The following is a 144179-nucleotide window of genomic DNA, read 5'->3' on the forward strand; positions in this document are numbered from 1 at the left end:
GCGTCCCCTGCATTAGCAGGCAGATTCTCAACCACTGCGCCACCAGGGAAGCCCTACATTGAATTTTTAATTATGACTTTGCTAAAAATAATTATTTATTCTAGGACTGCATAGATGGCCACTCACTTGCCTGTGTGCAGAGCCCATTCTGGCCACAACATGTAAGAACAACAGTAAAGTGGAAGTGGAAACCTGCTTCAGTAGCTTCTATCAGTTGCTCCAGGTCACTATTCACCTTTGTGAATTTTGGAAAGTTTGATCTGCTTCCCATCTTGATTAGATGTGGAGGCCTTGGGATTGTCTTGGCATATCTACACAGGTCCGCTATCTAGGTCTTTCACTGCCAAGCCCCAGTGGACTTCGTGTGTGACTAGAACTGTGCTCTTTTTAACACAAGGCAAAGAGAAATGAACCACAAAGAGTGGAAGGCTCTAAAACAGTAAAATAAACATTTGTGAATACACAAAATAAATATACTATACATCTTTATAAGTTAGATACACAACCTGGGATGTAACACTGTTGTTTGGAAGGGGGTGTGAGGACGTCTTTAAACATACAGATAACAAGCTGTAAAATTTTCTGCCCATCACCATTACAAAAAAAATGTGTTTCTATATACATATGTATATGTATGCATATCCTTCAGTAAAATCTAAATAATGGACATTTTGGATATCAAGTATCTAGAAGTGGCACAAAAGCTGTTGAATGTGGGAAAGAGTGAAGAGTATTTTAAGTGTGTATGTTTCATATTTTGATCCCCAAAGATTTAAAGTTTGTTTTTCCCCACTGTGAAATCAAGGGGTAAGAGCCACACATCTGGGTTTTCCTTGTAGCCGAACAATACATCGGTTGGGTCTGGGTTCGTTTGGGCATCCCGGAGGCCCGAACAGCATCCCACATTCTCAAGCCCCCTGGAATTCAGAGTCTCTGTGGACACCGGCTGTGTAAACAGGAGGCTCAGCCCGAGTGGCACTTGTGGCCTTCTACCCACAGAGGGTCAGTGTTTAGCAAAACTCTATAATTTTAGCTTTCAAATCCCCAAGCCCCCAATTTTGTAACCTTTCTTAGCTTTTTACTGAAATTTCTTCCCTAAGGGAGGGAAGGAGAGAGAAGAGAGTTCCCTACTTCATTCTCAGGTTTTCAAGCATGTTATTAACGTGACCAGCAACTCTCTGAAGGCCGCACAGAAGCCACGCGCTGCTGTTTCAGAGAACTATGGGGGAATTCTTCTGGGGGATTTATTGTTTCTGAGAAGGAACTTTTTTTGGATCTTATTTCCCCGACCAGGGATGGAACCTATACCCCCATAGTGGTAGCCTGGAGTCTTAACCACCAGACCATCAGGGAAGTCCCAGAAGGAATTTTAATTTGTAAACACTTTGCCTTTGGGGGCCCATTTTCCAGGATACCCTTTACAATCATATTTTCTAAGTGATCTGAGGGTTTCTGAACTGAATTCTGTCTTGTCTCCTTCATTTCCTCTGGGATAAGCTTGCTGTGTGATTGCAACATCCTGCAGTCTCAGGAGCTTTGTACTTATCACTGGAACTGGATAAGCCTGTCTCATATTAAGTGCTTAATAAATGTTGGATGAACTTAATTACATTAAGAAATAGAATTGAATATTACCAGAGAAGGTTTTAACCTGATATGACCTTGGTTAAGATGCTTTATTGCTTTGGACCACCTTCTCTCATAAATGATATGAGGAGTTTGAAACAAACAGTCTCTAAAATTCCTTCCATTTTTAAAACTATTTTATTATGCATTGGTAAATTGCAAAAGGTAATTTAAAAACACATAGACGTTACCTATATAGAAACATATTGCACTGCATCCTAAACTTTGACTGACTGTTAGCTTTTATTTATGCTATATAAATATAGCCTAGGGTTTCTGGTTTTTTTTCTTACACGATGCAAAAATTAGTAGTTAAAACTGAAGATTCTATTACAACCATTTGTTTAGTCTACTTTTCCCAACTAGCTTGTTATGCATTTTGCTATATTTAGAAATTGACTAGTTGCGCTGAGGTCACATATATGAAGCAATATCCAAAGATTTAAAAAAGGAAGAATTCAAATAAAATATGATTACATAAAATGCCATGTTTTATTGAAAAATAGCTAATAAAATGAAAAGAGAAAGCTAAAACATGTACCCCTCTTAAGAAGGCACAACTTGCTGGGTATCTTTATCTTAATGTGTCTGAACAATTACACTATTTTAAAAATCTTTGAGACTACTCCTTCTATTTTGTTCGTGAAGTTGTTTTCTTAGTGAAAAGCCATTTCCCCACAAAGTTATATTTTCAAATTTGTCTACCCAGTGTTTTCCAGAGCATGTTCCTTGTGGGATAATAGATGTTTTAAAATTTTTTAATGGAGTCTCTTGTGAAATAAGTTTGAGAAACATTGAATTAAATAAAATTGAACAGATCATGGCAGGTCTGTCTAAAGACTATGTAGTAATGTACATTATAAATATCCAACAGGGGGTAAATAGCAAGTGGTGATTTACAGACTTCACCATGAGCCTCTTAATGGAAAGAAATATACACAATGGAAAATGCTACTGAGAAAATGTTTAAAAAAATTTTAATTTACAGAATTGTAAATGGTTAAGAAATCTCACTACTTAAAAATACATTATTTTCCCTTCCGTAGCATGTGTATATTTGTGTAATATACACAGTGAACAGAATAATGGGTTTCTTTGTATCAGTGAAAATTAAGATGTTTCTCCCTTTTGATAGAAATTAATTTTTCAGGGAAACCTAAAATCTTCAGTATTTTGAAAAAAGCTAGCTATATATTGTATAAAACTTTTCCTTCTTTATGATCTCCTACAATCATGTCATGAAGTTTGTTCCAGCTGTTAGATTTATGATTTTGGCACTTAAATAATTTCTGCCCAATAAATGTTGACTTAAAACCAGTTCTGAGTCTCCTTTTAAAGTTTGCTTTGACTGTAGTCTTGACATGTTTCTGTATGTGTGACTTCACACATCTGGACACCAACATATTTCAATTTACGTTATTCAGTTTCTGGTCCAAGCCTAAGCTAAATGAAAACATTTATATTGCCTCCTTCATTAACAATCCTTCCAGGAAACTGTTTGGATTAAAATTTTTGTTTTACTCTTCTTTAAGGCCCCTTCCAAACTTTGATGTATGCATGTCAGACACCCCAGGTTAGTCTAGGTCTAGTACATGATTTTTGGTTTGCAAACCTAAGAGTCATATGAATTACCTAAAGAGGTGGTTAAAAATTTAAATTTCTGGGACCCTTCTTCTAGACATTTTGACTTATTTCATCTTGAATGTTATACACTCCCAGCTTGATTCTGATGCACTGCCAGACTTGAAAACCACTGTACTATATATTATATGATAAATATTTTAAATGATGCTAAGCTAGTGATCCAGTGGAATGTGTAAGAAGAAATGAAGATTAGATGTGGAATTTAAAATTGTTATAAACTCATCTGTATTATCTCATCAGAAGTTATAATATCTAGAATTAATTGCTGGCATATCTGCATCTTTTAATCAGACTCTCTCATATATATAACTTATAGCAATTACATGAATATAGAAGGATAGAAATTCTGTCTGATCCAGAATGCCAAGCCACCATTGCAATTGATTCATCTTAACCAGGTGTCAACATATAAAAGTACAAATAATTTTAAGCATTTTCCCTAACCATTATAGGAAAGTAGAGGCTAAACTTCTTTGGAAAGAAACTTCCTTTGATGCATAGACTAGATTAGGACATCCTCTTTTTCATTTTTCTATAACCATTCTGTGTCTTAGTATCTTCTATAAACTGAGGCTAATAATAATATTTAACTCATAGGGTTGTTACTTAAATGAGTCGTATGTAACATTTAGAACAGTGTCTGGCACTTAGTAAGAATTCATAAAAATCACTATTATTTTATTGTCATTCCAGCAATCTCCTTTTCTCTAGTCAGAAGTAAGCCTAAATAAATTGCCATTCTGTTAGGGGTAATTCTTTCTGGCTTTTCCTACTCTGGGAACCAGACTCCTGAGTACAACTGTCAGAGATGATATTCTCCTTCTTGTATCTACCTAGAACAACATACTGTGATCATTTAACCTGGAAATCTATAAGAATTATAATTAATAGAAATGATTGGATATTTTTGAGGAAAAAATGTTTATAGTTTACTATGAAATGATATTAAAATTGAGCATCCAGTGCTTCCCTGGTGGCGCAATGGTTGGGAGTCCGCCTGCCGATGCAGGGGACGCGGGTTCGTGCCCCGGTCCGGGAGGATCCCACACGCCATGGAGCAGCTGGGCCCGTGAGCCATGGCCGCTGAGCCTGCGCGTCCGGAGCCTGTGCTCCGCAACGGGACAGGCAACAACAGTGAGAGGCCAGCGTACCGCAAAAAAAAAAAAAAAAAAAATTGAGCATCCATACTTATTTTCAAGTTTTTCACACAAGAAATTCATGCAAATCTCTTAATTTGTCAAGCCATTGTTTCTTCTTGAGCGCTATATGGATTTGTCTTCTTGTGTTATTCTTATCCTATCGATCTTCTTTATGTGGACCACTCATCATGGCTTCAAACAACATGTGTTCATGGCACATTTTGTTTGCTGTAGCTCAACTTTATTTTTCACACTGTTGGTTATGTGAAATATATTTACATGCTCTTATGTGGTCAGCAGTGAAAGACAATGTTTATTTTATGTAGCTACTTAGAAACTTGCTCCAGGTTCATTGTCAATAGAGTCTTAGTAATTGGGTCCTCCTGATCAGGAATTTACTTGTCGCACCAGGAATTACTTTACTTTCTATCTGAGGCATTCTGAAGACATCAGTGGAAGCCATGTCAACATATTGGGATCTTAAAAGTGTGTGTGTGTTGGGGGGGTGTTTGTGTATGTGTGAGCATTTATGTGTGTGGAGCGGTGTTGGTTTGTTCCTTATTTCACTCAGACTCCAATTAGTAGGAACACAGATATCACAAAATTTCTTTATGCTTAACAACATCCAAATTTTGTCTTGGGTACATGTAGGCTATATTTGCATACATTGCTGATTCATCTTTTTTATCACATTTGTAAGTAGGTAAGATTTTAGTTCGCAGATCTGCATTTGTTTTATCTTGCACAACTCATGCTCTTATATTTATTTATTCAAAATATTTGCGTCACTATTGAATAAGACACACAAGGCACTGTTCTCACTGATCTCTTACTTTATTTTTATTTCTTTCTTTTTTTTTTTTAACATCTTTATTGGAGTATAATTGCTTTACAATAATGTGTTAGTTTCTGCTTTATAACAAAGTGAATTAGTTATACACACACATATGTTCCCATATCTCTTCCCTCTTGCATCTCCCTCCCTCCCATCCTCCCTATCCCACCCCTCTAGATGGTCACAAAGCACCGAGCTGATCTCCCTGTGCTATGCGGCTGCTTCCCACTAGCTATCTGTTTTACTTTTGGTAGTGTATATATGTCCATGCCACTGTCTCACTTTGTCCCAGCTTACCCTTCCCCCTCCCCGTGTCCTCAAGTCCATTCTCTAGTAGCTCTGCATCTTTATTCCCATCTTGCCCCTAGGTTCTTCTGACCATTTTTTTTTTTTAGATTCCATATATATGTGTTAGCATACGGTATTTGTTTTTCTCTTTCTGACTTACTTCACTCTGTATGACAGTCTCTAGGTCCATCCACCTCATTACAAATAACTCAGTTTCGTTCCTTTTTATGGCTGAGTAATATTCCATTGTATATATGTGCCACATCTTCTTTATCCATTCATCCGATTATGGACACTTAGGTTGCTTCCATGTCCTGGCTATTGTAAATAGAGCTGCAATGAACATTGTGGTACATGACTCTCAGTTTAGACATGAAGTTTCTAGTATGGTATTGTAATATGGGTTTGATTTGATTCTTGACATTACTTGGGCTTAATATGAGTGTGGTTCTAGGATAATTTGAAAATGCTTAATTAGTTACACAGGGATATGCTCTATTCTGTTCCACAGATTTATTTGTAAATTTTCATTCAAAAATTGAAGTATTATACTATTATCATCCAGATTTCTAGCTACCTAGTACCTTGTCTTCAGTAAGGTGCAGACTCTAGAATATAGGATTTTATTTATTGAAATCTGCCTCTTTAGGGGAGAGTCTTAAACATTCTGAAACTTATGTATTCTTTTCTCCTTTAAAGAGCACTTACAGAATTAATTAAATATTAGTATTAGGTGATAACCTACTCAAAATCCAAACTATGTGTTCAGAGAGGATTATGCCTTTTCACTCTTCTAAGAAAGACATTGCTTTATGTAAGTTAATGGGCCAACTTCATTCATTTGGAATGTTGAGGTTGAATACATTTTTAGCCTTTTTACCTAATAAGGTAAACCATTCATATTGGGTTTATTTAAACTAAACTTGGAGAATGATCGCAGATGAGGTTCATGGTACCCGAGAAACTCTCAAACCACAAGAAAAGGCTTGTAATCATCAATAATATGTTACAAAATCCAAGATGAAATGTAATCAGGATATGTTTATCACTCCATAAGAAAAAATATGTAATACAGACTTCTAAATTGCAGTGTTTCATCAGATCTATCAACTGCCAAAGACTGCATAAACTGTTTCTGTGACAGGACTGTGACTTAATTGCTCTTATGGTCAACTAGTTATGTAGTCAATTACTTTGGGGGGATGAAGCCGAAATTTGAACACAATTTTAAGACTAAGCTCTGAACTAACTTTTCCTCAGTAGAAAGGCCCACTGTCAGTGATGTCTGTCTTTTGACACTTTCTGGGACACACCACATTTCAACAACTATTACTCCAAAATTTATTTTAAACAGGTGTGTCTAAGGTACATATTTCAGTGAATTACATCTTCTGACTAGGTAATCTTATATTGATGAAGAGTTCCCGTGACAAGATGTATGAACGAGCTCAGATGGTCTTCTTTATATATATTGATCAAATAATACTTATAATTTAATATTTAAAAAGATCTGAGGCCTATTTTCAAATGAAGAGAGGAATGTTATTTCTGCAAATAGGAGACTTTGGGAAGAAAAGCTTAGGAAATGATATCTAGGAATAAAATATGGAAATAATTATTTTCAATAGATTCATCAATTATGAGATTTCATTCATAGGCAGACACACAAGCACACCTCAACACTGAGGATTTATAGATACAGTTAATTATGCACAGTGGATATCTCTAGTCTTGGTGAAGTAGGAGGCAGATTTCCTTTGAACAGAAGTAGAGATAATATGCCATTACTCCCCCTTCAAGGTCCATTCTTAAGGTCTTTCATACAAGTTCACACCTCTCTCCTTGTCCATGCCTCCCTGGTCAATGGATCTATGGAGATTATGATATCTAGTAAGGCTGGAACATGTTGATATTGGAATGGGAGTTCTTTAATCAATAAATATCCCCCAAAGTCCATTTTTGTTTTGACAAGTAGAAAAGTTTTTTTTTTGGTTCAAATAAGACTTTTAAATTCTTCAGTCAATTTTTGTGCCAAAGATTCTGAAGATGAGATTGTCCTATTAAACTCGTGAAGTGACTTTGTATTTATGAAGTGAAATATTCATAAGATATGTTCTTTAGATCCACTTTGATATTGGTGAGATGTTGCTACCCATATATTAATTCTTAAGCAAGTTATCCTCAGACAACCATTCAAATAGGCAGAGACCTTAATCTCTTTTTCTGAAGTCACCTTTTTCTCCATTTAAGGAAAAATTTAATTCTATTTTCTGACTGACCAGAAGCATGCGTTACCAATAGTCCATTGACAACGTGAGACTTTACTTACTGAAAAGCTGTTGCTTGACCAGCTTCTGCAACTGCTCTTTCAATTTGTCCACATATATTGTTTAAATGCTTGATTTAAATAGCCCCCATTATATATTTTTAATAACAGCTTTACTTAGATATAATTCACATAGCGTAAAATTCATCTATTTAATGTGTACAGAGTGTGGCCAAAATGATAGAGTAGGAAGTCTCTGAGCTCACCTCCACTCACAGACACACCAAATTTACTGACTAGCTTCTTCAAAGGTTCACCAGTGTTTTAGCATGTAATAGTAGTTCGTTTCTTTTCACTCCTAAATAATATTACAGTATATGAATATACCACATTCTATTTATCCATTTATGAGTTGATAGACATTTGGGTTGTTTCTATTTTTTGGCTATTATGAATAACATTGCTATCAACATTTGTGTGCAAGTTTTTGTGTGGACATGTTTTCATTTCTCTTAAATACATACGCAGAAGTGAAATTGCTGGGTCATATGACAGCTCTACCCTTAACATTTTGAGAAATAACCAGTCTAATTTTCCAAATAAGCTGCATCATTGTGCATTTTTACCAGTACTAGATAAGGATTTAATTTCTGTACATCCTCATCAACACTTGTTTTTATCTTTTTTTATTTTTTTTAATTTTAATTTTAATTTTTTTTGCTGTACGCAGGCCTCTCACTGCTGTGGCCTCTCCCATTGTGGAGCACAGGCTCCGGACGTGCAGGCTCAGTGGCCATGGCTCACGGGCCCAGCTGCTCCGCGGCATGTGGGATCTTCCCAGACCGGGGCACGAACCCGTGTCCCCTGCATCGGCAGGCGGACTCTCAACAACTGCGCCACCAGGGAAGCTCTCATTATGTTTCTGATTTGCATTTCCCTGATGTATGAGGATGTTGATCATCCTTTCTTTTGTTTGTTTGTCCTTTGTCATCTTCTTTGGAGAAATATCTATTCAGAGTCTTTTAATAGGGTTATTTCTATTATTAGTATGGAGTTATAGGAGTTTTTATATACTCTAAATATGAGTGTTTATCAGATATATTCTGTGTGCTGTCTTTAGTCTGAGTCTTGGAATAGAAAGACATGTGGGCCAGAGGGATAACAGTTGACACACAGGCATTGATAGCTAAAAACCATTAAAATTACCACTATAACCATTTCAGTGGGTAAAATGATCAGCATGTTTTACGACTGTTTTTGAGATGAGGGAACTCTAACTGAAGGGTAGAAGCTAAAAACAGAAGATTGAAATCTTCTGTAAGTCAAAGCATAGCTATAAAGTTCATGTGAGAGCAAAGCATAAGATATGACTTCTAGGAATCACGTTTATATTTGCCATGAAATCACAAATATGATCAGCTTTATATTGTGAATTTGGCAGTTTTTCTCACAAGAGAACTCAGTATCTCTTTATGGCTCCCCGTTTTCATATATATAATGCCCCTCTACTTTTCAGCTGTTGCTAAAAACCCTAGATCTTATTGCCTTTAAGTCTATCTCTCCCAGGTCATTTCCTGTTCATTATCACCATTTCTCCATCAAAACTATTTGGACATACGTCTCATTAACTTAGGAAGTAAGTCACTTCTTTCTTTCTAAGAGTGTTAAAAGTCCAACAGGTATAGATATAGATATCTAATTTATGCTACTGGAGTAATGGGATAGTGTTACTGAGCCCAAGCTCATTCTGCTCGCCACACAACAGGCCAATAAATCGGGAGACAAGCTGTTGGAACAAGGAATAACGATTTTAATCGGAAAGCTAGCAGACTGAGAAGATGGCAGACTAGCATTTCCAAAAACCACCTTACCTCCGACCGACTTCGGGCTCCTTTTATGTACAAGAGGGGAAAGGGTCGGGGCCCACTGTGGCACTGACCAATGGCTGAGCGGGACCACTAAAGTCGCTGGTAGACAGTTACGCGCTTCTGGGGAGGGGCCCACTGTGGCGCCAGCCAATGGCTGAGCGGGGCTGCTGCAGCCCTCGCCTGCCTCGTAGCTACCACACCAGGAGCAGAAAGATGTGATACCAGAAAGAGGCCTGGTCTGAAGAAGTACCTAGCCATTTCAGCAACGCTGTCCTCCGGCTCGTGGTGGAGCGAGACCCGCAAGTGACGGAGACCGTGGTGGCCACGTGGAGGCGGTTGACGTGCCCGCCCCTGGGATCGCTCTCAGGACTGGGGTGGGTGTGGAGAGGTGCGCCGTGGGCTCAGCCCGCCGCTGGCTTCACCGGTCAGCCAGTGAGTGAATGAATGAATGAATGAGGCGGCCCGGGGGGGCTGGTGTCCCCGGAGCAGAGCTTCCCCTTGTCCGCTTGCGCAGTGAGCGGGAGGGTGGGCGCGGGGACAGTCTGGTGGGCTAGGCGCAGCCCCCGCGAGCAAAGGAGAAGCGGAGCGGCCCCTGTTGCAACCGCGCGCGGACCACGCGCCAAAGAGGGAGGAGGGAAGGGCCCGCCAGGCTTCGGGTTCTGGCTGCTGCAAGAGGACTAGAGTCCTAAACCTTTATTCTCTGTCAAATAATATTTGCACACTAAAATTATGCTGCATAGTTGGCCATCATTTGCCTATGTGCAAAATTAATCCTGGCTAAGAAAGTAAAAGCAGTACTAAATAAATATAATGTAAAAGACAGAATCCACATTCTGCAACTGCAACAATTCCCCAATCATTTATTAATCAACAAATTCTACTTTTAATAATGTAAGGCATTGCATTAGATGAATACAACGTTAATTTAGAATTAAATTCCCTTTAATCTCATTCAATTTCATCCTATTGCAAGAATATAGACAGCACCCATTTTGGCTATGCCTACTTTGCAAATACACCAGTCAGAACATGAATGACTGTATGCCTATGTGTAGACACACCACACTACCGTGTGGAGTTGTTTAAAATCACTTTACTTTTCAGTTTTGTATACCACGAAATAGCTCTCTGGGGTAATTATGTGTGACCCTCTAGAGTCCAACTATGAATAGGGCAAGAAATAGAAGTAACAGAAGAAATCTCACCTAAGCAGTGGGGAAAAATGTTCCCAAAGGACAGAAAAGATAACATAGGAATGATGAGGTGATGACTCAACTGTGTTCGACAGTTTGAAGAATAAATTTTATGAGGAAGCACAAAATAATGGGCATATTTAGCTATGCAGAGAAGTTTGACATATATTAATCAGGTGTCTTGGCATTGGAAATTTGTGTACTAAAGGTTGCTTATCAAGTTCTGTTCCAGAGTTGTCCATATCCTATGGCTGGGTCCAGTTTTAGGGTAGCAGCACGATCCAGAAATCTTCATGTCAGTTTTTGAGACTCTTTTCAGTAGCTTTCATTTGAAAGCTCCATTGGCAGAGACCTACTTCGGATAAATTACTCTTATCAGCATAGTTTAAAGAAGTCCTTAAGTATTATTTTCATCATTAAGATATAAAAATACCTTTCCTTCAACATCATATAAGTACATTCCATTGCAACTTATCATTCTGCTGCTTTTAATAATTGTTTTCATGAAAAAAGTGTCTTTGGGAGAGCCCTTTAAAAACAGCCAGTATCACTAGAAGTTATAACTAAATCCCTTTTATTTTTTATAAACATCAGAACTAGTTGGATGTTTGAAACATTATGAACATCATGAACATCAAACAAGTTTGAATTTTGGCAGAGAGGTACTTTCTGGGTACCTTCTGGGTACTTTCTGGGTAGACAGAATGTTTACTGCATGTCTGTGAACACAGGCTTGCTAAAAAGCCTTCCCACAAAACCCATATCCTGCCCAAAAGGTTTACAGTTCCTTCTCTTTTGAAATTCTGGTGGAGTCAGCAGCTAATCGGGTTTAAATAATACTTTTTAATAAAGTTACTCGTCAGTGGCTGAGAATTCAGACGCACAGGTATGTTCTTGAGTAAGAATTTGACTTTAATTAAAGTCAAATTATATTTGTAACCAAAATATAATTTGGTTACACATCAGTTTTATAAGTAATAATATATTTTTGAAAATGTTCAGAACAACTTTATAATCGTTTGTTAAATTCCTGAGGTAAATCTCCCACAGCTTATCTCCATATGGAGAAGAGATATGCCTTTCATTCAATAACTGATTTAGCCCCTTTATGTTCACAGGCTAAATCCCATCTTTTAATATGGATAAGAATATTCCCAGCCCCAGATCCTATCAGGATATGCAACTTTGAACCGCTACTATCCAGATATAACCTAGCAAAGAAATGTTTCCCCGATCTAACAATCTAAGGAAATTGTTAGTTGTGCTTGCTTGTGATTATTTGTGAGATGCTGTAGAAATAGAAAAGTACAAGCTTTAACTACGTTGAATCAATCTTAGTTAAAATGAAAAGAAGCCACAAATGACAATGGTATTATTTTAAAGTACTTTACCAGTCATTACTGTTTTATGTAAAGGGGAGGGAGAAAATGGGGGAATATTTTCACACTAGTGTCCATAAGAACATTAACCAGCTGGTGCAAAAGTATTCTTTTTTTAAATAAACTTTTTGTGTTATAACAGTTTTTTTATTTACAGAAAAGTTGGAAAGACAGTGCAGAGAGTTCCTCTATATCCTTCACACACCCAGTTTCCCTGTTATTAATGTGTTGCATTACTATGGTACATTTGTCACACTAAGAAGCCATCACTGGTACATTACTTTTAACTGAACTCATTTTATTCCCATTTGATCTTAGCCAAAAGTCTGCGGAGCTCTCCACATTTTATTCAGAGTTCACTAGTTTTTTCCTATGTCTTTTATGTTCCAGGATACAATCCAGGACGTTATATTTAGTTGTCATGTCTCCTTAGCCTTCTCTGTTTTGTGACAGGGTCTCCGTCTTTGCTTATTTTTGATGACTTTCTTTTGACAAAAGCTCTTCAGGTATTTTGTCTCTTGCTGGATGCTTTTCTCATGATTAAACGGGGGTTGTGCATTTTGGGGAGGGTAACCACAGAGATGAACTTCCATTCTCATGACATCACATTGGTGCATGTTGGGGATACATGACTTATCACTGGGGTGAGGTTGACCTTCATCACCTGGCTAAGGCGGTGTTTGCCAGGATTCTTTACTGCCAAATAGAAAAATAACATCTTATTCATAATGTTAATCTACACATGTGCTGTGTAGCAGATATTTGTCACTCTGTTTGGCTGCTTCATTCTTTGAACCTCTTTCCTATAATAAGAAATTTCTCACCTTGTAAGTTCTTGCTTTGATGGGGCACAAGGCTGAAATGCGCAGCCTTCTTGCAGTAAAAGTGAGGAACTCTTGCTGTAGCAATCACAGGCATTACATCTCTAGAGAGGCAGATGCCATGTGGAACCCACTCTAGTGAGGAGATGGCAGAGACACCTAGTTTTAGAGGCAGCATGACACCTTGCTTATTTGTCAAAAAGGGGTAGAATACTGGTCTTGGCTTTGTCTGAAAGACCAAGAAACTCATTCTAATGGATTCTTTCTAACCACAGCAAAGAGTTCTTCCACAGTGTATTACTACTTATTTTTTAACAATAGGAAAGTCCTGAAGTTTACAAATAATTTATAGTATAATAAAAAGTAAGTCAGAGCAAAGTCAAAGCTGGACTCATGATTGTGTTGTTCTTATGCCCTTGATTCCATTATCTTCCTTGAGTGATAGAGGGAAGTTGTATCTGATACACATGGGTGTATGTTGTGCAAGCATTATCTGGTATGAATCAAAGTGAGAAATATTTGAACATTTCTGGGCTGTTACACCCTGCTTTATGTGTTTAAAATCCAGTTTTTCAAATAGGCATTTATACCTTTGGACCATATCATATTCGATCATTATCATATCATCTTTACCAAATAATGCTTCAACTTCTATGGCCTTCCAGTTTTTATGAAAAGTTACTCTAAGAATTAGACATATAATTTCCACTTTGACATTTTCTATGTTCTACAACCTTTTTAATGATATAAATACCTCGTTTGTACCTATATAATAAACAATTAAGAATAATCAAATTTGGTTTTCCCTAAATATTTGATACAGTTTTTTGCCTCTAATCAAGGGAAATTTTTAAATTATTTTGACATAATTATAGATATACAGGAAGGTGCAAGTAAATGTACAGGGCGGTCTATGCACTTTTCCCCTTAGATTCCCCCAAAGTTAACATATTGTATAACTATAGTATGGTAAGAATACCAAGAAATTGACATTGGTACAACCCACAGGGCTTGTTCAGATTTCTCCAATTATGCATGCTATCATTTGTGTTTATATGTATGTATATGTGTATTGAAGTAAAATTATTAACATTTTAAAGTTTCTCTTTGCTTTACTGAATTGATTATGCTAAGTGATAAACTCCAAAATCTCAGCAGCTTAATGTGATAAGAATTATTTCTCATTCACACAAATGATGCTGTAGGTCACCTGTGTGGTTGTAGGTCACCTATGTGGTCATTTGAAAACTCAGGCTCCTTCTAGCTTGCTGGTCCATCCTCTCTTAAGTCCTACAGTAGGGTCCATTCATCTTGCAGATGGGGAAAGGCCAGGCATGGAAGTGTTGCACATCTCTGTGGCCCAAATTTCACTGGTCGGGACTCAGTCATCTGACTACTCTCAGGGCAAGGGTGGGTGGGAAACATACTGTAGCCGTATGTCCAGCAGGAAAAGGAAAAAGGTGTTGGTTTCTACTACATTTGGTTCCTTGAGGTTAAGGACCAGGTTTTATGTGTTATCATGTCTTGTTGAAAGTATTGGTTACTGTTTTCAGTATCATTTTCTCTTAATCTGTTTTCAAATTTTCTTTATAAATTTAGTTATCTTAAATTCTCTGTATCTACTTTATCATTTTTTTTTGCAAAGGAATGGGAAATGAATAAACTCAGTAAGCTCTAAAGGAGTTAAATAAGTTTTGCAGCATTTCAATTGCAAAAGTCGATTTTTTTTTTATTTTTCAAATTCTTTTCTTCCTCGTTCTCCGATATGCTAAAAATTAATAATGAAAATTTATACTGTGACTACATGATAAAAAATATTTGGATTAAAAATAAAAACTTTGGGGCTTCCCTGGTGGCGCAGTGGTTGAGAGTCCGCCTGCCGATGCAGGGGATGCGGGTTCGTGCCCCGGTCCGGGAAGATCCCACATGCCGCGGAGCGGCTGGGCCCGTGAGCCATGGCCGCTGAGCCTGCGCGTCTGGAGCCTGCGCTCCGCAACGGGAGAGGTCACAACAGTGAGAGGCCCACGTATCGCAAAAAAATAAAATAAAAATAATAAATTACATCAAATATTCATTAAAAAAAAATAAAAAAAAAATAAAAACTTTGATCAATGATCCATATATTAGACTACGTAAGAGCCAAATAAAACATTAGAAATATAAAAATAATTTTACTTCTTTTCATAGAAGATTTTATCACAGTAGTTTACATGCGGAATATGGATCATAATAAGAAAAAAGTCATTTTCTATTAATTTTTATGAGGGTTATTTTATTTACATAGATTATCTGAAAGTTTCTTTCTAGCTTTGCTGTTCACAGTAATATTGAAAATAGAAGTCTTACAGTATTTCATTGTTAGCAGTAGTAGTTCTATAACCTAATTCCACTGAACTCTGCAACTCTATGAGTTCAATGAGTCTATCTTTTATCTTTAGGTACATAAACTCTGATGGAGATAATGTAATTGAGCCTCCTTGCAAATCTGCAAAAGGGATTTTACAAGCCCTAATGATTGCAGCATGCTGCGGTGAACGACTGAGCTTAATCGTAAGAAAGTGGCCACTTTCCCAACTGTAATTCTTCCAGGAAACTCTCATAATAAAGGAGATAAGAACTTAATTTAAAAAATCATTGTTCCAGGGCTTCCCTGGTGGCGCAGTGGTTGAGAGTCCACCTGCCGATGCAGGGAACACGGGTTCGTGCCCCGATCCGGGAAGATCCCACATGCCGCGGAGCGGCTGGGTCCGTGAGCCATGGCCGCTGAGCCTGGGCGTCCGGAGCCTGTGGTCCGCAACGGGAGAGGCCACAACAGTGAGAGGCCCGCGTACCGCAAAAAAAAAAAAAAAAAAAAAAAAAAATCATTGTTCCATGGAAAGTCCTTAAATAAACATGAAAGTCAGTTCTGCTCTTTAGCAACTTTTGATTCTCAAATCATTATTTCCCCTGTGTGGTATTATGGTCTTTGTTGTTTGAGTTATTAAGAGATTAAGGCACAAGTCTAAGTATCTAGAAATCAGAGAATAGATGGAAAACGTGGCATGTTTATAGAAGCATTTCCATCTGAAATTTTATATCAGTTGTGGATTTGTCAAATATATTGAAGGAATACTGAAAAGAAACCCTAAGTTTAATTGTGAAAATCTTTCCGCAGTAGTGTATCTATGTAAATAAGAGGAAGACTCGATGATCTATCTCTGGTAAGAGTAACGTCTTGACTATGTATGGTGTAAACCCTGAATCCCTGAAGCACATCAGGCTTTCCTGTTCCTTCCCAGACACTTAACATTCCTTTTCTTTTTCCCTTTCATCCTTTTCTGGCATGACAAATACAGATGTGAATATGGAAATCATCTATGGAGTTTTAAGGGACAAGCAATTCTAGCTGTTTTTCAGAGCAAAAAAATTTCCCACCCAATTTTTCTATACTTTAGTACTTTACAAGTTTTATTAACATTTATTAATATTCTTCAACCTATTTTCCATTTTCATGCCAGAAGCTTGTTCTCAAGGATGCTTTAAAGAAAACTTAAGCAGTTTTCTTCCAGATATATGACATCAATTTGCCATGAGTTAATTTTTAACTAGTAGCTGACAATGGGTATTATGCTATGAAACTGTCATCTGGTCATTTGTCTGTCTTGAGCTATGGGATATCTAAATCTTGAAGTATGAGAAGTTGCATCCTGCTATTTGAGTGAAAGACTAAAGTTGCAGAACGAGAAGATGGTATTTTATCTTTCGTGTGGACATTTTTGATTTTGTGACCTAACTGGGGTGAATTTTACCTTCCTGTTTTGATTCCTCTCCTGGGCCAGATGTCTGCTTCCCATGTTGGCTGATGTGTGTTCAGTGGTTCCAGACTGCTGTTCATTTGAGCCAAGAACAAAATAATTAAGATGAGAAATCTTGTTTAAAAACAGCATATATAATAAAACCAAATACTAAAAATGTTTGGAATGTTTTCAATATCTAAGACCATGACAACCCTGCTTTGGGCAGGTAATAATTCATTAGTTATGGTTCCCAGTACAATAGGTGAAAATACTATTGGTTTGTTTAGCATTTCTTTGGCTGTTAATACAGTTGGCTGTTTGTATTTTTTCCTTTGTGTACTGACTGTTCTTGTCCTGTTCCTTTTTTATGCTACATGTTGAAACCTTGTTAATTTATGAGTAGAAGAAAAGAGATTTAAATTATTTTTCTTTCATTCACATGGCCATACCCGATTATTTTTCACTGTGGAAACTAGTCTCCTTTAGGACACAGTGTTCTGAACGGAAAACTCAAGAAGGGAAGAACGTATTTGTGACATTTTGACCAGGAACAAATTACTACATTTAAAAGAGCATGCATTACAATAGAAAGGGGTGGATATTGGCTGATGTGTTGGTGTCATAGTTGCATTTAGTTCTGTAGGCCTGTCTTCTCTGCCTCACGCATTGCTTCACTTGTCCCCTAGCCTCTGCCAATGTGGGACCACCCAAGCTCCTGAATGCAGCTCTTTCTGTAGGACCTTAAGTAAAGCCCAAATTGCAGGGTAGGAGGCCTTTAGCTTGCTGTTTGAGGCATGAATAATTTCTCTGCCATCTCTTTCACGTCACTCAAGTTACCACGTGGAATGCCATTTTGGGTAGGTTGGAAATGGTTCTGGGCTCGTATCATAAAAAGACCCAGACATTTTTTGTGTACTTTGTGATGGCAGAGAGAAAATAAGGAAAGGATTCAGGGTTTGACCTAGAAATCCCATCCAAATTGGTTGGGGCTTCGGGTTTCCTGAGTTGTCATGTCTGGGGGAACCTTGCAAATGGGTTGGTAATGAGGCATTTTGAGGGCTGTTGATTTAGGAGACGGATAAAGTTGTCTTGGGTACGTGGCATCCCATCTGCTTTTGCATTCTATCTTGCATTTAAAACATGAACCTAGTATTGTGTGGTTATTGACATTTAGCTATATTATTAATTCTCATAGAAGAGGGTCTAGGAGAAATTTTAGAACCATGTCTTAATCATGAAAAATATGATTATTATATTTTCCTGAGGAATATCCACTTTTTTGACTGAACTGTGTCCACAAGGTTTTCAATATTTGTCTGATTCCTTGTTTGCCAGTGACTGGTAGAGGGCTTTAAAGCTGTATTCATAACAATAAAGGGCTTTAAAGAGGGCTTTAAAACTGTATTCATAACAATAAAAGGCAGCTATTATGTTGCAGTAGAAAGTTGTCAAAGAGGCATTAGAAACTTGCTTGCTTCTTGTGCAGCCTCAGGGCAGTTACTTGTCGCCTCCAAATCAGTGTCTTCCTATATAAAGAGGAGATGCATTATCTGTAATATCTAACTCACAAGGCTATGATCAGAATCAAATAAAAGACTGAATGTTAAAATGCTAGGTAAAATATCATATGAATGCAAGTTCCTATTATCAACTGATAAATAACATGCTATGAGTTAGAAACTTCTATAAATATCTCCTAATGGAATGACCATTTGGACAAAAGTTACGGGAGACACCAAAAGATCATGTAGTGTGTGTTTGTTTTTAATGTGTGTTTGCATGGGTGAAGTACATATTTTCCCTCTTGGATTATTTTATCTATCATTTACTCTTATAATAAAAAAAAATCATTTCAAATTTGTTTCCTGAAAACGTTTTTACTTTTTTGAGATAACAAACCCACTGATTTAAATTCTTTTAAAGCTTGAAATGATCAACGCTATTTTCCTAAAATAAAAAAATGTTGGAAATAAAATATATCTATGCATATATATACCTACCTATCTATATGTATATACGCACATGTACAGAAGCTGAATTACCAAATATGGCAGGTAATCTAAATGGCTAGAATAAGAAGTACATTCTTCAGTCTTGGTTCATGCACTGTGGCCACAAAACATTCAGTCTTAATGTCAGTATCTTATTCAGCATTCCATTTGAAGGAAATTACTTTATGTTTTGGTCTGGCACAACTGGGCCCGATTCTAAATGACTGAAGGATTAAACTAAAATTAGGAGGAAATATCTAAGTTTCAATTTCTCTTTAAAGGTGTCAGGTGGCTTAATATTAGTGTTACAATTCTGTTTCAGTTTGTTTTACCTATGTCTTCTTTGTAGAAAATGTTTCACAATATACTAATACTGAAACATAGAATATGACATTTCTCCTTCAAGAATCTCAAAGTTGGCTGTTGTACCAACTAATTTACCACATGTAGCCGAGAAACACAGTGTTTCATATTTTACGGATTGAGAAACCAGTGCACAGGCAAGCATTAAAATAAGTGAGTAGGAGGTTAATGTTACTGATTTTACAAACTCAGAGATGAGATCATCAGTGAACTAAAAAAGAAAAGAAAAGGTTAATGTACCCAGCTGATGCTAAAACAGTCAGATGATCAGGTCACTTGGGCCAAAAAACCTGATCAGTTCAGTAAATAAAAAAGTTTAACCATTTTGACTGCATTTCCATCAAGAGGGTCCCAAATCTTCATAGACTTAATTTCCTACTGTTTGTAACAGCTCTGAATTCCTAAATGTGAGAATTTGCCTTTGAATAAAGTAGGTAATTGATTATCCTTTTAAAACATCACATATTAACTAAGCTGCTTCTTCCAGTTGAAATACCCTTCCTTTCTCACAACTTCCAGTTGAAAACTAGCTCACTCTTCAAGTGCCACCACACATGCCCCAGAACCCCCAACACAATATTATCTTGCTGTCTTTGAAATCTACCCCTTCATAGCCCATAACATGTACCTTCATCATAATAATTTAAATATTGCTTTCACAATTACTCTTCCCTCTATACTAAGTTCTTGTTGGCAAAGACTCTATATTCATCATTCCTGTATCCTTCAATACAATATATGCTCCAGGCTGATACTGCATATATTGTTTGGCAGATATATTTTAACTTGTACTGAAATATGAAGAATTTATATCTCAGATATACCCCCAAAGCTCCAGGTTTATATTCACATGTATACCATTTAATTTATGATGTAAATGGATAAGACAGAGGAAGGGGCAAAATCCCAAAGTACACTTGCCAGCTAGGTCCAGAGTTATAAAGAACTTTTCTGAATTCCAGAAGCTTCTTCTCACATCTCATTGGTCACCTCAAACTGCAATTGGTGTTGGGAAATTTATATCTCTAACCAGGTACGTTGGTCACCTTGACAATATAGGGGAGAGTAAAGCAACTAGCAGACTCTAACAGAAACACAAAAGTAAAAGAACCTACAGGAGAGCCTATGTGTAAAGTCCAAGATCAATTCAAGCTCAACATGTCCCAAATCCAGCTTCCTCTCCTCCTATACCCACTCCTTTTGCTGTGGATCCATCTCTATGAATAATATAGTCAATAATCCTGTCAATCACCCAAACCAGAAATGCTAGAAACATCCCAGATCCCAATCTCTCGTGCAAACCCTGAGTTAATTCATTTACTGCAGCTTCAGTTTCTCTATCTCTCATATCTGTCCCTACTCACAGTATCCTAGAGAGATTTCTTGATGTTCAGGTAGTAGTCATTTTTATCACCTTCTCCGCTTTTATATCTGCCCTATCTCCCCTTACCCCACTACAACCACCATCACCACCACTCACCCTCTCCCACCCAGTCTTTGCTCGTTCCGGCCCAGTAACTCTCCATTTTCATCTGGATTTCAGAGAATCTGGCGCCACCTTTTATTTTAAAGATAAAGCACATGACCAGTCAGCACCTACTATCCTGAATGCAGAGACTGGTTCCCAGACGGCCACATAACCTTAGCCAGTATAAACACTGAAAATCTATGGACTTTCTCTGTGAATTCTGAGACAGTGACGCTCTTTTCTGTGTGATACTAATACAGAAGCGTGTGGAACTGAGACATGACGGAAGCCGTTTGGGGATCATAAATATTTGCCTGTGATGAAGCCTACACCAGGAAGTGTAGAAGGAAGAGGCAGAACAAAATCAGGTCCTGATGTCACTGTTGGGCCACTGGATTCACCTCTACCTGGGCCAGCTCAGTCTTTGAATCTTTTAGGAATGGAAGATATTAAATTCTATGTATTGAATAAGCAAGTTTGAACTGGATTTTCTGTTTCTGGCAACCAAAAGCTTCTTCTTGATTTAGTCCAGCAATTTCTTGTTTAATTGGAAGAGGAAAGTATGTAGTATATTGAGAAGTCTGTAAACTATGGTTATCTATTTGGTGCCTTTGAAAATGAAGGCCAGATTTTGATATAATTGTTGCTCTGGAACATTTAAAATAGGAAGGGTGGTATACTCTAGTGTTCTGCTTATCAGGGGACGGCCACATAAGAAGGGTGGCCGTTAGTCCTAGTTGACCTAAGATAGTCCCCAGTTTATGCCTCTTGAAAAAGCATAATTATTAATAGCTCCACACTTCATAATCAAGTGTCCCAGTTTGGACAATAAATTAAGTGATCACCGTACTAATAAGGTATCCAAGGCTCAAATAATCGTTTAGTTTGGGTACCAATTACCAAACACATAACAATAATCATCTCTGATTAAAGAGAGTGAGAAGATGTTTACCTGGAAGAAGTGTATATGAACCTCTAAATAGTGTTTCTGGCCACCCCAGCTGTCTCAGCATTCAGCAGTCTTCACACCATTGACCCAGTAGATCACCCCAGCAAAATGAAGGAGGAACGCATGACTTGAAAGCATCACCACCCCCCTAGTAAAGTAGTTCAGAGGGTTGAAAGTAAATTATCTTCCTGCCAATCGATGTTACTAGAGTGGTTTTCAAGCGTTTTTAAGTCTTTTTGTTTGTTTTTAATGCCTTAGAACCTTAACTTCTTTTTATTTTTTTCCTCTTTTTAAAAATTTTACAGTTATTTACTGTTGCTATTTGCAATAAGTTGGATGGACCTAGAGGATATTATGCTTAGTGAAATAAGTCAGACAGAGAAAGACAAATAGAATCTTAGTTTCTGATGTAATATTGGGCTGTACCTAGATATTTAGAGTAGAGTAAAATGCTCGTCATCATTATGCTTTTCTTTTCTTTTTTTTTAAATCAATTTTCTTTGCCCATGTGATCTAGTTGATAAAGCCGTAGAATAAGAGTTAAGGAACATAGGTTCACTGCCATGTCCCCATTGTTTAGAAGAGTGACAGGAAGCTAATGGCAACACACAATGACTGTTGAATGGATGAATAGTGCCTGTGGGCATAATTTATAACACCTTAATCCAAGGCCATATAGCTTCTCTGACTTTAGTTTCCTCATCTACAAAATGGAATTAAAAATACCTACTCTATCTACCTCACAAATTTGTTAAGAGGATCAAATGAGTTGTGTGAAAAGCTAGCAAAGATATAAAATTATATACAAATGCGAAATTTAATTAAATACCAAAAAATGTAAATGTTACAAAACATTTAAAATTCTATCCAAGGAATAGATACACCTAAATTTGAATTACCTTACAGCGCTGTGCTGCTTCCATTGATCTTATCATAACTATTCTTTATTTCTTCCAATTTTAAAGCACGTTGAAACAGATCAAATCATTCATCAGAAAAACATTCCATGGAACAATAAATTGAAAAACTCATGATCATTACTGTAACTGAAGTTAACATCTTATGAATTCTCAAACTTGGCAATGATTAGCAGAGTTCTATTTTCCTTAGGTGTCATAAACAGAAATCTTGATTTGTCACTAACTCAAGCATTTCATAAGATGTTAGAAAAAGAACTTATGAAGCCTTTTAGAAAAAATACTTCAGCATATAGGAAGCACAAACACATTAACAAACCACAGTCATTCTGCTTATACTTTTGGATTAAAACCAAATACAAGGTTTCTAGTGGTCAGATACTTCACTTCAAATTCCCTTTCCGAGGTCCTAAATTTTATAAAAAATTTCAAACAAAAATAACATAGTATATTTATAGAACCAGAACACATGTTAACATTAAATTAAAAAATTATTAGTAGTAGTCCAGCTTTGCTAAATTTCACCAGCCTCATAGGCAAATGCAAACCTCTCACATGGTGACTTACTTGTGGTTACCTCTTACTCTACGCCTAACCAAGCTCTTAGAGCCATGTTTGAACCTCTTGCTAACCAAACACCCTTGAGGAATTGGTTTAACAACAGGCAAAGAATTTCTGTAGACCACCCAGGTCCCAGTCAAAGCAATATAGGCAGTTGGCCAATACAGGCACTTTCCTCAGGCTGGGAAAAGAAACAGCCCATAGGATTAAGCTGGGCAGGGGGCACGAGCAGCTGGGACTCATGGAATTTGGATGAATCAAAAAGCACGAGCAGGGCTTCCCTGGTGGCGCGGTGGTTGAGAGTCCGCCTGCCGATGAAGGGGACGCGGGTTCGTGCCCCGGTCCGGGAAGATCCCACATGCCGCGGAGCAGCTGGGCCCGTGAGCCATGGCCGCTGAGCCTGCGCGTCCGGAGCCTGTGCTCCGCGATGGGAGAGGCCACAACAGTGACAGGCCCACGTACCACCAAAAAAAAAAAAAAAAAAGCACGAGCAAAGACTCCCTGAGAGAGTGAAGCACCTGGGAAGGGCTAAGGACAAGATGTCTCTGTTCGTCCACTGTCCCCAGCCCTTGGTCATTTTACATTAGTGAGAATGGGAAAATGAAAGAAGGTGTGAAAAGTAAGAGTGGTTCAGTGACTGTCAGGGCTTGAATAGAAGCAGAAATAAACGGCTCTGGTTGCAGAAAGATTAGTCATGATGGAAATGTAAAGACATTTTTATCAAGTGCTTAAACTGAGTACCTGACTGGAAACCAACGACTAAATTCTTAGTAATTAGAAGATTTATTCGTTTGATCCAATAATCAATGTGCATAATTTTGATAAAAATAATTTCACCTCTGCTTAAAATGGGAACGACTAATCTCATGTGCCATTACAATGGTAGACTGTATTAAAGCCCTGTACAAATCTTCCACATCCAAGAGTGGCTCTGCTCATTTACTGGATAGGTGTTAACTTAAGAGGGCCAGAGGCTAGACTGAGGTTGGACCCTGCATATTGGGGCTGGAGCCCGGGTTGTGGTTTAAATTTCCAGGGGAGCCATCAACACCTCTTTCTGTGGCCAGAAATGTAATTTAACCATTAAAAACACATTTGACCCATCTACAATATTAAAGCAAATAATTTGCATTTCTCTACCTTACGAGAGAACGATTCTGTTTACGTTCCATTGCATGCAGGAGCATAATTTGCTGGTTTGAAAGAGTATGATGCAGACAATTTTCTAGCAATTTTCTTTGTTTCTTTTTACAACATTGTAAAAAGGTCCAACTCCAGAAATACCACCCAAAGAACCCATGAGTTCTCACAGAGTGGCTGTGTAGCAAGAAGTGAAGAGTAACAAACAACCTACTCATCAGAAACAGGAAGGGAGATGGGCTGTGGTACCCAAATGAAAGTACAGCTGGGCAGGCCTCTGAGGGCCAGTGGGTGATCTGGAGGAAGATGGAGCAGGCAGGCAGTTAGCAGGACCCAGTGGGGTGGGGTTCACTATTTAATATTGGTTTTGTGGACATTATATGTGCAGACTGGTGGAACAGGTGTGCTCTGTGGGAATCTGGTTATTTTATTGGTCAGGAAAATGTGTTCCATGAACAAATAGTTCTTGTATTATTTGAATTTAAAATGTAATTGTTCGGTGCCAAGATAGGAATTCTGTGGATCTTTACTATTTTATGTATCAAGTTTGATTATGTTTTATAGGATCAGAGTATGTAATTTTATTGACATAAGTTAAGAAAAGGAGCTAAACAGGTTTGCCCATTTTGTCCCCCCAAAAGCAAAAGATGTGGAGAACCTAGAGGAATCTGTTATTTCCCTCAATCTCCTAAAAGTAGTGTTTTAAAAGTCCCTTAGACATTGATCAGAACCATGTGGTAAGCGATTGGAGTCTTAGCTCGCTGCCCCAGTTCGCTGTCACATACACAGTGGAGGATGTGAGTGCTGAAGCCTCTTAAGGGGTTCATTGTCAGTTTCTCTAAAGGAAGTTACACATGTGCATCAGTGGGAGAACAATTAGGCCTTTAATTCCATAAAGGATCCATTCCACACAGAATCAATAATGTAGGCATTGTTCAAGATCTCTCTTCTATTGAGCAGGATTTTTATTTTCCCATTCTGTGAAGTATATCATTATACAGCATTTGATATTTTAATTAGTTCTTCAGACTATGATTCAGGGAGTTTCTGATGTTTCATTTAGAAATACCAGATATTTACTATAAGCGACTATGGAAGACTGTGGATGACTATTGAAGTGGAAACAGAATTCTTTTTTCAGGGAAAAGAATAAGCATTTTCTCAATAAAATGTAATAATCAAAAGCAGAATTTAAAGCCTTAGTAGAATGGAAATAATTTCATACAAGACAAATCGTTTATTTGGATTATACAAAATTCCAAGTAAAATAGGTTAACTATAATCTTTTCATATCCATTTTAGACCTTTTTTGGTGAGTGCAAATGGTCACTAGATGATTTTTGACCAAATAAAAATAGATTTGTTTCACTTTTTTTAGCAAAATATAACTGAAGCAAGGTAAATATATATTATTTTAAGCAACTTTTAATATTGAATTCTGTAGGGTCATAGCTCTTTTTTCCTAAGTGTATACTTTATTATATTCTTTGAACTTCCTCTGACATGCACATATAATTCAGTCACTCCTGCTATGTAAGTCTATGTCACATTTTGCATGAGCAGAGTAATGGAAATGTCTTGTTGCCAGTGTACAAGGACTTTCTAATCATATACTGCCAGGTTACAGGGAGTGCTATATACAGGTCTCAAAATCCACAGGGAAATTGATTTAAGAGTGACTGACATACTGAATACCTGTCAGGTAGCATCACTCTGGCTAGCACATTCAGTTTGACACATGGGATCTGAAGGAGGCAGAGCAGTACAGGTACTAGAACCTGGGCTTGAAGTCAAAGACTTCAGAGAAGATTACTCAGGAATACACACTTAGTTGCTCACCAGCTGTCTTAATTGGATTAGTTGTTTAACCTCTTGGTCTTATTTTCTTAATTTGCAATGGGGATAATAATGTTTCCTGAATGATTGTTGTAAGCCTTAAATAAAATAAGCTGTTTAAGACATATAGGCTAAACAATAAATCTTATTTCCTTACACATTTTCTATACCATTTAGCTACAAAAATAGCATAAAACAATGCTCTTTTTTTGGATGTATAGTTGATGTACAATATTATATAACTTACAGGTGTGCAGTATAGGGATTCACTATTTTAAAAGTTATATTCCATTTATAGTTATTATAAAATATTAGCTGTATTTCTCTTACTGTACAATATATCCTTGTAGCTTATTTTATACCTAATAGTTTTTGCTTCCTTATTCCCTAACCCCTCTATTACCCCTTCCCCCTTCCCTGTCCCCACTGGTAACCTCTAGTTTGTTCTCTATATCTGGGAGTCTGCTTCTTTTCTGTTATATTCACTAGTTTGCTGTATTTTTTAGAGTCCACATATAAGTGATATCATTCAGTATTTGTCTGTCTTTGTCTGGATTTCATTTAGCATAATACCCTCCCAGTCTGTCCATGTTGCTGCAAATGGCAAAATTTCATTCTTTTTTATGGTTGAGTAGTATTTCTTTGTGTATGTATATATATATCTCACAGCTTCTTTATCAGTTCATCTACTGATGGACACTTAGGTTGCTTCCATATCTTGACAATTGTAAATAATGCTGCTATGAACATTGGGGTGCATGTATCTTTTCAAGTTATTTATTTATTAAAAAATAAATGATGTTCTTTTGTTTCAATCCAGTTGCGAGAAACAGAAGAACATGAAATCATAAAACCATTTGGTGAGGCTACTGGAAGTACCATAAGCAATGTTAATATTAGTTTATCATCATCTTTCAGATGAGTGGATTTAGTTCAAATTACAATAGAAATGCATGCAAAATAATAAATTCTCATTAAAAGGTACAAAAAACACAGATATACCATCTTCTTAGAATTACTATGTGAATTTAATTCAGTTGTTTAAAATGAGGTATTAAAGAAGCCAAGGCTGATTATAAGAACTCAGATGACCTCTCCCCTGATACCTCTTGAGTCTAAAAATTTAGACCATGGCAGAGAGAGACTCAGAGGAGAACCCTTTAATTATTTGAGACCTCCCTAGGTTTTTTTCCTACATTTTATAACCACCTTTGGCACAGGAATTCTGTGGAAATATTGCCTAGGATATAGATTTTGTGTCAAAGCTCTAAAGAACAAAGTTATATTAGTCAGAATATATAGAAATATTTCTGTATATCAATGTAGATAGTAATCATTATTTGGGGGCTAAGAGAATGTCAGAGGGGCTGAGGGTACCAAGAAAATGGGTGAAGTCCAATATTCCAAATTCTATCACTTTATACATCCAACTGCACCAAATGAGGAGACACAAGCCACCTCAAGGCAGAGCAGTCTTATGCATCGTGTCCATGCTTCTCTTGTCCATGGAACATGCCCACTGATCTGTTCATCATTCTCAAAGTCTAGGAAAATAATTTGCATTCACACTATCAAACATGGAAGTCTTCATTCATCCACCCTGAAAAACAATACGAGCACCATATTAAAATTAGAAAACACATTCTGGTCTGCTCCGCATCCCCTTTTCTGTGTTCTCCAGTTCAATAATGTTAGGCGAGAAATAAAGAGCCTTTCAAATAAGTCAGGCACCTGTGCCTTTTATTCCCCTGGTAACTGTGACCTTGCCCCTTTCTTACAGACATCCTTATAAGAGCTTTAAGTGCTGTCTCATTTTATCATCCCAACAACTCTATAAAAGATAGACCTTTTACCATGCCCATTTTACAGAGGAAGAAATTGAAACATAGGGCTAAGTGATTTACCAAAAGCCATACAGCCAGTAAATGGTGGTGCTAACGTGTGAACCCATGTTCTATTATTTCAGGGCCATGCTTTTAACCACTAAGTAAATGATAATGTATGCAAATTAGTGCTTTTGTATTTAAAAAAAAATAGTACACATACTAGCTCTCCAGCAAATTTATGGCCTTGTTCTTTAGGCCTTACATCTTCAGATGTAAGGATGACTCAGGGCTGATCAACTCTTCTATAGGAAAATTCAATTCAGTTGACTTAATTTTGTGTATAATTTGATCCTTACGTTTGGCAGAATACTGGTCTCCCAAAGATGGCCAACTCCTAATTCCTGGAACTTGTGATTATGTTAGGCTATATGACAAAGGGGAATAAAGTTCACAGATGGAATTAAGGTTGCTAATCAGCTAACGTTAAGATAGGGAGATTATTTTGGATTATCCAGGTGAGCTTAAAGTAATCACAAGGGTCCCTACAAGTGAAAGAAGGAGGCAGAAGAGAAGGTCAGATCGATGTGGTGTGAGAACACGTCCCCTCTATTGTTGGCTTTGAAGATGGAGGAAGGTGGCCACAAGCCAAGGAATGCAAGTGACGTCTGGAAGCTAGAAAAGGCAAAGAAACAGGATTTCTCCTGGAGCCAACAGAAGGAGCTTTGCCAACACCTTCATTTCAGCGCAGTAAAACATCTCAGACTTCTGACCTCCAGAACTGTAAGAAAATAAATTTGTGTTGTTTTAAGCCGCCAAGTTTCTGGTAATATGTTACACAGCAATTGTGAACTAACACAATCCTGAAAACACATAGGCAAACAAAAATCCCCGAGGTATGTTCATTTATGGAATTGGTGTAAAACAATTTACAAAGTGGGCAAGGGAATGCTTTCAGAGGCCTGACGCAGACTCCAGTGTTTACAGCATCTTATCTTACTCTTGCCTTCACAGCTCTCCCCGAGCATCAACGCACATTTAACCAAACAGAAAGTACATGTTTGGATTGCTTGTGACTTAATTTAATCTTAATCTAATCTTTCTCCTTATTAATTAGCAACAGTACAGAAGATCTCGCTTACCAATCCTCAAGCCAAGATTCATTCCGTTGAGAATAAGAATTCATTGAGTATAGTAATTAAGGAAAATCGGTTGCTCTGACCAATCATATATTCCATAGGAAACTTATCATATGCATCTTGTCTATCATTATTTCAGTAAAAAACTATGAATCAATGCATTGCAGCTGAGCTATTTATACTGAAAACAAGGTTATAATCACTTTATGGTCTTCAGATTATACACATGACTAAAATCTGAACATTTTATTAAATTGTGAATTATTATAAATATCCCAATGCCTCACGTCAGCCACAGAAACTTAATGACAAACTGTTTCACAGAATAATCACATTTAAATCACAACATTGTAATTGTATACAGGAAGGGTCAGCAAAAAAACTGCTCTTGGAACAAAATCTGGCATACCACCTGATGTTGAAAAAAAAGTTTTATAGGAACACAGCCACATCTGCTTGTTTACATATTCTCTATAGCTGCTTTCACACAGCAGTAGCAGAGTTGAGTCATGGTGACAGTGATTGTATGTCCCACAAAGCCTAAAATACTTACAATCTGACCCTTTGTAGAAAAGGTTTTCAGACCCTTACAATACAGACAAAACAATCGCACAGATATTGTCTTATTTTTAACCTTAAACATTTAGTTATAATATAGAGTGTGATTGAGGCTAATTCCTCTAACTTCCCATGTTTAAAACTCACTTAAAAATTCACAAATATCGGGCTTCCTGGTGGCGTGGTGGTTGAGAGTCCGCCTGCCGATGCAGGGGACACGGGTTCGTGCCCCGGTCCGGGAAGATCCCACATGCCACAGAGTGGCTGGGCCCATGGGCCATGGCCGCTGAACCTGCGCGTCCGGAGCCTGTGCTCCGCAACGGGAGAGGCCACAACAGTGAGAGGCCCGCGTACGGCAAAAAAAAAAAAAAAAAAAAAAATTCACAAATAACAAGAAAATTAGAAATGCAAGATATTGACCAATGGTTTACTAGTTTTCATGAGGAATCACCCTAACCATAGAATTAACATGCTGGATTAAGAAATGTTCTTTGGCTAGTTTATATGTAAGCCTCTGGGAGAGCATGAAATGACCAGTAAGGAAAGAGACAGAAGTTGGTTCTTTCTACTCCAAGAAAAACTCCATTGTCATCTGCATGTCTCTGGGAAAAACTTTTTTGAACATACATGCCAACTAACGAAAAGATGAGCTGAAGAAGAAACTCAAAAAAGGAAAGGGACTTTTGAAATAGAAGGATGATAGTACCATTAATACAACTGAAAATATATTTTAAAATATGCTTAATGAAATAATAATCCAATGAAGATAACCAGGTTACATAGCTTGAAACTGTAAAGTAGAGAGATGGGAATAGTAATAGAGTGTTGAATAGTATTGATATATGCAGTAGTCAAAATTATATTTGATGTTGATAATTAGAAAAGTATGGATAAAAACTTAGTTCTCAAAAACTTAAACATTACTATTACATAATCTAAAATATTACATACATATGATTCTCATGGAAGAAGATTAAAGTAACTAAGTCATAATTAATATAGAAAAATCAGAAGTCAAAGAAAATGGCAAGTGAGTTTTATAATTCAGACTGCCCGAAAATGCACTAGGCATTTGTCTGTTATAACCTTAAGCTCTTAATATTGTTTAAATAAATGCGGACAAAGAATGATTTCATACATAAAAATATATGACAAATAAATTATCAAAGATAAAATTTAAATATTTATAAATCCAAAATACGTTTTTTTGAGAAAAAAACTAGCAATGAGATAGAAAAACTAATGAAAGTTATAATAAAATTAAGAAAAATAGAAAACAGGAGAAACACAACACAAAAGCAGAAAGGAGAATGTGAAGGTATCAGCAGTTACAGAGATTTGTTAAGTGTAAGGAAAGCCAGATAATGGCTTTTGCTCATTAATTTGAAGAGATGTACAAAGTAGACATATTAAAAATAAAAATTACTAAAAATTAGTCAAAATAAAGCAAAATCAGAAAAAAAGAAGTAGAGATAATCTAATAAAGATAGAAATAATCATATAAATAATTGAAAAAGTTTTCAAAGAGTTACATATAAAAATAACTCCAGGTTCATCATAGGACATACGTTCAAATTTAAATATAATAAACTGGGCTTCACTGGTGGCGCAGTGGTTGAGAGTCCGCCTGCCGATGCAGGGGACGCGGGTTCGTGCCCCGGTCTGGGAAGATCCCACATGCCGCGGAGCGGCTGGGCCCGTGAGCCACGGCCGCTGAGCCTGCGAGTCCGGAGTCTGTGCTCCGCAACGGGAGAAGCCGCAACAGTGAGAGGCCTGCGTACCGCAAAAAATAAATAAATAAATAAATAATAATAAAATAAATATAATAAACTGTTCCAAATGATTAAAAACAATGCACAGCCATTGCTTCAATCAATCATTCGTGAATCAGCATTATCATGATACTAAAAGCTGACAATAGCACAAAAAAATTACAGAGCAATTACACTTGTGTGATACATCAATTCTAGATAAATAATAGGTATATTTCTACAGTTCTTAGAAAGAAGTATTCACTCTAATAAAATAGAATTTATTCCAGGAGTTAAAGGATGGTATATTACAAAATTTATTAGTATAGTATATCATTATCAATAGATTAGAGAAGAATAGATACAGGACAATAGCAATAGTTTTTTATGTGTTTTGTGATTAAACGTAATGCCAGTTCATTATTAAAAAAAACAAAACTAGCTAAAGTAGGAATAGAAAGCTCCATACCTAGTATAATAAAAAGTATCTTAAAGTAATAGCCAGATTCATACTTAATTAGAGATAGACAACTGCTTCCCAAATTGCCATTCTTTGGTGCACAAGTCTCACACGCTGTTTTCTTAAACAAAGGAGACTACTTGCTCAATAATTTTGGGAAAGGTAGCCTTTTCTTGGTGCTGTATTTTAAAGTAATTGAAGATTCCAAGGGGTGTCAGTAAATAGATCAGACTGTCTTGTTTAAACCAGCATTTTTCAACCTAAGGGATCAGAGAATCTTTTTTTTTAGGATTCCGTTAATTAGATTCCACAGAACATGCTTTGGAAAATACTTCACCAGATACATACTTATTGGTACATGAGTGAGAAATAAAGTTCTCTTGTATTTAACTCTCTCTACGTGAGGCTATTTGGTACTGAAGGTTACTATATTACTGAGAAGGGTTGCTGGTTCTATTGTCTCTACATATATCCCAAACCTGTTTAATAGTTTTCATTTCCTGCCACAGCCTTTGTTTTAGTCTCTATCATCCTTTACCTGAATTACTGTGAACATCTCTAACTCATCTTCTTGTTTCCACTCCTGTTTCTCTACAATCAGTTTTCCACAATGCAAGTAGAGAAGTTTTGGGTTTTTTTTAATTGGGAATCAGGTCACATCTGTTACGGGTTGAATTATGTCACCCCAAATTCATGCTGAAGTCCTAACCTTCAGGACCTCAGAACGTGTCTGTATTGGAGGTAGGACTTTTAAAGAAGTATTTAAGGTTAAATAAGGTCATACGGTTCAGTACAACTGGTGTCTTTACAAGAGGAGATTAAGACATGGACAGGCACAGAGGAAAGACCATGAGAAGATGTTCAAAAAAGATAGTCATCTACAAGTCAAGGAGAGAGACCCTCAGAAGAAATCAACCCTGCCAACACTTTGATTTGGACTTCTAGCCTCCAGAACTGTGAGGAATTAAATTTCTGTTGCTTAAGCCATGCAGTTTGTGGTGCTTTGTAATGGCAGCCTTAGCAAACTAACAAAATGTCCATGTCTTGTTTAAAATATTTCAACAACTAAATGCAATCTAAACTTCTTCCTCGGGCATAGAAGCTGCTGCATTATCTGGTCCTCTCTCATCCTGCTTTTGTTCATTCACCTCCAGCAACACTGCCTTTATTTCCTTCATTAAATATAGGAAAATCCTTCCTGCATCAGGTCATTTGTACTTGCCCTTCCCCCAGTCTAGAAAGCTCTTCCCATTGATCTTACGTGACAGAACTTTCTTATCGTTCAGAATTCAGCTTAAATGTCACCTCCTCAGAGGGGCCTTCCTGGCCACTTTTTCTAATGTTCTCCACACTCACATGACAATACCTTTTAATTTTCTTCCCCTGATTAATTTCTTCATAGGATTCCTCAGTTCTGAAATACTCTTGTGCATGTATAATTTAAGCTCTACATTAGCAGAGACATCTGTTTATCACTGTCTATCTGGAGACTGTAATGGTTACCGGCCCATTGCAACCATGAAAAAATATTTGTTAAATGTAGTATCAAGGTGCCCTTGAGAGCATTTTTGATCATTGCTCATCAGGTTATAAATTGGTAACATCTTTGTGAAAAACAATTTCCCATTATGTCTGAAAAGCTTAATGATGTTCATATCTGTTTAATCTAGTAATATCCTCCTAGGAAAATAATTTAAAAAATCAGAGAAGGGAGTAAAGATGCTATAGAATTATATATAATATTAATACATATTATATATGTACACATATATAATATATATTAGTATTATATATATAAAATATGGTATACTGTGTTATATACAATAACAAAAATTAGAAACATCTTAATTGTCCAACAATGGGGAGTAATTAAATGAACCATTATATCACACAAATGACAATATTCATTCCATCTTGTTTTGGTAATTATGCTTCCCCAAATCTCTCCCCGTAAGAGATTGGGTGCTCTGTATTCTCTTAGTCACAGGATAGACATTTGACCCAAGCTAGGCCAATGGAGTCTTTCTATCAAATTTGAATATTTTCAGATCGATGGAAAGAAGAATGAGATAGTCATAGTTTATTCACTTCATTGCAGGTCCTTAGACAGGAACTTGAGCAGTTTCTGCTCATAAGGTTCCCCTAGATTGCCTGGCTCCTGCCGTGGATGAGACCATGCTGGGTCTACTGTTCTGCCTTCTGCTGTCAAAATATTTAATTACTTCTGTTGGGGCTTAGGGCAGGCCAGCCCAAAACATGCAAAAGCAGTATATTGATTATTTTGAATTAAGATTACTTAAGAAACAGCCAATACAAGAGGGACACTTTGACCCTCCTTGCTGTGTCCCTGAAAGCAGGGAACAAATCTCCCATACCCTTGTTGCCAGAGATAGGGAACTTGGGGCCAAGAAGCCTACGTGAACATACTTTGTTACTTCTTTACTAATTTACTATTCCAAGCCCAAACTCTTGTTTAGAGTCTTTATTAATTAAGGACCCTAAGTTTCTTTGTCCAGTCAATTCCTCACATATTTTTTGTTTTTTCATCTAAAAAGTATAAAAGCTGCCTGCTTTGGCCGCTTTTGGGGTCTTATTTCTCTGAGACCTCCATGTGAGCAAATTAAATTTTTTTCGCCTTTTGATCTGTCTTGTGTCAAATTAATTATTACACCAGCCAAAAGAACTCAAGAAAGGTAGGGGGAAATTTCCCCCTCCCTGATGCTTCCGTACTTGTTTGTGGACAGCCATTGCCCCAAGAGCCCTTCATTTCCCCCCTAACTCAGTCTTTCCTCCAGGACCCCGTGGACGGCCCCAAAATTGAGCAAATAACGGCGTAATACCTAGCCCACAGCTCCATGGCTGACGTGGATTCTGAAAGATACAGTGCCCCATGCCATTCACGTTTTTAAATGTTTCGAATATTATTTCTTCTTCCTGTCCTGAGTCCCTCTGATCTTGTATGTTCATGCATATTTTTCCTTTAGTTTTATATTTGCTATGTTAATTCAGTATTTGTGGCTGACAACTTTATTTGATGTGCTCTAAGTTTTGTTTTCAACTAAATCATGTTTGAAAAGTTGGAAAATTCTTAATGTTAAGTTAAAAAATAAGCATACAGAACTATATGATGCCTACATTTATTTAAAATATATTTTGAAATATTGCCACTTATAAAATATTGAGATGCATACATACATACAATATATGCCAAATACAACAAAATCTTATAATGGTCATTCTTTAGTATTGGAGTTCATAGGAGATTTATTTTTTCTTCAAAAATGTCTGCATTTGTGTGCGTGTGTGTATGTGTGTATGCTTTGATTCACTTTGTTGTATAGCAGAAGCTAACAGAACACTGTAAAACAATTATACTCCAATAAAGATGTATAAAAATAAATAAATAAATAAATAAAATTAGTTAGGATGGACTATATCTCCTTCAAGAGGCTTCCCTGTATCAGGTACTGTTGCAGGTTAATTTACATCCTTATAATTAATGATTACAGTACGTGTTTTAAACCTCTGTCTAGATGAGAATTAATTAAATGATTTCCTTAGGATCACAGGTTATAAACAGTTGAATGGAACAGAAAGCTATGTACTCTCACACCTATTTCTTCCACTGAACCACCTTGCCTAATGAATATGTGAAGTTTCCTGGATTAGAGCTACAAATGATTCTCTGTTACTATTTTAATTGCACACTTTGATCTTCTCCACCTCACGTCTGTTCCATATTTATCAAATTCACAATGTGTAATTCCTGCTGACTGTGCTGATAAGCTGACTGGATGTTAATTTACATAGTCTTACAAGATGATAAATAATATGGTTACCCACTGTTTAGAGGTTATATCCATTCTCAATTTACACAGTTGTTTAGGAAAAAATAGTCCTTCAGCTGTCACTGGCCTTCTCTGTATTACTGGAATGTACCCGGGGACAGTTTCTACCTAGGGGGGCATGGTAACACAAATGCATTTGATTTTAAAGGCAAAAGCTGGGAGACATGGTGGTATTATCATAGGTAGTTTTTAGCTAGGTTTCTTTTGGATGAACGCTTTGAAAAATACCACATGCCATAAAATTCTGGGAAAAAAATCTCACTTCACAGTGCTGAATTTGGTTTACGAACCAGAAGACAGAAGAGTTATGTTCAACAGACAAGCCTTCTGGTGACCCATAGCTAGCGCTGGGCCTGGTTGCACATTTAACCCAAGGAAGAAATGCCTCTTGGATGCCTCACTCCCCAGCATGGAAGGTACTGAAGGTGTGTAGATTAAATGGTGCACAGGTACATTACTGAAAAGTATATTATGAAACGTTCTGAACTTCTTTTCCAGAGGAAAAAATGCTCAAGTTATTGTAAATACATGTATTTTGAAGTGTACTGCAGTTACATTATATATTAGTAGCCTTAGCAAGTTCACAGTTTGATAATAGGTACAAATTACTTAGGGCCACGTGCCTACCTCTGGCCAATTGAATGTATGTAGCATTGCACGTGGCCTCTGAACTTGTCCCTGAGATTCTCTGCTGTTGATCTCTCTCCCCTCATCTCCAGGCCAGACTCAGAGTAGCCAATGGAGTATTTGGAGCAGCCAATATGTGGAAGGGGCCTGGGTCCCTGAATCACCTTGTTGGCCACCTGACAAATAATTAATTGACATGAATGAGAAACAAACTCGATTGTGAAAATAAATACACACACATATAAAAATATAAGGATATTTTATACATCCGTACTATACAAAAATGCCCATAATGTCTATAATAAAATAAGGAACTCTACAAATGCCATAAGGAAAAGAAACATCCTACTGGACCTGAATGAAGAGGAAATCCATCTAGTGTGACTGTAACTCAGGAGAGGCACTCTTTTCTAGGAAGCATTCTCTGACAACTCATTCTTGACCAGAGCCTCGCATTTGACCCTGTGTGAAGCCCACTAGGCTTGCTGGTCTGACCCCCCAGCTACACAGTCAGCTGCGCATGGCAGGGCTGTATCTTATTTATCTCTGAGCACCTAGTACTTGCTTAGTGCCAGAGACGCAGCAGTCTCAGCAAATGTCTCTTTAAGGAGTGATATATGAAAATGAGAAACACTTCATGGTTAGAGAGAGCAGTAGAGATGAAATTTGTTGGATAATAGAATTTTGATGAGTGGAGACTGCGATGAAGAGGATGTTTCAAAGCAAACAACCTGAGAAAAGGGCAGAGCAAACAGCATGAGCAAAGGGCATAGAAGCAACACTCTATGATATAAGACAGGCTTGAGGACTGTAGATATAACAGGAAAGGAGTCTTTGGTATTTTATTTCTATATAGAAATTTATACTCCCTCGTGATTATTAACAGGATGAGTCCAAACTTTCCTCTACTGGTATTTGCTTCCATCTTTAATACATGTACGGCTGTTAGTGTGTGTACGTAAATTTAGATGAAAAGCAGAGAGAACATAGATAACATTCTCGAATATAAAACCATGTAAAATTACAGTTTCCAAATGACAATGACATCTTTGTGTAGAAAACAAAGTTGATGAACATTTTAGTAACACTAACTTCCCACTCTGATAATTGACAAATAAGAAAAATGCAAAACGAAGTATCATAATGGCATTGTAGATATCAAAATAATTTACCAATAAGATTAGCATTTCGTTAAATAGCTTGCTTTTTACTAATAAATCATGTAAAATCACTTATTTGTTCAAAGTATATTTTTATTAAGTGTGTAGTATGAGTCAGGCACCATTCAGACTGCTAGTTATGTACTGGGAATACAATAAACAAGGTCCCGTCTTGTTTGGGAATTATAGTATGGTGGGGTAAATTGGGAGGGAAATAAATTGTGGAAAATGATAGATCGCTATGAGTACTATGAAAAAAAGCAACAGAGTGCAGAGTTATGAAATAACTGTGGGAACTGCTTGGATAGAATCAGTAGAAAGGCCTTTCTATCAAGGCAGCATTTAAGATAAGACATGTGAGGCAAAGAGACAGGCAGGTAGAATGGGGAGGTGTGTTCTAAGCCGAGCGGCTCACAGATGTCATTTATCTCAGCTATTGATCAGAGTATCTGCCCTTTCTTCTTTCCTTCCCCAAATATTTGGTGTGTGGCTCTATTAGAGAAATCAATGTGCTTAGCGCTTAAAGAGATAGAAAGGGGATCAGACACATTTCTTATCTTCAGGAAGCTTAGAGTCATGGAGGGATTGTAAATTTGAAGTTGTGACTGACGGTGGAATGCTGCAGCCAGCTTCTACTACAAATTAGGGTGTTTTTCCCTCCAGAGGGTTGGTGGTTAAATATTTATCCATACCCCACTGGTCGTGAGAAAAACTGACTTAGAGGAGGAACAGGGACTGTTCCCTGTCTTTGGTCTCTATGGTATGCTACTATCAGCTGTTTAAATGGGGTATGACTTTAAAAGAGCCGAGAAAGTATTAGGTTATAGCTCCGTCTCGATTTAATGCAAAGCGCTTTCAGAAGCAATTACGGTTGGAAACTTGAGACTGTAAACTTGATAAGATCACGGACAATATGGCTCTTATTCACCACTCACCCTCAGCCTCCACCGTACCTGTGACCATGGCTCACCTGTGTTTGCTCTCCCAGACACTCTGCCCGTCACACTCTCCATCTGTCCCATCCGTCTGTCTTTCTTACAAGTATGGTGTAATATCTCCCATCCTGGGAAAACAATTCTTCCTTTACATGCTCATCCTTCCGTAGCTCTATTTCTTCATCTCTCGTTCTCCTGAGAGTGTTTTCTTCTCTGTCCCAGAGTCCTCATTTCGTATTCTCTTTCAAATCAGCTGCAGGCAGCTTCTGTCTCCACCACGTCACTAAACTGTTCCCTGTGAAGGGCGTGAGTACAAAGGGTGGTTTCAATCGTGGCCTTCCTCAGTCTTGCAGGGGAATTGGGCACAGACGGTGACTCATCCTTCTTCAAATACTTGCTGTGTGAGAGGCACGTTCTCCCCATTCTTCCCCAGCTCAACGCCCACTCCTGAGTCTCCGCAGCTGTATGCTCATCTGGATCCCAAATCCCAAATTCAGCTGTTCTCCAGGGTTCAGTCATCGAAAATCGTTCTTCGCTGTTTACTTTCGCTGGTCTCGATGGGTTGATGACTCTAGAAAAGCCCTTCTATAGTCTGGCCTCTGCCTCGCTCTCTATCATGCTCTCCTGCTCTTCTGACTCTCCACCCTCAATCACACAGGGCTTCTTATTTTTTTCCTGAAGAAATAAACCCGACTTGTTCCTCAGGACCTTTCATTTGAGATTTGCTCTGCTTGGAGGACTCCAGATCTATTTCTTCCCTGACTTCCTGTCCTGCCTCATTCAATGTTCTCCTCAAGTGTCATCTCCCTGAGAAGCTCCTCTAAAGTGGCAGCACCATTGCCTGACGATTATTTATTTTTCTTCATACTGCTTATTATGATATTGCACTATTTAACATATTTTCTAAGATATCAATCAATACAATATTATCTAATATACTGCATACTACGTAGCATGAAGTAGAAAAATATAACATTTCACGTATAACATATGACATAATAGATCGCTACAATGTAAGCTCCATGAGAATGAAACTTTCCTTCCATTACCTATAAACAACAGTGCCTGACATATAGTAACAACTTTTGTTTTTGTTGTTTTTTTATTATTATTTTTAATTTTTTAAAATTATTTTTTATTTAAAAAAATTTTTTAATTAAAAAAAATTTTTTTGGAATGACTGAAAAAAATTACCTAAAAATCAGTGATCCTCTTCTAATTTTTTAATGCTTCCTCACCTCTCCCCACCCCACTTTTTTCCACTGAAGACACAATGCTCACCTCTAGGCCATACAACAGTAATTTATGGGGACCAGAACTTGAATCCTGCTCTTTTCATTATGTTTTACTTCGTATCCATTTTCCCCCCATTATAGTGCCACCTCGAATTATAATATTTTTTAGATGACACCCATTCACTTATCATATGGTCCCTCACTGGCAGTTTCTGGTCACAGGATTTATTTATCAGGAAGATCGATTGAACATCTACTAGGTAGCCACTCTATTGGTGCTTGAGATCCAAAGACAAATGAACACTGTTCTGGCATTCAAGGAACTCTCTGCCTTACACAAGCACAAAAATATTGCAATAATTTCTTGGAAAATGTTTCATAATCTGCACAGCAAAAGCCTCATGTTTCAACTTTAAAAATTCTGTTTGCAGAATTAATTGCACACACATCCACGCAATCATAACATACACATATGTACTTCATAACAACCTTAATTGTATGGATGGTTGATATTAATTTTTCTATTCTTTAAGTAAACATCAGAACCAGATATAACCACAGAAACACCTGGCTTCAGCAGAAAAAATTATCTCATCTTCTTATTTGTCAAAGCGTGAGCAACAAAATCAGATGTTAGACTAGGAAACAGCAGCTTCACTTGTATCTCCACACAGTTCTTGCCCTTAAGAGAGTTAATGGAAAGTAAAGGCTTTTTTAATTATACACTTTTTCCAACTTGGAAAACTTTTTAATACTTGTTCTTCACTCTGGATATCAGCTATTTCTTTCACTGACTTGCATTATCTTTCCATATACACATTTTTTCCAGGATCATATTTGTCTGCAAATAACCTCAAAGGTAATTTATTTTGCAAGTTCGTGTTTGATCTATGTGGCATGACAAATAGCTTTCATATTATTTAGCTGGCTAAGATGGAAATTTGAAAAGGAAATTCTATTCGACAGTCTGTCAGCAGGCTGCTAGTGTGTTTAATGGGTCAGAGCGCTAAGAGCAGAACAGTCTGCAGAAGCAATACCACTGGCATTCTCAACTTTTTAAACGCTACCAAATTCTTTCATCCTATGATGATGCTAACTCTACCTTAATGAGCATGGTTTTGGCAAAGTCTGTCCTTAAATATACAAAATTTGTGTAAGTGTTGATTAAATAACCTCAAGCATTCAGTACTGTTCTTTGTAAGAATTTACCTCAAAAGAAATAAGGACTTGAAATTGGCTTGTCTTCACCCAAAAAGCACTAAAACTTTTTATTATAAAATTTAATATTAATCTCGACAGTCCATGTTATAGCGATTTTTCTTTTGTTAACATTCTGAATACAAGAATTACATTGAGGACTGAAGGTTTACACACACCCCGTCCTTTTAAAAATGCAGAATAATGCTAAAATAGTAATGACAATAATAATAATTAATATATTTATACCATGTACCAGGTACTCTTTTGCAATGTAAATTGTTTGTGGCCCTTAAGAAATCCTTTGATCAGAGATGGATGAGGTAAAGTAAAATTGAACATAAGTACCCAATATTTCTCAAGTTACATCAAACTATAAATTAAAAAATGAATCATAATGAGTAGTTCCTTGTGGGGCTTTGTGGAGTTCTCGTTAGAAACAAAAGCCACTCTCAATGGTTTGTGGAACTGCAGGTGTAACCCACCCAAGAATGTGCTATACAGTAGAGTCTTTGGCCACTAATGAGCGCCCACATTTCCCTGCCCCGGTTCCTGCTTGCTGCAGTGGAATCTCCTGTCACCTCGGATGCCAAAGCAACAAATGTGCCCTCAAATCTCATGTCTGCAGGAGAAGAGAGAACCCCAGTCCCTCATTGCAAAAGAAAACTGATGACAGCAAGACATCACAAAGTCCTACAGAGATTCTACTCAAAGACTGCCACTTTTTGTTTTTGCAATACAAGTTGAGCACAAAAACTAGAACATCCCCAGAACCAAAGGCCTCCCCTCGCCCCCCAGCACTGAAACAAACCTGTGCCCTTAAAAACCACAAGAAGGAAGGCCATCCCAACATTCTTGACATCGTAATTTTCCAAGACAGCAATAAATCAGGGTATTTGTGTACAATTTACTGATGTTTAAGTCTTCATTGAATTTTTTTCCATTGAAAATTTTTTTTATTGAAATATAGTTTACAATTTACAATGTAAATTTAAAATTTGCAATGTTGTGTTATTTTCAGTTGTACAGCAAAATGATTCAGTTATACTATACATACATATATATGTGTGTGTGTGTATATATATATATATATATATATATATATATATATATTCTTTTTTAGCAGTCTCTTTCATTATAGATTATCATAAGATATTGAGTACAGCTCCCTGGGCTATACAGTAGGTCTCTTGTTGGTTTCCTGTTTTATATATAGTAATGTGTATATTTTAATCCCAAACTCCTAATTTATCTCCTGATGTTTAAGTCTTGTTAGCTGATTTAAACTCAGTGAGTAATATTTTTACTATAATATAGAAAGATACCTGAGATATTTTGATTTATAATAAGACATGCATACTGTGGTCTTCGTCCATGGCTCCTGACACAGCTCCTACATTCCTTGTAATTCACCAAGTGACAAAAGCCAGAGAGCCATCTTTTGTTATAATACTTAAACTTTGTTTCCAGTTCCTGAAATAGATCCAGAGTAATAAAAGTGAAATGTGTGTCTCTTGTTTTCAACCACACCTGAGTTTATATTAATGAGGCGATTTTTTGTTTTTTATTTATTTTTATTTTTATTTTTTTGCGGTACGCGGGCTTCTCACTGTTGTGGCCTCTCCTGTTGCGGAGCACAGGATCCGGACGCGCAGGACTGGCGGCCACGGCATGCGGGATCCTCCCGGACTGGGGCGCGATCCCGCGTCCCCCGCATCGGCAGGCGGACTCTCAACCACTGCGCCACCAGGGAAACCCTAATGAGGTGATTTTTGGAAAGCTCCTCGATAACCCAAGGATTGGGACTGGTTGCCAGGGGATCAAACCCTGTAACTAAGAGGGTTAGAACTTTCAGCCCCACCCTCTGACCTCTGAGAACGGGAAAGGAGAGGTAGGTTGAATCAATTACCATTGGCCAATGATTTAATCAATCAGGTCTATGTAATGAATCGTACATAAAAATCCTAAACAACAGGGTCTGGATAGCTTGCTGGTTGTGAACACGTGGAGATGCTGGGAAGGCGGCACCCAGGGAGAGCATGGAAGCTCCGTGTTCCTTTCCGTCTTACCTGCCCACACGCATATCTTCTTTCTGGCTGCTTCTGGGTTATATCTTTTTATAATAAACTGGTAATCTAGGAAGTGAACTGTTTTCCTGAGTTCTGTGAGGTGCTCTAGCAAATTAATGGAACCTAAGTGTGTGTGGGTGGGTGGGGAGGTGGGAATCTTTGATTTTATCACCCGTGGGTCTTAACAACCTGGACCTGTGATTGATATCTGAAGTGAAATTGGGGGCAGCCTTGTGGGACTGAGATCTTAACGTGTGGGATGTGACGTAACTCCAGGTAGCCAGTGTCAGAAGTGAGATGAATTGAGGTAACATAGGGTGATAACAAAGAAAAACTAATGAAATTTTGGATTATGATGTAAAGCAGAAAAAGGGAGATTTTATAAGCAAACTAACGTTCCAAAGTGAACAATTTAGCTTATGGCTGATCATAGGGAATATTTTATTTTTCTGGATGTGAGAATGCCTTTCTGGCAAGAAAACTCAGCATTTCAGGGGCAATCACATTTCACTCTGGAGCAGAGAAGCCAAGTAGTTTCCCCCAAGTACAGAAACCCCTGAGAACTCAATGCCATAGTTCCCATTCCATGAGGTTGAGATTTGAGTATGAGACACCAATTTAATAAAACTGTTCATTTAAATTGGTTAATGACGAATCATAGTTATTTTTAGATATTACTTCGTTCTTTAAAGCTGTTTGTACATATAAAATTGATTGCATTGTGTTTCAATTCAACTTTTTCCCTCCACAGTTGAAACAGAATTCAGTTTGATCGCATCAAATTATAATCGATAGCCCAAAAACTTCCCATAGGAACAGAAGATAAAGTGATCCGAAAAAATAAGAACTGAGTTATTAAAAGCTTTGGACAAGACTCAGAAAGATTAATAGGACGTTATTAATTGCACTGAATCACTTAAATATCTCAGGCTCTCATGGTTTCAAACAAGGCTGGGTCTGCCAAATTGTACATTCAGTCAGAAAAGCTTCAAATTCCCAAAGACTCCCTTAACTGGAACATTTATGTGGCATTTCAGTAATGGATTTGTTGTGAAATCTTCTGAATCCCAGATTTTCCTGGTATACCCAAGCATGTGATCTGCACGGCTGAGTCCATCTGCAGTTCGTCAACAAACATGATTAACAGACATAAAATGGTAAACGCCATCCCACGCAAAGGACGACTCGCGAGGGAAGTGATGTACCATTCACGAGGCTTGACTTCCAACCCAGACCCTTGGGCCTTACCTGTGGAGGTCAAGTTACATGCACTTTAACTCTGGATATATTTCATTTAGAGACTGTTAGACACAGTTCAACAATTTTATTGAGATATTTATGTTCTTACAATTAATCTATTTACCACTTAACCTCAGGGACGGGCAAACTATACCCATGGGCCAAATCTGGTGAACCTCCCATGTTTTAAATAAAGTTTTACTGGCACGCAGCCACACACATTCATTTCCTTGTTGTCCGGCTACTTTTGTGCTACAGCAAGAAAGTTTGAGTAGTTATTGCAGAAACCATTTGGTCTGAAAAACCTAAAATATTTCCTATTCTGTCCTTTATAGGAAAAGTTTGTCAAACCCAGTTTTTGTCTCTAATTTGATAGGTAATCAGATTTAGCATTTTTCGCAATGAGAGTTACCGACTGTTTATTATCTGCCAGGAATTGTGCTACATCTTTCCTATACTTCTTTAACCATACTACAGCCCTATAGTGTATTATTATCTCCATTAAATGTATGAGAAAGGAGAGGTTTTGGAAGTTTAAATGCCTCACCCATGTGAACAGTGGAGTCAAGATTCAGCCTCAAGGCTGATTCAAAACCTGTGTTATTCCTCTTTAACCCATCTCTTCTCCAGTTCCATGGCCTTCCTCTTCCAGGCAATTTGCATGATTTGAAGCGATGAGAAATAGTATCAATAGATTTAAGGTAAGCCACTTAGCCACCTGGATGTGAAATTAAGTTTAATATAGAGCAGAGAGGAAAAAGAGCTTTAAAAGTGTCCTTGAAGTGTAAAGAGTTCCATCTAAGTACTTAGATGAGCCCTGCCACCATCTGTATTAAAACTTTCAAACCAGCCTGTGCCTGCGAGTCACAATTTGGTCATTAATTAGTAAACATCTTTTGGTAAACCATTTATATGACTTCTCTGAGCTTCTGTTTCTTCACCTTTTAATAAGGAATGAGAGCTAAGGGATGCAAGGTCATCAGAAGAACTGCAGCACACACGCTCCATCCTGTGCTCTCAGCCGGGCCTCCCTGTGGGGTCCTCTGTGTCCAAAGAGCTGGAAGGCTCTGACTTCCCCTAGCGAGTGAGCTACATGCCTAGACCCGAAGGCCCAGCTTATCTTCCTGGTGATAGCACATTTCATTGACGGCAACCAGTTTGACTCCCTGTCTGCGTGTTCCAAAAAAAGAACATTTTTACCAATAGCCATCCATTCATTGAACCACCTGGGAAGGCTGCACCCCTGTGGGCTGTTTATTATTTTCTCTCGACACAGGTATTCCTCACCTGTTTTCCAAGTGATTTCATATATTCCTTGGGAACTGTCAGTCAAGGATGTCGACATGATCGTACCCTTCCAGTCAAGGATTGTGGCTTTAACTGTGGCTTTTTATCCTCACTGGAAACTGGCAAAGTAGGTGTCTTGATGGTTTCTTATTTATTTTCCCTCCAGATTTACCCATGAAGAATTTGAGATAGTTACAACAAGAATATACACATCTACAAGAATATACTGAAGTATTAACAGGCTGTTCTACCTGAGGACAGCAACTGGATTGTGTTCTGGCAACTTCCAGAAGCTGGATATTTCCACACAGAAGGATACCTGTCTTGGTACGGAAGGCGAGAGACATGTGTCTTTACAGTGTCACCAAACCCCAGAATTTCAAAGGAAAATACTCTTGGAAGACATCTAGTCCAGCCCCCTGATTTTGTGAATGAGTAAATGGAGAACTTCATCCTCAAGTAGAATGTCACATGGAACACAGTACATCAACGTCTCTTGGAAGGAATCAGGTTATCCTACAGATCTGTTCATTATTCCAGGATTCTCCCTTCAGGGTTTTGACATTATGCAAATTAAGAAAATATTTCTGGTTTACAAAGGATAAAATAAGATTGTCAATAATAAAATTACTTTGAGAAGTTAAAATCATCATATAACCTGAAGTGATAGTATTAGTAATAATTTGTTCCTTCCTTCTCCCAAAATTATAATCTTAGCAGTTATGACAAAAGGAAATTAAAGTGTGAAATTTTGACATAACTAACCATTAACTTATTTTTCTCTAGCCATGAAGTCAACTTCAATATACAGTAAAAGTAAAGTAAAATAAAATAAAAGTCACTTCCTAGTGATTTTTCACTTCCTAGTGAAAAGCCTGGCAAAAACAAGGCCTATTTATGGAGACTTGTTTTCCTCATCTTTCATCTTTCTTCACCCGTCCCTCCAACCCCAGCCCTCCCTGTCCCTGGTCCTCTTTATGTCTCCACCCAAGAAGGAAATATTTCTGAAGCATGAAAACGGGGAGACTGAGATCAAGGGATTTCTGGACTTGTTGAGTTTCCATCCTTGAGGATTCTTTGAAACAGGCAAAACTTCAAATACTAAATGGTACATGTCAAATTACACTGAGAGAACTCAAGGGCATGTTTGCACTAAATGAAAAGCACACGTCTCTGAAGTCTGTAGCTCCTCATTTGGTCTCATTCCTTAGACCAAGTTCACATTATTTTTTTGTGTCTAAATGTGCACAGAGCTTCCAGCCAGCCTGTGACACCTCATGTCCACGTTCCTTCCATGAGTTCAGCCATCAGGGACATTTCACACTCACATTCATCATTTACGTGTCCTCGTGGTATTGTACCTGATAGTGGAAAATATTATCAGCATCTTATTCTAGTTACTTTGGCAAAGTGAATTCTCCTAAATAGTATTCTATTACATACGCGATGTGAGACCAAGGGACTCACAGACTTTTTTTCCCTGTTCTCCCTGAGTCATCTTGTCTGGCATTTCATAAAACATTCCAGAAGGCAAGGCGGAGAGAGGAACCGCAACAGTAGCAGAGGCAGTTCTCCGGGAGGAAACGTCTTTGTTTAAGGGAGGGGAAGAAAAAGAGCAAGAAAGAGGGAAGGGGGCTGAGAGAAGGGGAATCACACTGTGAGTAACTAAGAAAATAAAGAATATAGGTTACTCATTACTGTATTCACCTCCCTGTAAGTGAAACACAGGAAGAAGGATAAAGAGATTCAAGGAAAAAATTAAAAACAAAAACTTAGCTCTTGATCTTGATCTTGGCCTGTCTTCGACCCCAGTGTACTGGGATTCTACTTAGGGACCGGCCAAGAAGGTTTAGGACACATCAGACTGGTCCTGTGTGTGTGTGAGCTTCCAACTTTAAGTTTTAGTCTTTGAGGTTGGAATAATATTCAGTCTTTAGTCTAAGAATTTTCCTACTGTTTTTAAGGGCATTTTATACGAATGCCATTTTCCTTTCCAAAACAATCTCCAAGTAAGGATGGTCGCCTCCAAATTTCTGTTAATCTAGGAGATATTAACCTAGTTTTTAAAGAAAGATCAAGAATGACTTTCTTCTCGTCTACCAAGCAAAACTGCCATTACTTATGTAGTAGAAAGCCTAACAGAAAGGCCTGTCAAAACAGAAACCAAGGTACACAGTTTGCAAATATATTTAAGCTAAGTTACTGAGTTATTTCAATGGTAGGTGGGTATACGACAGCACAGACAGGAGACGCGAAGGGTGGTGTGAGAAGTGTGAAACAGATACATACTCTCCAGCTGCTCCACACCCCCCAAAAGATGCCCAAGAATTGCACACACTGGCCACAATGTTTAAAGGCTATTATTCTGACATCTTTCTGACCTTAAATTTCTACATTTTGAGTTTCACAAAGACAGCGGAGTTAGACGTTACCTATTTTATATTACATACTCTTTGTATAAAAATAATATTACTTTTCAGCAAAGGAGACCAAAGGCTAGCACTAGCACCAGGGCAACTGCTGAGATAGTCGCGTTGCCTGGAACGCGTTAGATGAGGGTCAGGAAGTGCAGGTAATTTCATCCACTGGCTTCACTGCCTCTCACAGTGGAACCTTCTGTGACTGCAGCTATCCTGCACCAGCCATAGGAAAAGAATTTTGTTAGCCTCTAATAATTTCCCAGACATACGAGGGCAAAAGGACCCAGCAGCAATTGAAAGCTCTCATGAGGGCGGAGGCCAGAACTGCAGACATGCTCCCAGGCTTTCTAGAGTTTATTCATTTGTTTATATCGCAGAGTATGGGGGGCTAAAGGGAGGCCGGTTAATGAAGTTTCCACAGGAGGATGTGTGCCGATCTCTGCCATTCTACCAAAAGAGAGTCGTCAAAACACTGAAATTGAGATTTTAAGTCTAACACCCAACCACCATGGAACTGGGAGAGGTAGAAATGTATAATCTGCAAAAGACCATTAGGCTGAGTTAATTCTCCCACCCAGCCCTCAAAGGGGGAGGGGGAGAGAAGAGGGAGAACGCTGCAGCCTCAGGGGCCGTTAAGCCAGGATGGGGCCCCAAGAACATGCCTCAATCTTACTGAGTAAATCTGGCTTCCATTTACGGAAGAACAGAGCCAGAAGTTTTCAATGGAAAAATTGTAACTAATTCAGCTTCACTGGGACCCTACTGGCAGTTGAAAAAATGCTCAAATTGGACAGAGTTCATCCGTTGTTTGTGGCCAAAGTAGTGTTGGATAACAGACCCCTCCAAAACTCTGTGGCTTTAAATATGAAGCATTTAGTTAGCTTATGGGTCTGTAGGTTAGCAATTTAGATGGACGGGGCAGTGAGGCACCTTGGGTGACCCAGCTCTCCTCCATGTGTCTCTCATTCCTTGGCAGGCTGGCCCGTGTATATTCTTACACTGGTGACAGAGAGGCACAAGAGGGCAAAAGTGATAACAAAACCTCATTTTTTAATCCTCATCTATTATTGAGTTTGCCAGCATCCCATTAGCCAAAGGCAATCGCATGGCCAGCCATGGCAAAAGGCACAGACACAAAGTGGGGGAAAAATTGGAGCCATGAATGCAGCCTCTGCCATCTGAGGCAGACACCGTGAGGCAGCCAGTGGGCCCTCAGCTTTCCCAGAGTGATAAGATGCTGGTATGAAAGAGATAGCAGTGAGAGGTGAAGAGTCTGGGAAAAAAAAAAAAAAAAAAAGGAATGCTTTTAGTAGAATTAGAAGAGCTCGTGGCCAAGTAGGAGCAAACCATGACAACCTCTGTGAAATCAGCGGGTGTTGTGATTGGCAGGGCACCAGCCCCTTGGCTGGCTGTGTGGGGAAGGAAGGAAATGCATAGTTTTTCTTTGCAGCTACTGTATATCTAGAGCTATGTTAGGAACATTGTATTTATTGTTCAGTTAACCCTTGCAACATTTCTAATGTTTCATTGTAATTATCTCCATTTTATACACAAAGAACATGAATAAGGGTTAATTTCTTGAAATAACAGTACAAGCAAGTGGTGGAGTTACCTTTTTCTGATTTCAAAGCTCACACTCTCTGCACGGCATCTTGTACCCTTTGACCCTACCTTCTTCTTTAGCTAACGTTTTCTGTCTCCGTTTTCCTTCATTTCAAATATTTCGAAAACCCCTGTACCCATTGCCTCCGTTTCCTTATTTTTCATTCATCAGAGAACAGTGGAGCATGGTGGTTAAGATGGGCTCTGAGCACAAACGACCCGGTTCAAATCCTAATTCTGCTACTTTTCTTAATCTGTGTGATGTTCGTAAATCACTATCTCTGTGCTTCATTTCCTCATCAGAAAAATGGGGATGATACACTGATAGCATGACTGACCTCACAGAGCAGTTGTGGGGATTAAATGCACTTATACTTAAAGAGGATGGAGGAAAGTGCCTGGCTTTCAATAAATAAGTAGAAAATGTTAGCTATTACTGTTCCTATTCTTCAACCAAGTGGAATCTGGCTTCTGTCCTTGTTAGTCTATTGAAATGTTTCCATCAAATGTCATTAGGGTTCCTAGGGTTGTCAAATACAGTAATATCTTTTTGGTATTCATCATGCCTGGTTCCTGTGCAGCACTTTGCCCACTTTCATCTTCATTTTATGAAGCTCTCCTCTTAGCCTCTCAGCAATTCTTTTGCCTCTGCACACCCATTAGATATTAGTGGTTGATTCTTTGTGAGTTGTAGATTGACGTATCCAGCTGCCTGAGAATATCTCTGCAGATACCTCAGACTCAGCATGTCTGAAATCAAGCTCACTGTGTCACTTCCTGGACCTCCACTTCCGCTTGCCACCTGCCCATCTTGATGAACTGTCAGCTAGGTCCCCAGGACCCAAAGCTGGGGGCATTTCAGATTTTGCCCTGTATTTCATACCCTGTCATCTAATCTTACACTAAATCCTTTATCATTTCCCTCACCATTAAGTCTCAACCAACATCCTTTTCTCAATTCCAGATGCCCCTTATTTAGTTAAGACCCTAATAATTTCTCACTTGTATTATTGCAATAGGTTTCTCATGGGTCTCCTTTTCTACACTTGTATCCACTCCAAACTTATTCTCTACACTGAAGGAAATGTTACCTTTTGAAAATGTAAATTGATAAACATCACTGTCTTGCTATAAAACCTTTCAGTATAAAACCGGAGCTCCTTTATGCAACCATAGTATATGCTGTGATCTGCCTACTTCTCTATCCTCATTCCCACAACCTCCCTACAATCCTCTCAGAAGGAAAGGATTAAAGAAGAGTTGGTTAAGCTTGGAAATGCATAGGAAAGGGGCAAGTTAAGGTAGTTAATGTGTCTTTACCGTAGCATGCAAAAACCTAGAAGATTTGGTCTACCCTTATTCATTCACGCATTTTATCAATAAATATTTGCTTTGAGCCTCTGATAAGGGCTGGAGTGGTAGGGATGCACAAGTGAAACAGTTTATCTCGGTTCTAGAGATATATTGCAAAACAAAACAGACAAATTCCTGCTCACACAGGGGAAGAATGACGATAAATAAATGTGTAAACTTATATAGGATAGGATAACGACACATGCTTTAGAGGAAAAGTTAACAAAATAAAGGGGACTGGAGTGCTGGGAGAGGTAATTGGGAGTTGCTACTGTACATAGAGTGGTTGCAGGTAGCTTCCCTGGAAAGGTGATAGTTCAGCAGAGAACTGAAGAAAGCAGGAGAGAGCAAGCCATGCAGATACGTGTGGACAGAGCATTCCTGGTGGAGAGAACAGCAGGTGCAAAGGCCTTGAAGCAGGATCAAGCTAAGGATGTTTGAGGGAGAGAAATTAGGTCCTTGTGGCTTAAGAAGAAAGAGTGAGGGGAGAATAGTAGGAGGTCAAGTCCGAGCAGTGTCTAGAGCCAGAACATGAGATCTTTTTTTTTATTTTATTTTTATCACTGTTGTGGCCTCTCCCGTTGCGGAGCACAGGCTCCGGACGCGCAGGCTCAGCGGCCATGGCTCACGGGCCCAGCCTCTCCGCGGCATGAGGGATCCTCCCGGACCGGGGCACGAACCCGGGTCCCTTGCATCGGCAGGTGGACTCTCAACCACTGCGCCACCAGGGAAGCCCTGGACCATGGGATCTTAAAACTCATTGCAAGGGTTCTGGCTTCTGCTAAGAGGGAACCAGGGAGCGCTTGCAGAGATTTGAAGAGAGGAGTGACAAGATCACTCTGGAAGGCTCCCGTCATGTTCCTTTTTCCTTTCACACTAATTACTTGAAGTTTCTCCTCTTACTCTCCCTCTGAGACCCTCTGTGTGCTGCTACCTCTGCCTGGCACATCCTTCCCCCTCAGACCTGGCCCTCCTTGGAATACCAATCTCCTAGTAGATTCTCAGCTTCCATCAGAGATACTACTTCTCCAAGAAGGTTGAAGTAGGCATCCTTCCTAAGCACCCCCATGACATTTTGTCAGTCAAGATGCTTCTAGATGCAAGTAACAGAAAACCTAACTATCAGTGGCTTAAATCATAAGAACATTAAATGCCTGTCCTTGGGGTGCCTAGAGGTAGACTGATCATTGTTAGTTCAGCAACTCAATATATTCACATAGACCCAGGTTCTTCCATCCTTCTGGTTCACCACAATAAGTGTGTTGACTTTCATCCTCCATATTGTCTCTACTGGTTGCAAAACGGACCCCATCTTATCCTCAGAGACATCTGACTTCAAAAGCAGGGACAAGGGGAAGGGATTCCAAGAACTTTTCTTTTGCAGTGTCCTTGCCCTTTGGCAGGGGAGATCATCTCTCCCAGAAGCCTTTTAGAGGTTTCTTTATGTCTAACTAGTCAGGACTGGGTCATATTTATTACAGGTGCCTACTTACCTGTGTCCTCCAACCACGGTATCCTTGCATGTAACACAGATCGTGACATATAGTTGGTGTTCAATAAATATTTGTTGAATAAAATACATGTTAACTGGTTTTTATTCTCTTTGTAAAATAGAGCATGAGGTTGAGGGGTGAGAGTTTTATGAAAATGACGTACTTCTCATAAAAGACTTCCTGACTAGAAATGAGTAGAAGAATTGCTAGATCATGTTGTGGCCTCACCTCTGTCAGAGAACAGCGAAGCAATAGAGTTCCAATCTGTACTTTAGAGTTTCCAAATAAAAATTCACAAATCCTCAAAGTGTTGAAACTAAGTTCTCATTATCTAAAACCATGAAATCTAACATGCCTTGAATATTTCCTCCACCCTGGTTTTGGTTCATTGATAATGATCTTTAAAAATTCTTTCTCAGTTCTCTACTGAACTATATCTGAACCTCACTGGTCCACGAGCAGACCATGGGCCCTGAGATATAGCACAAGCACAAAACACAAAATAACCCCCAGGGACAGAGCCCTGGAGAGTCAGACGTTGATGGTACAGTGGGGAATTTCTACATTGGCTCAGGAATGAAGGATATTTGGTAGTTCAACGTAGAAAGTGTCTTGTTGTTAGTGACGGGCTCAATGGAAACACATTTTTTGCAGGTATCCCTCACTTAAAGCTGGTGTCCAGGAAGTCTCAGTCCCTTCAGTGGCTCCCTTCCATCCCTGAGCAAGCCTGCAGGTATCCTATGGAAAGGTCTAGTGGCTACAGCCCCTTAGAGGCAGTCTGCAGGCTCTACTGTCCGCTTTCTATTTCAAGTCAGCTTGTTGTGTCCTAGTTTCCACCTTTCCTGTCCTGCTCTGTTTTACTTCCCAGGCCCTTCAAACCTCAGCAGAAAAGGCCAGTTGGCCTGATCCAGGCTTTAGCCCTCCATCTCCCATAGTTCCCTACTCTGGAGCCTCTGGCCAGAGCAGCTCTACTCTGAGGCCAACCCAGGCTCTAAGAACTGCAGCCCAGGTGTAATACTCATTTGTCATTTTAGAGTTTTAGAAGCAGCCTCTTTATCTTTTAGAAGGACACTTAGTGCCCTACAGAAAGGGCCAACTGAGAGCCTTAGACCAAGAAACAGAAAGAGCAGAGACAGAGAAAAGATGCTGGGCTGGGCTGGACAACTAAGGTGGTCATGTACCACCCAATAATGAGGTAGAGAAAGAAGCTATTTGAAGTCAAAGGGAATATTACAGTGCTCACTGAAGGAGTGTAAACTTGTTTAAATGTCAGAATTTTAATGTTATGTACAGTAGCAAATTAGGAAATGTAGCAACTAGAGCTATCAAAACAAAATGATGAAGAATCTTAGACTTACATTATGAATGTTGTATAATTGTGAACCCACACAGAAATCTGTATAATGAGTTTCTTAGCTCTGATACAACAAAGGACCTCTTTTAATGTAGATGTGAACAAGTGTGGAGACAGATAAGCAACCACAAATCACATGGAATCAAACTCTGGACATACGTGGGATAAAAACATGTTCTCTTATCCAATACTATGAATTTCACCAAAATTTTCTAGTTACAGAAATTTGTATTTAGTACTAGGATTATACTACCACTTACCTGAGCTTTGTGATTATATCTGAGAATGAGTATGTATATGTGGAGAGTTTGAGTTATATGCAGTACATTTACTCTCTACTAATCCTTTATTGACTTCTAAGTTTAAAATCATCTCCCCACACCAAGCACACACACCTGTCATCAGGTATGGTTGAGGAGTGATGTATGGGAACCTTCAAGATGGCGGAGGAATAAGATGCGGAGATCACCTTCCTCCCCACAAATACTTCAGAAATACATCTACATGTGGAACAACTCCTACAGAACACCTACTGAACGCTGGCAGAAGACCCCAGACCTCCCAAAAGGCAAGAAACCCCCCATGTACCTGTAGGGCAAAAGAAAAAAGAATAAACAGAGACAAAAGAATAGGAACGAGACAAGCACCAAAAGAATAGGGACGGGACCTGCACCTCCCTCCCAGTGCGAGGGAGCTGTGAAAGAGGAAAGGTTTCCACACACTAGGAGCCCCTTCGTGGGCACAGGCTGCGGGTGGAGGAGCGGGGAAGCTTCAGAGCCGCGGAGGAGAGTGCAGCAACAGGGGTGCGGAGGGCAAAGCGGAGAGATTCCCGCAAAGAGGAATGGTGCCGACCGGCACTCACCAGCCTGAGAGGCTTGTCTGCTCACCCGCCGGGGCGGGCGGGGCTGGGAGCTGAGGCTTGGGCTTTGGTTGGAGCACAGGGAGAGGACTGAGGTTGGCGGCGTGAACACAGCCTGAAGGGGGTTAGTGCACCACGGCTAGCCGGGAGGGATTCCGGGGAAAAGTCTGGAGCTGCCAAAGAGGCAAGAGACTTTTTCTTCCCTTTGTTTCCTGGTGCGCTAGGAGAGGGGATTCAGAGCGCTGCTTAAAGGAGCTCCAGAGACGGGCGCGAGCCACGGCTATCAACGTGGACCCCAGAGATGGGCATAAGACGCTAAGGCTGCTGCTGCTGCCGCCGCCACCAAGAAGCCTGTGTGCAAGCACAGGTCACTAGCCACACCCCCCTTACGGGGAGCCTGTGCAGCCTGCCACTGCCAGGGTCCCGGGATCCAGGGACAACTTCCCCGGGAGAACGCACGGCATGCCTCAGGCTGGTGCAATGTCACACTGGCCTCTGCCACCGCAGGCTCGCCCCGCATCTGTGCCTCTCCCTCCCCCACCCCCCTGCCTGAGTGAGCCAGAGCCCCCGAATCAGCGGCTCCTTTAACCCCATCCTGTCTGAGCGAAGAACAGATGCCCTCTGGTGACCTACACGCAGAGGTGGGGCCAAATCCAAAGCTGAGCCCCAGGAACTGTGCGAACAAAGAAGAGAAAGGGAAATCTCTCCCAGCAGCCTCAGGAGCAGCAGATTAAAGCTCCACAATCAACTTGATGCACCTGCATCTCTGGAATATCAGAAGAGACAACGAATCATCCCAAATGGAGGCGGTGGACTTTGGGAGCAACTGTAGACTTGGGGTTTGCTTTCTGCATCTAATTTGCTTCTGGTTTTATGCTTATCTTAGCTTAGTATTTAGAGCTTATTATCATTGATAGATTTGTTTATGGATTTGGCTGCTCTCTTCCTTTTTTTTTAATATATATATATATATTTCCTTTTTCTTTTATTGTGAGTATATGTGTATACTGCTTTGTGTGATTTTGTCTGCATAGCTCTGCATTTACCATTTGTCCTGGGATTCTGTCTGTCACTTTCTTTTCTTTTAAGAAGTTATTAGAGATTGTTATCATTGGTGGCATTTTTTTTTTTTGGTCTCGTTGCTCTCTTCTTCCTTTATTTTTTCTTTATTTTATTTCTTTTTAATTTTTTATTTTAATAATTTATTTTATTTTTTAATAATTTTATTTCTTTTATTTTTTTTCTTTCTTTTTTTCTCCCTTCTCTTCTGAGATGTGTGGCCGACAGGGTCTTCGTGCTCCGGCCGGATGTCAGGCCTGTGCCTCAGAGGTGGGAGATCCGAGTTCAGGACATTGGTCCACCAGGGACCTCCTGGCTCCACGTAATATCAAATGGCGAAAGCTCTCCCAGAGATTGCCATCTCAACGCTAAGACCCAGCTCCACTCAACAACCAGCAAGCTACAGTGTAGGACACCCCATACCAAACAACTAGCAAGACAGGAACACAACCCCACCCATTAGCAGAGAGGTTGCCTGAAAGCATAATAAGGTCACAGACACCCAAGAACACATCACCGGACAAGGTGCAGCCAACAAGAAAGACAAGATCCAGACTCATCCACCAGAACGCAAGCACTAGTCCCCTCCAACAGGAAGCCTACACTGAACCAATCTTAGCCACTGGGGGCAGACATCAAAAGCAACGGAAAGTATGAACCTGCAGCCTACAGAAAGGTGACCCCAAACACAGTAACTTAAGCAAAATGAGAAGACAGAAAAACACACAGCAGGTGAAGGAGCAAGGTAAAAATTCACCAGACCAAACAAATGAAGAGGAAATAGGCAGTCTACCTGAAAAAGAATTCAGAGCAAAGATAGTAAAGCTAATCCAAAATCTTGGAAATAGAATGGAGAAAATACAAGAAACATTTACAGGGAGATAGAAGAAATAAAGAGCAAACAAACAATGAAGAACAACACAATAAATGAATTTTAAAATTCTCTAGAAGGAATCAATGGCAGAATAACTGAGGCAGAAGAACAGATACATGACCTGAATGATAAAATAGTGGAAATAACTACTGCAGAGAAGAATAAAGATAAAAGAATGAAAAGAATTGAAGACAGTCTTAGAGACCTCAGGGACAACATTAAACACAACAACATTTGAATTATAGGGTTCCCAGATGAAGAAGAGAAAAAGAAAGGGATGAGAAAATATTTGAAGAGATTATAGTTGAAAACTTCGCTAATTAGGGAAAGGAAATAGTTAATCAAGTCCAGTAAGTGCAGTGAGTCCAATACTGGATAAATCCAAGGAGAACCGCTCTAAGACACATATTAATCAAACTATCAATAATTAAATACAAAGAAAAAATATTAAAAGCAGCAAGAGAAAAACAACAAATAACATACAAGGGAATCCCCATGAGGTTAACAGCTGATCTTTCAGCAGAAACTCTGCAAACCAGAAGCGAGTGGCAAGATATATCTAAAGTGATGAAAGGGAGAAACCTACAACCAAGACTACTCTACCCAGCAAGAATCTCATTCAGATTTGAAGGAGAAATTAAAATCTTCACAGACAAGAAAAAGCTAAGAGAATTCAGAACCACCAAACCACTTTACAACAATTGCTAAAGGAACTTCTCCAGGCAGGAAACACAAGAGAAGGAAAAGATCTACAAGAACAAACCCAAACAAATAAGAAAATGGTAATAGGAACATACATATCAATAATTACCTTAAATGTATATGGATTAAATGCTTCCACCAAAAGACATATACTGGCTGAATGCATACAAAAACAAGACCCATATATATGCTGTCTACAAGAGACCCACTTCAGACCTAGGGACACATACAGACTGAAAGTGAGGGGATGGAAAAGGCATTCCATGCAAATGGAAATCAAAAGAAAGCTGGAGGAGCAATTCTCATATCAGACAAAATAGACTATAAAGAGTATTACAAGAGACAAATAAGGACACTACATAATGATCAAGGGATCAATCCAAGAAAAAGATATAACAACTGTAAATACTTATGCACCCAACAGAGCAGCACGTCAATACATAAGGGAAGTGCTAACAGCCATAAAAGGGGAAATCAAAAGTAACACAATCATAGTAGGGGATTTTAACACCCCACTTTCACCAATGGATAGGTCATCCAAAATGAAAATAAATAAGGAAACACAAGCTTTAAAAGATACATTAAACAAGATGGATTTAACTAATATTTATAGGACATTCCATCCAAAAACAAGATAATACACTTTCTTCTCAAGTGCTCATGGAATAGTCCCCAGGATAGATCATACCTTAGGTCACAAATCAAGCCTTGATACATTTAAGAAAATTGAAATCATATCAAGTTTCTTTTCTGACCACAATGCTATGAGACTAGATATCAATTACAGGAAACAATCTGTAAAAAATACAAACACATAGGCTAAACAATACACTACCTAACAACCAAGAGATCACTGAAGAAATCAAAGAGGAAATCAGAAAAATACTTAGAAAAAAATGACAATGAAAACAGGAAGACCCAAAACTATGCGATGCAGCAAAAGCAGTTCTAAGAGGAAAATTTAGAGCAATACAATCTTACCTCAAGAAAGAAGAAACATCTCAAATAAACAACCTAACCTTACACGAAAAGCAATTAGAGAAAGAAGAAAACAACCAAAATTTAGCAGAAGGAAAGAAATCATAAAGATCAGATCAGAAATAAATCAGAAAAAAATGAAGGAAACAATAGCAAAGATTAATAAAACTAAAAGCTGGTTCTTTGAATAGAAAAACAAAATTGATAAACCATTAGCCAGATTCATCAAGAAAAAACGTGAGAAGACTCAAATCAATAGAATTAGAAATGAAAAAAGAGAAGTAACAACTGACACTGCAGAAATACAAAGGATCATGAGAGATTACTACAAGCAACTATATGCCAAAAAAATGGACAAATTGGAAGAAATGGACAAATTCTTAGAAAAGCACAACCTTCCAAGACTGAACCAGGAAGAAATAGAAAGTATGAACAGACCAATCACAAGCACTGAAATTGAGACTGTGGCAAACAATCATCCAACAAACAAAAGCCCAGGACCGGATGGCTTCACAGGCGAATTCTATCAAACATTTAGAGAAGAGCTAACACCAATCCTTCTCAAACTCTTCCAAAATATAGCAGAGGGAGGAACACTCCCAAACTCATTCTATGAGGCCATCATCACCCTGATACCAAAACCAGACAAAGCTGTCAGAAAGGAAAAGGAAAACTACAGGCTAATATCACTGATGACATAGATGCAAAAATCCTCAACAAAATCCTAGCAAACAGAATCCAACAACACACTAAAAGGATCATACACCATGACCAAGTGGGGTTTATTCCAGGAATGCAAGGATTCTTCAATATATGCAAATCAATCAATGTGATACACCATATTAACAAATTGAAGAATAAAAACCATGTGATCATCTCAATAGATGCAGAAAAAGCTTTTGACAAAATTCAACACCGATTTATGAAAGAAACCCTCCAGAAAGTAGGCATAGAGGGAACTTACCTCAACATAATAAAGGCCGATTGACAAACGTGCAGACAACATCGTTCTCAATGGTGAAAAACTGAAAGAATTTCCTCTAAGATCAGGAACAAGAAAAGGTTGTCCACTCTCACCACTATTATTCAACATAGTTTTGGAAGTTTTAGCCACAGCAATCAGAGAAGAATAAGAAATAAAAGGAATCCAACTCGGAAACAAAGAAGTAAAGCTGTCACTGGTTGCATATGACATGAATCCTAAAGATGCTACCAGAAAACTACTAGAGCTAATCAGTGAATCTGGTAAAGTAGCAGGATACAAAATTAATGCACAGAAATCTCTTGCATTCCTATACACTAATGATGACTAATCTGAAAGAGAAATTAAGGAAACCCTTCCATTTACCATTGGAACCAAAAGAATAAAATAGCTAGGAATAAACCTACCTAAGGAGACAAAAGACCTGAATGCAGAAAACAATAAGACACTGATGAAAGAAATTAAAGATGATACAAACAGATGGACAGATATATATATCGTGTTCTTGGATTAGAAGAATCAACATTGTGAAAATGACTGTACTACCCAAAGCAATCTACAGATTCAATGCAACCCCTATCAAACTACCAATGGCATTTTTCACAGGACTAGAACAAAAACTTTCACAATTTGTACGGAAACACAAAAGACCCCGAATAGCCAAAGCAATCTTGAGAAAGAAAAACGGAGCTGGAGGAATCAGGCTCCCTGCCTCCAGACTATACTATAAAGCCTCAGTAATCAAGACAGTATGGTACTGGCACAAAAACAGACATATAGATCAATGGAACAGGATAGAAAACCTATATATATATATATATATATATATATATATATGGCTCTGAAAAACCTAGGGGCAGGACAGGAATAAAGACACAGGTGTAGAAAATGGACTTGAGGACATGGAGAGGGGGAAGGGTAAACTGGGATGAAGTGAGAGATTGGCATGAATTTATGTACATTACCAAATGTAAAATAGTTAGCTGATGGGAAACAGCCGCATAGCACAGGGAGATCATTTCTGTGCTTTGTGACCACCTAGAGGGGTGGGATAGGGAGGGTGGGAAGGAGGGAGAAGCAAGAGGGAAGAGATATGGGAACATATGTATATATATAACTGATTCATTTTTTTGTAAAGCAGAAACTAACACACCATTGTAAAGCAACTATACTCCAATAAAGATGTTAAAAAATACTTTATAGTATGAGAAACTCTACACACACACACACACACACACACACACAGACACAGACACACACACATACACACACACATATATATACACATATACAAGTTGCAGTTGGCAAACTGCAAACCCAGGAGAGCCAGTGGGATAGTTGCATTCTGAATCCAACAACCTGAGAACCAGGACAGTTGATGGTGTAAGTTCTGGTCTGAGTCTGAGTCCCAGGCAGAGGCTGATGTCCCAGCTTGAAGACAGTGAGGCAGAGAGAATGAATTCTTTCTTACTTCTCCTTTTTGTTCTACTCAGACCTGTAGTGGCTTGGATGAGGTCCCCCTACACTGGGAAGGCAATCTATTTTACTCAGTCTACAGATTCAAATGCTAATCTCATCTAGAAACAATCTCACAGATGCTCCCTGAATACTGTTTAACCAAATATCTGTGCACCTGTGGCCCAGTCAAGTTGACATATAAAATTAACTACCACACCCCATAAATGCAAGGACTGGTCTTATTTATCTGTGCTTCCATGAGAGCAAGGACTTTGCTATATTTCCCCAGAATTACTAGCACCTAACACAATGCCTGGCATATTTGGTATTAAACAAATCTTAACTGTTCAACTGATTGATTGGGGAGTTAATTAAATTAATTAATGTGTGAATGATTGATTGAATCATTGATTGAATCATGAATGGAAGGGTGTTTAGTAAATAATTACAAAAAACATTTTCTTTCCTCCACTTTGTTCTTGGCCATTTTTATAAACATTTGTTTTTCTTTTTCTTAATAGTTAACAGTATTACCATTTGTATTTTCAAACCATTTTGGAAAATAACTTTAAACATAGTTTTACATTTCACAACTTTTCTTGGCATGTTTCTAACACTCATCATATTGAATAATAATTGTGTAGCGGTATGTCCACGTTACACTGAGATTGATTTTTAAATTTTTGTTAACCATAGCATTTTCACTGTGTCAAGAACAAAATAGGTGCCCAATAAATTTTTTGCTGCATTGCATCATATTAAATGTGCTTCGGCACTCTTTTACCATCATTCTGCTCTCCCTGTTGTGAGCGGTTTACTCAACTCCCCTGCTCTTCAGATTTGCCACCTGAGCCCTGGTGGTTCTGAGGGACAAATGAGTACTGGATTTGTGTTCATATCTTCCAAAGCGGATTGCAATATGAGGACATGTGAGATGTGTGTAGGGGGATGGCATCAGGGGACCAGAATGAACCCCTTCGTGACATTCATGTACTCTATTCTGTGGTGGCAATTTAACATTTTTTTTAACCTCATTTTATAGTTAAGACTCATTTGAGATTAATTGGCTTTCTAGAAGATCCAAGCCTTGGCCTAGGAAAATCCAGTCATGTACTCCCCTGATTAACACCCTTCCCATGGCCCTGGGGATAAAGTCCAAATCTTATAACTCCTTTGCAAAGTCCTTCATGACTTGGCCCTCTCCCATGTCTAGGCTCTAGTCATCAGCAGCTTCCTTCAGACCTTTGAACCCACTACTTTCTCTTACTGCCTCTGCCTAGAATACTCCGAATGACCCTATCCCTTGCTCATTCTTTCCCAACCTTTAGAAATTCCATGGGCTCCCAGTAGGGGCCTTAGAAGGCAGCTGAGGTGAGAGCAGAGGCCAGAATGGAAGCCTCAGAGCCAGACGATTAGTTACAGAAAGCATAGGTGACTGAAACTCGTCACATTCTCAAAGTTATTCTCAAACTATTCCTCAGAAATTGGCAGCTCATCAATGTCATCAGCAAGTCAATAAACATCAGAATGTTCAATTAAGATAGTCTTCATCAGAAGAATCCTCAACCGAAGAGGTCTCTCTCTCCTGAATTTTTTCTTGAATTAAAAGCATTCTTTTCTTAACCTCTTTATTTCAGACACGAAATGCAAGTAACCCAGACAGTTAAAACAAGCTGGTGTATATCAAAGCAAAAATATTGACACTAAACACCTTTGCATTTGCATAAATATTTTTCACATTTTAAGTCCACTGAAAAATGCCGAGAGAGCACGCGCGCGCGCGCAAGAGAGAGAGAGAGAGAGAGAGAGAGAGAGAGAGAGAGAGAAAGAGAGAGAAAGAGGCTCACAGACTAAGCTCTATGACTGACCACATATCAAAGGGGCCCTGAGTCTCTCAGTCCCTTCTTTTCTTGGCCAACCACTGGGATGCTCCCAGCCACACTTCCTTTCACTGTTGACTCTACTCCTGGTTACCAATGGGAGGGTTTCATGCCACTTTCCTTTTAATCTGCTTGCCATTTCTCACTAGGATTTGACAGTCTGCATGGGTGTGCCTGGATGCCAATGGCAGAGGCAAGCCCTTCATTTGGGACCCAAGTAGGAATGTGAAAAGTGAGGCTTGGGTTAACCTCAGGTCACTCTAAGTGCACCCCTTTCAAACATAGGGAAGTCCCTTTTTGAGGAAAAAGGAAAAAAGTTGGAGCATAATTATGTCCTCTAAAAATGTAATGTGCACTGGAAATTGATCTTATAAATTTCCTACTTATTACTGCAAACAGACTTTCCTCTTTGACATCCCAAGCATGTCAGAAAGAATTCTTGTTCCTTGAGATAAAAATAACATTTTAGGGCTTCCCTGGTGGCGCAGTGGTTGAGAGTCCGCCTGCCGGTGCAGGGGACACGGGTTCGTGCCCCGGTCCGGGAAGACCCCACATGCCGCGGAGCGGCTGGGCCCGTGAGCCATGGCTGCTGAGCCTGCGCGTCCGGAGCCTGTGCTCCGCGACGGGAGAGGCCTCAACAGTGAGAGGCCCGCGTACCGCAAAAAAAGAAAAAAAAAATTATTTTCTCTTTTCTTTTTCAAAAATGCGTATATAAAACTTCTCATTAAGAGAAAGCATATTTTCTGTATTATTCCTATCTTTATTATAGTATAAAACTTTGATTTTTGTTCAGATGACTTTATTTCATTCTCTTAAGAAGTTATTCATTTGCAACAACTTCTTACTTAAAAACATTTGTCCCAAGAGAGAAACACTACCAGAGCAAGCAAAGGGAAGTAAAATATCTCTGCTTTGAAAGTTCTTGGGAATTATCAGATCATTTCTCTTTGTCCTGCTCAAATATATGGACTTCCTCAAATCTAAAACATAGGATTGTTTTGAAAAGAATTTTACACACAGGGAAGACATTTTAAAGGAAAGAAGATAATTTTACTCAGAGATTTCTGTGTATCAAACTACAAACTGTAAATCAGAAATAGACACAATGATCCACCATTAGTAATAGGTGAGTAAATACAATTGTCTGACATCATTTACAATGTTATAAAAGTAGAAAAGTTTCTGTGTATTCTTCCGTCACAATAACACAGTTAATATCTCTATAGGCCTTTGTAATTTACAAAGGGTTTTAGATCCCATAGTTCATCTGAGCCTTATAACAATGTCTCCTTTTGGGCCCCAAGCAGATGTCTCTCTCAAGGCCTACCTTTATTAAGAAATTTCTATTATTCCATTTCAAGTGTGCTCCTTCTGCCTTTCTGTGATAACTTAATTTTCACTTTTAAGATTATTAGACTCTCCATCAAATTATCATTTATTAAACACTTTTATGTTTAAATCATCTTGTTGGTTCTGAAGTGAATATGTACAAGACAGTCTCATCTAGAGGAGTCTGATTTCTGATTCTATTTGGATAAATCTTAAAACACTAAATATTATAAAACTATAACCTATTTAAATAAAAGTTTATGATGCTCATGTAGTGACTGTCAAATGACGGTTAAAGAAGTTTCAGTCTGGGGCTTCCCTGGTGGCGCAGTGGTTGAGAGTCCGCCTGCCGATGCGGGGGACACGGGTTCGTGCCCCAGTCTGGGAAGATTCCACATGCCGCGGAGAGGCTGGGCCCGTGAGCCATGGCCGCTGAGCCTGCGCGTCCGGAGCCTGTGCTCCGCAACGGGAGAGGCCACAGCAGTGAGAGGCCCGTGTACCACAAAAAAAAAAAAAAAAAAGTTTCAGTCTGATTGCCCTCAGTCCGAGGAAGTGCAAGGCAGATATTTGATCATTTAAATTTATAAGAGCCAACACTTAGAAATTAGAAACTTTCACACTGACATTGCAAAATCTGAAAAATTGGAACTCATGGCAACATTGGGCCCCCAGTCCCACACATGTGTCAGTTAGAAAGGAGGCGGGTTTATTTACACGAAGCAGATTGGTGCAACCCTGAGGCTTGGTGTCAGAGGCTATCCTGTTACACCTAGCCCAGCTTATTCACTCAGATCCTGTCCTCTCTCTGCAGCTAAATGTGCAACCTCTTTTAAACTAATAACCGTTGTGGACATTTGGAAGACAAAGATTCCACAGGCTCAGGTTCTAAGTTCAAAGAAGATAAGTATGTGAGGCATACTCAGGGGACAGACAACAGGATGACACAAACAAAAGCACCAAGACCAGAAAGTAGACGGTGTGTTTTGTGAGAAATAGGGAATCGGTTGTCTAGATCGCAATATTAAGGGTAGAACCCAAACCTTCTTGAGGAGGATAGTGGCAATGGCAGTCTCTTTTACCTAATCAAACGTGTCCCCAAAATAATTACAATTTGACTACTTCCCAGTCAGGACTTGCTTTTCCTGCCAGTCTGCATAGCCTTAAAAGTGTAGTCCTGAGTGATTTCCACGCAGTGTGATTTCTCCGTGGCAGGTATGATCTCCCTGATGTGGCTGATGGCTGGTGGTCACAGCCACTACCAGATTAGTATGGGAATAGCCACTACTACAGGGGATCAGTAAAGTAATAATACATTTTCATATGTCTACTCCCGTAAGCCCTTCTGATACATAGTTGTCAAACACTGCTGCTCTAAAACCAAAAAATGTGTTTCTGGGTCATATTAAAATTGAGAGCACTAGAACTTAAATATCTGCGTTTTGTTTATTTGTTTAAAGAATGTGTTGGGATTGTACAGCAGGGAAAATAGAATATATCACAGAAAATTTTAAGTAACGTGTAAACGTGTTTACACGTTTCAGAAAGTTTATTTTGCTGGCTTAACTAGTTTCTCCTAACACTAGAAAGATTCATTGGAGCAAAGAAAAACTAAATACAAAAGAACTATCCATTCTTGTAGAATGCAGCATGTAAAAACACAACCAAAAAAGGTACCTACGAAGTTGCTGATTGCTGTTAATTTTCCCCAAATGCTGAATGATGTCAGTCCATAAAAATGAATTGCTTCACTTTCGAGGTAATTCAGTTGCCGTGTGTAAGTTCAGTGAATATGATGTCTTTATAATTGACATTAATCTTTTGGAAAAAAGTTCAGTGTGCACTTTGGAATGTCCTGCGTCTCTTCCCTCTGAAATTTCATCTGGTCCCAATTACCGTCTGCTCCTAGTTTGATCCAGTGGCAGAGAACGAGCTGAGCTTCTGTCCTGCAGCTGAAGCAGACACACTTCATTAGCCTCATTCTGATTTTGTTCTTTATAGATCAGCTAAAGTTTACAGAAAGATTTATATAGACTCAGCAACTTTATGAAGTCCTGTTAAAAATACATAGAGCTGCACTCAAGAAATGCATTTTTGACCTCTTAGCTGTCAAGTTCACTCAAAGCTGTTATGGGACTTTTTAGCTAGTTAAATAAACAAGAGTTTCTGCTACAGCTCTTATTTTATATTATTTTATTTTTTCTTTCCACATCAGAATCTTTATCATAAAGCAGCTGAATTGATACGTTTGGAATAGACTGAGTATATGTCTCCCAGGGCCCCTTTGAGCTTTCTGGTCTATTCATTTTGGGTCGTCTAATATGTAAGGGTCGTTGCAATGCGCCAGGCATCGTGATAAGCACTGACCTAGAGCAGGGAAATGATTGAAAGAGCCCTTGCTTTCCTGAGTTTCAGAGAAGACAGACATTAACTATGAAGACTTAAAAACTAAAACAGTCTTTACAGTTCAAAAGAGTTGTTTTTTACTGCCTGTCCCTCTTCTGTACCCACAGTGTCCTTGGGTGCTGGTCAAAAGAGAACTGGGTGTGATCCACTCTGGCTGCATTCTCCATCTGCACCGCGATGTGGCCTGTGGAGGTCCCCCAGGCAACAACACTGGTTCCTAGCCTTCTTTTTCCAACCAGACAAAAAGCCATCCATCCATCTAAGGCAGGGGTTGGCAAACCATGGTCTGCAGGCCAAGTCTGGCCTGCTGCCTGTTTTAGCATGGTCCACAGGCTAAGAATGATTTTATGTTTTTAAATAGTTGAAAGCAAGTTGAAAGAAGAATATTTCATGACACATGAAAATTGTATGAAAATCAAATGTCAGTGTCCATAAGTAAAGTAATATTAGAGTACAGTCATGTTTATTCATTTACAGATCGTCTATGTCTGCTTTCTTGCTACAATAGCAGAGTTGAGTAGTTACAAGAGAGAGAATAACGGCCCATAAAACCAAAAGTATTCTCTATCTGTCCCTTTACAGAAATGTTTGCCAACTCCTGATCAAAGCTTCCATATTATCTCTTTTTGGATTTTTCCCACCCATCTATTCACTGTACAATGTGGGCCTTATTATATGTCATCTCCTCCTCTATCCTAGTTCCTGAATCTCTCCTCTCATAAGTGCATGACAACCTCACCTTATAAAAACTCCATAAGTCATTATTCAAAACAGGGAGGAGAGATGATAGGCTTCTAGCAAGCCAGAGGCGTACCATCCTATGAATCTGAACTGAGTTTTTGAGCCGTATAGCATGACATAATTCATGCATCTATGCTTAAGGTGTTTTAATTTTTAGGACAAAAACTGCATTCCTCTAACTAGCTTTTCTATGCCACCATTTGAATAGACTGATTCTATAATATAGATTAACAAGACATTTTGGTTTCTTAATTTTCTAAAATTATCAAGGGTTAAGTTACAGAATTTTAAATACATTTGGCCACTAGCTTTACTTTATAATAGTTATTCTCCTCTAAAATTTCTAACAACTTCTGTAATCAGGAATTCCTGAAGACCTGATATATTCTCCAAATGGCAAAGTTGGCCATTAGCTAACCCTAGTAAGTAACTTATTTAGTTATCTAGTTATATAAAGTACGTACTGGAACTCCCCAGTATATGACAGTGATAATTGATCCATGGGAGTGGATTTTACCATTTAGAATAAATTTCTTCATCTCCTATATTTGTCTCCATAAACTATGCATGACTGATTATAACCATCTAATATTTCCAGTTTAGTACTTTCCTCACAGATAATCATAGGCAATATTTTCCTCATTTCATAATCACATGCCAGTTAAATGCTTACTTTAAAATATAATGAAAATTTCATTTGATTCTCTTATCCCCGGATAATATTGCAGCAAGTGAAATACATTTAAGCCATTTTTGTTAGATTCTTACTTCTGACAAATAATTTTTGATTGTGAAATACCACAGTTTAGGGCCAAGAGAAAATTATTAGGTTTAATCTAATTCTTTGAAGAATATCCAATTCCTTTCACTACCTTTCAAAGACACTTCTACAACTGTTAACATTGAATGCAATTGTATATTTAAATAATATGTATGAGAAACAGGTGGCTAGTATTTGGCTTATGAGAAAAGGGGAAAAAAGCTGTAAAACCGTTCCTCAAAAGATGAAAGAAGAAAGGTTACAGGCCTTGGTAACTTTTGCAGTATATATAGCGGGGACTAGTTGACATTCATGTGGAATCTCTGCCTCAAATATTAGTCATTCTTGAAAAAAGTGAAATGCTCAATCTAATTTCTGACAAGTACCCTAGAAAACCAATGTCTACTGCTAAAAGGTAGAGCTTTCTGATCCATGCTTCTGCCAGTTAGTTTCTGAGACTGAAGTGGGCAATGCAGCAGCAGTCTGGCGGACGTGCTCAGTGAGACAGCTGGCCTCTTCTTCATGGAGAAGAATTGGCTCTGATATGTCCCAAAGATAGAAATGGAAACCCTAGCACTTAGGTGTGTTGCTTAGAGCCTGTGATGAAGCAGTATCTGAACCTGGATCTTGGGGATCTTCTTCTGCTAAGCCTGGGACCAGACCAAGAGAATACACGGCACACAGCTTTTGACCATCTTGACCAGAACCACAAAGTACTGGAAATGTCTCAGGAATGGATGTTTTCTACTGATTCCAGACCTTAGGTACGTCCTCTTAGGTAAGTGTAAGGAAAAATACGATGCCTGTAAAAGAAGCCACAGAAATTACATAGGACTGAGACAATGTTTGACCTTGTGCCCACTTAATTTTTGGAATATTATTGTTGCCTACTATTTTATTCTTCAGCTTTAAAGAACACAACTCATTTGCACTCACATCTCTATGGAACTTTAGTATACAATTTCTCTCGGATGGAATAAAAGACAGAGGCATCAAAAGATCAACTAATTCCTTGAGATTTTAGCACTTGCACCAAATAAATGACAACACTGTCCCCTGCAGTATGCAACACTGATTTGACTTGTTCTTAATATCCTTGAGCATTACTTTCCTAGAGCAAGCCATTGAATCTAAACCTAATTTTAAGTGACTGTAATTCAGTTTGATTGTTCAGATGTTTATTTTTATTTTTTTTACATCTTTATTGGAGTATAATTGCTTTACAATGGTGTGTTAGTTTCTGCTTTATAACAAAGTGAATCAGCTATACATATACATATGTTCCCATATCTCTTCCCTCTTGTATCTCCCTTCCTCCTACCCTCCCTATCCCACCCCTCTAGGTGGTCACAAAGCACTGAGCTGATCTCCCTGTGCTATGCGGCTGCTTCCCACTAGCTATCTACCTTACATTTGGTAGTGTATATATGTCCATGCCTCTCTCTCACTTATTGAGTGCCTGCTGTATTTCAGATCCATACTAAGCACTGGGATAAATGAATTATGAATTATTCACAGCCTCTGCTGTCTAAAAGCTTATAATCTAGTGGAAGAAACCAATTTCTAAGTAAATTAGTTCAGTATTAAATGTACAGGTTAACTGAGAAACACCAGGGGTTATGGGAGAGATATTTAGTCAATTTCATCCCAACAAGAAGGTGGCTCCAGGAAAGGGAAGCTACCTTAGTTATGTGTCACAGTAGGAGTGAGCTTTATTCAGGGCATATTACGCAGGAGAAATAGCCTGAGCAAACCCTTAAAGAGTGAAATTACATAATGTACACATTCTATAGTACACAGTAAAATATGGGGAGAGAAAGATGAGTCTGAGGAGGGAGGTCAGGGGTGGGTCACATAAGGATTATTTTATGCCACATTAAGGGGCTTGATTCCATAGACAATGGAACACCACTTAAGGACAGTTATGCAGTCATGTCTTCACTCGAAATAAATTTCTTAAATTATACTGTAGAGAGTCGTTCTAAAGGACCCAAGACTAGAGGTAGGGAGACAAGGTAGGAGGCTGTTTCACAGCACAGACCAGAGATAGTGGGAGCCTGATGTGGGAAAGTGACAGCAAGAATGGAGATAGAAAGAACAAGATGGGAGAAATATGTAGGAAGTAAAGTTCCTGGGGTAGATTGATTGGATTTGACGTGATCACCGAAGAGAGGAAGTCTAGGGCATGCTTCTGACTGGAGAACAAGTTGGATAGTTGGGTCATAGGCAAAAAATAATAATAGAGGGAGAGGAGAGGGTTTGAGGATGCATGGATAAAAAGATGAAAGAAATTTGTCATAGTTCCACATGCACAGCAACCAATATTCATATTTTGAAATATTTCTTTCTGTCTTTATTCTTCATATATTTTGTACATAATTAAGTTCATACTACATTTAAAATAATTTATTCTGCTTTCTATTTGATGAAAGAATCATTTCTTGGAAAAAGAAGTATTATTTCATAATATTAAAAATTCTTTTTGAACATACTTTTCAATAACTGCACAGTATTTCTTAGTATTGAACACCTATGAAATAAAACACTTTTACCTGTAAACTACATATGACAACTGAATGGATGCAACCTAAAGATTTGGTTAGAGTGAAGTACTTATAAAATGTTCTACAGGAAATGAGACAATATTTTTTAGAAACAAGTAGTGAGTTCATAGGAGTCAATCAAATACAATATCTTAAGATAAAAATATGAAAATTCTTCTAATCATTTTATTTAAAAGATCAAAATCGGTCACTTATACTAACATAGTAATAACATTGTATTCTGGTTAAAATATGGCCTTGAGAAAGGGATATATAGTCAAGAACAAACACAGTGAGATTGGTCATTAATCTGTTTCCTCTTCTCCCTAGTAATATGGTGCAGAGGTACGAAGTCTGCAGATGAAAAAAAAATTTCATTTCACTAGAGCTGGCCTTAGGCAAATCCACACCGTCAATCACATGGATAAAATGTAGGCCAGGCTGCCAAGTGTTTTTCAAAATAGACAATAAATGAAATATAAGAAGTGAATATGATCAGGTATTTATAATTCTCACTTCTTAGTTGGCATAGCCCAAAATTATTAAATATATAGACAATGTTTCCATTATTTTGGGGTTTCTTCTCTTTTTTTTTTTTCCATCTTCTCAACAGGGAATTTCGGTGTACATTTTTGCCCTTTGGTTTCATCTTTTAGTAGCTCGTGAAAAGTGATACGTAGGTGGTTTACACTCAACGCCAGAATCAACATTCCTTCTGTTCCGAAAAGCTCAGGATTTGAAAGCGTTTTTCCTTCTCATAAGGATTTACTCAAGTATTTATATATCCTGTAAGAGTTGGCGTCAGTAATATTATTCCTTCGTATTTTGGGATACTTTTATTTAGAATAACATGCTTCACAACCAGAGAAGCAAACTACCTACAAAGGAATGAATACAACTTTATTTCCAATTATTTTTCTTCACATCACTGTGGAAGTTGCATTTAAATACATTTCATTCAAACGTCCTATTTTCCTCAAGTGGAAATTCTAGTAGTTCAAGGGGAACATGATATTTTTAGAACTGTTTAATCTTTCACTGACTGATGAAGATCCAATTCAAACGAAGAACATTCTTCATATACAAAATATTGATTCGCTGTAAGTTTGAACTGAGTAACTCAGAACTTTAAGATTTGAGGAGGGGGTGGGTATCAGCTGTTGCAAGCAGAGACATCAGGGAATTTTTATTCAAAAATAAGTGGACAGGAAAAAGTCGTAGCTGCTCAAAGGCATAGAGTAGAGGTGTGCCTTAAAGTACACAGTATTTTTGCACATTTCTGTCAATCTTAAGAGGCTATACGATCAACAGATTTTTCTACAAAATAAAAGAAGCTAAGATTTTCAATAATTCCTCTTCTTTTTGGTTAAGCTATATTTTCTGAGCACAAATTAGTACACATTCCCTAACAGAAATAGAAATGTGTTTATGGGGAAAAGAAGAGTATTTGAAATGGCGCCCTCATGGGAAACTTTAATATAAACCACTCTGCAAGGTCAGGACATATCCACTGTAGATAAAAAAAAATTGCATCCCTAACTACAAAATGGTACAAGGTATTAGAAATAGGTAATGGTCTTTAATATCTGTGACCCAAGCATCTGAAGAAGACAAACTACTCAAAATTCTACAACACAGTATATGAGTTTGCACAAATTGGATTGTTGTTTTTCATTAGATCATGTATTGCTCGCAGGCAAGAGAGCTTGTATTAGCCATCCACACTGGTCTACCCCTGCCAGTGTGAGGAAGATACCATGAGTTACAGACGCACTTAAAGTCAGGAAATAGGGAACATTTTGGGTGAGCCTTTGGCATAAGGCAATTCTCTGATGCTTTCTGGTTACATAGTGATATTGATACATAAAGTATAAACATTAAATGTTCATTATGATCTAAACCTCCTTTATCTTAATATGGTTTTGTTAAAGGCCCCAGTGCTTACAACATCATACAAGAGCCACCATTAGCCTACGGCCTGGGCTCAGTGTCACTGGCTCCTTCATTCTGGCAAAAATACATTGAATGAACACTGTGTAAGGAGAATTTCTATTTCTGGTTTGAGTAAATTAACATCTGATTCATACTTGAAGTGTTTTGTTCTTTGAAGGAATAAAGAATATATCCTTCTTTCAGTCAGGGCTATATAGGCATCATCTTGAAGACATATTTATTAAAGAAAAGAACTAATTATTTCTTAAAAGTCCTGGCCAGGTCTACCCTAATAAAATTTCTTTTGGACCACAAATGTTGACAATCTCTAATGTTCTTTTGATGAATACTGGAATGTGTGAGGAAGCCCCACGGTGGCATGGTTGACGTTACGTTGCAGAAAGAGTGGAGTTTGGCTCTCAACGCTGAATCCAATGCAGATGAGCCGCTCTTGTTTTCCACTTACCTGAGCATGGCTGGAAATTGCCCCCTGTCCCCTGCAGGCAGAGCAACGTCCACGGCAGTGTGATCAGTTAGAGGGCAGCACAGTTCTGCTTTCTCAGACTGCTGGTATTTTTTACAGAGCTAACGTATGCTCAGAATCTGTTTCTAATTATTATGTTTCAAGAAAAACAAAGTGCCATTCATGCAAACCAAAAGGAAGTTACAAGCCCGAGGCTCAAAGCTGAAAATGGTCAATTGAATTAGCATGCTTTTTGTACATGTGAGCAGAAATGTACAGGTAACTACATGAGCAGGCTGGCCATTTAACATAGTATTTTAACATGATTATGAAAAGCAAAATACCTGTATTTGTGGGCAGGGACCTATGTGCAAAAGCACTTCTGAGTTCCAAGAATGTGTGCACCTTCTGAAAAAAGAAACAAGAACCTTGCGAGTTCATCTTGCGTGTATGGTGTCTGGACCACGATAACACCCAAGAAATAGCATTTGAACATGTTAATGTATAAATGAACGTGAAAACATGAATTGTGTACAATACTAAAGAATTCATTTTATTTTGCATTTGAGCGTGTGTGTTTTTCTTTTTTTCCCCCTCACTCTAGGTATGTATTATAAAAACAGTGACTGGATATGGTGAAAATTCAAGCAGAAGGATACAAAAGTCTTTCCCCCTACCTAATGGCCCCATTCCCATCTTTCTTTCTCTAGCATTGCTACTAACATTGGGTTCATTTTTAACAAACTGGATCGTATTTTATCTACTATTTTGCACATAGGTTTATTCCATCTACTATTTTTTGGAGATGTTTCCACATTTACCCAGATTACCGCCTTTACACACATATACTTATTTAATTCTTTTAAAATTTGACTCTAAATATTCTAGTCTACTACATGGCTAAACAATAATAAATTTCCAGTTCCTAGAAGATAGGCAATAGTGTTGCTTCCAATTCTTTTTTTTAAATTAATAGCTACAAATAATGATGAACTGAATATACATGCACATATATTTTTATGCAACTATGTCAGAATATACGTAGAATAACTTACTAGAACTGAAATAGGTGCATCAAAGGAATATGCATTTTTAATTTGGATAGCTACCGGTAAATTGTCATTCCACCGCAGTCTGTGAGAGCACTTGCTTTTCTGCATCTTTGTCAAACTGCGGTAACAAACTTCTTATCTTAGCTAATCTGAGAAGTAAAAACAAATATTAATTCATTGTTATCTTAATTTGAATTTCTATCATAATTATTCAGGTTGAGCATTTTATATTTATTGACCAACTTTGTTTCTTTCTTTTTGAATTGTCCAGAAATGATTTTTTTTAAAGATATCAGATGACAATCTGTGCTGTATGTGAGATCAGATACCGTAATTGAGAAGAAAGATATTTCCAATGCCAAGATGGAAATACTCTTTTCTTCCTATTGTACAAGTATTATGCAGTTCAAGCCAATTTTAGAGAACACTCTCTGAAAGCTACCAAGAAATAAATTGTGGATTTTTCTCCTGAACCAGCTGCAATGAACTACAGAAAATGGAACCTTCTACTCACTGGATATATCTTTGCTGTTATTCTCAAAAGATGAAATTCCAGAGATAGCATTGTACATTCATTGTGCTATGTGTCTTTTATTTTATTTCTTTGTTAACTTTTAGTTATTGATGGTTTATTATATACAAAACCATCAATATAGGATCTAGAAAGGCAAGTAACCAAATAAAATAAGACAACGAATTAGCCATAATTTTTCCTCTTAAGGCACTTAGAGTGTTTCTGAGAACAAACAGGAGAGGAAAATAAATAATAGGTTTGGGATCTTACTTGAGTACTAAGGAATTTGGACTTCACTTGGGGCAAGAAAGTGACTGCAGGTAATTAACAATATTCAAATTGTTCTGTAAGCAAATTCTTCTAAAATCCATGTAGATGAGAGAAGGACTAGAGGTGGAGAAACTAATTAGGAGGCTATTATCTCTCACAGGTAACAGATAATCAAGGTCAACACAACCACAGTGGTAAGGGAAGTGGCATGCTGGCAACTACCAGTGGGGATGCTAGGGGGATGCACAATTGTCAGGAGCTAATCCTGGATGGTTAGAACCATCAAAGCCAAGGAAGGATTAGGCCCAAGAAGGAGGGGACATCAAGAATGTAAAATGCTACAGACTAACAGAATCTTTACACTAGACCATCTTTATTCATCCTAGTGGAAATGAGAACATGTCATTATTACCTTTGTCCAATCAGTCCATGCTTATTGAATTCCTGCTGTGCCCAGACACTGTGCTATGTGCTGTTGATAAAATGGTGAACAAAATCAATAAGGTCCTTCCTATCACGTAACTTAAAATCTACCAGAGAGAGCATCGCATCGAAAGCAAAAATGGCACCTCCTGTTTGCTCTGGGAGAACCACCCCTCAACCTTTGTTAGCCCGTGTGCCTTAGGTAAACCGAACCCTCCCCCAGACCTGAAATGGTGTATCTGAACTAAGCCCAGACCCATGGGAGGAAAGGAGGGTGCCTTCCTTCCTCTGGCCATAGTGAATGTCCATGGATAGGTAGGATCCATGGGGGCCGAACGTAGCTGCAGAAATTTCATTCTGAGCCTTTTGTTTCTGATCTCAGAGAAGTAGACTGTCTCCCTTACATGGTGGGTACCTGGAAGTATGAAGAACCAGAGCCATGGCCGCCAACCATGGAGTCAACCTTGTCTACAGTAAGTAGAAAGCAGAGCCAAGAGTTGCAGAGAAAAACCATGTCCTGATGATGTCATTTGAGTCTGGTCAAGCTCTGACCAAAGCTAGATTTATTCTTGAACTTGTGGGTTAGGTGAGGCAATAAATTCTATTTTAGTTCAAACCAGTTTGGTTTGGATTTTCATTCACTTTTAATCAAAAAAAAGTCTAACCATTACAACGCAGCTCTAAAAAAATGTCCTGTCCTTCTTTTCCCCAGATGGCAAAAAGTTTTAAAATTACTTGTCTCTGAACATTTTATTGCAAAACTATGGTGTATTACAAAATTTAAAACATTTGAAATCTAAGAAGGATGGTATTTCCGTAGAAATAATTAAATGATGATCTAAGGAAAGTTATAGTATCTTCCAGTCTGTTTTAAATTATGGTATAAAGTTCACAGCTGTATGTTCTTCAATTACCAGAACTCAGAGAAGTCTGGTATTTAGGCCATTACAAACCTACATTTATACCTCTTTTGAGGTAGCAAGAATGTTACCGAGTAACTATTTTATTGAAAAATGACTGCAGTTTACTTTTTATCTTTAGGTAAAATAGTTTTAAAAATTAAATAAATTAAAAAATTTTATTTTGGAAAATCTCCCATTTCAGTGGAGAAGGTAAACACATAAACCACTAAATGCACTGAAATCAGTGCGTGCTTTGCCTTAATCTTTATATTTTAAGCATTGTACGTTGAAATGTCTTTCATCTGGAAGCAATGATGACACTGATTGAGTATTCTGAGGAATTTCTTTGTACAGTACCTGGTCATCATTCAGAATCAGCTTGGAAATTCCGTATTAGACATAATCAGAGTTTCAGACATGAGTAAATACAGTGATGCCTGCCTAACCCAGAATTTCCCTCCCATGCAGGTATAACTTATGTAGTCTTACTTGTTATGGTTTTGGAGCAACCACAAGGATTTCAATTCCACTAGTCTGTTGTCTTTCCCTTGGGAATAGTTAGAAAAAGAAGGTAACAGCACTTGACCACAGAAAGGGAACATAACATTGTAGAATGTTTTTTTTTCCCCTAATGAAGATGTGAGAGAGAAAGAGAATTGAAAACAATCACCCAAGCTTCCTCAGCTCAATTTTTAACATATCAGCTAAGTATGAGAGTGAAAACATAACCTTTTCTAACTACCTCACAGGCTTATCAGGAAGAGTAAACAAAATAACTTTTATGAAAGTGGCTTACCCATTTTCAACTGCTAGACAGAGTTAATCATACTTTCTCTTTGGGTTTCCTAGAAGCAATGTGTGGTCAGGGACAGTTGGTCAGGCTGTACATTGCACAAGTATGTCAAAGCATATCATGTCAATTTCTATATCTCTGTCAATAATTTTCTGGCAAATGGGACTAAAGAGAGTCTTGTTCTGATAAACTCTGTGTGTCACGACAATGTTCCAACAGGAAGGGGTGCCTTTTTAAAATTCTCACAAAGACCCTTTATACATTGATAGAGGAAGCATGGTCTTGGCCTCCTTTCTCTCCCTTTCTCCAATCCAACATTCACACTATATGATCTGATAATTGCTGCTAAAATGCAAGCTTTAGTACTATCACTCTGCCAAAATCTCTACAATGACTCTTCCATTGTCTTCAGAGTAATGCCCAAATGTCTAAACTTGACAAGATTCTGGGCCCCTCACCTGCCCAGTCTCATTGCTCCCTGCCAGCCCCACCTGTGCTCCAGTGTGTGGAGGTACCTACAGCTCCCCAAACAGCATGTGCTTTCTTGCCTCTGAGTCCGAGGAAATGCTCCTCATGCCTGAAACATCCTTCTGCACCTCTTCTCCTACATGCAGCTCAGAGGTCACATTAGGCTTCCTCTAGGAAGCCCGTTTTACTCAACCCTAGAGGAATCTTTGTTTGTTCCTATGTTCTCCCTTGCAGTAACCTTGTTAGTCATTCAACTCCCTCAAGTAGATAATGAGTAACTGGAGGACAGAGCACGTGTACCCCTCACCTGTGTGCCTGGTACATGTTACACCCGACATATATTTGCTGAATGAAATGAGGTCTGGCTTCTAGTGTTGGATGTGCTGCTTATTTGCCTTGGGACCTTGAACATGTCACTCAATCTATATCCCACTTTCCTGCTAAAAAAATAGAAGTTGAATTAGCCAATCCATAAAGAAGAACATTTAGACTTGCAAATATGCCATACATTTTTCTCACCTAAATTCAGAATCTTCTATCTTTGCTGCTGAAATAGAAAAGAAAAGGGGGAGTGACATTTTGGTGGTTGAGACCTAAATACACATGAAATGTGTGTGTGTGTGTGTGTGTGTGTGTGTGTGTGTGTGTGTGTGTTGTCTTCCTAATATTAAATTTCCTTGACCAGCTTTAAGAAGTTTTCTACCAAATGATCATGGTAATGAAAATGCTTGGTAAGTGAAATTCAGTTATTTTACAGTGGTCTAACATTTTCCAAATGCCAAATGTAATAGGTGTTTGCCATTGCACATAATTCACTGGATCCTTATTTCATTTTTACTACAAATTTATGGATTGAGCTTCAGGGTAAATGGCTTCAACATACAGTCTGTGACTCTTCTGGGAACGGGAAATGAGGATTGGTACAATTATCTCATTAATTTGAAAGTCAATATACAGAACTCAAGTGCCAATTCCTTCTGGGCAGCGGTGTCTTCATCTTAATCATCCCGAGGGTTTTGGAATGTGGGCAAAGCAGCGTAACATTAGAATCTGGGTGGAAGTAGCAAAAAAGTAAAAAAGGGGCTCTTGGAATTGGAAAGTGATAGTAGGAAGGCAAGAAGTGAATCACAGAGAGCAGCTGAAAGAAGAGAAAGCCCTTGGTGTCTTGAGATTTAGCAGTTTGAGTGATCCTATCGCGTAAACAGTGCTGATTGGTGTTTTGTGATATGGCCCTTTTGGTACCTACAGGATGGGAATGCTTTTGCAACCCCTGCCAATTAAGATACATTATGGAGGGTGATGCCCAGAGGACTCCATTAACTTCTGTGGATCTTCACTATACAAGTTTTGTTGAGCCTTATTTTCTGTAGGTTATATTATAAAAACAATATTTTTCCCAAATTAAAAATTACAGTAAAACACTGAATCTGGCTTTCAACATATACATGTGGTCTTCCTACAACTATGAGAAATATACTTCTTAGGAGGACTTGGCCCTCCAATTTAGAATCATGGCTGGGTTGGGTGTTGAAGAAGCAGCATGACAACCGGAAAAGGAAATGCAGCAGAGCTACACATGATTTAGAATTATTTCTGAGTAAAAACCTTGAGTTATTGAAGAGTTCGTCTCAGATGAGATGAACACAAATCCACTGACTGCACAGGGCGGTCACACATATTTGTAAAGTGAATACTGGACTGAAAGTATCAGTTGTTTTATAGGTGACAGCCAGGGTCATAAATGCATGCACCTGCTTGCGGAGAAAGCAACATATTTTACTACCATGTCACCCTTTATAGAGTCACACAAACAGGCATCTGACATATATTCCAGTTGAATAAATCAGTGATTTTTAAAGACGTGTCAGTGAACCGGTGCCAGGCTAACGAGAGGAGAATCACGCAAGGAGCGTGTTATAAATCAATCCACCTGAGTCTCTTTCCAGTCCTCCTGGATTAGAATCTGGGGGCAGGGTGGGTGGGGGACATCCAGGAATCTTTATTTTAAAACAGCTTTGGTGGTAATTCATTTGACCAGGTTTTGGAACCGGCGTACTAAGTCATATTTCATGTGTCAGTAGCTGTACAATGAACTCTCCCCTCACCATGATATTGTATGTAATACTCTTTCCTGAGAAAATAACTGAAAAGCTTGATAACAGCAATTCTCTGTAGAAAGTAAGCATTAAGGGACCATGCAGCACAGTTCTGACTGGGGCATCAATTGCCTATCTTCTGCAGATGAAAGACTTTTTATCTGTGGAATCTTAATTGCTCTTTTGGCTGGGTCCTGAAATTGGAATCTTCCCGAAGTGAAGGTACATTAGTAGACTTTTACTCACTTTCTGGAACGAAATGGAAAAGTCTGCATCCATTCACACCAGAAAAAAAAAATGTTCTCTTTAAGTCAACACGTCTTAACACTTCAAAATAGGGAGATGTTACTACTGCACAACAGAAAACATTTCCAAAGAAGTTGAATGACCTGCAGTACTCATGCCTTGCCATGATTCTCCCAAGCACCCGTATTTTTATGGGTGTGGATGTAAAGATGAGCAAATAAATTACAGCAAATATAAAGGTGTGAATCTAAAGGTGAGGCTTTTACCCAGTTTCTTGATGTCAAGATAATGGAATCTGGGGAGAAGCTCGAATGCCAGACTGTTAATCTGTATCAGAAAAACACTGTTCTATTTGGAGTTTTATAAATGTACATGAAAAATGATTGGAAAAAAGTCTTTAGCAGGAGTTACTTTTTCTTCAACTTATGAGAATGTGAACTTTCATTCATACTGTGCCAGCGATGGGTCAGGCACCCTGAGTAGTCTGCACACACAACTGGAGTTATTCACATTTAATGACATCTTTCCTGCCCACTAAACAATTGTTTACAAAACCTGAATAGAAGTAAGTGACATATTTATTCACTCATTTATTTAAATAATTTTTTCTTGACGATCTTGTTTAACACTATGCTATGCTCTGTTAAGGATTTTTTAAAGTTCTGTACAGGGCTTCTCTTCTAACAGTTTACAGTCCATAACTGGTACAAATGACGGCAGAAAATAAATGTTTTACGTTCAGCTTCCTGGCTTCCTTATAAGAAAGAGAAGGACTGTTGTGAGAGGAGTCAAAGAAATACAGGTACAAGTTCTTTCCCAGGAGCTTCCATGCGGGTTGATAAAGTGTGTTGTTTCTTTTAAATCAGCAGAGAGGTAGTTTGAAAATGATTTATTAGCCTATGAAATGGAATCCCGTGACCATTCATTACAACAGGTCTCTTACGTCCCTTCAACATCCTTCCAAACTCACCTGTCACAAATCCAGCCCCGCTGAAATCCAACCCTCCCCAGGTCCCAGCCTGCACCGGAGCAGCTGAAGGTGGCTGGAGAACAACTCATACACTGATTCTTTTCCCTTTAAATTCACCTTCGTGCTTCCCAACGGTCACACTGTTTCTTTCCGAACTCTCCTCCTCTCTTACTTTTGCAAATCTTTTTCTCTCCCCTCAAACTCCTACACCTCTTCCATCCTCACCTTCAAGTGAAATTTTTAAAAAATTTCACATGTATTTGCATGAACTATTTCTGCCTTACAAAGTCCCCAAAATTAATGGCTTAAAAATGATTTGTTATTTCTCACAATTGGTGGTCAGGAACTTGGGCAGGACTCGGCTGGGCATTTCTTCCGCTCCACGGGCAGCAGCTTAGGGTGATTCAGTTGGGAGCCACAGTGGCCTCTCAACCTCCATGGTTCTGCGTTTGAACCCTGAGCATCCGGTGCCGGGCGTTTCTTGGAGTGTGGCAGTGGGTTCGAAGAAGGAGGCAGCAGAAGATGACGACTTCTTAAGGCTCAGGCTTGGAAAGCCCAGAATGTCACTCCCATATTATTCTATTAGTCAAAGCAAGGCACAAGGTCAGGAGGATTCAAGAGAAGGAAAAGGGATTCAACTTCTTGATGTGAGAATCTGCATGTGGATACAGGGTTGGGAGGAACAGTGGGTAGATGTCATTAAAAACTATCTACTACGACTAATTAAATATTAGTTACCATGCTCTACACCACACCCAGCACCTTACCCATATCTGTGCCCACGCGTCCACATTCCCTCATGTGACTGTGGATGAATGCTCCCACACCTAGTCTTCAAAATGCAACGTACAGTTCTCTGTTCTCATCTCACTTGACCTCTCTGGAACATTGGGGTCAACTGATCTCTCCTCCTTGAAACACTTATTTTTTTCTTCTTGGCTTCAAAAGCATTACACTTTCCTGATTTTCCTCCTACTTCAGTAATGGCTTTTTTTCAGTCTCCTTTGTTGATTTCTTCTCATTTCCTCAATCTCTGCTCCAAGGCTCAGTCGTTGGTTCTTTTCTCATGTTTATTTACTCACATTTCAAGATTTTTAAACCTTTTTCTATATCTGTATCTATATTCTGAAAACTCTAATACTTATATCTCCAATCCAGACCTCTTTCCCAAACTGCATATTTTAGCTAATTGCCCACTTGATATCTCTACCTGGACATCTAATCAGAATCTCAAACTAAAGTGTCCAAAAGTGAACTGCTAATCATGTCCCCAAGTGGTCCTCCCACAGATTTCCCATCTCAGTAAATGACATCTCATCTTTCCAGTTGCTCTGGCCAAAAACGCGGAATAATCTTGGGTTCTCTCTTTTTGTCACAATCCTCATTGAGTTTGTCCCCAAATCCTGTTGGCTCTTCCTTTAAAATGCACTCATAATCTGAATACTTCTCACCATCATCTCTCACATAAATTTCTCTAAATATTGCCCATTCTTGCTTCCTTCTAGTCTATTCTCACTTCAGTAGACAGAGGGATCTTTTTAAAATGTAGGTCAGATGATCCCACTCTTCTGCTTTAAACCCTTCAGTGGTTTCCTGTTTCACTCAGAATAAAGGCACGTGTCCTCACAGTGACCTCCTATGTCCTACAGTCTGTCCTGATACCCTGTCATTCTGTGCCTGTGATCTCATCTCCCACCATCCTGCCCCTTACTCATTCCCTCCAGCCACACTGAACAGCTTTCTGTCCCCTGCCCACCAGGAATGCTCTCATCACAGGGCCTTTGTACTTGCTATGCCCTCTGCCTATAAAGCTCTTTCACCCTCGCCCCTCTGGACATAGCGTTGATTCTACTTGTCTATTCATTCACAGCATGTCTCTCTCCATCACAATATAAGCTCCACCAAGGCAAGCACTTTCATCAGTTTTGTTTGCTGTCGTATCCCCGACACCAAGAATAGCAATGCTGCACAGTAGGCACTCCATTAATAGACGTTAGAATTAGTAAACTTCTATTTCCTTTTCTTGTTTGTTTCATTTGTTTTTAAACATATTTCATTCTTCTTGCCCTTTGAAATGTATTTTATCTTATGATGAATTGTGAGATAGAAATCACTAACCGGTTCTTTCAACACTTTTGGGTGAGGCTAAATTGTGATGCTTATTCTGTTTTATATTTATCATTACTGGAATCTGTCTGTCCTTACACTTGTTTCATGCTGCTGGAATTAACATGGCTTTGTTAATGTGTTTTAACAAATCATAGTCACCCTCTCTTCTCAGTCCTAAATTTCTCATTTTCCCCTGCTCGTTCTTAGTTAGATATCTCTGCCAAGCCACTCATATGCTCCATCCTGATTAGCTGAGTGACAAGAAGCAGGATCTAGTTTAGACAGTTTCCACAGATCCTTTTCTATGTATTATTTCCCACTTACATTTTCTCTCGACTTCTAGGATTTGGGGGTTTCTGGAATGCCTCTTGGGATGGACTTGATGTCTCCTTCTCTTTCCTTTACCACCAATTCTGCTTGCCTTCCTGGAATTGAACTTTATTTTATCACACAGTTTCCAATTCTGTTTGACCATCTGTCTTTGGAGTCTGCCATCCGCTCAGGTGAGACCTTCCTCTGCATGAAGAGAGCCACGCTCCCAACAAAGAGCAATGGTGCCAGCCTCTGGACATGCTTTTAAGGAATGGGTTCCTCCTGATGAATTTTGTAGTTTTGTCATTTTTGCTTAAAGTGTTTCATCGGGATTTTGTTAATATTAGAGCACTTTGTAAGTTGGGAAGAGTTGTTAACATCTTTTCAAATAAGAACATTTTATTTCTTATTCAAATTTTCCTGTAAATTGTTGGCTAACGTATAGTTTTTTTTAAAAATTGGTAATGTGTCTCATTAAGGGTAAGATTGGGTATTTACATATTCATTGCTATTGTGACTAAGAGCTTTTTCCATTGAGTTTATGGGTAATATATATGACAGTATGTTCTGTGTTTGGGGGATTTTGGAGAGGGGAGTAAAATATTTGACATCTGGGCATCTTTTAAAATTCTTCATCATAAAAGCATTTTAAGCTAATTTTCAGTATTATAATGTATGTAATAACTTTGACTATTTATGCCTTTGTTCAAGTTGGATATATAAAAAGCTTCTTTATAACAAAGAACTGAATAACAAAAAATTCTGTATAACAAGAATAACATAGAATCTTGTTGAGGTTTCATAGAAAGAAGAACCTTGATTTTAATGATATGTATTCTAAGATTTTATGAGCTCTTTGTGTATATTTGTCAGTTGGTCTAAATTGTAGGACATTCATATATTACCCATGTCACTCCATCACTGCCTCAAACACCACATACTGCCCCTATAAACAATGAATATTTTTACATAGAAATTTAAAATTTTAAATGATTTAGTGGAAATTGACCTGGAATAATAACTAGATTTTCACATCAGTGTTGCACTTTCTCCTACCATTGTGTCAGGAAATATACTTGGAAATAATCCAATGTGCAACTTTTTCATGGAGAACTTGGCTGCACAGTCTGAGTGAGGGAAGCCTCAAGAGGCTTTGAGCTAGCTCTGAAGAGGTGGAACTGGCGTGAATCTACTGCTTCAGAGTTGAGAAGTTTTATACCCTTTTGAGACACTCAAAATGGAAGCAATAAAAGTTGGTGGCAGAAAAATAGCCAGTCTCACATGTTTATACCCTCTCTCACTCTCTTTTTTTAAACTGAAGTATAGTTTATTTACAATATTATATTAGTCTCAGGTATATAGCATAGTGATTCTGTATTTTTGCAGATTATATTCCATTATAGGTTTTTACAAGATAATGGCTATAATTCCCTGTGCTCTATAGTAAATCCTTGTTGCTTATCTATTTTATACTTAGTAGTTTGTATCTGTTAATGCCTTACCCCTAATTTGTCCCTCCCCCTTCCCTCTCCCCTTTGGTAACCACAAGTTTGTTTTGGATGTCTGTGACTTTGTTTCTGTTTTGTGTACACATTCATTTGTATTACTATTTAGATTCCACACATAAGTGCTATCATGCAGTATTTGTCTTTGTCTGACTTATTTCACTAAGCGCAGTACCCTCTAGGTCCATCCATATTCCTGCAAATGGCAGAATTTTATTCTTTTTTATGGCTGAGTAATATTTCATTGTATATACCACATCTTAATCCAGTCATCTGTTGATGGGCTGCTTCCATGTTGACTACTGTAAATATTGGGTGCTATGAACATTGGGGTAAATATGTCTTTCCAGATTAGTGTTTTCATTTTTTGCATATATATACCCAGGAGCAAAATTTCTGGATCACATGGTAGTTCTAATTTTACTTTTGTGAGGAACCTCCATACTGTTCTCCACAGTGGCTGCGCCAATTTACATTCCCACTAACAGTACAAGAGGGTTCCCTTTTCTCCACAGCCCCTCCAACATTTGTTATCTGCAGGTTTTTTGATGACAGCTCTTCTGACCCATGTGAGGCGATATCTCATTTGTGTTTTGACTTGAATTTCTCTAATAATTACCGATACTGAGCATCTTTTCATGTGCCTGTTGGCCATCTGTATGCCTTCTTTGGAAAATGTCTATTCAGGTCTTCTGCCAATTTTTTGATTGGGCTGTTTGGTCTTTTTGATATTGAGTTGTATGAGCTGTTTGTATATTTTGGACATTAACCCTTTGCCAGTCATGGTCATATCATTTGCAAATATTTTCTCCCATTTAGTAGGTTGTCTTCATTTTGTCAATAGTTTCCTTTGCTGTGCAAAAGCCTTTAAGTTTAATTAGGTCCCTTTTGTTTATTTTTGCTTTTATTTCTTTTGCCTTAGGAGACTGATCCAAAAAAATATTGCCACGATTTATGCCAGAGTGTTCTGTCTATGTTCTCCTCGAATTTTATGGTTTCCGCTCTCACATTTAGGTCTTTAAACCATTTGAGTTTATTTTTTTATCTGGTGTGAAGGAATGCCCTCATCTCAGTGTTTCATATATGGGTGTCCACATACTTTTTCTCTTAACCTTTCTCTATTGGAGAAAGACTGGTGCTGTCCAAGATAACCTCATAACCAGAATACCCCAAATAGAAATAGGGTACCTAACAGCAAGCTCACCAGGAAAACACTGGATTTCCTCATTAAACAGTTAATATAATTCTAAAAGCATGGTTTGCTAAGCATGGGGAAAGGGATTTAACTAAGGATCCATTAGGATGCTTTTGCAGGGAACATTCCTGGAGCACATGCACACACACACACACATGTGTGTGCACGCACACACACACATATCTTGGTAATTCTGCTTTTGTTAGACTAGGAAAATTGCATTCTTTAAACATGCAACACTTGATGATGGAGCCAGATGTCAAAAAGCATGTGGAGTTGGAGAAGGATAGAATCTTAAGATTGAAGTTTTGCCATGGAAAATCCAAATACAGATCAAGGAATTTTTTTAAGGAAAACTTTTAACAGCCTATTGTTTGTAGTCTGTTTCGGAGATAAGATATCCTAATACTGTGAAAACAGTCATTCTTCTGAGAGTAATATTGATTATAAAACCTATTTTTTCATCACCACTGTATTAACAGTAATCAACTGACTGTACTGGCATTCATATTGTCAGGTTGAACATATACACAGTCCTTTTCCCCAGTTCCGATAGTGTAACGAAGTCCACTTTCTCCAAGGTCTAACTAACATCACACACTGAGGCTGACATCTTTGTTAGTTTTACTTTAGATTCCCTACTGGTGTAAAAGTGTTTTATTTTACATCTCTGAGTACAACTTTGGTTTGGGGAAAACATGGAGGTTTATAAGGGTTGTGTGTAAAGGAAGGGGCTCATTAATAAACACATTGCACTTTAGGATTTTAAGGAAAGCTATCCAAAAATTGCAGCATGATGATAAGCTGACACATTGTTTTGTCTAAATAAATCCATGTGTTGGAGCGCCGATTCTAGGACATCTTCCAAAGCTACAGACCTTTGGTGTTGCCCTTGCTGCGTGCATTTGCACAGCTGAGCCAGCAGGCTATGCTGCTTTGACTCAAAGAGCGGTCCATATCCAGGCATTAAGTCACTATACCGGACACGCACCACTGGAATGCTGTGACCTACATACAGTGTATGTGGTTTACATTTTCAGTAACTGGGAGGCAATTTAATTGTCTGACTCAATTACAGTAAGTGAGAACCAGCCTGCCAAGTCTTCAGTCACCTCCTGAAAACAGACCCCTCAAAGTCAGGCCAGATTCTCGAAGGAGAAGCTAGGTCAGTGAAGCTGCTGATGAAGCATGTGTGTTCCAGGGTGTATCTCGAGAAAACTGCTGCTTTTTCTTGATCCTCTATTTCCAGCTCTGGCTCTCTGAAACAGGTCAAACTCTAGGATCAACAGTACAATTGAGTTTGACTCTAGCAGAATGGGAATCCCATTTTGGGCAATTGTTTCTTAGAGTAAAGCCAAAAGAAACATTGCCCAGTAGGAGGAACCATTATAAAGCTTGGTTTTGATTAAGTTGGAAAGTGTACATTTTCCAAGCAGCACTGTTGCACTTGGAATTTTATATTAGTCTTAATCTCCACTGGAAAGGGGTAGCCTGGGCTCTGGAGACTAGACTACCCCATGTCCTCTGTGGTCAACTGACTAGAGATTGGTTTGTCAAGGGACTCCTCCTTTGATCTGCCAAAACTGGCTTCTGACCAGAAGGTGCATGGTGCACTTAGCCAGAGAACTGCTGCTTAGCGAGAAACAGCCCAAGTGTCAACTAAGAAACAACTAGTCTGACTCTCAGCGCCTCATGAAACAAAAGGAATCTGTTCACATCTCTTTCTTGGAATGTGCCAAGCAATAGGCATTCAATTTGACGTCTTCCCCTCTTCGGCAACTATGTTAAAAAAATATTGGAGAAAATTCTTGGGAGTGATGATCCTAGAGAAATGCAGATAAAATTCTAGTAAGAAAAGTAAAACTAGAGTGAGAGGAGATCCTTTCATTTTTATCCACCAGTTCTGAAAATAATAATTCTGCGGTATTTACAGTAACTATGGAAATCCCAGCAACTTGATAATAAGCAGCTAGATCACTGACACTAGTTAAAAGTACTAATAATTATGTTGGAAACTTGTTCCTCCCACATGCTGAGTTTATGAAGTTAAGGGAGGACTGAGAGTGGGGCAGGTGACGAGGCCGTGAGAGAACAATCTGACCTGAGGCCGATGTTTTCCTTTTTTTCATTTTAAAATTTTATTTTATTTTATTTCTAACTGTGGTAAAAGACCACATAACATAAAATTTACCAGCTTAACTATTTTTAAGTGTACAGGTCAGTAGTATTAAGTACATTCACACTGTTCGCAACCAATCTCCAAAACTCTTTTCATCTTGAAAAACTGAAATTCTATACCCATTAGACAACAACGACTTGCTATTTTTTTTTCAAATCAATGTTATATCTCAGAAATTATCATCAGTGAGTACAGAACAGAGAATTTATTTTTTAACCCAGTAAGATCTGTATAGGTGCAGTAAAAGGTCTTTTGCTACTGATAAGGGCTCCAAATTATTTGAAGAGGCTAAAATACTTATAACTTGTAAGTCCAAGCACTGCATTTTCTGTTTATATATTATCGATGTCTTTAGAACCACATGGCTATATTTGAAAGACTACTGGGCCAGGAATTACCATAATTTAGATTCCATGACATTATGTCTATTCAAAATATGATATAGAGAAGATGCAATAAAATATAATAAACTTGTAAAGCAGATATGCCATTACCCATCCCCACCAAAGGGTTGAAGCTGTTCTCCTTTATGAGGAGACTATTAATCAATGCCACCTGGCTCTATCAGAGTCTTCACTTCTCTTTCCAAAGAGTACGTATTTTCAATAATATCCCAGAATTTGTTAACAATTCATTAATATTAAGTATATTTTGTTTTGGAAATTTTATGCTTTGAAAGATATTCTTCAAATCATTGGGTCCACAGAGTTTTGGGGGGAGAGTGGTAGGGGCTGGGGAAGTGTGGTTGAGTGTAGTGGCCCTGGGTTTGGGGTCACTGCAGATGAACCTGTGTTTGGACCCAAGCACTGCCATTTTGCAACCATTGGCTATACCTTTCTGTTTCTACTCCTCAGTTTCCTCATCTATTAAATGGGTGGGGAAAAAGCTAATGAAATAATACTCTCAGCTCTCAGCATGGGATATAGGAAACAGTTAACAAAAGTTACCAATTATTATTATCTTAAAAATAAGCAAATCAGCATGTACCCACACACATTGCCCTTTGCCCGGCCATCAGTACTAGAATCTCCATGTACTTCTTTAGCATAAGGGCCTGTAACATTCTTGTTCTTAGATGAAATTAACATAATATTAACCAGATGAAGTAAAGGACCATCTATAGAATGTGGTTTCAATGTTCCTGGAAGACCCTTCCTCACATGCTGAGGGCTGATGTTCCAAAAACTATCAGCTTCATCTTATTTAATTTCATTTCATAGTATGTTTAAATTTAAGTTTGAACAAATCCTCCCCTTCTTTCTCTCTTCCTCTTCTTTTCCCTCTCCCTCACCTTTTCTCTTCCCCTATCTGGGATGTCTTAACGGGCTTCTCAACGTTGCTATAGGAAGCTGGCACCAGCTGTCCAGGGTCAAGATTCACTGAGCAGGTCTGAAAAGTTGGCGTTACCATCTGCCAATTATTCTTTAGTTAACATTAAGATGAAAATATTTTTGGAGGAATAGACTTTAAGCTCTAGGTGGTAGCAATACGTTTTTATTTTCTTCATTTTCTTTTGTTTTTTCTTTTTCTTTTTTTTTGCAATGAACATGTATGTCTGTCACAATCAGAAAAAAAAGTGTTTAAGAAAAATAAAGAAAGAAATTGATAGCATGATTTAGAGAGTGCAAATTGAGGCCAGGAATCATTTGTTCCCTTTCTACTTCTTCTACCACAATTCCTAAGGATTTGGGGTGTATGACTTGGATAACTTGGTTATGTATTTTATTGTTCTTGACTTTCATCATGACATTTCTGACAGTTTCCTGGGAGATAAAAAAAGTCTATGAAGTACATTGACACAAAACATATATATTTTTTTCCTTCCTGGGCTTTGTACAGCTTATAAATTAGATTGCAAGTGTGAAAATTATTTGCTATCTTTACCTGCCTTTTGGCCTCAGAGGTTTCCTCACGCATTGACTTTTCCTTCTCAGCATATGATGTTCTAGAATGTTACATGCTTTAGCTTTTTACCTTCAGTACACCAGATCAACTTCTCATGTTCACGTGGGAGTATGTTTCAGTAGAATGGCACATCAATTTACACAATGAATAAGAGATAATACTAAAAGCACTTTTTGAAAGTAACATACAAAAGTAAAATTTATAAATATATCTTTAGAAATCAACTTAGAGTAGCAATTTCTCTGGTACAGGACACATTTTTCTTCCTTGAAAAGTATCTAAATTCAAGTCTATCCCTTTGAAGAAACTGTGACAGTACAGTTATGACTTTTCCCAGTGAGAAAAAAAGAAATTACATACATCAGTTGTTCCATATGCCTGCTTTATGTCAAAGTCTTTAACATTTTATTGACTCTGGTCAGATATCTCAGGAAACACATCAGCTTATGATACACACGTTCAATCCTTGAATCCATTTTCTTATACTGCTTTGAACTCACTTTTCTTTGTGAGGCAAGAACATTAAAGTTTCAATAAACCTGGCATTAAAGACAATGAGGATACTATCAGTAAACACAGGAGCCATCTCATCACACAGACTTAGAAAAAAGGAGCATATTTTTCAGACTCAGAAAACTCTTTTGAAGTTCGCACTTTTATGACTTGTGGCAAAGCCACTGTGGGATTTCTGGGTAAAGGGGTTTCCATCATCCCTTCTCTGGAAATCCTGAAAGCAGAGTCTCTCCCTGTGCTCCTGGCCAGCTCCGACCGTCTCGGCTTCCTGTACCACTTCCTCCCCAGAGATTCCTTACTTGAAACTTATTATACCACAACACGTTGGAGTCCTTCTTCCCATATGGCAACTTTATCTCCAAGTTATTTACGAAAAAACAAAAACTAATGAAGAACATTACTCATAGATTTGAGTGGCAACTTTCAACTCAATTTTTACAAATTTGGGAAAGAAATGGAATGGAGATTTGCAGTAGGAAAACTTTGATGAGTGGCTTTTGAAGTAAGTAGGAAAGAGTCTGCCCTTTTTACAGAGACTTTCCAAATCCACAGAGTCACATATTGAATATATTATGGGCCGTATTCTCATTCTTTTCCCTTCTTTTGATATGTAAGATGATACTTTTCCTTCCTTTGAGTCGTTGAATCCTTTAACATACTGATGGTTCATTCTTTGGATGCTCATGGACACAAAAACTGGTTCTCCTCCTGCTGCTTTTCCAGAGGAAGTCTCTTTAATCTTACCTTATATGTGACACATATCATTGTGCTGAGCATCCCCTGTAGCATGTTAACAGACAGGACACCACACATGTTCCGAAACTATTTGGAGAACTTCCAGAAGAGAGCAATCAGTTCTTAAGAAAATGCAAAATTAATTAAGATGATGAAATTTTTGTCATTTATATTTATATCTATATATGTTAAATTTATCTAACATAAAATGCTATGATGCTTTGTCACATTTTATTAATTTATATGCTATAGCAACACATAATTATTCTCTTCTCTATGTCAGTTACTTGTACCACGATTTTTTATAGCATTTATCATATTATATTATAACACTCTTCGACATGCCTTTCTGAGTAAACTGATATTATCTCCAAAGCAAAGACTGGGTCTCCGTTTTCCTTGATTTTGAAGTACTTTGCACGATCCTTGGTAGAGAATAGACAGCGAAATGCACAGTGGTTGAGTAAATGAAAATCAGGCAGATAGATGATTGGATGTATGGATAGTCAGACACATATATTTGATACTATAATCTTGTCTGTAAAACAAATGTAGGAGAATTTACTCGATTTTTCCTAGAGAGCTCTTTAGGATTAGGCATGATATAAAGAGGATGATGATGCAATACTGTACAACAGGGCTTCACAACAGTGGCAATGCAGACATTTAGGCAAGTTAATGTTTTGTTGCAGGTGCTGTCCGCTGAATTGCAAGATGTTTAGCAGCATCCCTGGGCTCTACCAAGTAGATGCCAATAGCAACACCCGCCTCCTCAGCTCTGACAACCAAAAATGCCTCCAGACAGTGCCAGCTGTCCCTGAGAGAGGGAGGGGAAGAATCACCTTCAGTGGAGAAATGCTGCTATATAGTGTCTGATTTCAGGATGGTATGATGCATTTGTACCGCATTTTAGAAAGTGAGTACATATCTGGGTTGGGAAATAAAGGGAATAGTAATGCCATTTTCCTACCTAGATTAGGAAAGATAAGAAGCAACCTTTGTCTTCCTGAAAAAATTGTTTCAAGCAATGTCACTTATTCTGGTAAACTGTGTATTTCCAAGTTATAAAATGAAAATAAGCCTCTGATGTCCAAAATCCTAGTGTTCCAAAGCATGGGCTCTCCATGTAGTTTCCTTCTATAAGATAAACTTTCACACATCTGTTGGAACTGCCTAACACTATCTTCTTTTCTCTTCTATGCTTGGATTATTTTTAGCACATATCTCACAATTTTTTAATTAAATATTCCCATTTAACAAATTCTGCAAAATATGCCTCTGTTTTGTTTTATTTTAGAAATTGGACAGAGTATAACTGAGTTGTGGACTCCTTAGTTTATCCATAAAATTTAATTAAATCTAATGATCATTTCACTAAGTTTTCAAAATGCTTTCACATTTAAGAAAACATATTCTCCCTGAAGAGTCAGGTCAGATAAGGTTTAGGTAATGAATAAGGAAGTAAAGGAAACCTAGAGAATTAGGAAACTGTGTGGGTCAGAGTATATTGCTGGTAGAACAAGCAGTGAATCTGAAATCTTGTGTCCCAATCGCAAATTCTAAGCTCAAATTTCAGCAGGCATAAGAATGGCCTTGGGAACTTGTTAAAAATGCAAATTCTTGGGCTTCCCTGGTGGCGCAGTGGTTGGGAGTCCGCCTGCCGATGCAGGGGATGGGTTCGTGCCCTGGTCCAGGAGGATCCCACGTACCGTGAAGCGGCTGGGCCCGTGAGCCATGGCCGCTGGGCCTGTGCATCCGGAGCCTGTGCTCCGCAGCGGGAGAGGCCACAGCAGTGAGAGGCCCGCGTGCTGCACAGCAAAAGATTCTGCTTTGGTAGATTTGGGTGCTGTCCAAGAATTTACTTATTATTTTTTTTTTTTTGGTAGAAAGTCTGGTGCCCAGGGTTGAGATCTTTATACGTCTCTGATTATGGCCCACTTCAGTGCAAGGCTCTCTTCTGGACTATTTTTGGCTTCTCCCTTCTTCCCAGTTCCCATTCTTACTGCCTGTCTCCATCACAGATATTCACTTTAATGCGTTTAATATATGTTCTTAGATATGTATGCATATGTATGCATATGTATGCAGTAAAGTCTATAGGCTGTTTTGTGTGTACCTGTGCTTTTTTTTTCTTTCAACATCTTTATTGGACTATAATTGCTTTATAATGGTGTGTTAGTTTCTGCTTTATTAACAAATTGAAGAATAAAAACCATATGATCATCTCAAGAGATGCAGAAAAAGCTTTTGACAAAATTCAACACCGATTTATGATAAAACTCTCCAGAAAGTGGGCATAGAGGGAACCTATCTCAACATAATAAAGGTCATATATGACAAACCCACAGCAACCATCATTCTCAATGGTGAAAAACTGAAAGCATTTCCTCTACGTTCAGGAAGAAGACAAGAATGTCCACTCTCACCACTATTATTCAACATAGTTTTGGAAGTCCTAGCCATGTCAATCAGAGAGAAAAAAGAAATAAATATTGGAAAGGAAGAAGTAAAACTGTCACTGTTTGCAGATGACATACTATACATAGAGAATCCTAAAGATACCACCAGAAAGCTACCAGAGCTAATCAATGAATTTGGTAATGTTGCAGGATACAAAATTAATGCACAGAAATCTCTTGCATTCCTATACACTAATGTTGAAAAATCTGAAAGAGAAATTAAGGAAACACTCCCATTTACCATTGCAAGAAAAAGAATGAAATACCTAGGAATAAACCTACCTAGGGAGACAAAAGACCTGTATGCAGAAAACTATAAGACACTGATGAAAGAAATTAAAGATGACACCAATAGATGGAGTGAGATACCATGTTCTTGGACTGGAAGAATGAATATTGTGAAATGACTATACTACCCAAAGCAATCTAGAGATTCAATGCAATCCCTATCAAAGTACCAATGGAATTTTTTACAGAACTAGAACAAATAATCTTAAAATCTGTATGGAGACATGAAAGACCCCGAATAGCCAAAAGCAGTCTTGAGGGAAAAAAACGGAGCTGGAGGAATCAGACACCCTGACTTCAGACTATACTACAAAGCTACAGTAATCAAGACAATATGGTACTGGCACAAAATCAGAAATATAGATCAATGGAACAAGATAGAAAGCCCAGAGATAAACCCACACATTTATGGTCAACTAATCTATGACAAAGGAGGCAAGGATATACAATGGAGAAAAGGCAGTCTCTTCAATAAGTGGTGCTGGGAAAACTGGACAGTTACAAGTAAAAGAATGAAATTAGAACACTCCCTAACACCATACACAAAAATAAACTCAAAATGGATTAGAGACCTAAATGTAAGACTGGACACTATAAAACTCTTAGAGGAAAATATAGGAAGAACACTCTTTGACATAAATCACAGCAAGATCCTTTTTGACCCACCTCCTAGAGAAATGGAAATAAAATCAAAAATAAGCAAATGGAACCTAATGAAACTTAAAAGCTTTTGCACAGCAAAGGAAACCATAAACAAGACGAAAAGACAACCCTCAGAATGGGAGAAAATGTTTGCAAATGAATCAATGGACAAAGGATTAATCTCCAAAATATATAAACAGCTCATGCAGGCTCAATATTAAAAAAAAAAAAAACCCAATCAAAAAATGGGTAGAAGACCTAAGTAGACATTTCTCCAAAGAAGACATACAGATGGCAAGAAGCATGTGAAAAGCTGCTCAATATCACTACTTATTAGAGAAATGCAAATCAAAACTACAATGAGGTATCACCTCACACCAGTTAGAATGGCCATCATCAGAAAATCTACAAACAACCAATGCTGAAGAAGGTATGGAGAAAAGGGAACCTTCTTGCACTGTTGGTGGGAATGTAAATTGATACAACCTCTATGGAGAACAGTATGGAGGTTCCTTAAAAAACTAAAAATAGAATTACCATATGACCCAGCAATCCCACTACTGGGCATATACCCATTGAAAACCATAATTCAAAAAGACACATGCACCCCAATGTTCATTGCAGCACTATTTACAATAGCCAGGTCATGGAAGCAGCCTAAATGCCCATCAACAGCTGAATGGATAAAGAAGATTGTGGTATATATATATATATATATATATATATATATATATATATATATATATATACACACATACAGTGGAATATTACTGAGCCACAAAAAGGAATGAAATTGGGTCATTTGTTGAGACATGGATGGATCTAGAGACTGTCATACAGAGTGAAGTAAGTGAGAAAGAGATAAACAAATATCATATATTAATTCATATATGTGGAACCTAGAAAATTGGTACAGATGAACTGGTTTGCAGGGCAGAAATTGAGACCCAGATATTGAGAACAAACTTATGGGCACCAAGCGGGGAAAGCTGTGGTGGGGTGTGCATGTTAGTGTGATGAATTGTGTGATTGGGATTGACATGTATGCACTGATATGTATAAAATTGATGACTAATAAGGACCTGCTGTGTAAAAAAATAAATAAAATTATATTTTATTCAAAAATTCAAAAAAAAAGGAAAAAAATTGTAAAGCAAAGTTCATTTAATAGAATAACTTCAGTAAATTATCTGAATTTGTATGTTCTAAAGTTTTATGCTACATTTTAGTGTCTGTTTCTATAAATGTTAAAATTACAAAATAGAATTCAGCACAGCTCTGAAAGAGCCAATATGAAACTTTGCAATCAACATAGGATATAGATACTGAATTCTTTAGACAATAGCTAATTGTCTAAGTAAATTAATAGAATGGCTATTATTATTTTTATTAAAAAGGCAATCAAAAACCATTCATTACCCTGTGTAAATTTAAGACACAGAAGTTAGCACGTATTCATATAGTTTATAAAAACTGCAACAGAAAGCTAGAAATGGAAAACTAGTTAATAGTAATCTTTGGATTTCCACAGGCTGAATGGGTTAAACAATTATATAAACTTCTTCTTTCTCAATAAGTAACATTGATCCAGAAGACAATATTTTTTCCCTCCTCTAATAATGAAATGTATTTTGTTAATTTTAGTTTTTTTGCTCTTTAAAGACAATGGAAAAATATATGCTCCTGGTGTTGGCAGAGTTGATGCATCCTAGTTATGTGGACACGTCAATGTTTTGAGATAGATTTATATTCTTTTTCCCAGAGTAGATGATGAAGTTTAACTTGGAATTTATCGAGTAATTTTATTCCATTTAGATGGACAATTCAGGCAATTTACATTACAAATTATAAAATAAGTGACTTGAAAATTTCACTTTTTTGTAATTACATATGTGAAATGAGAAATACAAGAGTAACACATTCAATGTTCATAGTTAGAAATGACAAAAATGCACATAAAGATACATACTAGCATGACAAATGTCATGTATACACATATGTGTGGGTGTGTGTGTATATACAAAGTGAGTAATATATGTATATATTATAAACAGGTGTTTTTCAAATTTGTGCTGAGTACTCCCTCAACATGTCAGGGACTCTACTCAAAATTTTGTTTATTTTCTCCTTTCATCCTCATGAAAACCTTACAAAATATGTAATACTACTATCACCATTTTATAGAAGAGATAACTGAAGCTCAGAAAAGTTAAGTGACTTGCCCAAGTACTCCAGCTAGTAAGGAGTAAAGTCGGAATATTAAAAAAAAAGAAAAAAAAAAAGCTGGCCTGACTACTCAGACACTAGGTGCCCCATAGACCCCACTGAAGCTAATGCTCTCTAAGCATAGCAGGATGCATGGGAACATGTATTTCTTAAGCTTGTCTACTTAATTTTTTAAAACCACAGTCTATATTTATCAAAGGGTATGCTTAAATTAATTCATTGTTAAGAATTCTTTTAAAAAGCCATTTCCCAGCAATTGTCCAAAATGGGGGGAAAAAAGAAGTGACATTTTCAAGGAATAAAAGCTAAGCAATTCATATGGCTAGGCTTTCCTTGGAAACAGCATATTTTGGTTTAGTGCTGGACCACGCATCAGAGCTGGGCAGGCTCTAGAACATTTCCCAGACCCCTGGATGATTGTTTTAGCAGGAGGCACCGACACGAGCAGAGTTAAGCCAGGCACTTGTGTGGATGAGTCCTGACTCCTCTGTGAACAGCTGACAGAAGACAGACGGTGTGTGCTCTAGTGTGGGACAGCTTCAGGGCATGTCATGGTCCTTTTAGTCACATGCTCATATAAATGAACTGCTTCACAGAATGATAGAGCTGGAAGGGACCAGAGAGAACATCTTATCTAACTCTCATATTTTGCAGCCAGATCTAGAGAATAAAGGGATTGGCTCCAAGACACGCAGATAATCAGTGGCAGGGTTAGGAAGGGAACTGAGGTCTCCTGACTCAAATACAGTGATTTTAGCTCCCTTAACACAAGGTGAGATGTATTCTTTTCATTGCAAGTGTGAAACTGTATAATTCAAAGTGGCTGGAGTTTAAAGGAGGTATTGTCAGCTCATGTAACTGAAACAGCCACAACAATACCAAAAGGAGCCAGCTTTTCTCTCCATCTTTCACCAACACTTCCCCTACATTGACTCCATTCTCAGGCTTCCCTTGGTAGCAAGATGGCTACAGAAGGTATAGCTTCAATATCCTCTTAAGTTCAAGAGCAGGGGAAATGGGAACTTCTCTTTCTCCAAACAGATTCAAACTAAAATCTTGCCCTAACTTTCTCAAGCCAGAAATGCATTTGTCTCTGTTCCTGAAAAATCATCAGTGCTAGGGCAATGGAATGTCTGGAGCAGGGTCAAGTTCACATGCCCATCCTCAGAGCCTTTTTAAAACCACATGACTAAGAGTGGGGTTGGGATATTTGGGGTATTTTCAACAGGAGAAGAGTAAATGAATGAAGAGTGCCAAACAACGTATGCCCACTATATGAAAGTAAATAATGCTATCATAAAGTATGGAAGTGGCTAGTCATAGCTACAGAAATGAATAAAAGTCTCTATCATTGAAAGAAGACACACCATGATTTGTGTCACAAGTATTATTCAGGTTACTTACACTTTATTAAGTTATAAATCATTCTAAACAAAGAAGGGACAGAAAAATATTTTAATAACAGTGACCAAAAATCCAAAGTGTACTGCAAGTTATTGGGAGGAAGAGCAGAGAGGAAAAATGTTATCTCACCTGCAGGAAGTGGAAATGGTGATAACATTAAATCAGTATTTTTACCTATCCTAATAGAATGAAAAATTCTTATGCTGCATTTCATCTACTCTCTACATCCAGTGCTCTTCACTCTTGCCTGTGTTTTCTTTTTCATTTTTCCATAATATCATAATTTAAGATATTATATGATATATGTACATTTCTGTGGTTTGCTGAGTGTGTTTCCAGCTAGAATATAAGCTCCTAAAAGGTAGGGATCTTTGTCCTTTGTGCTGATATGTTTCCATGTGTGGAAGAGTCCCCAGCACAGAGTAAACAGTTAATAAATTTATGTTTATTGCTATAGAGTCAGATATGGTAGCCATTACTCACCTGTGACTATTTAAATTTTAATTTAAATTAATTAAAAGGAAATTTATTGTAAAACCCAGTACATAAGTCACACTAGCCACATTTTATGTGTTCAGTAGCCTCATGTACTAGAGGCCACCATAATAGAAGGTACAGTTATATGTCATTGTTTTCGTTTAAAGAAAGTTCTACTGGACACTATCCATTTAATGAATGCATAAATATTCAGAGTAAAGAAGAAGACAAGTGAATGCCATTATAATAATTGTCAGGCTGTGAAGTTAACATTTAAAAGCAGAAGGCTGTATCAAATCCTGAAAGACCTTTGTGGAAAATCAGAAACAATTAATAGTATCAAGTTTAGAGAAGTTTTTGATAAAATGCAAACCTGAATTTGACTCTAGATAAATAATGTAAAAGCTGAGAGACTAAATGATTTGGGAATAGACCTGAAAATTGACATTAGAAAATCTTAGGCCTTTAAATAGAGTACTCAATAGCATAAGGAAGGCTTTTTCACCTTATTATCTTCATTAAAATCACTTCATAAAAATAAGGAGAAGAAGAAAGATACATAATCTTTATTTTCAATGAAACTAGATGACTAGTAACCTTAATACAAATATATAATTATGGAAAGCTGATAGAGAATTGGAATATGACACAATACCAGTTTTTTAGTGCCTCATTTTTAATTACAAATAGACAGCAAATGATCACCACGCATGTATGGAAAGCCTCCAACATGGAAGAGAGAAGCCAAAAAGCCTGAGGGAAAAAAAGAATGGAAAAAACAAGGAACAGTATAAGAACCAGGAAAAAATCCTCAGAGGAAGAAGATGATATTATATGCATTAAACAAAAACATTATTCTATAAAATGGAGAAAGAAAGAGCAAACTGTTTGAAATTAAAAATAAAACGGTATTTTTTCAATTAAGAAGAAAATAACAAAAAAATAAGGAGGAAGGATCAGAAAAACAGTAAAGGGTAGGATCAATACAGGAGGTCCAAAATCCAACTAATAGGCATTCTATAAACAGTAAATGGAACAGGACCTTCAAGTTGGCGGAGGAGTAAGACATGGAGACCACTTTCCTTCCCACAAATACATCAAAAATACATCTATAAGTGGAACAACTACTACAGAACACCTACTGAATGCTGGCGGAAGACCTCAGACTTCCCCAAAAGCAAGAAAATCCCCACCTACCTGGGGGCTTGGTGCTCCAGCCTGGTGTCAGGCCTGAGCCTCTGAGGTGGGAGAGCCAAGTTCAAGACATTGGACGAGCAGATGCCTTGCGGCCCCACGTAATATCAAACAGGGAGAGCTCTCCCAGAGATCTCCATCCCAACACTAAGACTCAGCTCCACCAAATGGCCAGCAAGCTCTATTGTTGGATGCCACATGCCCAACAACTAGCAAAATGGAGCACAGTCCCACCCATTACCAAAGAGCTTGGCTAAAATCATACTAAGTTCACAGACACCCCAAAAACACACAAACAGATGCAGTCCTGTTCACCAGAAAGACAAGATCCAGCCCAACCCACCAGAACACAGACACAAGTCCCCTCAATCAGGAAGCTTACACAAGCCACTGAACAAACCTTACCCACTGGAAACAGACACCAAAAGCAATGGGAACTACAAACCTGCAGCCTGCAAAAAGGAGACCCCAAACACAGTAAGTTAAGCAAAATGAGAACACAGAGAAATGCACAGCATATGAAGGAGCAAGGTAAAAACCCAACCGACCAGACAAATGAAGAGGAAATAGGCAGTCTACCTGAAAAAGAATTCAGAGTAATTATAGTAAAGATGAACCAAATCTTGGAATTAGAATGGAGAAAATATAAGAAACATTTTAACAAAGACCCAGAAGAACTAAAGAGCAAACACTGATGAACAACACAATAAATGACATTAAAAATTCTCTAGAAGGAATCAATAGCAGAATAACTGAGGCAGAAGAACGGATAAGTGACCTGGAAGATAAAATAGTGGATACTACTGCCACAGAGCAGAATAAAGAAAAAAGAATGAAAAGAATTGAGGACAGTCTCAGAGAACTCTGGGACAACATTAAACACACCAGCATTTGAAATAATAGGGGTCCCAGAAGAAGAAGAGAAAAAGAAATGGTCTGAGAAAATATTTGAAGAGATTATAGTTGAGAAATGACCTAACATGGGAAAGGAAATAATCAATCAAGTCCAGGAAGCAGAGAGAGTACCATACAAGATAATTCCAAGGGGAAACATGCCAAGACACACATTAATCAAACTATCAAAATTTAATACAAAGAAAAAATATTAAAAGCAGCAAGGAAAAGCAACAAATAACATACAAGGGAATCCCCATAATATTAATACCTGAGCTTTCAGCATAAACTCTGCAAGCCAGAAGGGAGTGGCAGGACATATTTAAAGTGATGAAAGGGAAAAACCTACAACCAAGATTACTCTACCCAGCAAGTATCTCATTCAGATATGATAGAGAAATTAAAACCTTTACAGACAAGCAACAGCTAAGAGAATTCAGCACCACAAAACCAGCTTTAAAACAAAACATAAAGGAACTTCTCTAGGCGGGAAACACAAGAGAAAGAAAAGACCTACAAACACAAATGCAGAACAATTAAGAAAATGGTAACAGTAACGTACATACCGATGATTACTTTAAATGGATTAAATGCTTCCACCAAAAGACATAGACTGGCTGAATGGACACAAAAACAAGACATGTATATATGCTGTCTACAAGAAACCCACTTCAGACCTAGGGACACATACAGACTGAAAGCGAGGGGATGGAAAAAGTTATTCCATGCAAATGGAAATCAAAAGAAAGTTGGAGTAGCAATTCTCATAACAGACAAAATAGACTTTAAAATAAAGACTGTTACAAGGGACAAAGAATGACACTTCATGATGATGAAGGGCTCAATCCAAGAAGAAGATATAACAACTGTAAATATTTATGCACCCAACATAGGAACACCTCAGTACATAAGGCAAATGCTAACAGCCATAAAAGGGGAAATCGACAGTAACACAAACATAGTAGGGGACTTTAACACCCCATTTTCACCAATGGACAGATCATCCAAAATGAAAATAAATAAGGAAACACAAGCTTTAAATTACATATAAAACAAGATGGAATTAATGGATATTTCTAGGATATTCCATCCAAAAACAAGAGACTACATTTTCTTCTCAAGTGCTCATGGAACATTCTCCAGGATAGATCATATCTTGGGTCACAAATCAAGCCTTGGTATATTTAAGAAAATTGGGATCATATCGAATATCTCTTCTGACCATAATGTTATAAGACTAGATATCAATTACAGGAAAAAAAACTGTAAAAAATACAAACACATGGAGGGTAAACAATATGCTACTAAATAACCAAGAGGTTACTGAAAAAATCAAAGAGGAAATAAAAAAATACCTAGAAACAAATGACAATGAAAACACGACAAATAAAAACCTATGGGTTGCAGCAAACACAGTTCTAAGAGAGAAGTTTAGAGCAATACAATCCTACCTCAAGAAAGAAGAAACATCTCAAATAAACAACCTAACATTACACCTATAGCAATTAGAGAAAGAAGAAATTAAAATCCCCAAATTTAGCAGAAGGAAAGAAATCATAAAGATCAGATCAGAAATAAATGAAAAAGAAGTGAAGGAAGTGATCACAAAGATCAATAAAACTATAAACTGGTTCCTTGAGAAGATAAACAAAATTGATAAACATTATCCAGACTCATCAAGAAAAAAAGGGAGAAGACCCAAATCAACAGAATTAGAAAAGAGAAATAACAATTCACACTGATGAAATACGAAGGATCATGAGAGATTACTACAAGCAACTATATGCCAATAAAATGAACATATGGGAAGAAATGGACAAATTCTTAGAAAAGCACAACCTTCTGAGACTGAACCAGGAAAAAATAGAAAATATAAACAGACCAATCACAAGCACTGAAATTGAAACTGTGATTAAATATCTTCCAACAAACAAAAGCCTAGGACCAGATGGCTGCACAGGTGAATTCTACCAAACATTTAGAGAAGAGCTAACACCTATCCTTCTCAAACTCTTCCAAAATATAGCAGAGGGAGGAACACTCCCAAACTTGTTCTAGGAGGCCACCTTCGCCCTGATACCAAAATCAGACAAAGATGTCACAAAAGAAGAAAACTAAAGGCCAATATCACTGTTGAACATAGATGCAAAAATCCTCAACAAAATACTAGCCAACTGAATCCAACAGCACATTAAAAGGATCATACAGCATGATCAAGTGGGGTTTATCCCAGGAATGCAAGGATTCTTCAATATACACAAATCAATCAATGTGATACACCATATTAAGAAACTGAATGATAAAATCCATATTAGAATCTCAATAGATGCAGAAAAAGCTTTTGACAAAATTCAACGCCAGTTAACATAAAAACACCCCAGAAAGTAGACATAGTGGGAACGTACCTCAACATAATAAAGGCCATATATGACAAACCCAAACCCAAAGCCAATATTGTTCTCAATGGTGAAAAACTAAAACCTTTTCCTATAAAATCAGGAACAAGAAAAGGATGCCCACTCTCACCACTATTATTCAACATAGTTTTGGAATTCCTAGCCATAACAATCAGAGAAGAAAAAGAAATAAAAGGAATCCAATTTGGAAAAGAAGTAAAGCTGTCACTCTTTGCAGATGACATGATACCATACATAGAGAATCCTAAACATACTACTGGAAAACTAACTACAAGAGCTAAATAAATGAATTTGGTAAAGTAGCAGGATACAAAATTAATGCACAAAAACCTCTTGCATTCCTAAACACTAATGATGAAAAATCTGAAAGAGAAATTAAGGAAACACTCCCATTTACCACTGCAACAAAAAGAATAAAATACCTAAGAATAAACCTGCCTAAGGAGACAAAAGAGCTGTATGCAGAAAACTATAAGACACTGATGAAAGAATTAAAGATGATACAAACAGATGGAGAGATATACCATGTTCTTTAATCAGAAGAATGAACATTGTGAAAATGACTATAATACCCAAAGCAATCTACAGATTCAATACAATCCCTATCAGACTACCAATGACATTTTTCACAGAACTAGAACAAAAAAATTCACAATTTGTATGGAAACACAAAGACCCTGAATAGCCAAAGCAATCTTGAGAAAGAAAAGCAGAGCTGGAGGAATCAGGTTTCCTGACTTCAGACTACACTACAAAGCTACAGTAATCAAGACAGTATGGTCCTGGCATGAAAACAGACATATAGATCAATGGAACAGGATAGAAAGCCCAGAGATAAACCCACGCACATATGGTCACCTTATTTTCGATAAAGAAGGCAAGAATATACAATGGAGAAAAGACAGCCTCTTTGATAAGTGGTGCCAGGAAAACTGCACAGCTATATGTAAGAGAATGAAATTAGCAGACTTCCTAACACCATATGCAAAAAGAAAGTGAAAATGGATTAAAAACCTAAATGTAAAGCCAGATACTATAGAACTCTTAGAGGAAAACATAGGAAGAACACTCTTTGACATAAATTACAGCAAGGTCCTTTTGGACCTACCTCCTAGAGAAGTAGAAATAAAAAAAAATAAACAAACGGGACCTATTGAAACTTAAAAGCTTTTGCACAGCAAAAGAAACCATAAACAAGATGAAAAGACAACACTCAAAATGGGAGAAAATATTTGCCAATGAAGTAACTGACAAAGGATTAATCTCCAAAATATACAAGCAGCTCACGCAGTTCAATCTCAGAAAAAGGAACAACCTAATTAAAAAATGGGCAGAATATCTAAATAGACATTTCTCCAAAGAAGATATACAGATTGCCAATAAACACATGAAAGGATGCTCAACATCAGTAATCATTAGAGAAATGCAAATCAAAACTACAATGAGGTATCACCTCACACCAGTTAGAATGGTCATCATCAAAAAATCTACAAACAATAAATGCTGGAGAGGGTGTGGAGAAAAGGGAACCCTCTTGTACTGTTGGTGGGAATATAAACTGATACAGCCACTATGGAGAACAGTATGGAAGTTCCTTAAAAAATTAAAAATAGAACTGCCATATGACCCAGCAATCCCACTACTGGGCATATACCCTGAGAAAACCATAATTCAAAAAGAGACATGTACCACAATGTTCATTGCAACACTATTTACAAGAGCCAGGACATGGAACCAACCTAAATGTCCATCAACAGATGTATGGTTAAAGATGTGGCACATATATACAAGGGAATATTACTCAGCCATAAAAAGAAATGAAATTGAGTTGTTTGTAGTGTGGTGGATGGGCCTAGTGTCTGTCATACAGAGTGAAGTAAGTCAGAAAAAGAAAAAGAAATACCGTATGCTAACACATATATAAGGAATCCAAAAAAAAAAAAAAGTTCTGATGATCCTAGGGACAGGACAGGAATAAAGACACAGACATGGGGAGGACACAGGGAGGGGGAAGGGTAAGCTGGGATGAAGTGAGAGAGTAGCATTGACATATATACACCACCAAATGTAAAATAGATAACTAGTCAGAAGCAGTTGCATAGCACAGGGAGATCAGTTCAGTGCTTTGTGACCACCTAGAGGGGTGGGATAGGAGGGTGGGAAGGAGATGCAAGAGGGAGGGGATATATGTATGCATATAGCTGATTCACTTTGTTATATAGCAGAAATGAATACAACATTGTAAAGCAATTATACTCCAGCAAAGATGTTAAAAAAAAAAAAGAGTAAATGGAAGATAGAGAATAAATTTTCAAAAAATAATAAAAGTAAATTTTCCAGGACCAAATGATCCATAAATATGAAACAAATGTTCCAGGAAGTATATACATTGTATACTACCTGACACAACAACAATAATCAATGTATAATATTTATTTATTCACAGTAATAGATTTTAAAACGTAATATAACTATATTGAGTAATTGGGAGGAAGAAAGGAAAGGGTGAAGGAGAACCAAAAAATCTCTTCTATGGAAAGAGAAAATCAATGGCAAATCTAAAATTAGTAATTGAAGAAATAACACTGTATGAATGAATATTATTTGGAAATATTGTAAAATTTTCAAACATCTCAAATAATTGGAAAGTGGAGAATTGTTTTGTCATTTTTATACAAAGTTATATACATATATATATATATATATATATATATATATGGTTTCTACATACCTTTTAAAACTATCTGCATGTCATGATTAGATAAAAATAGTAAGCATGAGGCATATTAGCCTATATTCATTCCATAACCACAGACAACTTTAGCTTTGCACTTTTATCACTATTAGGGTTGTAAATCAGTCTAAATGCTTTTTCTTATTATTCTTTAAGTGCTTATCTCTAGCGAGTTGCAATCATTATAGGCCACAGAAGAGAAGAAGGTAAATCATTCCATCATGATATATATACATATATATGATATATAAGAATGTCTTCTATTTCTCTACTTAATTTTTGCAAATACTTTCCTGTTGTCCCCATAGTTTAAAGAACTACCTCTAGCTTCCTATTCCAATTAAAAAAACATTTTTACTAAAATATTATTTATGCTTACTGATTTGGAGAATCTGCTTTTTCTGTGTGAAGCTTAGGAAAACATTTTTCTTTTCCACTAGTTAATCTGTAAGCTCCTGAAATGACTTTTCAGAGTGTATTGGATAGAACTGTGGAAGCCTCAATCATGCATGCTGACATGTATTCACTTAAGAACCACTTACAAAAATCTTACTGGAACTATATCACTCACTGTTTGTTTTTTCAAGGGTCTCACTAGAATTTAAGCTCCATAAGTGCAGGGTCTTTGCTCTCCTTATTCAGCATCTCCCTAGCATCAAGACTAGAATCTGGAATGTGGAAGACACTCAAGCAATGTGTGTGTCTGTTGACTGACTCACAGAGGAAGTAGAACTTAGTGTTTTAGAGTCAGATGGCCCCAGATTTATATCCTGGCTCTGAAATTTATCATATCTGTGATCTTGCCAAATTTCTTAAACCACTTTGTACATTTCTTCATTTATAAGATAGAAATATGATGCATTGTACATGGCTCTTGTAAGTATTAAGCATGAAACAAAGTGTAAAATGCATAAAATCATGTCTGGCACAAAGTAAACTCTCAGTAAAAGGTATCTGTAACTATTAAGGCAGTTAGCCTCATAGGAAAAATTAGAATTTATTGATAGTCATAAGAAAAGTAAGGTTTACTAGAGCAAATATTTGTGCCAGTAAATTCAGAAAAGCAATGTCTTAGAGTTTTCTGATTGGGTAATTATCAGAAATAAAATCTCCTGGAAGAAATTGTCCTTCTAATTCCTATTTTCTCCTTGTCTATAGGAGAATAGTTGATTACATTACTACTGCTGATATTTTAAATGCTAAATTTTATAAATACAAAACATGTCTTCTGATGATCTCAAATCACTCATCTCTCTTTAAACCTCCACAGTGGTAAGAGGAGGTTTGTTACAGTGGGCAAAAACCAGTCACAGACCAACTATTGAAAAGATACCTCCTTCTTAACACTTCCCCAGACTGCAGGCAGCCCCTATGATGAAATATCTGGCCTGTGTCCAATTATTTGCTCTGGTAGATGTTCTCTCATCTCTGTAAGACATTAACTGAAAGCTTAAGCTAATGTATTTGATATAGTTTATGCATGATCCTTCCAAGATAGCATTTGAATAATTCATATGTGGTGACCGCTAAAAAAAGAAACAGAAACGTTGGGCAAAATCCTTCATTCCTATGTCAAAAGACTCGAGGGTTCTCACACTTTCCCTAACTGTAGTAATTTGCAGGAGAGACACAAAAAAATTACCATTGAGAAAAGCTAGTTATAAACTAGAAGAATTCATGATATTCCATGTGGTCTCTATTCTTTTCTCATTTAAACTGAGACATAAGTAACATCTTTACAACCCTTAAGAAAACTTTTTTAAAAGTCTTAGGAAATTTATGAGGAAATTACTACATAGCAGACTCACCATTGATTATAAATGTTTATATATTTATATAATATTAATGAATGATATTATCATTTGAAATAGACAAAATAATAAAATGATAACAGCTGATGACATTTTTTTATTTGGCCAGACCTTTTATGTCTAAATGGGTAAAAAAAGGTACCACACCAGTATAGAAATCACCCATAACCTAACCTAGAAACCACCTATAACCTAACCTAGGAACACAGTCTGAAAAATAGAAGAAAATTCTCCAAGTAGTTTTACTAAAAGAAAATATAATAATCACGTGAGTACAATAACACAAAAAAACATAATAAAACCACAGAATGAAATGAGCTGGGATTGCAGTGGAAAAACTCCGAAACTGAGACATCACTTAAGCCTGATGACAAACTTCTAAATGAATTAGAAATAATAAGGAACGTAATAGAGTGAGCTGAAGTGGAGTTACTTTAATAGAGGAAAGGACCAAGATACCACAGTGAAAGCAGAGGAAAAAATAATATATATGAAGAAAAGATCCCTGAAACGAAGGAAGGATTGCATCTGCAGAATGAAAGACCACACTGTCTTCCAAGAAAAATGAGTATGGAGAAGTCAACTCTCAGGCCTCGCCTGAGTGAGTTACTGTTACTTCCAAGATAATTCTTCAGGCATCCAAGGAGAAAAACAAACCCCTCACAAGGAAAGATGTGAGCAAAATAGGCCATCCTCGGACGTGGTCCCAGCCACATTCAACGCCATGACACAGAGGAGCCACGTCTGCAAGTTGTGTAGAAGGACCCCCAGGAGAATGCACACTGCTGTCACACTGGTGTTCAAATATAAGGGCAAGAGGCAGATACTTTCAAATATGAAAGACCTCGAGGACTAAAGCACTTTTGAGCTCTTCTTGGGGAAAAAAGTACCATGCAATTAAATCAAGCCAATAAAGTCATTGATGGAGAAGCCTCAGTGAAAGGCACTCAGTGTGGAGGTACCACAGAGCAATGTCTCTAAAATTCCGAGAAAAAGCAGTATTGTCAAATTCTATACGCAGCCATGTTATTCTGTTATCAAGGCAATAGGCAGATATTCTCAAACCTGCAAGGACTCGGGGAATGTAGAAGCTCTGAATTTCTTTTCAACAATTGATGGTGGAATTCAGTCACTCAAAGGTCATTCAAATTGAGGTCAGAAATGGAAAAGCCATAGAAAGACTAAATACAATGGAAAATAATCAATGCATAAAAAGAATGTAAATATTATTATGCCCTTTATCAACTTAAAAAATATCTAAATAACAAAATTTAGATTTAGGGCACAAGGGATGGGTCAAGGAGGGAATACACTAATATTAATAGCTGGGAACCAATTGTTATTCTCAAAAAGCAAAATACGTAGTTAAAAAATAGAACTGTAATTTGTATTTTTTATTATTTCTTTAAAATTAGAGGGTCTTTTGCAGATTAAATATCTTTTGTGCAGAAATACTTATCTGAAGTTCCACAATTACTTTAATTCCCTCCTACTACATATAAATTTAAAAGTAATGGTTCGTACTTTAAGAATAGTATGCATGGTGTGATACATTTTTATAAATGTATTTATCTTTCTGTATATATGTGAATATATCTTTTATAGATATAAATATATGCACAGAGATGTTGGAATTATGTTCATCCAATGTTAATAATGTCTCTTTACAAGTAGTGTGATTTTACTTATTTTTTTCCAAGTATGTAATTTTAAATTTTCTTCATCTTTTTTGTTTCTGTATTGGTTGACATTGTAATAAGCATGCATCATATTTATAAAAATAATAATATCATTATCCTAAGAAAAACTTATAAAGGAACAAAGGAAGAGAAAGAATCAAGGGAAGTCAGTGACAGGGTGAGACTGGATGTCCCCAGGTCTGAAGGTGTCATTTCAGGTTAATCATTTCATTTGCTTCATTCATCAGAGTACAAAGCCATCCAGTAAAATGCCTTTAATGCTGCTTCTCCCTTAAAACCTCAGAGAAGAGCCACTCTCTTCCATTCCTGGGAAAATAAACAAGGTTCAGAATTTCTCTCTGGCACCCAGGGCATTGTGGTGTAAAGGCACCAATACCAGCTCTGTGTTATTTACCATGTGTATCTGATGACTTGTCTTTGCATATAGTTTAACATTATTAATATTTTTTTTGGAATTTGGCAAGAGAAAATTCTTTCTTTTAGCAAACATCTATCGAGTGCTTACAAATATGAAGTACTAAATAATGAATGCTATCATCAAAAGCTTTGGTCTCATCAGGGAGACAAACATATAAAGATCATTAATGATTTGCCAGGTGACTGAGAAATCACTGCATATTCTCAACTTGTGCCACCATATTCTCCCAGTCCCAGAGGTTGTCTCTTCAAATTCATTAAATTCAGTGCCAGCTGGATATGACATGATTTTTTTTAATGTATTTGAATGTTTCTGTTTAGACATTTGTTGGGAGCATGTGAATAAGTTTTATATTATGCATTATTTATATTCTTATTTGGCAAAACAAAATTAATGTTTAAAAATAATAAATGTTGCAGTTGATCTTATGGTCTTTTAGATTCCTTGTTACTATTATGTTCAGTGTCATCCAGTTCATTTTTAAATGGATTTTCCATTGAAGCTGATGTCTAATGCAATTAATGCATGAAGTGAGGGCCAGACAGCATGAATTATTCACTGGGTTCTCACACTTGCCTTTATGGTTAAGTCATCATAATATATCATAGTTACCATGGAGAATGTTAAGTCTCTAAAACCAAAAGTTATTACTCTTTTTAAAGTTTATTTTATATTTCACATAAGTATATGTGTTATGAAATCCATTATCAGGGACAAAGGACTTTACTTAAAGAATAAATTTTGATATTATAACTTTAAATAAAACATAATCTTTATCTTCAATGAACTCAGATTTTTGTACATATAGTTTCCTAAGAAATAAAGCACTTTTAAAGCATTTATCTTCCTTCAAGACTGAGTTTGAATTAAATATATTTACTTTAGTACATTAGTCTATAATTAATTCTGATTTTATATCCCCTAAGATTATTCATGAACACAAAGTGAGGAAAAATACCAAATTTGTTCTGCAAGAATATTGTTTTTTAGGTGTCTGTCTTTTCTTAACTTAATCATTTTAATTTGAGTTTTAATATATCTCAGAGTAGTGACACGTTCTTCATTTATTTCTAAGGCATGTGTTTGAAAATGGAGTTTAGAGGCTATGGTACCATTGCACTTAGATTAAAATGTAAAAGTCCTCTTGATAACCCATCCAGCCTTCAGGACTTGCTGTGTTGACCACATTTCCTCAAGCTCCTCCTCTACCCTCTATTCTACCCGCACTGGCCTCTCCGAAGAGTCCAAACTCATTTCTGACTTTAGGCTCTTGCCTTTACCCTTCCTTCTGTGTAGTGGGCAAGCTCTCTCCAAATCTACACACTGTAGCCAAGCCAGGTGTTCAGAGCTTAGTTCAAATGTCACCTTGGAGAAGATATATCATTGTTATATTTTCTTCATAACAAATTACCATTTAGAGTTACCTCATTAATGTATGGTTTGTACTTCACAACCATAATTACAAGTTAATTGTGATCTGTCCCACATGCAATGCAACCTACATGAGACTTAGACACTGGTTTCTGCCTCTTTTGGTCCCTGTGTCCCTTATCACCAGAGCCAGGGAGCACTCCCAACACAGAGTGAGTGGTCATTACATATTTGTAAAGTGAATGAACCAGGATCATCTAGGGCAGAGGTTGGCAAACTTTTTTGGAAAGAGTCTGATGATAAATATTTCAGGCTTTGTGGGGGGTATATCCTTCCCTTCCCTTCCTTTCTCTTCTCTTCCTTGTCTTTGCTTTCCTTTCTTTCTGCAACCCTTTAAAAATGTAAAAACCACTCTTAGGCAGACTTTACAAGGACAGGCCATAGGACAATTTTGCCCATTTGCTGGATTTTGCCCATGAGTCAGAGGCATGGTATCCCAACCCTGATCAAGGTGCCTTATTATATCACAGATTCTTACTCTAGACGCCTGAATCAGTCTCTGGAGGTGGCCCAAGAATCTACGTTTTCTTCAAGGAGATTTTCTTGACACTTAGCTGCTGATAAATTTGAGAACTAGGGGATTGAAGTGAAGTGAATAAGTTTAGTGAGTCACCTAGGAAAGAAAATAATCACAATAAAATTTCACTAAGCAATAAGGTTTGGGTTTTATTTTTTTGGAAAATGTTAACTAATAGTTTAATTTTTGTAGAATTTATCACATTAATTTACCTTTTCTCCGCATTTAATGAGGAATGGCACTTTATCTACTTTTCTTAGATGCCAAGAAGTGGAGTTTGTCTATTCTATTCCATTACAGAAGTGATAAAAAAAAAAGCTAAGCTTAAATTTAAATGAAATTATCCAATGCTTTGTTCTACACCTATTTTCAGACTTTGCAGTGGACACCAGTGCTGGCTATGAACACTTTGTTTAGTAGAAACCTGACATGGAATTGGGTCACTGAGAAGGAGAAAGCTTTAATAGGGCTTTCTTTGAAGGGCCCTTAAATTCTATTCCAGTCTATTTGTGCAGTAGCATTTAGTGAAATGGAAAGCACAGCTGTGACTATTCTCACTTTCATTGTAGCAACCCTTCAACACAAGCTTAAAAACAGCTTTGCATCTGTAGATTTTAGTGTCAAATTGATTTATCATTTACCAGATGCTAGGAGCAATGTGAAAAGTAGAAAGAAGAATAATTAAAAGAAACAACTGCAATCTATTTGTAATTGTTTAGGTTTTTTTTGTTTCTTTGTTTCCCATTATATAGAAGCTTGGACTATATTTTCTCATGATCTGACTTTGAACATGTCCAGTCAAAGATTTGTGACTCATATAACCTCTTGTTTTATTATTTTTATACTTTTATTTATTAGTGGTATTTATGCCTTTATTACTTACTTATAATGCTTATTTTAAACACTGAGCGTGCTCCAGGCACTGTACTAAGCACTGTCTTGGCACGATCATCTTTAATCCTCTCTCCCTGCTCCCTGCCCTCTCATTTTGTGGATGAAGAAACCAAGGCTGAGAGAGGTTACACCCATGGGAAGTGGTGGAGTTGGGAGGGCCATCATTCGGGCAGGCCTGAAATATGCCAATAGAAGAAGAAGAGGAGAGAAACAAAGGATTTGGACGTGCAAAGGAGGAAAGAGGATAAACAAGGTGGAAAATGTAGAGAAACAAAGAGTTGTCTTGAGTTCATGTCACTTGATAAGACTTCTCAAGACAATGTCAAGCAATGGAGAACAGCACTTCTCTCCAGTATCTTCTTCTGTTTAGAGGCTTTTAAACTTCTCTGTGAAAAATAAGTATTATGATGCTACTTAAAATGAAGTACATCTTGTCATTTTTCCTAAATTTTGTGTGTTTTGAAGCAAAAAGACTTTTCCTTAAACAGAACAGAAACTATCCTTACCCAAATCACATTTATTAAACTTGTATCCATTCACGGCAATTTTTACCCTAGAAAACCCACAACTGAATGTCAGATAGATAATAACCAATCCAGACCAAACGTTTATATATAATTGTGAGGGACTTGGATTGAACATTCTTTAATGGAACGTTTTCTTGGAAAATGTCACTTTATAATAGATTCCAAAACACGGGGTCATGATATGCTAAGAGGCCAGAATACAATGTGGAAAGTTGACTCAAATATGCAGAGTCACGTACATACACATGGTTCTGCATATACATGCATGTATACACAAACACACCCAGCTTTCTCTACAGAAAATGTTTTAAGTGTTTATTGTTCTGTTACCATATAAACACATAGAATCATATTCCTATGGTTATGTCAGTGCTTTAAAATCTATTATTTTATATTCAATGCCAATTTTCTAAAACCATGAGGTACTTATTATAGGATATAAATGATCTTAAACAATTAAATCCTACACTGCTAGAAGGTGTTTATTTCAATTAGGAAGATCTTTTATGTGATAAAAAGTGATGATAGATGCCTAATAAAGCATGACCTACAATTAACAAGTTAAAGCATTTTGTCATGTGATAATCTCAAAACCAAAGACATATATGACACATTAGTATCTCCTTAAAAGTCATACAAATTGAACAGTTTCCTCCGGCTCTCTAAATGTCCATTTGCAAAGCATAATGTGGTGTCATGATGATTTTCTTTCATGCCCCTGTGACATTTAGTTAGTACAAAAGCTTAATATGATCAAAATGCTGTGAAGCAACCAAGGATCAGAGGGTAACAATGGTGATCTCAACCACATTGTCGCCATATTATTCAATAGTTTGAAAAGGAACTAATGACCATGGTTTTTCTTGGTGGGAAAGAGTGGTTACTGAGTGAAAAGAAAAATCAGGGATTTCCAAAATAATTGCACAGCAGCTATTCTTCAACTTCCATATGAATTTGTATTATTATTACCACTATTATTATCCCTAGAACTACAAATTGTTTTAATTAATACCTTCATAGGAAAATGACAATTGGTATGATAATCAACTGATAAAACGATTTAGAATAAACATACAGACTTGCATTTCTTGCAATAGAAACAAAATGAAATACCTAGCTAGTCATTTTATGGTAAAATTGTAGATCAAAAGACAAATGTTAAAGGCATCTAAAAAAGAAAAACAGATTAGCTACAAGGTAACAGTAGATATCCAACTTCTCAAAATAAAAAAAAAATGAATGCTAGAAGAGAATGAAATAACATAAAGTTTTAGAAAAAAATATGCTGTCACATAATTGTATACCTAGTAAATGAGAATGAAAAAGGACACATTCAGATAATCAAAAAGGAGAGCTTACCACCAAAAGATTTTCATTAAAAGAAATTTTTAAATATGTCATTCAAGAAGAAGAAAAATGATTCAAATTGAAGGTCAAAAATGAAGAAGAAATAAATGAGGAAAGAAAAAGACAAACATAGATAATTCTAAATAAATATTTACTGTATAAAACAGTAATAATAACTTCTAATAAGAGAGTTAAATATAGAATTAAAATACTCTTCAAGAATTTTCATGCCAGCTAGCATAGGAAAGTTGGGTGTTGTCAGGAGTTAATGATACAAGGTCTTGCATCATTCAGTAGAAGAATAAAGAGATCAAATTTAGACTTTAGCAAGCAAGCTAAAATTTCAAAGTAACCACTAAAATAAAATAGAATTTATAAATTTTGAACCAACAGAGGGAAATTGGTAGCATAAGAAAGAAAAAAATTGTAATGGAATAGAAGGGATGCAAAAGGGAAAAAAGCAACCCAAGAAGGATATAGCAAAAAAAAAAAATGTAGACATAGTATAATGGAAATAAATCCTAATATGTTAATGTTCATAATAAATCTGAATGGATAAAATTCATCATGTAAAAGGTAACAATAATCAGACTGAATTGAAAAAATACACAGATACTTTTTAGAAGAAAGAAGGAGAAACGTTGAAAATAATAGAAAGAAGGCTGAAAGTAAGAAGAGCATACACAGAAATATATAGAAAAAGATACATGCATATATTTGGGAGTAGGAAAGATCATGGCACATGGAAGCTAAGTGTTGGAGCAAAATGAGTGGGTTTCCTTCTATGAATGTGAAAGATGAGGTTAGAGAAGGAGGTGAATTTTGAGCATAAAGAACCTTGTAAGCAAGATAAGAATTTTGGATTTTATTCTAAAGGGAATGGGAACTAAACATTTTAGCAGTGGAATAATGTAATCTGTGTAACAGATTGAGTTAGGGAGAAATCAAGAATCGAGACTCGGTGCTTATAAATTTTGAGAGATATTCAGTGGAGGTGTCAAGTAAGCACTTGGATCTACATATCTGAACTTAAAATTCCAGGTCTAAACTGGAGCTCTAGGTTTGGAAATTCTCAGTCCACAAGCGGTATTAAAATGTGTATGGTCTCTTTAGAGAATGTTGGCTGAAAAGAACCCAAGATTGAGCCTTAATAATCCAACATTTAGAGGAGGTACAGAGAGGGTAGAACTATCAAAGCAGTCTGAGAAGGAGTTCCAAAGAAACAGCAGGAAGACGGGGGAGTGTGTGTTAGTTACAACTAACTGTAATGCAAGCACTCATAAGTACATCTCTCAGTCATAGTAGTTCATTTGCCAACTCTGAATTTCAATCAATAACTTGGAGCAGAGATTAAAATATCAGTCTATTTTCCCTACAGTTTTGTCCAAAATATGTCTTTCATTTGATACAGAGCACTGAAAACTCTATTTTATGAAAATTTATACAATGGAAGAGATAATTTGGGGAAATTCACTCCCATACTTAGCAACAACAGATTTTTTTCTCCCATAACCTTCTTTCTTTTCTTTAATAATGGAACCTCCAGAATTTTAGGTGGGCACGTGGTCTACCAGAAGATTCCATTTCCTATCCTCCCCTATACATCAATGTAGCCATCTGGCTAATATTTGGACAAGGGAGTAGAAGAAATGTGTGAAATTTCCAGGATGTTTCTTTAGACAGATGGGATTTGTGCTTTATTTTACTTTTCTCCTAGAAAGAGAGCATGATGGTAGAAGAGGAGCCATCCTGTACTACAAGATGGAAACCTAATTTTGAAAGAGACAGTAACAAGATGGAAGAAATAGTTTTGGGCTCCATTAAGTCACTAACAAAGCCTTGGCCTAACTAAACAGATCTTAATTAAGAATAAATACATTTCTATCTACTTTAAGTCACAGTAATTTTGCCTCTCTTTGTTACAGCAGGCTAACCTGTTTGCCATGCCCATATAGTTACTTCTATCCATGGAAATATTTTTGCCTACTTTTTTTTTTAATGTGATAAGTCTTCTCAGAACAGCCTCAGCAGTATGTCGGGGGGTTTGGGGTTTGGTTTTTTTTCTTCTTTTTTTGGAGGGGGGCATGCCATGTGGCTTGCAGAATCTCAGGTCCCCAACCAGGGACTGAACCCAGGTCTCTGCAGTGAAAGTGCTAAATCCTAACCACTAGAGAACCAGGGAACTCCCTTTTGCATACTTCTATTACTAGAGAATTGCTACATACCTCAAATGTTCCCCCAGCTCAAGGCCCATCTTGAAAAGCCTATGTGAACAAGCTTATTCCCTTTCCAGTATCTCAAAAATGACTTTTAATTTGTTTAACTTCCCATATAATTTTATATAGCCGTGACATTACCACAGTTTATTGTCGTTAGTGAACCATCACCCCCTTTTGAAATGCATTCTGCCCAAGGATAGGAACTTTAAAATTTTTTTCTTTATTGAATCATAATTGATTTACAATATTATATTACTTTCAGGTGTACAACATAGCGGTTCAAAATTTTTATACTTGATACTCCATTTAAACTTATTATAAAATATTGGCTATATTCCCTATGCGGTGCAATATAATCTTGTAGCTTATTTATTTTATATCCCCTACCCCTCCCATCTTTTGTTTCCCCACTAGTAACCACTAGTTTGTTGTCTATATCTGTGAGTCTGTTTCTGTTTTGTTGTATTCATCCATTTGTTTTAATTTTTAGATTCCACATATAAGTGATACCATACAGTAGTAGTCTTTCTCTGACTTATTTGCTAAGCAAAATTGCTTTCAAGTCCATCCATGTTGTTGCAAATGGCAAAATTTCATTCTTTTTTATGACTAAGTAGCATTCCATTATATACACATAACACATATTCTTTATCCATTCATCTGTTGATGGACTTAGGTTGCTTCTCTATTTTAGTTATTGTAAATAATGCTGCTATGAACATTGGGGTACATGTATATTTTTTAATTAGTGGTTTCATTTTCTTTGGATATATACCCAGGAGTAGAATTGCTGGATGATAGTTCTTTTTTAGTTTTCTGAGGAAACTCCATAATGTTTTCACAGTGGATGCACCAATTTACATTCCCACCAACAGTATACAAGGGTTCCTCTTTCTCTACATCCTCACCAAAGTGGTTACTTGTGGTCTTTTTGATGATAGCCATATGGCCGGTGTGAGGTAGTATCTCACTGTGGTTTTGATTTGCATTTCCCTGATGATTAGTGATGTTGAGCATCTTTTCATATGTCTGTTGGCCAACTGTATGTTAATTGATTTTTTTTTGATATTGAGTTGTATGAGCTGTTTTTGTATTTTAGATATTAACCTTTTATTTTTCATATCATTTGCAAATATTTTCTCCCAATCAGTAGGTTGCCTTTTTGTTTTGTCCATTGTTTTTTTGTTTGTTTGCTGTACCAAACCTTTTGAAGGTTAATTTTGTCCTATTTACTTTTGTTTTTGTTTCCTATGTCTTAGGAGACAGATCCAAAAAAATGTTGCTACCAAGATTGTTGCTGCTAAAGATTGTTCTGCCTATGTTTTCCTTTAGGAGTTTCCCCATTGTATATTCTTGCTTCCTTTATCAAAGATTAATTGATCATAAGTATGTGGGTTTATTTCTGGGCTCTCTGTTGTGTTCCATTGATTTATGTGCCTGTTTTTGTGCCAGTACCATACTATTTTAATTACTGTAGCTTTGTAGTGTAGTCTGATATCAAGGAGTGTGATACCTCCAGCTTTGTTCTTTTTTCTCAAGACTGGTTTTGCTATTGGGGGGTCTTAGGTGTTTCCATACAAATTTTTAAATTATTTGCCTTTGTTCTGTGAAAAAAGCCAGTGGTATTTTGACAGGGATTGCATTGAATTGGTAGATTACCTTGGGTAGTATGGTCATTTCAACAATACAAATTTTTCCAGGGCTTCCTTGGTGGCACAGTGGTTAAGAATCTGCCTGCCAATACAGGGGCATGGGTTCAAGCCCTGGTCCTGGAAGATCCCACATGCCATGGAGCTACAAAGCCCATATGCCACAACTACTGAGCCTGCACTCTAGAGTCCTTGAGCCACAACTACTGGAGCCCATGTGCCTAGAGCCCATGCTTCACAGCAAGAGAAACCACTGCGATGAGAAGCCTGCACACCGCAACGAAGAGTAGTCCCTGCTCTTTCTTTCTGATGAATCTGGCTGAAGGTTTATTAGTTTTGTTTGTCTTTTCAAAGCACCAGTTCTTAGTTTTATGGAACATTTCTATTGCTGTTTTAGTCTCTATTTATTCCTGTCCTAATTTTTATGATTTCTTCTATTAAGTTTGGATTTTATTCTTTTTTTTCTAGTTACTTTAGGTGTAAGTAAGTTTAGATTGTTTATTTGAGATTTTTCTTGTTTCCCAAGGTAGGCTTGTATAGCTATGAATGTTTCTCTTAGACTGCTTTTGTTACACCCCATAGATTTTGGATTGTTGTGTTTTTATTTCATTTATCTCCATGTCTTTCTTTTTATTTCTTCTTTGATTTCTTCAGTGATCCATTAGTTATTTAGTAACATAATATTTAGCCTCCATGTGTTTGTACATTTTTTGCATTTTTTTCTAGTAGCTGAGTTCTAGCCTTAAAACACTGTAGTGTTTTACAACATGCTTGATATGATTTCAATTTGCTTAAATTTACTGAGACTTGTGGCCTAGCATATGATCTATCCTGGAGACTGTTCCAGGTGCACTTGGAAAGAATGTGTATTCTGTTGTTTTTACATGGAATGTCCTATAGATATCCATTAATTCTATCTGGTATAATGTGTCATTTAAGGCGTTTCCTTATTGATTTTCTGTTTGGATGATTTGTCCATTGATGTAAGTGAGGTGTTAAAGTTCCCTACTATTATTGTGTTACTGTCTATTTCTCCCTTTATGTGTGTTAATATTTGCCTTATATATTTAGGTGCTTCTATGTTGGATGCATATATATTTACAATTGTTATATCTTCTAGGATTCATCCCTTGATGATCATATAATATTCTTCTTTGTTACAGCCTGTTTTAAAGTGTATTTTGTCTCATATGAGTATTGCTTTCTTTTGATTTCCATTTGCACTGAATACTGTTTTTCATCCCCTCACACTCAGTCTCTATATGCTTTTAGATCTGAAGTGAATCTCTTGCATATAGCATATATATGAGGCTTTGTTTTGAATCCATTTAACCATGCTTTATCTTTGATTAGAGCATATAGTCCATACAAATTAGTAATGAATGATATCTATGTACTTATTGATATTTTGTTAATTGTTTTTGAGTTGTTTATATAGTTCTTTTTTGTTCCTTTCTTCTTTTGTTTTCATCCCTTGTGATTTGAACTATGTTTAGTGTTATATTTGGATTCCTATTTCTTTTTGTGTCTATATCTATTATAGGTTTTTTTTATTTGTAGTTACCGAGAGGTTTATATATATAGCAGTCTATATATATATAATTATATATATATAATTATTTTAAGTTGCTGATCTTTTAATATCAAAAGCATTTTAAGAACCCTGCATTTTAACTCTCCCCTTACCACAATTACTATTTTTGAAATAATATTTTACATATTATCATATGTGTATCCCTTAACTATTTATTGGGGAATAAATGATTTTATTACTTTGTCTTTTAACTTTCCTACTAGCTTTTTATGTCATTGATTTACTTTCTTTAGTTTATATTTGCCTTTATCAATGAATTTTTCCTTTCATAATTTTTATATTTCTAGTTGTGTCCTTTTCTTTTTTGCTTAAAGAATTCCCTTGAACATTTTTTGTAAAGCTGTTCTTGTGATGCTGAACAAAAGACAGCATCACAAGCTTTTGCTTCTCTGTAAAACTTTTGATTTTTCTGTCAAATCTGATTGAAAGCCTTGCCAGGTAGAATTTCTTTATTGTAGGTTTTTTCCTTCCACAACTTTAGATATATTGTGCCACTCCCTTCTGGCCTGCAGAATTTCTGCTGAAAAGGTTGGCTGATAGCCTTATGGGAGTTCCCTTGTCCATAACTAGTTGCTTTCCCCTTGCTGCTTTTAATATTTTCTCTTTATCTCTAATTTTTGCCATTTTAATTACAATGTGTTTTAGTGTGGTCCTCTTTGGGTTGATTCTGTTTGGGAATCTCTGTGCTTCCTTGACCTGGATGTCTGTTTCCTTTCCCATGTTAGGGAAGTTTTCAGCTATTATCTCTTCAAATATATTTTCTTCCCCTTTCTCTCTTCTCCTTCTGAGACCCCTATAATGCAAATGTTGGTGCATTTGATGTTGTCCCAGAGGTCTCTTAAACTCTACTCATTTCTTTTTATTTTTTTTTTCTTTTTCTTTCAGCTTCAGTGATTTCCACTTTCTGTCTTCCAGCTTGCTAACCCATTCATCTGTATCACTTAATCTGCTGTTTATTCCTTCTAGTGTATTTTTAATTTTGGTTATTATATTCTTCATCTTTGATTCTTCTTCATATTTTCTAACTGTTTTTTTAAAACTCCTCATTCTGTTCATCCATTCTTCTCCCAAGTGCTCTGATCAACTTTAGAATCATTACCTTGAACTCTTTATTGGGTAGATTGCCTATCTCCACTTTACTTAGCTGTTCTTCTGGGGTTTTATATCATTCCTTTGTTTGGAACATGTTCCTCTGTCACCTTATTTTGCTCAATTTGCTGTTTTTGTTTCTTTGTATCTGGTAGGTTGGTTACGTTTCCCAACCTTGGAGAAGTGACATTTTGTAGGAGACATCCTATGTATCCCAGCAGCACATAACTCTCTGGTCACGAACATCTGATTCTCCCCATTCAAACTCTCCTCTCTTAAGTACTTTCCTATGTCCTCTTTCTGGCAAGAGGAGTTGCCTATCCAATTGTCCAGAATATGAAATAATTGGGCCACATTCAGTGATGTGTCAGTTTATTATACCTTACAGTTAACAATACTTTATTTCTCACCTCATCTTCCACTACAAATGCATCAGGCTCTCTTCTTTCTGGTTCCACCTGGACAGGGTTTCTTTCTGCTGGGAGAAGTCTGTCCTTTTTTCTTTCAATCCAGGTCCTATAATATGAGGCTACTCGGTAAAAACACTTGGTAACTTCCCCATAATCACAATCGCTTTGCATAGGCATGCAAGAGTATGTGGGTTCCAATATTCACATTCAGGATACTCAGGAGGAAACCCAATTTCGCATGACACCTAAGCCACACTCAAAAATCAAGTCTTTGTTACATCTTTGCTCTATTATATTAAACACCTTCCAAAGAACTGATAAAATTTTTATATTATTTCATACATGCCTTTCATTCATTTGTGCCATCTTCTATTAGTTTAGAACTCCAAAAGTAGAGAGGATAAATGATAGTACCATTTGGGTACTTAAACTTCACCCAAACCTTAACAGATACTTCCACACTCAAAGTAACACTTTAATATCTTTGTGTATTATGCACCTTGTTCTTACAATGTATATTCGCTTATATGTAAGAATTTATGTAATAATCAGTTGATATAAGAAAACAGAGACAAGCCTCTTAGATAGCATCATCCACCAGAGGGCAGACAGCAGAAGTAAGAAGAACTACAATCCTGCAGCCCATGGAAAAAAAACACATTCACAGAAAGATAGATAACATGAAAAGGCAGAGGGCTATGTACCAGATGAAAGAAAAAGATAAAACCCCAGAAAACAACTAAATGAAATGGAGATAGGCAATCTTCCAGAAAAAGAATTCAGAATAATGATAGTGAAGATGATCCAGGACTTTGGAAAAAGAATGGAGGCGAAGAGCAAGAAGACGCAAGAAATGTTTAACAAAGACCTAGAAGAATTAAAGAACAAACAAACAGAGATGAACAATACAATAACTGACATGAAAACTACACTAGAAGGAATCAATAGCAGAATAACTGAGGCAGAAGAACGGATAAGTGACCTGGAAGACAGAATGGTGGGATTCACTGCTGCAGAACAGAATAAAGAAAAAAGAATGAAAGAATGAAAAGAAATGAAGACAGTCTAAAATAACTCTGGGTCAACACTAAATGTAATAACATTTGCATTATAGGGGTCCCAGAAGGAGAAGAGAAAGAGAAAGGACCAGAGAAAATATTTGAAGAGATTATAGTTAAAAACTTCCCAAACATGGGAAAAGAAATAGCCACCGAAGTCCAGGAAGCGCAGAGTCCCATACAGGATAAACCCAAGGAGAAACACACCGAGACACATAGCAATCAAATTGGCAAAAATTAAAGAAAAATTATTGACAGCAGCAAGGGAAAAATGACAAATAACATAAAAGGGAACTCCCATAAGGTTACCAGCTGATTTCTCAGCAGAAACTCTACAGGACAGAATGGAGTGGCATGATATACTTAAAGTGATGAAAGGGAAGAACCTACAGCCATGATTATTCTACCTGGCAAGGATCTCATTCAGATCCGATGGAAAAATCAAAAGCTTTACAGACAAACAAAAGCTAAGAGAATTCAGCACCACCAAACCAGGTCTACAAAAAATGCTAAAGGAACTTCTCTAAGTGGCAAACACAAGAAAAGAAAAGGACCTACAAAAGCAAACCCAAAACAATTAAGAAAATGGTAATAAGAACATACATATTGATAATTACCTTAAACATGAATGGATTAAATGCTCCAACCAAAAGACACAGGCTTGCTGACTGGTTACAAAAACAAGACACATATAAATGCTGTCTACAAGAGACCCACTTCAGACCTAGGGACATATACAGACTGAAAGTGAGGGGATGGAGAAAGATATTCCATGCAAATGGAAATCAGAAGAAAGCTGGAGTAACAATACTCATATCAGATAAAAAAAGACTTTAAAATAAAGAATGTTACAAGACACAAGGAAGGACACTACATAATGATCAAGGGATCAATCCAAGAAGAATATATAACAATTATAAATATATATGCACCCAACATAGGAGCACCTCAATACATAAGGCAACTGCTAACAACTATAAAAGAGGAGATCGACAGTAACACAATAATAGTGGGGGATGTTAACACCTCACTTACACCAATAGACAGATGATCCAAACAGAAAATTAATAAGGAAACAGAAGCTTTAAATGACACAGTAGACCAGATAGACTTAATTGATATTTGTAGGACATTCCATCCAACAACAGCAGATTACACTTTCTTCTCAAGTGCACACGGAATATTCTCCAGGATAACTCACATCTTGGGTCACAAATCAAGCCTCAGGAAATTTAAGAAAATTGAAATCGTATCAAGCATATTTTCTGACCACAACGCTATGAGATTAGAAATCAATTACAGGGAAAAAAAAGCATAAAAAGCACAAACACATGAAGCTAAACAATACATTACTATATAACCAAGATATCACTGAAGAAATCAAAGAGGAAATCAAAAAATACCTAGAGACAAATGACAATGTAAACACGATAATCCAAAACCTATGGGATTCAGAAAAAGCAGTTCTAAGACGGAAGTTTATAGCTATATAAGCCTATCTCAAGAAACAAGAAAAATCTTAAATAAACAATCTAACTTTACACCTAAAGGAACTAGAGAAAGAAGAACAAAGAAAACCCAAAGTTAGCAGAAGGAAAGAAATCATAAAGATCAGAGCGAAAATAAATGAAATAGAAACAAAGAAAACAATAGAAAGATCAATAAAACGAAAAGCTGATTCATTGAGAAGATAAGCAATATTGATAAACCATTAGCCAGCCTCATCAAGAAAAAGAGGGTAAGACTCAAATCAATAAAATTAGAAATAAAAAAGGAGAAGTTACAGCAGACACAGGAGAAATACAAAGCATCCTAAGAGACTATTACAAGCAACTCCAGGCCAATAAAATGGACAACCTGGAAGAAATGGACTAATTCTTAGAAAGGTATAACCTTCCAAGACTGAATGAGGAAGAAATAGAAAATATGAACACACCAATCACAAGTAATGAAATTGAAACTGTGATTAAAAATCTTCCATCAAACAAAAGTCCAGAACCAGATGGCTTCACAGGTGAATTCTATCAAACATTTAGAGAAGAGCTAACACGCATCCTTCTCAAACTCTTCCAAAAAATTGCAGAGGAAGGAACACTCCCAAACTTATTCTATGAGGCCACCATCACCCTGATACCAAAACCAGACAAAGATACTAAAACAAAAGAAAATTACAGACTAATATCATTGATGAATATAGATGCAAAAATCTTCAACAAAATACTAGCAAACAGAATCCAACAACAAATTAAAAGGATCATACACCATGATCAAGTTGGTTATCCCAGATATGCAAGGATTCTTCAATAAATGCAAATCAATCAATGTGATACACCATATTAATAAATTGAAGAAAAAACCATATGGTCATCTCAATAGATGCAGGAAAAGCTTTTGACAAAATTCAACACCCATTTATGAAAAAAACTCTCCACAAAGTGGGCATACAGGAAACCTACTTCAACATAATAAAGGCCATATGTGAAAACCCCACAGCAAACATCATTCTCAATGGTGAAAAACTGAAAGCATTTCCTCTAAGATCAGGAACAAGACAAGGATGTCCACTCTCACCACTATTATTCAACATAGTTTTGGAAGTCCTAGCCATGGCAATCAGAGAAGAAAAAGAAATAAAAGGAATACAAATTGGAAAAGAAGAAGTAAAACTGTCACTGTTTTCAGATGACATGATACTCTACATAGAGAATCCTAAAGATGATACCAGAAAACTACTAGAGCTAATCAATGAATTTGGTAAAGTTGCAGGATACAAAATTAATGCACAGAAATCTCTTGCATTCCTATACACTAATGATGAAAAATCTCAAAGTGAAATTAAGGAAACACTCCCATTTACCATTGCAACAAAAAGAAAAAAAATACCTAGGAATAAACCTACCTAGGGAGACAAAAGACCTGTATGCAGAAAGGTGTAAGACACTGATGAAAGAAATTAAAGATGATACCAACAGATGGAGTGACATACCATGTTCTTAGATTGGAAGAATCAATATTGTGAAAATGACTATACTATCCAAAGCAATCTACAGATTCAATGCAATTCCCATCAAATTACCAATGGTATTTTTTACAGAACTAGAACAAAAAGCCTTAAAATTTGTATAGAGACACAAAAGACCCTGAATAGCCAAAGCAGTCTTGAGGGAAAAAAATGGAGCTGGAGGAATCAGGATCCCTAATTCAAACTATACTACAAGGCTACAGTCATCAAGACAATATGGTACTGGCACAAAAACAGAAATATAGATCAAGGGAACAGGATAGAAAGCCCAAAGATAAACCCACACACATATGGTCAACTCATCTATGACAAAGGAGGCAAGGATATACAATGGAGAAAAGGGAGTCTCTTCAGTTAGTGGTTCTGGAAAAACTGGACAGCTACTTGTAAAAGAATGAAATTAGAACACTCCCTAACACCATACACAAAAATAAACTCAAAATGGATTGGAGACCTAAATATAAGAGCAGACACTATAAAACTCTTAGAGGATAACATAGGAAGAACACTCTTTGACATAAATCACAGCAAGATATTTTATGATCTACCTCCTTGAGTAATGGAAATAAAAACAAAAATAAAAAAATGGTACCTAATGAAACATAAAAGCTTTTGCACAGCAAAGGAAACCATAAAAAAGACGAAAAGACAAACCTCAGAATGGGAGAAAATATTTGCAAATGAATCATCAGACAAAGGATTAATCTCCATAACATATAAACAGGTCATGCACCTCAATATTAAAAAAACAAACAACCCAATCCAACCCTGGGCAGAAGACCTAAATAGACATTTCTCCAAAGAAGACATTCAGATGGCCAAGAAGCACAAGAAAAGCTGCTCAACATCACTAATTATTAGAGAAATGCAAATCAAAACTACAATGAGGTATCACTTCACACCAGTTAGAATGGGCATCATCAGAAAATCTACAAACAACCAATGCTGGAGAGGGTGTGGAGAAAAGGGAAACCTCTTGCACTATTGGTGGGAATGTAAATTGATATAGCCACTTTGGAGAACAGTATGGAGGTTCCTTAAAGAACTAAAAATAGAATTACCATATGACCCAGCAATCCCAGTACTGGGCATATACCCTGAGAGAGCCATAATTCAAAAAGACACATGCACCCCAATGTTCATTGCAGCACTATTTACAATAGCCAGGACATGGAAATAACCCAAATGTCCATCAACAGATGAATGGATAAAGAAGATGTGGCACATATATACAATGGAATATTACTCAGCCATAAAGAGGAATGAAATTGGGTCTTTTTTAGAGACGTGGATGGATATAGAGACTGTTACACAGAGTGAAGTAAATCAGGAAGAGAAAAACAAATATCGTATATTAACGCATATATGTGGAACCTAGAAAACGTTACAGGTGGACCAGTTTGCAGAATAGAAATTGAGACACAGAAGTAGAGAACAAATGTATGGACAGCAAGCGGGGAACGCAGCGGGGGGTGGGGGGGTGGGATGAACTGGGAGATTGGGATTGACATGTCTACACTGATGCGTATAAAATGGATGACTAATAAGAAAAATAAATAAACTAATTAATTAAAAAAAAGAAAGCAGAAAAAGTTCATAGACTACAGCTAGGTAGTATCTGTATAAGAACTTACCATAAGGTTTATTCTAGGCAGTGTGGGTAAAAAGACATAAATGAGGTAAAGAATGATGAACACTGAGAGAATCAATGGATTGAAATTCCCAGTAGGCCTGCTAGGTTGTTGACATTGGGGTTCTAACGGAAATGAGCTTAAAAGTTATTGGTTAGTAATTGTGAAACATGGTTAAAACTATGCAGAAGTTCAGTTAACAGTAATGTCAAGGTTTGGGGAATGGCCATGGGATTGAATAACTAAGGAAGTGTGTGGAGAACAGGAGTATTTGAGGGGAGGAAGGCTGCTAGAAAGAATTATCCACTTACATAATAAGAACAAGAGCAGTGTCAGAAGTGAAGAGTGAGTAAGAAATTAAGGCCATCATAAAAGGAGAGGCAACTCCCTGAAGGTAAATGGCAGTAGCAGGGTATTAGTCTGATGACATTGGATTCAAATATAGGAAAATTTGGGTAAGTTGTTGGGGAGGATAGAGAAGGGATGACAAAAGCACCCATCCAATATTTCAGGCTGGTAGTACAAGAGTTATCAGGGGAAAAAATAAAACAAACAGACAAAAAAACAAACAAACAAAAAAACACAATTTGAGAGCTATAGCAGTGGCAGGTTCCGCTGGAGAAAGCCAGGTTTTCATGAGTGCAAGAAGATGAATGGTGAATTTAGAGAAGTTGAACAAACTGAGGAATCTTGCATAAGATGGACCAAGAAATACAGACACTGAGAAAACATGCGAGTTGGAGAGAAAGGAACGGACATAGCAAAGGGTGTGGAAGGCTTGGGAGGCAGGGTTTATCATGGATACTAACAATAAGGATAGGGGCCAGTGAGGGTAGCCTAGTGACTCACAGTAGAGAATGGTGCTAGGGCTGTGAGGGTTGTGAGGAAGAGGGGCATGGGTTTCTGGGCACTCTCCATCCCACTGTACAGTTCATCTTCGACTTCCAATAGGAGATAGGTGAACTGACTCTCAATGTGTATGCTCAGTTAAGACCATTGTTCATAGAGTTGAAATTTTTGGAGAAGCTGGAGTCAGACCCCCTTCTCCTGTGATGATACAGTGTCCAAGGACAATGACTCATCTCTCTTTGCCCCTTAATAATTATGTGATTCTGAGAAAGTTATTTAACTTTTCTGAACCACTATTTCCTCATTTTAAAATGTTAACAATAACTGTGATAATTAAATGAAGTAACATATAAATTGGTTTAGAGCATGGCTTTTGGTGGACATTCAGTATATATTACCTGTTACTGTTTATTTCCCCAAAGCTTAAGTTAGTGATTTAGGAAAGAACATCAAAGCCCTTTGTCTTGTTCTTATGGTTAGAATTAATTCCTCTCCCATTCAGAAATTTACCTACTGACTTCCAGATGCTTGGTTACCTTTCCTAAACATGAACTGAAGGCAAATCATCTCCTATTAGTACCATTTCTGCATCTGGGATGGAGAAACTAACTCTTACATAAAGTATGTTGATTTGAATCTAGTTGGTATTCATTGTTATGTCTGTAACAAATTATGAACTCATCATGTGAACTAAACACTCTAATACTCTAAAAACTATCACTGTTTAGACTTCCTGACCTGTGGCATACACAGTAAAGCCAATCGCTATAATTCAGAAATTATGATCAAAACAGAGTAAAAATTACTGTTTATTCTTTTTTTACTGGGATAAAAATTGGTAGAAAATGGAAAAAGAAATACAGATAACATTGACATCATGTTTTTTTCTAAGAATGTCATACAGGAAAATCAGAAAGATGAATATTCAAATCTTTGAAGGTATTTGATTTTTTTCAACAGAATTTCATGTTACTCAGTCTAACCCCTATGTCTAAAGAAATACTGATGCCAAGGGATCCCATATTAAAGAATTACTTTTCAAGCAAAATCATGTAAATATAAGGTACAGAAAAAAAATGTATATGTTCCAACAAAATTTTCTTTTGGACACTAAAATTTGAACTTTGTATGGTTTTCATGTGTTAAGAATTATCATTTTTGTATCATTTAAGCCATATAAACATGTAAAAACCTTCTTAGTTTGTGGACTGTACAAAACCAGACAGTGGCAGGATGTGACTGATGGATTTGGCCTGTGGGCCATGTGTTGTAGTTTGCAAACTGGATGATGGAAGATGGTATACTCAGGTTTGCAAAACACTACTAAAGGTGACCACAATTTATGGAACCAAATAAACTGGGTATCAATGCAGTTTTTTAAAAGGTAAATACAAAATGCAAAAAAATAAAAGGCAAATAACACTTTGGAAAAACTATTTGCAGCAGACATGGCAGACAAATGACTAGCATCCTATATATGCATAAATTATATGTAAAGAACACAAGCTTAGGGACTTCCCTGGTGGTCCAGTGGTTAAGACTCCACGCTTCCACTGCAAGGGGCATTGGTTTGATCCCTGGTCGGGGAGCTAAGATCCTGCATGCTGCAGGGCACGGACAAAACATTTAAAAATAAACAAGTAAATATTAAAAATAAAATAACTCCTTAAAAAAAAAAGAGAACACAAGCTTTAATGAAAAAGAATATAATCCAGGGGCTTCCCTGGTGGCACAGTGGTTAAGAATCTGCCTGCCAATGCAGGGAACACGGGTTCAAGCCCTGCTCTGGGAAGATCCCACATGCCACAAAGCAACTAAGCCCATGAGCCACAACTACTGAGCCTGTGCTCTAGAGCCTGCCAGCCACAACTGCTGAGCCCGAGTGCCAAAACTACTGAAGCCCGCGCACCTAGAGCCCGTGCTCTGCGACAAAAGAAGCCACCCAATGAGAAGCTCGTGCCCTGCAATGAAGAGTAGCCCCCGCTCGCTGCAACTAGAGAAAAGCCTGCGAGCAGCATCAAAGACCCAACGCAGTCAAAAATAAAAATAAATAAAATAAATTTATTAGAAAAAAGAAAAAGAGTATAATCCAGGCAAAGACATATACAAATAGACATAAACAAACATCTAATAAAATAAAATCCTAATAAATAATTAGAATTCTAAAGGAGGTGAGGGGATGGGTGAGTTCTTAGCTGGTCAGGTGACTTCAGGCTCTCTGGATCTTGAAGATGGTTAAGATGACTCTTGAGAGTTATTTTTATGCATTTTTAAGAGAATTTTATTGCTAAGAACTGAGACACTTTCTTCTCTGGTTTACTTGGTCAGCCTGATGCACCACTATTCTAAGTGTTCTCCTGTAACTCCTTCTATAGTCACCAGTGAAACTGAGTCATCAGTTAGATAGATCCCTTAAACTATAACTTGCTTAATAAACAATATCTTGTAACCTGCCTTCATAAATCAAGCTTGCCTTAATCATTCTTGCAAATTACCTACCCTCCCAACTTCACATAGCTTAGACAATATACCACAAGACTCCTTTACCCGCCCCCAATAAATAACACCTCTGATGTATGGGTTGCTCTAGTAAAGGTTGCTTAAATTGTTTTTTAGGAACGTGGAGTTAGTCTTGCTCTGATCAAACTGGTCAGACCACTGACCATTCAACAGGCCTGCACAAATGTCTGATGGATGACCTTTCGATGTAAGAGGGCAGAAAACTCTACCCTCAGATCATGCTAATGTTGTCATTTTCTGAACATACATCCCATGAAGAAACACTTAACTCAGATACACCATACAGAACACTAATTACGTCACCTTTTTCTCACCTCCAGTTGTCTTTCTCCACACCTCAGACCACCCCACTTCCTTATCTCATAAACATCTTAAGCCCCAGGCCTTTGGGGAACTGGATTTGAGACTTCTTCTCCCATCTCCTTATCTTTTTTTTTTATTTAATTTTATTTGTTTTTTTTATAGCCCACCTCCTTTTTTGTAAACAAACGATTTCTCTGCTGCATACCTCAGCATCTCAGCATTTGGTTTGCTGCACATCAGGCAAACAAAGCTGGTTTGGTGACACTAGGAATATGGCATTTGCTTCTAGCCTCTTGCTCTTGGAGTCTCGCCATTCATCTAAGTGCTTTTTTTTTTTCTTAACATCTTTATTGGAGTATAATTGCTTTACAATGGTGTGTTAGTTTCTGCTTTATAACAAAATGCATCAGTTATACATATACATATGTTCCCATATCTCTTCCCTCTTGCATCTCCCTCCCTCCCACCCTCCCTATCCCACCCCTCTAGGTGGTCAAAAACCACTGAGCTGATCGCCTTGTGCTATGCGGCTGCTTCCCGCTAGCTATCTATTTTACATTTGGTAGTGTATATATGTCCATGTCACTCTCTCACTTTGTCCCAGCTTACCCTTCCCCTCCCCATGTCCTCAAGTCCATTCTCTAGTAGGTCTGTGTCTTTATTCCCGTCTTACCCCTAGGTTCTTCATGACCTGTTTTTTTTCTTTCTTAGATTCCATATATATATGTTAGCATACTGTATTTGTTTTTCTCTTTCTGACTTACTTCGCTCTCCACCTCACTACAAATAAATCAATTTCATTTCTTTTTATGGCTGAGTAATATTCCATTGTATATATGTACCACATCTTCTTTATCCATTCATCTGATGATGGACACTTAGGTTGCTTCCATGTCCTGGCTATTGCAATCCCACTACTGGGCATATACCCTGAGAAATCCATCTAAGTGCTCTTTCGTTAGAACCTAAAACAGCCTCAGGTCAGCACAATTTCCTTCAAGGGCTTTCTACATCTGGTCAATAGGAAACAGTCCTGCATCCGAAGTCCTGATGCCTCTAGGCTTTGGCCACTCAGTGCAACCCTCACTCTGCTGCTCCAGCTCCATCAGCATTCTCAGACATGCACTACATGGCTGTCTCTCCACCACAGGGAACACATTTCAAGCTCTCCTGTGTTCCCCCTTGCAACTCCCATTTTCTAAGTTTAAGGTGAATGTAGAAGGTAACTTTCTCTACTCTCTGACCCATTTACATTTCTCAACCTAGCTGAGGTTTCCAGATTAGCATGATCTAACTGGTTTTTTAAACATTTCCTTTGTAAATTCTTCCCATAAGATCTGTCTTAAGCTAATTTTCATATGTTAGTTTAACCTCTCATTACATACAGTTATAGAACTTTGGATTCAACAAACAATAATGAAATTCATAAGGAAAATGTTAATACTTTTTAAAAAAATTATAAGGCCATGTTCTCTGACCATAATGTAATATGATTCAAAATTGAGTATAGCTATTGTCATTTATGTGTTTATAAAAGTCAGACTGGAGGTTAATTAAAAAATGTTATTGGTGGTTACTCCTGAGATTAATGAGGAGTGATAATCAAAGGATTTTCTATTTTCTTTTGTTTATTTCTTTTTTTTGCTATTTTTAATAAGTATAAATTTAAAATTAGAAATTAATTCAAATGAACAATGACAATGAAAAGAAAAGTGAAATCTTTGTCAGCAGAATCTAATACCACAGACGAGTCAAATAAGATAAAGACTGAACAAACTTCACTGCATTCAGCATTAAGCAGTTCCTAGAGATCTTAGTCAGAGCTGTTTCACTGGAATACCAGATTTCAGTAAGGAAAAACTACATGAGGTAAGGCAGGAGGGTTTTTAAGTGCCGAGGTGAGGTAGTAGACAAGTACTGGAGGAAGCTGAATGAGAGACTGGTCAATGTAATTAGGCCATCTGTGCTTACTAACCAATGCTTAGTGAAGTTAGGCTCTTACTTACACTACTTAACTCAAGACTTATGATAAAGATACAGTAGTGAAGACAGTGTGATACTGGGGAAAAAAATAGACAAATAGATCAATGGAATAGAGTAGAGAGCCCAGAAATAGACTTCCATAAATATAGTCAACTGATCTTTGACAAAGGACAAAGGAAATACAATGGAGTGACAATTGTTTTTAAACAAATGGTGCTGGAACAAGTGGGCACCCACACGCAAAATAGTGAATCTAGACATAGACCTTATACCTTTCACAAAAATTAACTCAAAATGAATCACAGACTTAAATGTGAAATGCAAAACCATAAAATTCCTGAAAGATAACATAGGAGAAAATCTGGATGACCTAGGGTTTGGCATTGACCCTAGATAAAATGCCAAAGACTCAATCCATGAAAGAAAATTGGTAAGTTACACTTCATTAAAAATAAAAATTTTTGTTCTGTGAAACACATTATTAAGAGAATGAAAAGGCAAGCCACGGACTAAAAGAAAACATATTCAAATGGCATATCTGATAAAGAATTGTTTCCAAAATATAAAAAGAACTCTTAAACCTCAATAGTAAGAAAAGATAAAACTCAATTAAAAAATAGGCCAAAGATCTTAACAAATACCTCAACAAAGAAGATATATAGATAGCAAAAAAGGTTATGAAAAGACACTCCACAGCATATATCAACAGGAAACGAAATTTTAAAAAACAGTGAGATACCACCACACATCTACTAAAACGGCCAAAATCCAGAACGCTGAACACCAAATGCTGACAAGGATGTAGAGCAACAGGAACTCTCATTGACTGCTGGTGGGAATGGAAAATGATACAGCCACTATTGAAGACAGTGAATGCTTACAAAACTAAACATACTCCAACCATAGGATCCAGCAATCAACACCTTAGCACGTGCACAAAGGAATTGGAAATTTATGTCTATACAAAAATCTGCACACAACTGTTTATAGATGCTTTATTCATAATTTCCAAATCTTGGAAGCAACCAAGATGTCCCTCAGTAGGTGAAAAGATAAATGAACTATGGTACATCCAATCAATGGAATATTATTCAGCCCCACAAGAAACGAGCCATCAAGCCATGAAAATACATGGAGGTAGCTTACGTGCATATTACTAAGTGAAGGAAGCCAGTATGAAAAGACTACATACTGTATGACTCCAACTATACGACATTCTAGAGAAGGCAAAACTATAAAGACAGTAAAAAGATTAGTGGTTGCCAGAGGTTAGGGGGAAGGGAAAGATGAATAGGTGGAACATAGAGGATTTTTAGGGTAGTGGAAATACTCTGTATTGATACTATAATGGTGGATACATTTGCCCAAACCCATAGAATATAATACAACTCCAAGAGTGAACCCTAATGTAAACTATGACTTTGGGTGATAATGATGTTTCAATGTAGATTCAGCACTTGTAACAAATGTACCACCCTGGTAGGGGATGTTGATAATGGACAGAGTCTATGCATGTTTGGGGGCAGGGTGTATTTGGGTTATCTCTGTATCTTCTTAAATTTGGTATGAGCCTAAAACTGCTCTAAAAAAGTTGTCTTTAAAATTTTGTTTTAATCAAAAACAACTCTAAGATCTTTATTAACTGGGATTTAAAATTGTGAATGCTTATGAAAACTTAACATTTGAGTTTACTCAAATAGTTTTAAAAACAATAATAACATGGGAATGAATAATTCTTTTCAAATGTATAATATGTCATCTCTTCCAGTGTTTATCACCAGTGGGATAAAGAAGAAAATGATAATGTTCTCATTTTAAGAACTTACATTATGTGGTCTTGTTTAAAATTCAACAAAGAAATCTATTTTATTTCAGTCTGTTTTCCAGATTTTATACATCTACCAAATAGAATGTTTGACAATATAGTTTGTGCTTTCAGAGTCTATTCTGTTATTAAACTGACTTGTTTTAAGTTCTTGGTTTACAGTATTTTTACATATAATTAAATGTTTGGCACGATAAATAATTTACAGCCAAATAGCTGAAGTTTTACCAAATGGATTCAGAAAATATTATATCTGGGTCAATAAACTCTTCTATGATAATATAAATAAAAAATATACCTTTGCCTCATTCCTTGGATTAAATATGTGGTACATATTTCCAAACATTATAGGAAAATAGTCATGTTTGGTTTTTATTTCCAGACAGTGAAATGACAGCCAATTCTGTCGAAAAGGGAAAAACATTTTCTAAATGTAATGTGTTTCCAGTCCATAGCATCCAGAAAAATACTTTTCATTTGTACTGGTTTAATGTTTTAACCTTTACTACATTATAGTTAAGAATTTTATTATATGTATAAATCATATGTTCTAGCTATTGAAATATTTTAAGCAAAAATTGAAATATTTTAGGAAAATAGTTGTTTTATATCATACTCTTTTATTTCCTAAAAACCTTGACTTAATTTAAGTAAGATTTTAACTTTTCTTGACTCTTTGTGCTAATGGATTCTTTTCACTTTTTTGGACTTATATTTTCAACACAGCTTGTTATAGATTTTCTATTTGAACATTCTTACATGATTATTATAGAAAAATATATAATACAGATAATTGAAGAAGACTGAGAAAACACTCCTGTACCTAATCACCAATATAACTTTGCTAATATCGTGGCATAATTTTATTCTGAATTATAATTCTTTAAAATGCCTTCTAATTTTCTTGAAGAGTGTTCTGATAGGTTGTGAATTATGCTTTATCAGTAAGAAAATATTATTTTACAATTAATTCCCAGTAAAAATATATGAAAACAGGTGTGCCATATAGCAGTTATTAAAAGGAAAGAGTTTTTTACTTAGCAAAGTTGTTGAAATCAAGTCTGACAATGAGCCTTATGGTGTGTTTCTCAGTAATAAAAGCCAGAGAAAACCTGGGATCCCACACAACTTGGTTCCACTCTCAGTGAAACTTTTGTCATGTAGTGGTGTGGCAAGTTCTCTATCTGAGGACAGTCCAATGTTTTAATTCAACATACAGTTATTATTTGCTATGTGTTATGGGACAATCATTCTGTAGAGTGAGGGAAAATTTAGACAGGCTGCTGTAACATCTCCAGCCAAACTGTGCCCCACTATTTTTAATGTTTAGCTCAGCATGATGTATTCAACTTGGCTGTTGAATTGAAAATTACATAATTTGGTTAATTTACTTATATATCAACTAATGTAAGTAATTCAACGTACAGTTAGCTCTGTAGTTAATCTAAGTAAATGAGAATAATGTGTACCTCATATAGTTGTTGTAAGGTCTAATGAGACAAAATAAACAAAGAATTCTTAGATATTATCCAGATATTAGAATATCTGGATCAGAAGGTATTGTTTATATATAGGCTATGATTATTACTGATGTTAATACTATAAAAATAATATTTTATTTTTCTTACTTGAAGAAAAATAAGGAACGTATACATAAATTTTCCTTCAATATTTGAAAACATGCCTCTTTTGATTATCTCAAAAATTTAAATACATATGATTTTTATAACAGTTATATAATTTGCATAAATATACAATTTACATTTTAAAAACCAGAGAAGGAAATTGGAAGTATCTCAAGTAGAAAGTCTTACTAAGTCTCATTTTCTGACACATACATACTTTGGGAGTTCTGGCGTGTCCCATTTCAAAACTAGTATACATATTTATACATATATCAATATTCTCAGAAATAATCTTGGCAAGGACATTTTGGTTCAAAGAATAGGTTCTAAGGCAAACACAGTGGGTAACTAGACAAATATCATGGTTCATGAAGAACAAACAAAGCTCTTTAAGAACTATTTTCTGCAATTTTTGATGGCAAGTATTTTACTTTAAGGTTCTGACAGTGGACAGTCCAGGTCCACATGTCCTTATATAAAATTCCCAAATCAAAAGTATTCTAAAACCAGAAAAATGGTTTCCTAACCAATATAATGGCAAAACCTGAAGTGACCTAAATTCAATCAGTGGCAAAACACCCCCCTTATGCCACTTTACCAAATCTTGGCCACGCTGAAACTGAGCAGGACCCTGTGTGACCTTTCCAGGTTCAAAAGCCCTTCCATGTGCCCTGTTTCTTCTTATTTTAATTTTTAAATTTTTTTTCTCTTTTTAAAAATTGAGTAAAAGATCATTTAAACTCTATAATGCTTTACAATTTTCAAAAGTTTCACACAGGGGGGATTCAAGATGGTGGAGCAGTAGGTGGATGTGGAGTTCATCTCTCTCCACAGATGCATCAGGAATACATCTATAGATGCAATAATTTTCACAGAACACCAGCTAAAGACTAGCAGAAGACCTTGGACACCAGAAAGGACTATAAAGATCCCTTCATAACTGGGTAGGAAGGAAAAAAAGAAGGGAGAAGGAAGAGGAGAGGAAGTGGGACTGGACCTGCACCCCAGGGCATGGGAGCTGAAGCAGAGTAGAGATTCCCGAATTCAGGGAAATCCCCTCTCTGACGGAGAAATGCCCTCTCCGTCCGGGAAATCGATTGGGACAGAAGGGAAGCATTAGAGACTGTCGGAAGAGAGTGAAGCTGCCGATCTGTGGCAGACAGGATAGAGTGAAAAATACGCAGACGGTTCGTACCGCAGCCCTACGTGCCCCGGACTGGGACGTGTGTTCACAGGTGTGCAAGGGAGCTGGGAGCTTGTGCGTGGGGACTGGAGAACACGCTCAGAGTGAGAACTGCTGTTGGCTGTGAGGAGACGGACCGAGGGGACAGGAGGGAGGAAATCTGCAGCAGAGGACGCTTATGGAGGAAGATGGGACTGCCATGGAAGCAGGGCGCTACTGCTGAGTCACACACATGGCAAGGAGCCGCTATTGCAACCTCTCTCTCCCCACACACCGGCGCTTGCCAAGGACAATAAAAGAAGCCCGCTCAGGGCTGGCTCTTGTGTGCCTGCTGCCAAGCAATAAAAAAGCCCCCTCAGAGCTGGCCCTCACGTGCCGGCTACAAGGAGCCAGAAAACCCCGGCCAGGGCTGGCCATCACATGCCTTACACTGGGCGCCAGAAAAGGCCCTCATTAGGGCCATATCTCTTGCGCCCATGACCTCCCGCTTCCCTGTGCTTTTGACGCGACTGGGGCTCCCACCATCCAAACCGTCATACCACCTCTGCACCTGGTCTTCACAGGGCAAACCCAAGAGTTCCAAGGCAGCCTCAGGACCAGACTTCTGTGGGTGGACCACACACAGAGGTGGGGATAAAACCAAAGCTGAACCCCAGGGATGGGGTGACTAAGGAAGAAGATCGAAAATCTTTCCATCAGCTGTACAAGCTGCAGATTAAATCCCTGCAATCAGCTAGGTAGACCCTGTATCTGTGGAATATCTGAGTAGACAGTGAGTGTTCCCACAAATGAAAACGGTCTAGCTCTGGCAGATGTGGGCTTGGGGGCAGCACACACTGAAATTGGGCCATATCAAAGTCTGAGTGGTGCCCACGGGGCCCTCAGCAGGTCCAGAGACCAGCCCAGAGGCAAAGGAGAGCCTCTTGGGGAGGCAAAGGTGGGCTGTGGCTCACGACGTGTGCAAGGACACTTACAGCGGAGACCCCAGGGAAGCATAGTTATTACTATTAATTTTATTATATTTTGATTCATTCTGTTTTTGGTTCTAGCTTTTTTTTTTTTTTTTTGGTTTCTTTCTTTTTTTGTTTGTTATTGTTTTAGTTTATTGTGTTTTTTGGTTCTTTTTTGTTGTTGCTGTTTTTTTGTCTTTTGGGATTTCTAAGTTTTATAACTTGCAGCTCAATACCAAAAAAACAAACAACCCAATCCAAAAATGGTCAGAAGACCTAAAAAGACATTTCTCCAAAGAAGACATACAAATTGCCAACAAACACATGAAAAGATGCTCAACATCACTAATCATTAGAGAAATGCAAATCAAAACCACAATGAGGTATCATCTCACAACAATCAGAATGGCCATCATCAAAAAGTCAACAAACAATAAATGCCGGAGAGGATGTGGAGAAAAGGGAACCCTCTTGCACTGTTGGTGGGAATGTAAATGGATACAGCCACTATGGAAAACAGTATGGAGGTTCCTTAAAAAACTAAAAATAGAACTACCATATGACCCAGCAATCCCTCTACTAGGCATATACCTTGAGAAAGCCATAATTCAAAAAGATACATGTACCACAATGTTCATTGCAGCAGTATTTACAATTGCCAGGATATAGAAGCAATCTAAATGTCCATCAACAGATGAATGGATAAAGAGGATGTGGTGCATGTATACAATAGAGTATTACTCAGCCATGAAAAGGAATGAAATTGAGATATTTGTAATGAGGTGGATGGACCTAGACAGTGCTATACAGAGTGAAGTTAGTCAGAAAGAGAAAGACAAATACTGTATGCCAATGCACATTTATGGAATCTAAAAAAATGGTACTGATGAACATAGTGGCAGGGCAGGAATAAAGACACAGATGTAGAGAATGGACTTGAGGACACGGCGTGAGGGGGGTGGGGAAGCTGGGATGAAGTGAGAGAATAGCATTGACATATATACTCTATCAAATGTAAAATGGATGGCCAGTGGGAAGCAGCTGCATAGCACAGGGAGATCAGCATGATGCTTTGTGATGACTTAGAGGGGTGGGATAGGGAGGGTGGGAGGGAGGGAGGCTCAAGAGGGAGGAGATATGGGAATATATGTATACGTATAGCTGATTCACTTTGTTGTACAACAGAAACTAACACAACATTGTAAAGCAATTATACTCCAATAAAGATATAAAGAAATGAAAAAAAAGTTTCACACAAATGATTTCATATAATCCCATAATAGCCTCTTTATTCCCACCTCTATATTGCCCCTCTCCCTTCACTCTCCCCACTGGTAACCACTAGTTTGTTCTCTATGTCTGAAAGTCTGTTTCTTTTTTGTTTTATTCACTAGTTTGTTGGTTTTTTTTAGATTCCACATGTAAGTGATATCATACAGTATCACACATCATATATTTCACTTAACGTTATATCCTCTAGGCCCATCCATGTTGCTGCAAATGGCAAAATTTCATTCCTTTTACAGATGAGTAGTATTCCACTGTATATATATACCACATCTTCTTTATCCATTCACCTGAAAGATTTCTTCTATACCTTGGCAATTATACATAATGCTGCTATGAACATTGGGGTGCATGTATCTTTTCTAATTACTGTTTATGGTTTTGTTGTTTTTGGATATATACCCAGGAGTGGAATTGTTGTGTCATATAGTAGTTCTATTTTTAGTTTTCTGAAAAATGAAAACACAATGATCCAAAACATATGAGACACAGCAAAAGCAGTTCTAAGAGGGAAGTTTATAGCAATACAAGCTTACCTCAGGAAACAAGAAAAAATTTAAATAAACAACCTAACCTTATACCTAAAGCAACTATAGAAATAAGAACAAGCAAAACCCAGAGTTAGTAGAAGGAAAGAAATCATAAAGGTCAAAGCAGAAATAGAGACTAAAAAAACAATAGAAAAGATTAATGAAACTAAAAGCTGGTTCTTTTAAAAGATAAAATTGATAAACCTTTAACCAGACTCATCAAGAAAAAAAGGAGATGGCCCAAATTAACAAAATCAGAAATAAAAAAGGAGAAGTTACAACTGACAGCACAGAAATACAAAGGATCGTAAGAGGCTACTATGAACTGCCAATAAAATGGACAACCTAGAAGAAATGGACGAATTCTTAGAAAGGTACAATCTCCCAAGACTGAACCAGGAAGAAATAGAAAATATGAACATACCAATTACCAGTAATGAAATTGAATCAGTAATTTAAAAACTCCCAACAAACAAAAGTCTAAGACCAGATGGCTTCACAGGTCTACCAAACATTTAGAGAAAAGTTAACACCTATCCTTCTCAAACTATTCCAAAAAATTGCAGAGGGAGAAACACTTCCAAAATCATTCTATGAGGCCACCATAACCCTGATACCAAAACCAGACAAAGATATCACCATAAAAGAAAATTATAGATCAATATCACTGATGAAGATAGATGCAGAAATTCTCAACAAAATATTAACAAACCAAATATAACAATATTTTTAAAGGATCATACACCATGATCAAGTGGGATTTATCCCAGGGATGCAAGGATGTTTTAATATCCACAAATCAATCAAAGTGATACACCACATTAACAAATTGAAGAATAAAAACCATATGATCATCTCAGCAGATGCAGAAAAAGCTTTTCTGATACAGTTCAACACCAATTTATGAAAAAAACCCTCCAGAAAGTGGGCATAGAGGGAACATACTTCAACATAATGAAGGCTATGTACAACAAATACTGTTTCTTGTTTGAAACCTTTATTCTCCTAGGCCTTCCCAGAGTTTTGAAGAGCAGGCTCAAGCAATTGATAGGACATTAGAGTCACAGGACTCCTAGTTCCTCCTGAAGGGATATAGATAACAATCTGGTATATAGATAGCAATCTCTGAGTTCTTCTACAGAAACTAAGACCTCCACCCATGTGGAGGATGGTGACTACATGCTGACAAGAGCACTTAGACCCCAGACTGTTTGGAGCCAAAAGGTTGAGCTTCCAGAGACATCACCGTTACCTCACCACCAACCAATCAGAAGAAAGTCACACACCTTGCAGCCCTCACCCCAAATTTTGCCTTTAAAAACTCATTCCTGAAACCCTTTGGGGAGTTCAGATCTTTTGAGCACAAGCTGTCCATTCTCCTTGCTGGGCACCCTGCGATAAACCTTTCTCTGCTCCAAACTCCAACATTTTGGTTTGTTTGACCTCACTCTGCATCAGGCACATGAACTTGGGTTTGACAACAATGATAACTAATCATTCAGTCTGACTGAGGGTTATGTCAACATCCAGATAGTGCAAAAGAACCTGAACTAGTCTTTGTTCCTGCTGATGTGGACACCTGGTGGACTAGGTGCAGAAGATGGATGAGTGACAGGTAATGGTATCCAGGACAAGAAAACATCACACTGCCTCTTCTTTTGGTGAGTCATTTGGGCCCTGGAAAAACTCTATAGAAGCTCGAGGACTATCTCTTATCCAGATAAAGATAATAGGTGGAAAATTTTCCCTTGCATTGAAAACAAACATGACATAGGACCTTTCCTGGGTGACATACCAGGATGATATTGCAATCAAACTCTGTGGTTTGATTCCACAAGTTACATCCTCAAACCTCTCAAGGAAACTGTGACACTAGAACAATGGGCTTTTTTAGCACAATATCTGCCAAATCACCAAATATTCTGGATGACTCACAAGCCACCCTTGTACAACTTGGGATATTACAGCTGCCCCATGATTAAGCTACCCGATGCTGTGAACTATACATGGGTGGATATAAAATCTGGACTTACTTGATTACGTGACAGAACCAAGCTTTACAGCTGCCAGGACCAGACTACTGGCCTCCTATATCGGCTATTTCACAGTCTATTTTGCTCTCACAGATCGACAGAAATGCATGGGAAATGGAGGTGTTTGGACACTAATAGTACCAATGGCCAAGGTCATGGAATACTCCAGACCTTGGGAATTTCAGTTTCCACTCTAATCTTGTCTGTAAACCACACTGGTCTTTTAAAATATTTAAGTTTATAAAAGATTCCCACCTAAATGGTGAGGAAGATGTGGACTTGGGTACCTGGCTCCTTCCGTTACTGAACACTCCACCCTAAATACCAGCCAAGTTACAAACCTGAGCTCTTTTGTTCATAAAGTTGTGTCACATAAATGTGCCAGTTGATAGATCATAGAGAATCCTCTTGTGCTTCACAGCTCCAAGTTCTTTTCGGCCCTGAGGGTCTTCTTCTCAAGCTTTGGAGATTATAAATCGGAAAAAGCAATCTTAAATCTCTCCATGGTAATGGAACAAGAGTTCAATACCACTATGCAAACTCTGAAAATATTCCAGTCAGAATTTAACAGCTTAGACTCTGGGGTGCTCCAAAATATTTGTGCCCTAGATACACTGACTGCCCAGCAAAGAGGAGTTTGTTGAAATCATTAGTGAAAAATATTGCTTTTATGTGGATTAAATGGGTCAAGCAGTATCTAACATCTGTCTAATAAAAGAAAAGATTAGCTTTTTCCATCAGATAAATGGAACTTACACATTTTATTGGACTGAACAATTCCCAGGATTGGGGAACTGGTATAAGTGTGGTGAAATGTGCTCTGATTGTTCATTTCTATTCGTTCATCCTCCTTCTAAACTATGTTCTTTTCTCCCTTTGCAGATTTCTTACTGTTAAGTTACTTAACTTATTTTCTCTCTCCACAGTCATCAGCTGAACTTTTTGTATGTCAGACTTCCAGGGAAGTTTCAGCGGAGGGAACTGAAGGGGCTCAGGGCAGGCCACCCCAAAATGTGTCACTCTGGTATGCAAATTATTTTGAGTTGAAAACAGGCAAAGCCCAAAAGATTTAGGAAGAACCTTTGAACCTCCCTCTAACTGCCTAAAAGAATTCAAGATAGAAGGCCTGTTGCAGGAAGGAGCTATCCCCACAGATAGTAAAGTATGAACTAAGTGTGGTAGAACCTAGCAAGACCCATTTGATCAAAGTTCTCTCTGTGTCTCATTGTCTCCAGATGGCCCAGCAAACATTTGTTCACCAATCATTAATTGTGTTTCATTTTCCTGTGAGTTACCTTACTTCCTTTTGAAGTCCCCGACATCTACCTCCTTCTCCTTAGTCCACAATGACATATATACCTCATCTCAACTTACTGGTTTTGGAACCCCTCCTGCTTGTATGAATTCACCGTACATGCTGTCAACAAAAATTAATCAATAGTCTATGAAAGAAGTGAGAAATTTCATTCAAACCAAACTTGAAGATTATAACCCGGGAACAGCATCACAGAAAGTTCTGACAACTGTTCTACCTGTCAGAAATCAAGGCACTGTTATATATAATTTTTTTTAGACAGAGGGCTGTACATTATATATATTATTGACAGTTTACACAATCCGGATCTAAGCATTATCATGGCCCCTTATAAGATCAAGAAGGAACGTTATCTTTAAGGAGTTGTCTTGTTGGTGCTAGGAGAGTGTTGCTCTTTATGGTTGAGCAGGTATTTCTGCCAATGGGAGAGGTCTGGTCGATGCAGATACACAATGCCCAGTAGAGGGGAGAGAGGAGGCCAAAGGGCAGAGAAAAAATTTTTGTTTCAATTTTTCTTGTCATAAAATATGAATTTTATTTCACAATGCATAATAAATTTGATTATCTCCTGCTAATATCTGCCTTATGTCATTTTAATTGCCAGCCAAAAAACAAAAAAATGAAAAGGGGAAAAGGGGGAATATTCCCCTCTACCACAATATATAAAATGAGTTTCATGGCCTAACATTTAAAGTTACTACTATTAGTAGCACTAAAAATACATATCTTAAAGTCTATCATCTTATTATGAATTAATAAATTAATATAATTTTGTACCTTCCAGGCCAGATGTTTATCAAATATAACATCTCACATTAACATGTTTGCAATAATAAGCCAAATATAGAATTTTTTTTTTTTGGCTTACAGTGGTATTTAAAATTTGATCATATTAAAATAGAAACAGTACAGATTGTCTTATTTTTGTATTTTATTCCTATTTGTATCAATGTAATATTTGCTT

Source organism: Stenella coeruleoalba (genome assembly GCF_951394435.1).
Source record: "Stenella coeruleoalba genome assembly, chromosome: 12".
In the NCBI taxonomy this organism is placed as follows: Eukaryota; Metazoa; Chordata; class Mammalia; order Artiodactyla; family Delphinidae; genus Stenella; species Stenella coeruleoalba.